Genomic DNA, 141,484 nt, shown 5'->3' with positions numbered 1-141,484 from the left:
ATAGGACTTAGTCGTGGCTTATCTAAACACCATGGGTGGTACTGGGACTCTGACTACCTGGAGTGGACTGTGCCTGGTAACTTTTGAAAGGAATCCCCCTTTCTCCCTATTCTCTTGCTTACACTTCCACGTATGTTGCCTTCTCTAAGTTGTTGAAAGATCTACACCATTTCCCTGCTATAATCCCTTAACTTCTCAGATGGCTTCTCTGTCTGCTTCATGGGACAATGAAGCAGAACATCTGAACATTAAATGGAACCATTTCCTACCTGCCATGCCGATAGGAGCGCTCAAATAGCACGAACATAAAACCAACCAATGGAGAGCAGTGCTTGCACTTCTCATGGATCCAGTGTCCGGTAAGAAGTGGGCAACGGAATGGTGATGGTACAAAGCTGTTCATTAGTGTCTCTATGGTAACCCTGCAGAATGTGAGGAAGGGGCTAGGAGAATATTTGAATCAGAAACAGATGATGTCATCATGGAAGGTGGAAGAGCAGCCCAGAGGTGAGAAAAGGGTGATCCGTTCACACTACCTTGTTGACAATTCACAGGCTCCCTTCAAATTTTTTAACATGGCCATCTAAATTTTCCTTGGGGGTGGTATTTTTGAATGGAAGACCAATGTATTCTTTTTTTTCCTTATTAAATGCTAGCTCCACATCCTGTTAAGGTCAACGCACCTGCAGCTGTGTCCCATCATGTTAAGTATAATGGTTTAATGGAGATTGAAATGGAAAATGCTTGTATATATGTTGCCAAAGGTTTACGGTAACTGGGAAATTCCATTGGGCTATATGGAAGCTAAGAAGAGCTATCTGAGCACTGAGATGGGTTGATAATTAACTGTTGATGTTCTCTGCTAGCTCTCAAATGGTGAGAGAGGGATTCAATTGCAAGTGCAGGGATCTCAACTCAAGCATCCATGACAGATGGACATCCAACCTCTGCTTCAAAACCTCCAAGGAAGGAGAGTCCACCACCTTCTGAGATAGTTTGCTTCACTGTCAAACAGCTCTTATCATCAGAAAGTTCTTCCTGAAGTTTAGTCGGAATCTGCTTTCCTGTAACTTGAAGTCATTGGTTTGGGTTCTAGCCTCCAGAGCAGGAGAAAACAAGCTTCGTCTTCCACGTGGCAGCCTTTTAGATTATTTGAAGATGGCTAGCATATCTCCTCTCAGTCTGCTTTTTTCCAGGCTAAACATACACAATTCCCTCAACCGTTCCTCATAAGTTTGGGCAAGGAACAAGGTGACTAGAACGAGATGTGAGACCGATTGTAATGTCAGTGGAAAATATTAATGTTCACCCCAAGGTGAAAGACAGAAACCTGTAATTCACAGGACATTTTGATGGACAAGTGACATGACGGGCACTACAATTTATCTTCAACGCCTCCTCTTCCTGTGACATGCCATGACAGGTTATTGTTGTCACTCTTTTTCATGGGGTGGGATTGCTGTAACAGTTTTGCAAAAACAATCCCATTATGCTCTTTATTTGGGGCTGCTTCTTCCTCTAGCCTTTGGGAGTGAAAACCTTGTTGCAACAAAATAATAGTCGCTTTGCTTCTTGCCTGGCTGGTTGCAACTTCTGATTATTTTCTCTGACTGACAAGAAGGACTTGTGGGATCATGGTGAGTCCCTTGAGCCCTAGGGGTGGGCAGTACAGAGTGACCCCCTATTTCTTAAAACACAGGTTATATTGAAAGCCCCCCTAAACCTTAAAAGCCCCCTGAACCCTGGAACAGACCCCACACCTCTCGAAATCAGGACAATCAAAATTCCTCTTCCTAATTCAGCTTTCCCTATCAGCACTTGCCACCGTGGTCAGCATACCAGTGTACTGGAAGAAGCAAAGATCACCAGTGTTGAAGCAATGCTTCTTCAACATCAACTTCGTTGGACTGGTCATGTTGTGCGGATGCCTGATGATCGTCTTCCAAACCAATATTCCGAACTTAAAAATGGAAAGCGTAATGCTGGTGGTCAACAAAGGAGGTTTAAAGACTCTCTCAAGGCAAATCTTAAAAAAATGTAGTATAAACACCAACAATTGGGAAACACTTGCCTGCAAGCGCTCCAGTTGGAGAACAGCCTTTACCAAAGGTGTCATGGGCTTGGAAGACGCTCGAACTCAGGACACAAAGGAGAAATGTCCTAAGAGGAAGGCACACTTGGCAAATCCACACCGTGATCAACTCCCGCCCGAAAACCAATGTCCCCACTGTGGAAGGACGCGTGGATCCAGAATTGGCCTCCACAGTCACTTATGGACTCATTATTAGAACCATGTTTATGGAAGACAATCTTACTTGGCTATGAGTGATCGCCGAAGAAGAAGAAGAAGAAGAAGAAGAAGAAGAAGAAGAAGAAGGCAGGGGCTGAGGGGAGTTGCAGTTCAGAGCCCGCAGGGGCCACCAGGTTGAGGGGAGCTGCACCAATTCATTATCAATGCATTTATCCTCGCCCTCCCTTCCCCACACTGAAAGCTGATGAAGACTGCAATTTGAAGAGGACAGCTCGCTACATTGCCCTCATATTAAGGTTCCTCTTTCTTTTGTATTTGCATTTCCCTGTTGTTGTTTTTTAATTTCATAAAAGTTATATACCAGAGATCAGTGGCATACTGTGGAGGGGCCAGGGCGGCCATGGCCCCAGATGCAAAATTCTGAGGGGGCAATGATTTACAGATGGTATTTAACTCTGAGTAGGCTTGCTAAGATGTATAAGACTGAATCAGATAAGTCCTGGGGATGCAAAGAGGTGGAGGAAACGTTCTTCCATATATGGTGGATTTATAAAAGGGTAAAAGAGTATTGGGAAATGATCCATAATGAACTGAAAAAGATGTTTAAAAGTACTTCCCCCCCCAAAACCAGAGTCCTTTCTGTCAGGGATAATTCAGACTGAAATTCCCAGGTGTCAAAAAAGGTTATTTATGAATGCCACTACTGCGGCCTGAGTTTTGTTAGCCCTGAAATGGAAAACGGGTGAGGTCCCAACCAAAGAAGAATGGCCACTTAAGTTGACAGAATATGCGCAGCTTGCAGACTTAACATATAGAATAAGGGAACAAGAAGAACATATGTTTAGAGAAGATGGGGAAATGTTTATTCAATATATGGAAAATGACTGTATACAGCTGAAAACGTTGGCAGCATTCAGATAAATTCAACAGTGTAAATAGGTTTTGATGGATGTAATAATGGAATAATGAATGGTATAGTTTCTGTAAAATATGCAAGGATTTGTGTATTGTAAAATGAATCATGGAAAGAGAAGAAGGGAAGTCAATGGTATCTTAAGGATATAAAAAATGAGTACTTTTGTAAATTGTAAAACAGAAATATATATATATATATATATATATGTATGTATATACACACACACACACACACCGTATATATATAAACAAAATTATGAGAGAGCACAACCAGGCACTCACAGGCAGCCACCAATTTCTGCTGGGACCCCTGCCATAGTGATACGTGTTCTGGTGTGCCCCATCCCTGGCTCCCCATCCTTCCCTTCCTGCCTGTCGCCTGGGGTCTCTCTGCCTGGCCTCACTGCTGCATCCCTGGCAGAGCCTGGCAACTGTGGAGGCTCTGCACAGGCCAGGCAGAGGACTCTATCCACCTTTCTCACGCTCCCGAGTTTTTTAGCTATTCAGCTATGTCAAATGTCCCGACAGACTGTAAACTCCCAGCGCTTGGTGAGCAGGATGAGCATGAACAGGCCTGCAGATCACCATAGGCAATATCCCACAGCCTTTGCTCTAGTGATCTGAAGGCTATGTTGAAGCCCAAGTGTTCAAGAAGAGATGGGGACAGCCCAGTTGAGTAGGTTTTTGGGTGTTGTGCTTGGACCATCAACTTTTAAAATCTAACAAGATTCTTCCGAACCTTTGGACTCCTCTCCTCTCCTCTGTGGGTCCTTCATATATCTACGTCAACTGCATATTATAATTCATCCGCATTACAGTGGTACCTCAGGTTACAGACGCTTCAGGTTACAGACGCTTCAGGTTACAGACTCCACTAACCCAGAAATAGTACCTCGGGTTAAGAACTTTGTTTCAGGATGAGAACAGAAATCGTGCGGCAGCGGGAGGCCCCATTAGCTGAAGTGGTACCTCAGGTTAAGAACATTTTCACGTTAAGAACGGACCTCCAGAACGAACTAAGTTCTTTTTAAAAAATTTTTTTATTGGAATTATATTTACAACATAACATAAAGCCCTCACTCCCCCAATACACAAATCCACCCTCATTAAATATGAACATAACATACAATGAGGGACGCGGGTGGCGCAGTGGGTTAAACCACTGAGCCTAGGGCTTGCCGATCAGAAGGTCGGCAGTTCAAATCCCCGCGATGGGGTGAGCTCCCGTTGCTCGGTCCCTGCTCCTGCCAACCTAGCAGTTCGAAAGCATGTCAAAGTGCAAGTAGATAAATAGGTACCTCTCTGGCGGGAAGGTAAACGGCGTTTCCGTGCGCTGCTCTGGTTCGCCAGAAGCGGCTTAGTCATGCTGGCCACATGACCCGGAAGCTGTACGCCGGCTCCCTCGGCCAATAAAGCGAGATGAGCACCACAACCCCAGGGTCTGTCACGACTGGACCTAATGGTCAGGGGTCCCTTTACCTTTACCTTTTAACATACAATGAGCATAACATAAAACAATACAAACAGCCAAATAAAAGACTTCCTTTATCCTGTATCTGGCCTCCTTATTTACTTCTTATAAACTGTTTCCATTACGAATAATTAAGATTTTTCCAATTGTAACTTAAATATCCACAAAGTCTCCTGCAGACATTAATTGAAACAAGTCCAGGTATGTCAGAACGAATTAAGTTCTTAACCCGAGGTACCACTGTATAGTCCTCCAAAGTAACCAAAGTCTTTGTAACATTGCAAGAGTTATTGAATACCTGCCAAAGAGCTCAAGTGAGTACTAGTGGCCAAGCTGCATGCTCCAGCCCTGGGGGCAGAGAGCAGGCTGGGGCATGGCTGGTGCGCGTCCTGGGGGGCGTGGAGCCCGGCGCGGTGGGGGGTGCGGCACGTGTCCAGGGGGGGCAGCCGCGATGGTTCCCCCCCTCCCTGATGGTGCCGGGGGCAGTGTGCTCTCCCCCGCCCCCATTCTTCCACCAGTGATCTTTTAAGTACAATCTGTATTTATCCCATTCCCTATTGAAGTTTTGATCCTCATGATTTCTCATCTTCCCTGTCAGCCTCGCCATCTCTGCATACTCTAGTAGTTTCATCTGCCAGTCGGCTTTTGTTGGCGTCTTCTTCGCTTTCCATCGCTGGGCAAGGAGCATCCTTGCAGCTGTTGTCGCGTACATGAATAGTCTTCTCAAATCCTTCGGTATGTCTGCACCTAAAATTCCTAACGAAAAGGCTTCTGGTCTTTTAACAAACATTATTTTAAACATTTTTTTTAGTTCATTGTATATCATGGCTGGCACGCGTCCCGGGGGTGTGGAGCCCGGCGCGGTGGGTGGGTGTGTTAGCGGCACGTGTCCAGGGGGGGCAGCAGCGATGGTATCATTTCCCATAATTCTTTATTTACAATTCCACCCCATATGATAAAAAGTGTCCTCTTTTCCCTTACATTTCCAGCATACATTTGAGTTAGTTCTATACATTTTTGCTAACTTACTGCGTGTTAAATACCAACGGTACATCATCTTCATATAATTTTCTTTCAGCATGTAACACGCTGTAAATTTTAAGTCTTCTTTCCATAATTTTCCCCATGCTGTCAACTGTTTACAGTATTATATGCAAAATCTCTTGCCCATTGAATCATTACAAATTTGACTTCTTCATCTTTAACAAACCACACCAACAACAATTTATATATTTTCGATAGAAGTTTCACCTTTTTTTGTAACAATTCCCTCTCAAAACTCGATAATTCAGTAGTGAAACCCTTTCTTTTATCCATTTTAAAAACATTGTTCAGCTGGTGATATTGTAACCAATCTGTTAATAGGTCTCTTGTATGTCATCATATATTTTTTTCAATTTTAGCTGATTTTTCTCCTCTCTAAGCAATTCTTTATATGTTGCCCAGTCTTTTTTCATATTCAATTTTTTCATGGTAATTGCTTCTAGTGACGATAACCACCATGGCGTTTTTTGTTCTAACAGATTTTTATATTTATCCCATACCACATATAGGGACTTCCTTATTACATGGTTCAGGATTCTTGTGTACCTTAACTTTTTCATACCGTAAATACGCATTGGGCAGCTGTTTTGGCACCAAATGCTTTGATGGCAGGTGGAATATATTGACCTCCTTTAGTAAAGAAGTAGCACAGTAGCTGACTGACAACCTGTGCTTTCTGGAGGACTGCAGTTCTATGGGTGGGTCCATGTCATTGCGTGATGGAATGTCAGCCCCAGGTATTGGAAGCTTCTAATCTAACTGAGGGCATGCCCATCTTGTGACTATTTGCACTGCAGAAATGTCTTCTTAAAAACCAAGATTTTAGATACCCCAAAGTTAATTTTTAGATCATTCTGTACGCCATAAGACATGAACCTCCTCAAATTGGTAATATAGACCTGGTCTAGAACATGAGAGAATAGCTGTGTCGTTAGCATACAATGGAGTCCTCCTGACCCCAAGTCTGGGCAGGTGGCCAAGTGGGTTCATTAGGGCACCATCAAGGTCCTTTAAAAATATGCTAAAGAAGGAGGGTGCAGGGATACAGCCCTGTCTGACTCCTCAAGACGTTGATATTTCACTCAAAAGCTGTCCCTGGGCACCGCATCTGACTAACAAGGGCCTTGATGAGGCAGAAAAGTATTTTGACAACCAGAACCTGGTCCAACTTTCCCTGTAACTTGGCTCTGGAGATGAAATCAAAGACTGATTTTAGTTCCATAAAAGCTACATTTAGTTTGCCTTGTAGAGGTTTTGAATATATCTTGGCAAGGTGGAATAGAACTAAACAGTGGTCAGAAGTTGAGTAGTTCTCTCTAAATGCAGCTCGTGCCTCAGTAAGGATGCTATTCACATTTAGAAAGGCAGTCAGTGTATTGCAGAGGCAGTGGGCATACTTTTCTCCCACTATTGGTAACAAGCTAATGGGTCTATAGCAGCAGCCTCTCCCATTATTGGTAACAAGCTAATGGGTCTATAGCAGCAGCCTTGCCTGGGCTGGTTCACTCCCACGGAGATTGCTCTGGGGCTCTCTGCACAGACGCAGTTTCCAGTGCCACAGAAGCAAGTCCCCGCTCCATGCTGTGCCGGTTTAGCGCAGCGCGCGGGGACTCGCCGAGCGGGCAGCTCAGTTTGGGGGCAGCTTGTGGGCCATTTAAACGACCCCCGTGGGCCGCTTATGACCCGTGGGCCACAGGTTGCCAACCCCTGGTCTACAGTTCTCAGGGTCACTGGGTTGGCATTTCTTGGAGTTTGGGACCATTTGTGTGGGATGGAAAGGTGAACTCAAGGAAGAGGATCCTTAGTCACATGATGAGTTTATTGGGGTAACAATAGGGTTGGAGATGGGATGAGAGTTCTTTCTTTGCAGGACATGGAGGAAGTGGATCGGATCAGCCATGTCTGGCACCCTCGAAGAAGGAAGAAACTGAGTGGGGTGATTAAGGCCAAAATGTCTTTAAACAGCAAGTTGAAGCTATACTGGTGACTGGGAGCACGGCTGTCAACTTTTCCCTTGTGAGGAATCCTATTCGGAATAAGGGAATTTCCCTTAAAAAAAGGGAAACGTTGACAGCTATGACTGAGAGTGGCTGCTGGGACCATATAACACTGGTCCTAAAGGATCTTCACTGGCTCCCAGTATGCTTCCGAGCACAATTCAAAGTGTTGGTGCTGACCTTCAAAGCCCTAAATGGCCTTGGCCCAGTGTACCTGAAGGAGTGTCTCTACCCTCATTGTTCTGCCCGGACACTGAAGTCCAGCTCTGAGGGCCTTCCGGCGGTTCAGTATGATGTTTCAATATGATTTTATGCTGTAAGCCACCCAGAGTGGCTGGGGAAACCCCACCAGATGGGCAGGAAATTACTACTACTACTACTACTACTACTACTACTACTAAATATAAGAATGTAAGCTTTACCACCCAACCCCTCCCCCCTCTTTTTCTTCCCAATCCTATGCAGCATATAACACTAATATCTTACATCAAATGTAATTGATCTGTAGAAATCACAACCTGAAAAAAGAAACAATGCACATACTTTTTAAACTAAGAAAATCTTTAATAAACACAAACTGTTCAACTATAAAACTGTTAAAAGGCTATGAGACTATTAAAAGATAATAAAGATAATAAAACAATAAAAGCAAGACTTGCAAGCAGCGTTACAACAACCTCGGCTATAAAATTGGAGGCTTCAACAAAGCTACTGCTGCCAACACCATTTTCAACTCCTCGCTTGGCATGCTATGTGACCCGGACAGCAGGAGCAGCAGCCCATGCCAATAGTGAGCGGGCAAGGACTCCCCAGTAGTCCTTGCCCTAGACCCCTCAGTAACCCATAGCAAGTTGAAATGTTCATTTCCTTCTCACGCTCCACAAAATATTTCACCTACGGAAGTCCAGTGTGATGCCTCCTCCCTCTCTCTCTGAGCTTTCCTTCTCATTGCCTCTCGGATGGGCTGTTGTTCTTCAGTTATTGGCAAGGATTCCTCGAGGTCGTCTGGAAGTGTCCTCCAGGGAATATAAGTATCCCCTCTCCATGGTGGAGAGGTTGGTGGTTGTACTTGCAAGGGCTGAGCTCTAGTTGCAGATGATTGGATGTTGCTTAGGAACCTGGAGCTTTGACGTGGCACAGCTGGCCAGTGAGGTCTGTTGGGCACTGTCCTAATAATGGTGTCCAGTGGTCTCCAACGTCTGGTGAGGAAAGCTGAGAGCTGGATGGCTATCCTTCATGTAGATGTGAGCCTGATGGCTTTGGCAATGATTTTGGCAATGGGTGTTCCACATGGGTTGGCAGTCTTTGGGAAGAAGAAGATTGTTTCCTAGGCAGCAAGAGAGGTGTCAGCCTTTGCACAAAGTGGGGTGCTGGCCTCAGCAAGGAGGGGCGATCAGAAGGGGGGTCTTCATTAATTCCTCGGACTCTGGAACACCTCAGTTTCTTCTCCATTTCCCTTCCCATTTGCTTTGGGTGAAGTCTGGAACAAAAAGAAGAAGGAGGTGCAATCATTATTTTAGATGCAGCTAGTTTGTCCATAATGGAAAGTCTTAATTTATTCCATTGTATTATAACCATATTTCTACCTCCAGGTTAAACAAGCATTTTGTTCAGAATATAGGGATCATTTGTTCTTGCAACCACCTGAAGGTAGGCTGTATGAATTGTGTATTGCTTTGTAATGATTTGTTGGGTCTCTGGACCGTAATAAAGATTGATGATGATGATATTTCTACCTTTCCATGCTGACTATAATTAAACTGACCCAACTTGTTCAAATTTTGGGTAGTTTGTACCCCCAGATATCTAAAACTTTTCCTAGCTTTTGGAATCTTAAACATTGCTGTAAAAGTCTGCTATATATGTGGTGATGTATGAAAAAATGTTACCTCTGCTTTCTTAAAAGTAACTTGTAATCCTGAGACCCTGGAGGAACTGTTCCAGTTCTGTGCATAATATTTTGCCTGCTCTGATAGGGTCAGAGGTGCATAAAATTATACCATCTGCAAAGAGGTCTGATTTTTGTTCATTTCTGTTTATAACCACTCCTGTACCTTGGGGGGGGGGGTTATTTCAACTATAATTGGTAGAGTGGAGGGAGAAAAATGTTTATGTATGCTACCATTGCTGCTTAAATGATTTATGCCCAAAGATGGAAGAAGGAAACAGTTCTGAAAGAAGAAGATTGGCAATGTGGAATATGTAGAAACAGCAAAACTAACCAGAGAAATAAGAAATCAAGAAGAGAGACTTTTTAAAACAGAATGGGGAAAATTTATTGACTATTTGAAGATACATTGTAAACAAATCAAAACATTACTGGGACCGATATAAACACATGCAGTAAGAGACAATAAAAGGGGAAATAGGAGGAAAATAAGGGGGAAATAGTGAATATATTTGAATTGGACATGCAGTAATAAAAAAATATAAAATAAGTAACTGACAAAGGAAGGGAGGGAAGTTGAGCGGAAGGTACATGAGATCTGTAAAGATTTTCGGTTTTTTGTTAACATATTTATAAAACGTGGAAATGGAAAATAAATATTTATAAAACAAAAATGTTTGTAACCATTCCTGGACAAGAGAGGGCACTGCATACTTTGATAGCAAATGGTTCTAAAATTAATACAACCAACAGGAGTGACAGAGAACATCCTTCCTTCTGAACTAAAAGGCCCCAAGCTGTCCACATAAGGGAGTTACTCCAACCCCTGGATAATTTTAATTGCTTATGATCCCATTGGGGAGGAATCTTTTCCCCATCCTATCTCCCTCCCTCTTTCTTCCATGGAGAAATAGCGCCACCCTGCTGATGTTCCCATAACACATTCTGTCTTTCATGATGCTTTGCTATGTCCCCCCCGTCCCCCCCGGGTAAACATGAGGGTGAATTTTTCCCCAGTGTTCCTCAAATTCACCCATGCTCAGTGCCAATTCTAGTCAGCATCCCTTAGGGCGAACCCATGGAAGTGGGATCATATGAACCTGTTTACTGCTGTCACCACAGTAACCAGGGAGATTCTAACTGGCCAGAGAATGTTATGATGCAAAAGGCAGAGCAGAGTCATGGGCAGTTGGCCTGAACTGAAGGTGCCAGGAAAACAAAGATGTCTGTTAGCGGAACTGAAGAGTAAATGAAGTTATGGCCAATTTGAGTCATAAGAAGCCCAATTACACTCTCCTCCCATTGTAGGCATCCCCGCAGTGTGACCGGGTTAATCTGGATACCTAGTGAAGTGACGGGCACCAGCTAAATCTTACACCTTTTAAAGTCACCTGTTTATATAATTTGGTGAGATAGGGGTTACAAGAGCAACAAAGCACATCATTCATCTAAGGACACCACTACTCTCAAAGAACAATTGCTGTTTCCGGTTCTCAGATGAGAGCAGAATCAAACCAACTTGCTTTCGGCTCTGGATCAATGTGGATAATTTATGGATATGTACTTATTGATCTACTGCTTTTCCTCCCAAAGTGAATGTTTTGTGTTGTTGCTCCCTGGAAACTCTTGGCTAGTAAGTTGCTTTGGACAAAGTGCAATGTACCTTATTCTACAAAGTGCAATGTAGATTGACCGTGGTACTGAAACAATTCTGTGATGTTGAAGGCGCCTCAGACTTGATCGGCACATCTTATGAAAGTTATATTCAAGACTAAGTCCCACTGAAGAACACTGAATAGGACTTAATCATTGCTTATCTAAACCCCATGTGTGGTGCTGGGACTCTGACTACCTGGAGTGGACTGTGGCTGGCAACTTTTGAAAGGAATCCCCCTTTCTCCCTATTCTCTTGCTTCCATGTATGTTGCCTTCTCTAAGTTGTTGAAAGATCTGTACCATTCCCCTGCTATAATCCCTTAACTCAGGGGTCTGCAACCCGCGGCTCCAGAGCCGCATGTGGCTCTTTTACACCTTTGCCGCGGCTCCGGGGCGGATACTAGCGAGGGGAGGAGGCGCATTGTGCGCCCCGACACTCCCCACTGTGGCGGGCGCTGTACTGGCTGTGACGTCGCATGGGGGCGGTGCGTGTGTTAGTCACGCACCGTCCCGACGTCACCTTCCCACCCGCCTGCTACATTGTAAGGGGCATGTACGCTGGTCACTGCATTGAAAGGGGGCATGTACGCTGGTCACTGTTTTGAAGGGGAGTGAAGAACACACACACACAAAAAGGTAACTTGTTAATTTAACGTTTATTTCTATGAGGAGGAGTAATTCTGAGGGGTCAAACAAAGAAATAATAAAAAAGTGACAAAAAAGTTATTTTTATAATGACGAGTTTTGCGGCTCCCAGTTTTTTTTTCTTCGGAAACGCGTCCAAGTGGCTCTTTTTGTCTTAAAGGTTGCAGACCCCTGCCTTAACTTCTCAGATGGCTTCTCTGTCTGCTTCATGGGACAATAAAGCAGAGCGTCTGAACATTTAGATGGCACCATTTCCTACCTGCCATGCCGATAGGAGCGCTGAAATAGCACGAACATAAAACCAACCAATGGAGAGCAGTGCTTGCACTTCTCATGGATCCAGCGTCCGGTAAGAAGTGGGCAACGGAATGGCGATGGCATAAAATTGTTTATTGCTGTCTCTGTTGAAGCTGACCAGATTGGTCCTGGGGATTGGCTTCAAAGGACGTTCTTCCAGTTTGATCTTTTTCCATACTTCATGTCGATGTGAGCCTGATGGCTTTGGCAATGGATGTCCCACATGGGCTGGAAGTCTCTGAGACAAAGAAGAAGATGGTTGCTTAGGCAGCGAGAGAGGTGCCAGCCTTTGCACAAAATGGGGTCCTGGCCTCAGCAGGGAGGAGGGATCAGAAGGGGGCACCAACTTAGGTAGTGTCGGAGAGGACCTGGGATAGGCTTCAGAGGCCATTCTTCAAATTTGTTCTTGTTCCCTCTAGTACCTCGTATTCTCTCTTTGCTTTCAGCTCCATTTGCTTTTTCACCACACCTTACTGCTGTCACCACAGTAACCACCAAGATTCTAACTGACCAGAGAATGTTATGATGCAAAAGGCAGTGTGGAGTCATGGGCAGTTGGCCTGAATTAAAGGTGCCAGGAAAACAAAGATGTCTGTTAGGGGAACTGAAGAGTAACTGAAGTTTTGGCAAGTTCATTGAACAATTCCCAACCTGCCATGCCGATAGGAGCGCTGAAATAGCATGAACATAAAACCAACCAATGGAGAGCAGTGCTTGCACTTCTCATGGATCCAGCGTCCGGTAAGAAGTGGATGACGGAATGGCGATGGTACAAATTGTTCATTGCTGCCTCTACGGTAACCCTGCAGAATGTGAGGAAGGGGCTGGAGAATATTTGAATCAGAAACAGATGATGTCATCATGGAAGGTGGAAGAGCAGCCCAGGGGTGAGAAAAGGGCCATCAGTTCACCATACCTGGTTGACAATTCATCTTCACAGGCTCCTGTAATAGGAATTTTATGGTCTAAGATATATGGTAATGTTCATAAGTGTACCAACCAAGGACATACATAGATCAGCACAGGAAGGCCAACCTGGAACCATTTTGATTCCTAAACTAAGCAAATGTTTTCTCTGCAAGGTCAAACTGGAAAAGCCTCCCCATTATCTTTTCCTTCACAAATCCAGTCTTAAGGACACATTTAAGATATGAATAGGGTGTGAGCCTGTGACCTGTCCCAGGAACTAAGTATTTATCATTACAAAAGACTGGCCAGGCTACCCAGGAAATCCAATCAAGTAACCTGCCAGACAGGAGATAAACAAGGGCAAGAGAAAAACAACATTTAAATTTCTGTGATGTAGGTATGATGTATCTAAGGGGTGGTCTTAGGTTACACCCCTTCTGTGATGTATGCATGATGTTTTTGGGGGTGGTCTTGATCTACAGGTGGCAATTTCAAAAGTCTTTATAAGGCCTTGCACACTATTTTTCTGGGTCCTCCTCCTTTCCTGCGTGTGAGGGGAGCACCCTGTTGCAACAGATCAATAAAGATCAAGCTTACTAGCTGCTTTGCTTCTCAATATTCTCTGGTTGGCCTCTGTTATTTTCTCCTACCAATAGGGAACCTATGTAAGGACTCTATATGGGCTCTTGGATACCCCATAAGGGAAAAGGGCAATTTTTGTTTACAACACTCCTCACCATTTTTTAAACATGGTCATCTGAATTTTCCTTTGGGGGTTTGTTTGAATGGAAGACCAATGTATTATTATTATTTCCTTATTAAGTGCTTGCTCCACATCCTGTTAGGATCAAGGCACTTGTAGCTGGGTCCCATCATGTTAAGTATTTGTCCCTTCCAATCCACTCTTGTACACAGGTGTACTTGCATCCACAAAGATCTCATACATTAACTCAGTTGACACTCTGTTTGTTGTTAAGGCGGTCTAAGAAAGTAAATTGAGGGAGTCTGAGTCAAACAGTCTGAGAAGAACAGGAGGAAGAGGAAGAGGAGCCTCTCTCCTCATTTCCTGTATTGTTTCGTTTTTTGCTTTCTTGATTCCTGCTTCCTGCTTCCACCAGGGTAATACCACCTGTCAAACACTGTAGGAATTTCAGCCTTTTAGCTCTTGTGATTCTGGAGGTACTGTATTAAGATGCAGCACTGCTCTTTTTGTAACCTGGGAAATAAGATACTGCAAGGAAGAGGCACATATGAGCTCCTAAGAATCAATGAAACGGCTAGAGGCATGGAACACAACAATTTGTTGTTGCTGCTGCTGCTTTTTTATAGAGTACACCACTGGTCCACACTCTCTTCGTATTGTTAGTCTCCAGCGTGACCAATGGTCACAGATGATGGGAGCTTGTAGCACAATTACATCTGGGTGGCACCATGTTGACATCCCCCGCTCTACCTTCTGCGCTGTCTTCAAAACATCGAATGGTAAAGTGAAGCAAGCTGGTTGTCAATTCTTCCAGCAGCAACTGATCGCTAAATTCTGCTGGTATTCTGGGGCCGCAACTAGTAGCAACTCCAGCTTCTAATAGTAAAGCGGTGGTAAAATCACCAGGGCAAATCCCCTCTCTCTTCCCACCCCCCCAGCCTCCGAGTCCATTTTAAACAACTTCTTTGACATTTAGTTTTTCCTTGTAGAGTTGGAAGAGGGAGCTTCATTGTCCAAACGTGAATGCCTGGTAGGAAGAGGTCATATCCAGCAATGTTAAGGAAGAATCACTCTATTGTACCCTTTTCCCATTCCCTATCCAGAGGTCACTTAAGGGATTTAAGAGCCCATTGTCACTTGGGAAATAGACAATCTGAGTTAATCATCAATGCTTAGAACTCCAAGGAGGCCATTTCCTATATTTGGTTTTAGATTTAAATATCAGAAGGAGTGATAAATCACTAATCTTGGGGTTCCTGGAGAGATTTTATCTCTCATTCCTTGCTGGACAGCTTTTGTAAGGGAGGCATGATAGTTTATTGATAGAAGATGTTGTTTCTATTCCAGATGATTCCAATTGTGGGGGGACGATGACGGGATGCTTCAGGGAATGGCAGAGGGAGCTATCAAAATTCATTTGGAAAGGGGGGAAAAACCAGGATTAAACATAAATTACTAATTGATATTAAGAATAGAGGGGTTTTTGCATTACAAGATCTGAAGCTTTACTATGAAGCGTCCTGTCTTTGCTGGAACAAAAGAGTGGATGATCTTGCAGAATACTGACTTATTGGATTTGGAGGGATGGGACAATAGATTTGGGTGGCACGCCTATTTAGGCTATGAAAAAGTAAAAGCACACAGGGGTTTTCTAAATCATATAATACAGAAATCACTTTACATGGTGTGGGACAGGTACAAAAATCTATTGGAACCAAAAACACCCTGGTGGTTATCTCCTCTAGAGGCCATCTCAGTAAAGAGGAAAAACCTGGGGGGGGGGGGGGATTGGGCAACCTATAAAGAAATTATAGAGGAGGAACAAAACCAACTCAAATTGAGAAAATTTGAAGAAATCAGACATCACCTCACAGATTGGTTGCAGTACCATCAACTAATTGATATTTTCAAATTTGATCGAAAAAATGGGTTTGCAACAGAGGTATTGAAAAAGATATATTACAGAATAAAAAGAAAATACTACCTAAAATGTACAGACTGCTGCTAGATTGGGAAGAAAAAAGAAGAAAAAAAAAGTGAAGGATGTGATGATTAAATGGTCAGTATACTTTGGTTACTCCATTCAGGTGGCTGCTTGGGAAAAATTATGGAATAAAGATCTAACGTTTACTGCTTGTTATACACTAAAGGAAAACGTTATGGAAATGTTTTATAGATGGTACATGACCCCAAGCAAATTGGCCAAAATGTACAAAACAAATTCAAACATATACTGGAGGTGCAAGAAAATGGATACCATACGTATTGGGGCTGTGAAAAAAATTAAGAACTTTTGGGATATTGTCTATGAGGAACCAAAAAAATGTTTAAACAAACATTTATGAAAAAACTGGAAGCCTTCCTTCTGGGCATTCTGACAGATGATATTCCGAATGACAAGAGGAGGGTTTTCCTGAACGCAACAACAGCAGCAAGAAAGTTGATTGCCAAAAACTGGAAGGGAGAGAAAATTCCAAGGAAGGAAGAATGGCAAATTAAATTATGTGAATACTTAGAACTAGCAAAGATGACAGAGGCAATCAGAAACAAAACAAAACAAAACAAAAATTTAAAACTGAGTGGGAGTGTTACAGAGTACAGTGGTACCTCTGGTTAAGTACTTAATTTGTTCCGGAGGTTCGTTCTTAACCTGAAACTGTTCTTAACCTGAAGCACCACTTTAGCTAATGGGGCCTCCCGCTGCACCGCCGGAGCACTATTTCTATTCTCATCCTGATCCAAAGTTCTTAACCCAAGGTACTATTTCTGGGTTAGTGGAGTCTGTAACCTGAAGCGTATGTAACCTGAAGCTTATGTAACCTGAGGTACCACTGTATTTTTAAAAAAACATTGTTCCAAAACAAAATCTCTAATATGATTTGATTAATTTTTGCAAATTACTTAACAGACAGATAATGTACGCCACATGAGATCAATGAATTAAAAGGTGAAATAGGGCACAGTTAAAAAGAAAAAGAAGAAGTAAGGACCCGCAATGAGGTGGAGGGAAGTCATTTTCAAAGACGTTGAATTATTCTGGTTTTTCTTTATGTATCTTATTATGTTTTGAAGAATGAAATGAATAACTGTATTATTAAACAAACTCAATAAAAAATATGGGGGGGAGAGAGATATGGATAGAAAATGAGACACAAATTTTTGAAGCCTGGTTTTTACTCCATCTCGAATCAGCATGTACAGGTCACAGTCAAAATAATACGAGGTTCAGATTTCATGGGAAATATATTAGGCTATTCCATAACTTATACTCCAGGAATGGGGAACTTGTGACCCTACAAATAATACTGGACTCCACCTCCTGTTGGTGCAGAAAAAAGAAAAAATAGAAAAGAGAATTCCTGGATGCCAAGATCCAAGTTTGGGGCAAGTAATCTTTGGTGAAAGACCCCCAGCAGAGATTAAAAGTTACAAAATATGCAGCAAAGTAAAGCATGAAGCTCTAAACCTATAAAACATGCCCTTCCTCTTCCTCCAGCATAGGAAAAGACCACATATTTGGCAAGCTAAAAATTGGTGTATTTATAAACTCTTCAAAGGTCTGCTTCATGTCATTTTCCATATATCAGTCAGAAAAGTTGCACAAGCAGTGAAACGTAGCTTAGTTACAAGGCGGTGAAAGTTTCTAAATAATTGGTATAGGAACTCAAGAGAGGCTGGTGAGAGCCATGCGGCTTTGCTGGAGCAACCCACTCATACCTCTTCACACACTGAGCTTAGGTAGTTCAACCCTGGGTGTTGAACAAAGGCTTGATTACCTATTTCTTCCCAAAGTAAGAGGAAGTGACATAACTATGCCTGGCAAGACAGCTTACTCTATGGTTTTAACCCCTACCTGCATTAATTAGACTTAATAATGTTGGTTATGTGAGGTTGGTTATCTCACAGTTCTCATCAGCCAATAGTAGGGGATAGTGGGAGCTGTAGGCTGCAGGCACACTATAGCTTTAAAGCATATTCATAGCACATGTCCCAACCTCAAATGATTCTGGGCATTGTTGTTTACCCCTCACAGAGTTACAATTCCCTCTCACTTTCCCAGGTACTGGCAGCAACCTCAGTACAATGGTACCTCTGGATGCGAACGGGATTCGTTCCAGAGCCCCATTCGCATCCTGAAGTGAACATAAGATGCGTCTGCGCGTGCGCGGGTTGTGTTTCGCCGCTTCAGCGCATGCACGTTACATCATTTTGAGCGTCTGCACATGCACGAGCGGCGAAACCTGGAAGTAACATGCTCCGTTACTTCTGGGTTGCTGCGGAGCGCAACCTGAAAATATTTAAGCTGAAGCGTATTCATCCTAAGGTATGACTGTATTGAGAAGCCAGGTAAGCAACAGCGTCCCACCCCACTCTATCTGGCTGGCTGCTACCGTCTAAATAACCTCCAAGTTCACTTCCAATTCTAAATTCTATGACCCTATTGTGCCAGGCTATACTTTGGATCCTACCCAAACTGCTGGGCTTCTTCTATTGCTCACCCCCGACGCAAAATACAGTGCTTCTCTCAGAAACCATCCCAAAGAGAGTGCCCATACTTCAAATTATGGGATTCCTCCCTGGGGCCATCTGAAATGGCTGGGCCCAACCTTCAGTTATGGGCCCACCCAGGACAAAACAATAGGCTCCAACTATATATTCATGACCGTGGCCTCCTGTGAGCTCTGTTTCCCTATCAAGGAGCTCTGTAGGCAGGCCCTGCCCAAAGACATGATTTATTTCCTCCCAAAATGCATTCTTTGTCAAACATTTTATGTCTTACAACATGTATTGGAACATATCCAGAAAACCACTGTTACCAGAATTTTTATAAAGGCTGGGGGGTTGCTTCCAGTTAAATGGGACGCTGCACCCCCAGACCATCCCCCAAACCAACACCATTAAATTTTGTAAATATCCCCATAAACCCACCACAGTTTTGCTACATTGTATCTTGTTCAAGGTTACATAGTATTCACCTTTCCTTTTGCATCAAAACCTTCAAATATTCATATACAATCAGGCCTATTTCAGATCGAGCCATTCCAAATTCATTTTACTCAGAGAAAAGGGGGGACTTGGGAAACTGGTAAAGAAAGCCATAATCTTTGAAACCTGGGATCACATACACAGCAGCCTCTTGCACAAGAGATAATCACTGGCATCCTGGCAAATGGGTGCCAGACAGGTAGTCATCCCATGGACAATAGCAGACCATCCAGGAATGGATTGTGCTCTAGTTCAGGACAAAGAAGTGTGATTATCTGACTGGAAAACCAGGAACTTGTAAATATTTCCATTGTATCACTTGATGGGTGTGCCGTAGGGGGCAAACTTGATAAACCAGTTTCTGCCACAAACCCCTCCCTGTTTGTGACATGTATGGTGTATTTATGATGTATGCATGATGCTTCACAAAAGTTACAGATAGGTAGCCGTGTTGGTCTGCCATAGTCAAAATAAAAAAATCCTTCCAGTAGCACCTTTAAGACCAACTAAGTTAGTTCTTGGTATGAGCTTTCGTGTGCAAGCACACTTCTTCAGATACCTGCATCTGAAGAAGTGTGCTTGCACACAAAAGCTCATACCAAGAACTAACTTAGTTGGTCTTAAAGGTGCTACTGGAAGGATTTTTTTATTTTAGCTTCACAAAAGGTGTTTGTGGGTAAAAGGGAAAACTAATTTTTTTTTTAAAGGGAGCCATCCTTTGTTCTAGGTTTTTTCCTGTTTCTTGCATGTGGTGGGTGGAAGTCCTGTTGCAATCCAAGCGAGCCCAAGGGTTTTCCTATAACCTACTGTATTATGAGGAGTTAGGGGTGATGCCCTGCCAGCTGAGCAAAAGCACGCAAGATGCAAAGCAGGGCCAGTGCAGGGTGTGACCTGGGGAATGTTTCAACATCAGGCAGAGAGGGGCTGATAGGCCATGTTCATCTAACATTCCTGTCCTAAACTGTCTTAGGAACTATGGTTCTCAGGTGCCTGAAACTGCCTGGTTGAAGACACAAGATCTCCCACAACTTTTTTTTTTAAATATAAATTTTTATTATTTTCTCCTTAAACAATATTTCCAACCATACAATAAAATACATAAATCCTTCCGCTCTGCCGAGCCTGTGGCTTCCCTCCCTCCCTTCAGTAGGTTTTCTGCTTTCAAGTCTTTGTCTCACACTTTGACTCCCACAATTTTTTTAGATCCCGCTCTAAAGTATATAATCAAATTACATCAAATGTGGCAAAATTTATTTCCAGTCCTGCCAAACTGCATGAAATTCAGAAGATCCTTTTTCATATCAGAGGGAGCCTCTTCTGGTTCACTGATCATCAGCAGTATCATGTCCACACACTGATTAATAACATGAGTTGCCCCCTGAGTTTTACCCCTTTGTCTCTTCGATTTGCTCACACAGTTGAGGCCAGCATTCTTACCACCACCACTGATTCTGAATTTTTCTGTTTTGCTAAGTTAAAAAGACTCTCCAACATCCAGCATCTAAAGAACAAGCTCATAAAGGGCCATTCTATGCTATCAAATACCTTAATATGGTGACTGGATGCTTGCAAAGCAAGCAAACATTCCAGACCCTGATGATGGACTCTGCCAGCTGATGTCTCGGGATAAAGCCTGTTTTGGTTCTCTCTCTGACCACCTGTAGATCTCAGGTAGCCACTTTGGTTCTGGTTGCTGCTTAGAGGCCCAGTTCTATAGTCATATTTGTTGCTTTAGCCATTTCCCCTTCTTTGTACAATACAGTGGTACCTTGGGTTACATATGCTTCAGGTTACATACGCTTCAGGTTACAGACTCCGCTAACCCAGAAATATTACCTCAGGTTAAGAACTTTGCTTCAGGTTGAGAACAGAAATTGTGCTCTGGCGGCATGGCGGCAGCTGGAGGCCCCATTAGCTAAAGTGGTGCTTCAGGTTAAGAACAGTTTCAGGTTAAGAACAGACTTCCAGAACGAATTAAGTTCTTATCCAGAGGTACCACTGTACTCAGTTTGGCTTCTAATGGGGACAGCCCATTTATAAGCACTGTCTTCAGTCCCTACTTCAGTCAATTCAAATCAGACACATTTGATTTAAAGGAGGTAGGTAGTCAGTTTCCAAACTTTCAGTACATCTGCACACACACCTTTCAGCACAACAGCTTCTTCATCCTCATTCAACTGCTCCGAGTGGCCAAACTATTTTTTTGTCATTAAGCTTAATTTTGGGGAAATCGCTCTCAACCTACCTCCTGTATCACCTCTTTGGTGTTTTATGAAGAATCAATTTAAGTGCCCATGTAAAAGCTATCAATGCTATTTATTACTCATAAAGAGGGGAGCTCTTGAATTACATGTTTGTCCGACTGCTGGCAAGCCACATACACCTCCCAAGACCCCAGGGTTTTAAAATTTTCCAATACAGTTTGATGACCCTACTTATCGGTCAGAATTAAGTATCCAGCCATGCTGTCTGCTAACATCAGCTATCAGCTCCCGTGTATGTGTCAGGCAGGAGCGGAGGTAGATATCTATCAGCAAGCCTAACCAGCTATATAGTTTAGTTACCTAGTTTTATTTTAAAAGTTTTAGTGATTTTACATATACCTGTTTTTAATAGTTTTTGTGGATTTCTGATAGGATTTATCTACAATTTTATTATATACACGGCTCTGAGAGCTCTTTGATTAAGTTCTTTATAAATCATATACCCACTGTTTCTCGATACCTACTGATGATTTAAACTTTTGCTATGGAGTCGCATGCCACAAAAAAGCTAACTTTTAATGTTCTTTGTTTTAGACTTATGAGAGGATATTTGCCAATAGATGCTATACTTAACTTACTGGGGAACCATCAGACTCTAACCATCAGACTTGGTCCCCTGCAGATTTGCTACAACATACACACGTCTCATCACGGGATGCTGGAGCCAAAACAAAATCTCTATTAATTAACCCTTATGGAATTGCTCACTAATAAAACTAATTTTCTTCCAGATTCCCCTAAGGAGACACCCTCTGCTGTCAGCCAATTATGACAAGTAAACAAATGAAAAAGCTAATGAGCAAACTTTTTAAAAGTAAGATTACAATTGTTCTGCAGTGAACTTAAGTAGCCTTAGGGGAGGCAGGCCCTAAGTGGGTAATGAGAGCAACTGGGATATACAGTTACTTTATAGCAAAGGAAGTTTAATATGAGTTGCCAGAAAAAAGAAAATCTCTTAAACTAAATGACAAATTTCGAAAAGAAGACCTTGGGCCACTTTTATATATTCAGTGGAGAAGAGCGTGGGAGCTGCATCAACAAGTTGAAATCTCACACTGTGGAAGAGTAAAGTGAATGATGTGACCAGAATCAGTACTTGCTGAAAGAAAGGATACTAGCTGGGCAGGAAACTAATATTACTTTACCTCTAATCATACATTCACTTTTTTATTGTTTTCATGAAAGACCCTTATCAAACACAACACATGGTCCAGTCTAAAGTCCAGTGAGTGTGGGAAGTGGAATTCCATCAAGGCCACTCCATTTTGCTAACATGTCTCAAACTGGTGTGATGTACTCTGTAAAATGGGGGAAATAGGGAGAGGGTGGCGCTGTGGTCCAAACCACTGAGCCTCTTGGGCTTGCCAATTGGAAGGTTGGCGGTTCGAATCCCAGTGACGGAGTGAGCTCCCGTTGCTCTGTCCCAGTTCCTGCCAACCTAGCAGTTCAAAAGCACACTAGTGCAAGTAGATAAATAGGTACCACTGCAGCTGGAGGATAAACACCATTTCCATGTGCTCTGACACACATCCCGCTGTCCCATTGCGCCAGAAACAGTTTAGTAAAGCTGGCCACATGACCCAGAAAGTTGTCTGTGGACAAACACTGGCTCCCTCAGCCTGAAAACAAGATGAGTGCCACAACCCCATAGTTGCCTTTGACTGGACTTAACTGTCCTGGGATCCTTTACCTTTTACCTTACTCTGTAAAAAAAAGGGGGGGGGGAAGCAACAAACTGTTGTGTTCCATGCCTCTAGCTGCTCCATTGATTCTTAAGAGCTCATATTTGCTTCTTTATCCCAACCAGTATGTAAGTGTTGGTGCTGACCTTTAAAGCCCTAAACTGCCTCGGTCCTGTATACCTGAAGGAGTGCCTCCACCCCCATCGTTCTGCCCGGACATTGAGGTCCAGAGCCGAGGGCCTTCTGGCGGTTCCCTCATTGCGAGAAGCCAAGTTACAGGGAACCAGGCAGAGGGCCTTCTCGGTAATGGTGCCCGCCCTATGGAACACCATCCCACCGGATGTTAAAGAGAAAAACAACTACCAGACTTTTAGAAGACATCTGAAGGCAGCCCTGTTTAGGGAAGCTTTTAATGTTTAACAGACTACTGTATTTCAATACTTAGTTGGAAACCGCCCAGAGTGGCTGGGGAAACCCAGCCAGATGGGTGGGGTATAAACAATAAATTCTCTTCTATTCTATTCTAACCAGGGACTTCTCTGCAATTTGTTGTAGAGGCAACGACCAATTTATACGCGTCCAATTGACATGCAACCCAGAAGTGGCCAGAAAGGGGTGTGGGGCCTAACGGGGTGGGCCAGTTGATGCACACTCCACCATCAGGCGCAATGACCTAGAACTCAACCCCTGCACAAATTGATGTCTGTACATGTCGTCGCTTTCCCCACTGCCACTCAACGAAGTTTCTCCTTGTGATCTTTGTGAAATGACAGAATTATCTTGAGCACAAGGTGTAGTGAATTGAGAGAGCTTGGTTCTTGCATCATCCCAGAAGCCACAGGGGTGGAAAAGAAACACGCTCCAGGAAAGACCTCATTCTCGAGACAGTATTGTAAAGTGAAATCGTGTTTATTAGCTGCAGGATTCTGGTCTATTTGGGGCTTACTGGGATAATGATGGGTTGCAGTTGTTTCAGAATGAGCCACTAGAGAGAGATGTTGCACTTCTGGTGTCCCAAATACCTGCTGGAGATGTGGAAAACCAGGTGGTACCATGTATCAAATGTGGTGGGTGTGTAAAAAGATCAAAGTCTTTTGGAATTATATTTATTTAGAACTTTAAAAAATATTAAAAGCACCTCTTCTTAAAAAACCGGAATCATTCTTACTTGGTATTACGGGCCCTGATATTCCCCGGAATGTAAGAAGGATCTTTCTATATGCCACAGTAGTTGCGAGGGTACTCATTGCTACATATTGGAAAAGTGATAAAATCCCCTCTAGATCACAGTGGCTAATGAAGCTCGTAGAATACACCGAACTAGACAATCTTTCAGAAAAGATCAAAAACAAGCCTAAGCAAGAGTTTATTTCAAATTGGAAAATTTTCAAGAATTACCTCAAGAACATTTGGTATAGCTTAAATTCGGCAGCAGCCTTTGAACAACCTCTGTAAATAATTCATGTAAAAGGAAAATGACATAGATATCTTTCCTTTATTACCAAACAAGTAGATATGTTTATGCAACAGATTTAAAATGTATGAAATATGGAAAGGACGGGAGGTCAGACACTTTGGAAGAAAATTTATTGTTAAAATGTCTGGTATTTTATTTTATGAGTTTTTTGATGATTTAGTCTATCGACAACAATGAATTGAAGTCTATGATGTACAGATGTAAATAAATATAATAAAGCATAATTGGGAGTGGGGAGAGAGATGTTGCACTTCTGACTGAGGCAGACAGAGGAGTTGAGATTCCTGGCAATAAAAGCTTCACCTTTGGTCCATAAGCAGACCATGCAGGTGCTAAAAGCCCCATGGAACCAGAGAGAGAGAGAGAGAGAGAGAGAGAGAGAGAGAGAGAGGGAAAGAGAGAGAAAGAGAAAGATAGGATGCAAATGCTTCTTGCGTTGCAACTCTGCCTAAGAGAGTTCATGATACGTTTTTCAGAGAAGAGCTGGTTTGGGGCATTTTGGAGCCTTAGGCAAAATGTTAAAATGTGTGATTCGTCTTTCCCTCACCCACTTCTTTCCGCTTTAAAGCTGTGGGGCCTATGAGCTCTTCCTGCCCCTCTAGTCCTTTGACTCTGTAGCCCTTGCCAGGGGCTTCTTCAGACATACATGCCATTCTCACAACTATGCTATGGAGATATTCTGAGACTTGGTAAAGGTAAAGGTACCCCTGACCGTTAGGTCCAGTCGCGGACAACTCTGGGGTTGCGCGCTCATCTCGCTCTATAGGTGGAGGGAGCCGGCATTTGTCCATAGACAGCTTCCAGGTCATGTGGCCAGCATGACTAAGCCGCTTCTGGCGAACCAGAGCAGCGCATGGAAATGTCGTTTACCTTCCTGCCGGAGGCGTACCTATTTATCTACTTGCACTTTTTGGCGTGCTTTCAAACTGCTAGGTGGGCAGGAGCTGGGACCAAGCAACGGGAACTCACCCCGTCGTGGGGATTCGAACCACTGACCTTCTGATCGGCAAGCCCTAGGCTCTGTGGTTTAGACCACAGCGCCACCCGCGTCCCCCATTACCACCCGCGTCCCTCTGAGACTTGGTGTCTCATACAAAAACAGCCATCCATCTGCCCTGGTCTTTCTTTCACAACTACCATGAAGTTCAGGGGAATCATGTTCAGTGCAGTTTCTAGAGGGGTAGGCAAAAAGTACAAAGAGTCTGGAAGCACCTTCAAGACCAACACGGAGTATGATTTTGTGTTTAGCCAGTTACTTGCATGCACATCAGTACTGGGAACTGGGAACAGTAAAGTCAGAAGAACGTGTAATACAGAAAAGTAGGATCAGGGTGGGGCAACTGCAAGCATTCTTGGAGAACATGGATTGTTTGGAGCCATTCCCATCTGGGTTCAGGCCTGGCCATGGAACTGGGTCATCCTTGGTTGCCCTGATGGATGACTTTTGCAAAGAGCAGGACAGGGAGCGTGTGACTTTGCTCCTGCTTCTTCATCTCTTGTCGGCATTTGATATCATTGACCATAGAATCCTCCAAGACCAGCTCCAAGGAAAGGGAATCGGGAGAACTGCGTTACAGTGGTTCCAATCCTACCTTCAGGACTGAGTCCAGAGAGTAGCATTGGGAGAGTACCCTTTGAACCCTTGGTGGCTCCATTATCTCAAGTACTAATTAATATCTACACGAAAGTGGCCATTAGGAGTTTCAGGGCAAGGTGCCATCAGTATACTCAGTCCTATTGCTCCATAACATCTGAACTGGGAGAGGCCGTGCAGTCCATTGCCTGAGCACAGTGGTGAAATAGATGAGGAAAAACAAGCTGAGCTTGAATTCTGGCAAGATGGAGGCACTGTGGGTGAGTAGTTCCTGTGTCCAAGAAATTGGTCAGTTGCCTACCCTAGATGGGGTTGGCCTCCCCCTGATGGAGCAGGTTCACGGTCTGGGACTGCTTCTGTATCCAGCTCTGTCCCTGGAGACTCAAGCAGTCTCATGGATTAGAAGTGCCTTTTGCCAACTGCGACTGGTTTGACAGCTACAGCCATTCCTGGACCTGGAAAACCTTGCCACAGTAGTTCAGGTGTTGGTTACTTCAAGACTGGACTACTGCAATGTGCTCTATGTGGGGCTTCCCTCACGCTTGATCTGGAAACTGCAGTTGGTGCAGAATGCTGCAGAGTAATTGCTGAGAGGAGTGAGGCCTTGTCAGCATATAACACCTGCGCTCAGAGATCTGCACTGACTGCCAATTTGGGACAAGTTCTACTACTGTTACTATTGGCATATAAAGCCCTTAAGAACTTGGGGCCAGTTTATTTATGAGATCACCTTAGACTACATGTGCCCACTCGACTGCTGCTATTGGCAGAATTGGCAAGACTACAGGTGCCACATAATATCTGTGCTGCTTTAGGAAGAACTCAACCATTTAAGGTGGCAAGGTTTACACTTTCAAATTCCCTGCTTATTGAGATTAAGCCGGTGCCTTCACTTCGCACCTACTAAAAATATTCCTCTTCAGACAAGCCTACCCAATTGCTTAGAAAGTTGTAATTTTAATCTCTTTTAGTGTTATCACTTTTAGGGAAGCACAATCTTCCACATACTGTCCGAGCTGATGAAGACCAAGGTGTCCAATGAGAGGGGGGAGTTTTGACCACAGCATAAGTGTAGCACTTTGCTTTTCTCTGTATGACAGACCCTCCAAGTGTCTTTATTTTCCAGGGACGTCCCTGATTTAGAGAAGCCGTCCCGGTTTCTGATCTGATCCTTTCCCCACTTTTCCTTAGGATGCCCCTATTTTCACTGGAGAAATGTTGGAGGGTATGGAGTTATCTGACCCCTGAGCCATCTAAAGGCAATCCTGTATAGGAACAGGTTTTTAAAAAATATTTAATGTTTGATTATGTTTTTATATATCTTGGAATCTGCCCAGAGTGGCTGGGGCAACTCAGAAAGATGTGTTGGGTATAAATAGTAAAATTATCCTTATGGAATGGGACGTCTCTATTTTCATAGGAGAAATGTTGGAGGGCATGGGGTGAGTGAATTACAACCAATCACTCAACAGAGGAGAAAGGAAGATAAATATTCCCCTTGCCTGTGGTGACCCTAGACTGCCCCATCAAACTGTCCTGAATTGAAACTCTATGGACCCTCTAAGGGTATTAACAGCGTGGTGTGAATGAGCTGTGGGTTCTGATCTCTGGTTCTGTGTTGCAAAGAGTTGCTGATAGCCTCCTTCCCTGGTCCAATGGGCTCCTTGCCCTCCTCCCTCTCCCCATTCCCACTGCCGCTGAAATCATCTGCCTCCTTCTAACATCAGGCTCTCTCTCCCTCAGCTACTCCTGAGAGGTGGGAATCCCATGCATCAAGATGGAACCAGGGAGAGAAACCTCACAAAGAGAAAATATCCAAAGATGATGGTCCAGTGGCTATGGACAGCCAAGGAACCAGGCATCAAATTGCAGTTCAACAATAGACTCATTTGAGTGGCCTTAGAGCTCAGTTCACCTTCTCCAAAAGAGAATAAGTGTGAGCTACCCCAAGGACGTGGGTGGCGCTGTGGGTTAAACCACAGAGCCTAGGACTTGCCAATCAGAAGGTCGGTGGTTCGAATCCCCGCGACGGGGTGAGCGCCCGTTGCTCGGTCCCTGCTCCTGCCAACATAGCAGTTCAAAAGCACATCAAAGTGCAAGTAGATAAATAGGTACCGCTCTGGCGGGAAGGTAAACGGCTTTTCCGTGCACCACTCTGATTCGCCAGAAGCGGCTTAGTCATGCTGGCCACCCTTGGCCAATAAAGCGAGATGAGCGCCGCAGCCCAGAGTCGGTCACGACTGGACCTAATAGAGCGGTGACCCGGGGGAGCTCCTAGTTGACGTGCCTCAGCAGGAGACTCCCCCTCTATGGTGTTAACCCTTCCCGTGTCTCCAGCAAATGGGCTGGAGCCGGATAGTCGATAGGACCAATGCCTAAGCCAATGCCTCTCATTCCTGAATTCAATAAAGTTGTGGCCTAATTCGCCCATGTAACCTTAAATTATGGTGTCTCGTGTCTTTATTTATCCTGGTGGGGGGCGGGAACTCGCCACGCAACTCCCATCAGGCCTAGGAGGCACAGTGAATGGCCATGGATGATGGGAATTGTAGTCCAGAAGCATCTGAAGGGCCAGAGGCTCCAACCTCTCCCCCACAACCACACCATAGGGTTATTGTAAAGGGAAACATGAAAATGAGTATATAGCATTTTACAAACTTAGGAAAATGACAGAGAGTCCTGCAGGATTTTAAGACGGTGTTTCTCCACTATTTTGAACATACATGGTCCAATCTGAAGTCCAAATAAGTGCAGAACTTGGGGAGTGGGATTCCACTGAGGCCACCCTATTCTGCTAACAAGTCCCTAGCTGATGTGATGCACCCTGTTAAAAACAACAACACAAAAACAAAACCCTGTTGTGCTGTCCATGCCACTAGCTGCTGCATTGACTATTAACAGCTCATATACCCCTCCTTATTCCAATTACAGTATTCTCTGCTGAGGATGCATCATGCCCTATGACTGAGTCAGAAGGCTGAGTCTCCACTACAGTATCTGCTCTCCCAGTTACAGACAGAGAAGCAGTGCTGCAACCACCACCTTCTTAATACCATCAGGATCCCAAGGGCTAAACAGCTGAAACTCCTACAGTATTTGACAGGTGGAAGCAGGTACGGGAGGGGGGGTAGCCATAGGAAATAAGGAGGGAGGCTGGATTAGGACTCTTCCTTCTGTCTTTCTCAAACTCCCCATCCTATTTACTTTCTTAAAGGTAAAAGGGCCCCTGACCATTAGGTCCAGTCGCGGCCAACTCTGGGGTTGTGGCGCTCATATCGTTTTATTGGCCGAGGGAGTCAGCTTACAGCTTCCGGGTCATGTGGCCAGCATGACTAAGCCGCTTCTGGCGAACCAGAGCAGTGCACGGAAACGCCATTTACCTTCCCGCCAGAGCGGTTTCTATTTATCTACTTGCACTTTGACGTGCTTTCGAACTGCTAGGTTGGCAGGAGCAGGGACCGAGAAACGGGCGCTCACCCTGTCATGGGGATTCGAACCGCCGACCTTCTGATCGGCAAGTCCTAGGCTCTGTGGTTTAACCCACAGCGCCACCCGCGTCCCTCTATTTACTTTCTTAGCTCCCTTAAAAAATTGGGTGAACGTATGAGACCTTTGTGGGTACATGTACAGTTGTGTACAAGAAGAGATTGTCATGAATGGCTATTCAGGTCTTCTTTCCCAAGACTCAGAGCTCATCCACACTTTCTTTTTGCCCCATGCTTTCTAGACTATGCCGGTCTATGTCCAAGCACTTTTCCCCCTTTCCCTGAGAAATCCTGATCTTTACAGCTGAATCAGAACAAATGGCAATTGGGGTTTTCTGTGGATTGCTCTTTGATCCGATTCAGCAGTAAAGAGCAGGTTTTCACAAGGAAAGTTCCGGGCCAAAAAGAAAGTGTTCAGACATGGATCTGGAAAGCCCAGACCTGTGCCTAGCAATGCGGGGCAGTTTAGATGAGCCCTTATATACTGCCTCTCAGTAAAAAGCTCCAAAGGCAAGGTACAATAAAATCAACATAAAAACCATAAAGTCACATGCAGGCTCATCAAAACAATAGCAGCAAAAAGCCTGCAAGCTGAAGCGACATCAACATGTGAAGTTCAGCCCCAACCCAACCAAACTGCCTCTGGGCTGCTTTAGTCTTCTTGTTGCCTTTTTTCATCAGCTCCTCAATTCCCTTAAACCCTGCTTGCCCCTAGACGTCAGTTTCCTTCCTATTCAGTTAGGTCCATACTTCTCAGTCCACTTCCTGTTCTGCACCTCCCCCCTCAAGCACCCTAATCTGTATCCTCATCTCACTCCCTTTTCCTCAATCCTCATCCTGCCACACACAGAGTTTCCTATCACTGAACTCTGTACTAGGTTTTCAGCCCAGCCCAGTGTGTAGGTTTGTTTCCATCTGCCACAGAAGCTAAGAAGGTGCACATTCTGTTATGCTCCCTCTCTGCGCATTCAGAGGGTTCATGAACACTTTGTGATGTGACAGTTCAGGCAATCAGTGTTAGAGGTCTTACTGCCATGTGCAAGAATACAATGCATGTTATTTTAAAATAATAATAATACAGTGGTACCTCGGGTTAAAGGTAAAGGGACCCCTGACCATTAGGTCCAGTCGTGGCCGACTCTGGGGTTGCGGCGCTCATCTCGCTTTATTGGCCGAGGGAGCCGGCATACAGCTTCCGGGTCATGTGGCCAGCATGACTAAGCTGCTTCTGGCAAACCAGAGCAGTGCACGGAAACGCCTTTTACCTTCCCGCCGGAGCGGTACCTATTTTTCTACTTGCACTTCGTGCTTTCGAACTGCTAGGTTGGCAGGAGCAGGGACCGAGCAATGGGAGCTCACCCCGTCGCGGGGATTCGAACCGCCGACCTTCTGATCGGCAAGTCCTTGACTCTGTGGTTTAACCCACAAACCTATCCATTCTGAAGGAAATCAGCCCTCAGTGCTCACTGGAAGGACAGATCCCGAAGCTGAGGCTCCAATACTTTGGCCACCTCATGAGAAGAGAAGACTCCCTGGAAAAGACCCTGATGTTGGGAAAGATGGAGGGCACAAGGAGAAGGGGACGACAGAGGACGAGATGGTTGGACAGTGTTCTCAAAGCTACCAGCATGAGTTTGACCAAACTGTGGGAGGCAGTGGAAGACAGGAGTGCCTGGCGTGCTCTGGTCCATGGGGTCACAAAGAGTCGGACAGGACTAAACAACAGCAACAACACCACCTCGGGTTAAGAACTTAATTTGTTCCGGAGGTCTGTTCTTAACCTGAAACTGTTTTTAACCTGACTTTAGCTAATGGGGCCTCCTGCTGCCGCTGCGCCGACGCTGCATGATTTCTGTTCTCATCCTGAAGCAAAGTTCTTAACCCGAGGTAATATTTCTGGGTTAGCAGAGTCTGTAACCTGAAGCGTATGTAACCTGAAGCATATGTAACCCAAGGTACCACTGTAATAATCCAGTAATGAACCACAGCACCCAATCTCCAAATTCAAACCAAGCCTCAGGGTTACAGCTGTGGGTGACTGACGGATGATGGGTTGTGAATTGGGCAGGAAGCCTCACTGCAGACATTCGGTTCTAGCCAATGTTTTTCCTACTTAAAGCAGACGAATTGAAATTACCGTAATGAACATAGATTCATTTGCGAATCGTGTCAGAAGGTTTACTCTTCGTAAATCTTGGTTGTAAAACGCTGTTGTAAAGCTGAGCAACACACCATCCTAAGCATAAGGATGGCAAAGGGTGGGAGCAGGTGGAACAGTGCAGCTACTAATCATACAATTGTAGAGTTGGAAAGAACCATGAATGTCATTGAATCCAATCCCCAGGAAGCTTTTGTTCCATGTGGGGCTCGAACCCACAACTCTGAAATCAATAGTCTCACACTCCACTGCTTGCACTATCCCAGTGCTGTGGGGACATGTGCTAAATGTGTAACCCTGAGTCCCCCTTCAAACCCGCTACACTTGAGTAATGCGTGAAGTAGGTTTAGGTGACTTGCATGTGAAAGTGAAGTGGCTCCATTAGGAAAACATTGAGCTTCAGGTGGCACAGACCAGCCCTTCAGAGAGAATACTTCTCACCTGGGCCATTCCACGCTCCCTTGGCATTCTATCACCATAGACAGGTGGGAGAAAAGAACTGGAGTCAACCTCTGTCAGGTCACCCTTTATACCACGGTGGCCAATGTGATATTCTCCAGATGTTGTGGGACTACGGCAACTCCCCTGAGGCTGATGGGAGCTGGTTTCCAGCAACATCTGAAAGGCACCACATTGCCTACCCTGTTTTTTTTATTTATTTATTTTCTCATTACTAAATTGTACACACATAAATAATAAAACATGACATGGGTCACAGGGGTAAAATATTAAACATATTTTACAGTACACAATCATTAGGTGATTACAGTAAACCAGTAAAATTAATTCTTCTTGGAAAACACAGAGTAATAGGAGTGAGCTAATAATCTACACCACACTGCTTTTTTTTAAATTAAAGATTTTGTTGATTTACAAAAGTGTGTGCAATGTCTCTCTCTCTCTCTCTCTCGCATTTTTCCCCATGGAACATTTTTACAAATCAGTTTCATTTGTTGAGATATTAGGAAGAAAAGGGGGAAAGAGGTGGAGGGGGGGAAAGATGGGTGGGAGTGGGGTTGGGTGGCAATGTTTCTATTTTACTTAATATATGTGGGGTTTTGTGTCAGTGTTGCTTGTGCAGGTTCTCTGCTGTTCACTTGTGTTCCTTTGGTGGTGAGAGAGGTTGGGGTTGGCCTAGAGTGTGGTTATTCATTTGTGGCTGGCTGTGGTGGTCTTTGTTTTCATGTGTGAGTGGGGTGGGTGGGTGTTTTGGCTCAGGTTAGCCATATTGATTTGCATGCTGTTGGTAGATTTTTGTTGTTGTCTTGTTGGGCTGTGTCTATACCACATTGCAATACAGTGGTACCTCGGGTTACTTAATTAGTTCCGGAGCTCCGTTCTTAACCTGAAACTGCTCTTAACCTGAAGCACCACTTTAGCTAATGGGGCCTCCTGCTGCTGCCGCGCCGCCGGAGCACAATTTCTGTTCTCATCCTGAAGCAAAGTTCTTAACCTGAAGCAATATTTCTGGGTTAGTGGAGTCTGTAACTTGAAGCGTATGTAACCTGAAGCGTATGTAACCTGAGGTACCACTGTAAATGTTGTAGGTATTTCTCATCCATGTTCTGTTTTGTATATTTAATAAAATCACCCTATACAGTGTATGGTGATGGGACGTGGGTGGCGCTGTGGGTTAAACCACAGAGCCTAGGACTTGCTGATCAGAAGGTCAGCGGTTCGAATCCCCGTGATGGGGTGAGCTCCCGCTGCTCGGTCCCTGCTTCTGCCAACCTAGCAGTTTGAAAGCATGTCAAAGTGCAAGTAGATAAATAGGTACTGCTCCGACGGGAAGGTAAACGGCGTTTCCGTGCGCTGCTCTGGTTGGTTGGCCAGAAGCGGCTTAGTCATGCTGGCCACATGACCTGGAAGCTGTCCGCTGGCTCCCTCAGCCAGTAAAGCGAGATGAGCGCTGCAACCCCAGAGTCGGTAACGTCTGGACCTAATGGTCAGGGGTCCCTTTATGTTTACCTTTTATACAGTGTAAAAAATCATCTTGTTTTTTCCTTTCCCCTTGCCACCTTCAGTTTTTGCAAACATTCCCATCTCATATGTTTGTATGTGCCTACTATTTGGCATCCTCTCCAACATAATAGAGAGCTATTGTGCTTTATGTAGGCACCTCAGTGTTAAATAACATCCGTGCACAGTTTTTAGTGAATGTGCCTAGGGTGTTGCTGACAGAGATTTATATGGTGCTTTTATCCATAAATTGTTCCGTTTATCCTCTTCAATGTTTATATCCCATTTTAATTCCCACCAGCTTTTTAGACCTTCTCCCAGATAAGTGTATAACAAATCAGCTGATGCAGAGAAGGTATTTTGGGCAAACCTTCATGGGCCAAATTTAGCCTGCAAGCCAGAGGTTCCCCACTCCTGATATAACAATTGAAAATGGGGTCTGTGGTGCAGACTGGTCTTGAAGGTCTGAAAAGATCGAAGATGACTAGCCTAGCCTGTCCGACAGTGCCTCTCCAGGGAATGGGGCAGTTCTGCCATCTAAAATTCTTTAACTAAAGGAGATGCCAGAGGTAAACTTGGGGACAGCTGTCAGGCCATGTGCTTGGGTGGGAATCAGCGTGGATTACATGATAGTGGCTGGATGGACTGAAGTGAGCTACAGAGTTACCTATCTTTGCACCCCTCCCAGCTTTCAGCTTATTTTTCTGTGGTTCTCTCTCCCCAGCTCAAACCCATGGAAAGTGAGAACCACACCAGCCAGCCTGATTTTATCCTGCTGGGTTTGTCCAGTGGGCAAGAGCAGGACCGCCTTCTCTTGGCTCTCTTCCTCACCCTGTACCTGCTGAACTTGCTGGGGAACCTGCTGATTATCCTCCTGATCCGCTCCGATGCCCAGCTCCTCCATGCCCCCATGTACTTCTTCCTCAGTCACCTCTCCTTGGTGGATGTTTGCTTCACCTCCACCACCATTCCCAAGATGTTGCGCAACCTTCACACAGGCCACAAGAACATTGCCTATGCTGGCTGCCTGGCCCAGATGTACTTCTTTGTGGCCTTCGCCATCACTGAGAACTTCCTCCTGGGCTCCATGGCCTTTGACCGCTTTGTGGCCATCTGCCAGCCCTTGCACTATTCCTTGGTGATGAGCCCAATGCGGTGTCATGTGATGGTGTTCATCGCCTGGCTGCTGGCCCACCTCCACTCCTTGCTCCACACCGTGCTGATGTCCAGGCTCTCTTTCTGTTCCCCTCGCCACATCCACCATTTCTTCTGTGACTCCCAGCCTTTGCTGGTGATGGCTTGCTCTGAGAAGAACCTCAATGAGATACTGAATTTCTACGAAGGTGGCAGCATTATAATAGGGAACTTCATCCTCATCCTCATCTCTTATGCGTTTATCTTCCGAGCTGTGCTCCGGGTGTCTTCTTCCCAAGGCCGGAGCAAGGCCTTCCAAACCTGCGCATCTCACCTGACTGTGGTCACCCTCTTCTACGGCTCGGCGATCGGAGTCTACTTCCGACCCCTCTCCAGCTACTCTGGGGACAAGGACAAGATTGCCACCGTCATGTACACCGTGGTGACCCCTATGCTCAACCCTTTCATTTACACCCTGAGGAATGCAGACATGAAAGCTGCCCTTCACAGAGCATTGGAGAAAGTAAGACATGCTTTGGGGAAGCCACACAATGTCAAGCCGTGATGGGAAGGAGGGGAACCTGTGATGATCAGTTGTGAGAGATGCATCGTGAGAGACGTGGGAGATCAGGCGTGAGTCGGAGGAGCATGGATCTTTAAAGGACACCATTGGTTGGTAGACAGTCATCAAGGCTGTCTTATAAGGTGAGCTGGAAGGGCCTGACCTTACCCATCTTTCCCACCCGGATATTCTGTGCAGAACCAGTCAACGTCAGAGGGACGGGAAGGAACTTCCATAGAAATTCCATTGTTTTCCACAGGAGGGAAGTCTGTCTGGGAGCTGGATGCGAGGGTTTTTACTTGGTGCTGGCTAGCAGAGGCAGAACAGGAATCTTGCTGGTTTATTGATCATTCAGGTGCCAAACAACCTCCCTGACAAAGCTGGCAGTGGCACTCTCTAGTATAGTGCTGAAGAACTTCACTATCAGTGTCAAATCTGCCTTGCCTAGGCTAGCTCATGACCTCATGGGTGCCATGATAACCACAGGGCTGTCTCAGTATGTCATGCACATGGCAGGTCATTCCCTAAATCTGGTTTCATGAATGCCCTTCCTGGCAAAGTACACCTGTCTCCTTCATTATTGAAATTTATAAGAAATTTTAAAACATTCCTGTTCACCTAGGCATTTGATGGCTCAAATATACTGGCCATGACAGCCGTAAAATTAATAACTGTGAGGGTCTGTGGTTCCTTTTTTTAAAAAAATTAGATATTCTAAACATTTTTAGATTGTTTGTAATTGTTTTAAATGTGTTTTTTATTGTACTGATTTAATCTTTTAATGTTTGGTATCCTGGGAGGAAGGACAGGATATAATAATAATAATAATAATAATAATAATAATAATAATATATTTCAGATCACCTGAGATTATTGTTTTCCTGTCCAGAAGCAAAAATACCTTTAACTTTAAAAATGAATTACTTGACCTGCATTGATAACACATTGCTATAGCTATTATGAATGCATTTTAAAAGAAACAACAGAGGTACACATTCAGATATTATTCAGATACACCTCAGGTGCAACCAAAGAGCTTCTCTCTCTCTCTCTCTCTCTCTCTCTCTCTCTCTCTCTCTCTCTCTCCCCCCCCCCCCTTATAAACTTTATTTGGTTTTACAAATTCATTCACATTCATATTCATCCATAATAATTTTTTTTACACAAGATTCTTCCAAATCTCAAGACTTCCCTCCTCCCCTCTGTGGATTCTTTGCGCAACTTTTTAACTGCATATTGTAAGTCCATCCAGTTTACAGACCTCCATTGTGTCCAAAATCTATGTGTCATTGCAAGAGTTATTAAAAACCTGCTAAAGAGTTCGAGTGTTTACAATGGTCTTTCAGGCCGAAATATTGGGAAATTCTGGAACAAGAGGGAGATAGATTGAAACTGCAGAGTTTTGAGAAACTAAAAAACAAAGTGCGAGATTGGCTTCATTATTATCAGATAATGGAGGCATATAATTTGGACAAGAAAATTGGCTTCCAGGTGGAAAAATCAAAATTAGAAACAGAACTGTTAGAACCCAAAACTAAGATTTTGTCAAAGATGTATAACTTGCTGTTGAAATGGAATACTCAGGATGAAATGGTGAAATCTGCTATGATTAAATGGGCACAAGATGTTGGACATAACATTATGATGGCTGACTGGGAACAGTTATGGACCACAGGTATGAAGTTTACGGCATGTAATGCCTTAAGAGAGAATATTATGAAAATGATTTACAGGTGGTACATGACACCAGTCAAGCTTGCAAAAATCTATCATTTGCCCGATAATAAATGTTGGAAATGTAGAGAAACTGAAGGTACATTCTATCACCTTTGGTGGACGTGCCCAAGGATTAAGGCTTTCTGGGAGATGATTTATAATGAAATGAAAAAGGTATTTAAATATACCTTCTTGAAGAAACCAGAGGCCTTCCTCCTGGGCATAGTCGGCCAATTGGTGCCAAAGAAGGACAGAACTTTTTTTATGTATGCCACAACAGCAGCAAGAATACTTATTGCAAAATATTGGAAGACACAAGATTTACCCACCCTGGAAGAATGGCAGGTGAAGGTGATGGACTATATGGAATTGGTGGAAATGACTGGCAGAATCCGAGACCAGGGAGAAGAGTCGGTGGAAGAAGATTGGAAGAAATTTAAAGACTATTTACAGAAATACTGCAAAATTAATGAATGTTAGAATGATGTCAGAATGAAGTTAAGTGGTTTTAGCAGCAATGTTATAAAGGTGTATGTAAAAATGGATTGTTAATAGGTGAGAATCCAAAGCTATAATATATTAAGTTAAAGGATTAAGACAAAAACAAAGAGGGAAAGGAATTGCTGAATTAACCAATTGAACTGGAATACAAAAAAGGGAGGTGAGAGGAGGTCAGGGAAGCAAGGAAATGAAATGTAAGGTACGGAAAGATTGATTTGTTTTTAAGTGTTTTTTATTCCCCCCCCCCCTGTATTTTGCATTTTTTTTCTTTTTTTTCCTCTTGTTTCTTTTCTTTTTATCTATGTAATCTTTTTGTTTCTGAAACTTTAATAAATATCATTTAAAAAAAAATACAATGGTCTTTCAAATATAATATAAATTTGTCCCATTCTTTGTTGAAGTTTTGATCCTCCTGGTTTCTGATTTTCCCAGTTAGTCTTGCCATCTCTGTGTAGTCCATTAGTTTCATCTGCCAATCCACCCTGGTAGGCATCTTGTTCTCTTTCATCACCCAAATCACCGCTCCACGGTCAGCCTCAGTCAGGAGTGCAACATCTCTCTCTAGTGGCTCATTCTGAACCTGCAACTCATGATAAGCCCAGTAAGCTTCAAACAAGGAGTTATGCTAATACCAGACCATGTTATTACCAAGGAGGCAGGTTTAGTCATCGGAGCACTATCCCTGCCTCCGGAAGGATACTGGAATCAACAAAGGAGACCCAAGTGGCCTTAAGGTGCTGCTGTGCAATGCCAGGTCAATGATTCATAAGACCGTTGTCATCCACGACTTGATCCTGGATGGAGGACTTAACCTGGCATGCGTAACAGAGACTTGGTTGGATGAAGCAGATGGACCTGTTCTTGCTGCTGCTTGTCCACCAGGTTTCTCTTACGCACAGCAGCCCAGGTCATACGGGTGGTGGTGGGGTTGCAGTGATTTTTAGGAATTCATTAGCTTGCACCAGGCATCCTATCGGAAAGACCTAGTTTTTTAGTGCTTCTTCTAGAAGTTGGACAAAAGGGGCATTATAGGATTCCTTTTGGTGTACTGACCTCCCCGCTGCACCAAGGATTCCCTGCCCGAGCTGCTTCAGGTCGTGGCGGATGTTCTCCTGGAGACACCTAGTTTGGTTGTCCTAGGGGATTTTAACATACATGCCGACATGACCTTACAAGGGGCCGCTCGGGACTTCGTGGAAAGCATGGCCTCCATGGGGCTGTCCCTGAATAAGTTTGGCCCAACTCATAGTCGTGGACATGCCTTAGACCTGGTGTTTACCTCTATGGATGTGGGTGATCTGACACTAAGTAAAAGTGAAACAAAAGAAGTGCCATGGTCGGATCACTTCCTGGTGCAACTGGACTTCTCCATGACCCTTTCCCTCTGCAAGGAGGTGGGACCAATTTGGATGGTCTGCTCCCACCACTTAATGGATCCAAATGGATTCCAGAGAGTGGTAGGGGATGTTTCATCCCACAATGATGGCCATCCAGCTGATTCCCTGGTAGCCCTGGTGGCCCACTGGAATGCAGAGTTAACCAGGGCTATTGACTGTCTGGCTCCACCCCCATCATTCAGCCCGGACACTGAAGTCCAGCACCGAGGGCCTTCTGGTGGTTCCCTCACTGTGATAAGTGAGGTTACAGGGAACCAGACAGAGGGCCTTCTCAGTAGTGGCACCCACCCTGTGGAACGCCCTCCCATGAGATGTCAAGGGAATAAACAACTATCTGACTTTTAGAAGACATCTGAAGGCAGCCCTGTTTAGGGAAGTTTTTAATGTTTGAAGCTTTATTCTGTTTTTAATGTTCTGTTGAAAGCCACCCAGAGTGGCTGGGGAAACCCAGCCAGATGGGCGGGGTAGGAATGATAAATTGTTGTTGTTGTTGTTGTTGTATCCTGACCTGCAGCTAATAAACTCAATTTCATTTTTTCACAATTTTAAAGAAATTAGGTCTTTCCTGAAATACATTTCCCCATCACCACCTTCCTGGACAGAAAATCTGCTTTTGGAGCACATGGGGATATCTGGAAGAAACCAGATATCTTGGGTCACTGCTCCTTGATCTCATGAGAATTTTATCTCCTCAGAAAGATGACAGGGAGGAACTTTGAAAAGTGGTAGTGAGGAAGCTGACAACATGTAGAGGAATGGGATTTCACCACAGGGTCAAGAGATGACAGAGGCAGGTCAATAACTCCTCCACAGACAGTGGTGGGCAAGAACATGTTTGTTTGTTTGTTTGTTTGTTTGTTTGTTTGTTTGTTGTGTTTCTGTATCACCTTTTTTCTCCAAGGAGCTCAAGGTGGCATACATGGTTCTCTCCCTCTTCTTTTAATCCCCACAACAATTCTGTGGAGTAGTTTAGGCTGAGAGGCAGTGACTGGCCCAACATAAGTCAGTGAGCTTCATGGCCAAGCAGGGACTTGAACTCAGATCTGACTTCGCTGTACTACACTGGCTGCTCCTTAACTGGCAGGGAGTTAAGGATAGCTGGATGGAAAAACTGAGCAAGTACCCCAGAGGTGTCTGATTCATGCAGGAAAGCCACTCCCCCACCACACAACCTCACCTTCCAACCCCGCAAGGCCCCAAACTGAGGGTCAGAATTTGAACTCTGGAAGCTGCCTTAGCAGAACACTAGCAAAGCTAGCTCAGTATTGCTAACAGCAGCTCTCCAGGGTTTCAGAGCGGCACCATACATTTAAAGCACATGACTTCCCCCTCCCCAAAGAATCTTAGGAACTGTAATTTGCCACTCACAAAACTACAATTCCCAGTACCCTTAATAAACCACAGCATCCAGAGTCTTCGGGACAAGGCATGTTCTCTGACTGCATAGTACAGATGTTTCTCCAAGCCCTACCTAGAGATGGTGGGGATTGAACCTGGGACCTTGCGCATGCAAAGCAAGTGCTTTACCACTGAGCTACAGTGGCCTGTATAAATTAAGGGACCTATATGGAAGTTGAGTGTGCATGGAAACAATGGAATCCCAAGACTGAGGTCTGAGTTTATCTCTGAGTTCAGGGTGAACCAAAGTGGAAGTTGACTGGACAGCATGAGCATTGTCAAGGTCCAGAGATCCAGAGATGATCCCTGCTGCTGTTTCCTTATCAGGAGCTCTCTTCAGAGTTTTGGTCCTGTTAATGTCTACAGCCCTTAGAAGTACAGTGGCACCTTGGTTTGCATACGTTTTGGATTACAAACACGTCAAACCCGGAAGTGCATGTCCCAGTTTGCAACATTTTTTTGGATTACAACCCATTTTGGGGGGGATTAGGTAAAGGTAAAGGTACCCCTGCCCGTTCGGGCCAGTCTTGCCAGACTCTAGGGTTGTGCGCTCATCTCACTCTATAGGCCGGGAGCCAGCGCTGTCCGCAGACACTTCCAGGTCATGTGGCCAGCGTGACAAGCTGCATCTGGCGAGCCAGCGCAGCACACGGAACACCGTTTACCTTCCCGCTGGTAAGCGGTCCCTATTTATCTACTTGCACCCGGGGGTGCTTTCGAACTGCTAGGTTGGCAGGTGCTGGGACCGAACGACGGGAGCACACCCCGCCGCGGGGATTCGAACCGCCGACCTGACGATTGGCAAGTCCTAGGCGCTGAGGTTTTACCCACAGCGCCACCCGCATCCCTAATCTGTTCGTAATCCCCTGGGGGGGGGATTACGAACAAAAAACTTTGGAGGCCCCATTGGTGAAAGCGTGCTTTTGGTTACAACCTTCTTTGGTTTACAAATGGACCTCCGGAACAGATTATGGTTGTAAACCAAGGTACCACTGTACTAATACGGTGGACGCTCGGGTTGCGAACATGATCCGTGTGGGATGCATGTTTGCAACCTGCAGAGTCTGCGCACATCCAGGTTGTGATTCGGTGCTTCTGCGCATGCGCAAAGAGCAATTTAGCGCTTCTGTGCATGCGTGGCCACTGAAAACTGGAAGTAACCCATTCTGGTACTTCCGGGTTTCGGCGGTCCGTAACCCAAAAAAACGCAACCTGAAGCAGCTATAATCCGAGGTATGACTGTACTAGTATTCAACAATGACACAAAGTAGAATTAACAATGCAAACCATTGCCTTTGTGAACACGCAGTTAGCGTTCAAGATACAAGATATCCATGATCCCAGTTTGCAATCTTAGAATACTGCCATTATACATGACTCTCGTGTGGTCCTATATAAATTTTTTTTCATTCCACCACCTAAAGAAATCCAATTTCCCGCCACAAATGATTGTATTGCATTCTCCCCTCTGCTGTGGAATTTGCTCTGGTGGACCACACAACACTGCAGAGCTTTCCGGAAACATCTGAAGACTTTATCTCTCTGCCCCCTGCAGGGGTTTCTCCCCCCCCCACCCCCGTTGAAGGAGGTCTTAATTGGTGGGTTTGTTTTCTATTGCAGGGTTTGGCTCTGCAATCTTTGCAATCTTTGCCTGGCAGCTTGTCTTTGCAGTTGTAGGTTTTTACTATAGATTTTGTACTGATTTTCTGTGTTTTATTGGAAAGTTTAAATCCTTACTGTCAAAGGTTAACTTTATATTATTGTTCACTTCCTTGTGAGAAATTTTATAAAAGGTGGTGTAGAAATTTATTTTAAAAATGAATAAATAATTACATTTCCAAGGCACCTACACAAAATTACTGTTGCCTTATTTGTAAGTATAATGTTCCTAGTTTTCTGGTGCCATTCCCTCAGAAGCTAAACTTTTGTAGAGAAATCCAACTCTGTCTGGTAGATAATAATATATCACTTACTGTGTCAGAAGATTCCAGTATCAGTTAAAAAGGCTAATTGGAATTCTATTTTCCACCATGAACCAAGATTATCCCCAAAGTTGTTGGTCTAAGTTCATCACTGAAATTGGCCTTTTTCAATGTTATCAGACGTTTCATATGACTGTAACAGCCTCTAAACAATTTGGAACAAGACTTTAGATCATATCTGTGAATCTGGAGTTAATCAACAAAGGATAAGGAAGTGTTGAAAAGGATTCAGATTTGGTCTGTTTTTTTAAAAAAACACCAATATATTTGATCGAATTGTTAAGTGCTCAAAAAAGTTTCATTTCAGGTTAAGGTTGAGAAGCATAAGCAACTATGTTGAGCCATCAGGTAGGTTAAAAAAAAAACAACTTTAATGGGGCCAATAGAATTGTGCAAGCTTTCAAGATCAGCAGAACTATGAATCCAGACTCAGAATCTAGTCTTTAAAAGAAGCATAGGGAATTGAAAAGCTTACACATTAGTTTGTGATAGATCTATTTTGTTGGTCTTAATAAATGTATTGCTGTGCCAAAACAACAGCAAAACTTGGGGTCTCTTGAAGGAGCCCAACTAACACCCCAGAGGACAGGATCACACTTCAAAATGACCTTGACAGATTAGAGAACTGGGCAAAAACAAACAAGATGAATTTTAACAGGGAGAAATGTAAAGTATTGCACTTGGGCAAAAAAAATGAGAGGCACAAATACAAGATGGGTGACACCTGGCTTGAGAGCAGTACATGTGAAAAGGATCTAGGAGTCTTGGTTGACCACAAACTTGACATGAGCCAACAGTGTGACGCGGCAGCTAAAAAAGCCAATGCAATTCTGGGCTGCATCAATAGGAGTATAGCATCTAGATCAAGGGAAGTAATAGTGCCACTGTATTCTGCTCTGGTCAGACCTCACCTGGAGTACTGTGTCCAGTTCTGGGCACCACAGTTCAAGAAGGACACTGACAAACTGGAACATGTCCAGAGGAGGGCAACCAAAATGGTCAAAGGCCTGGAAACGATGCCTTATGAGGAACGGCTAAGGGAGCTGGGCATGTTTAGCCTGGAGAAGAGGAGGTTAAGGGGTGATATGATAGCCATGTTCAAATATATAAAAGAATGTCACATAGAGGAGGGAGAAAGGTTGTTTTCTGCTGCTCCAGAGAAGCGGACACGGAGCAATGGATCCAAACTACAAGAAAGAAGATTCCACCTAAACATTAGGAAGAACTTCCTGACAGTAAGAGCTGTTCAACAGTGGAATTTGCTGCCAAGGAGTGTGGTGGAGTCTCCTTCTTTGGAGGTCTTTAAGCAGAGGCTTGACAACCATATGTCAGGAGTGCTCTGATGGTGTTTCCTGCTTGGCAGGGGGTTGGACTCGATGGCCCTTGTGGTCTCTTCCAACTCTATGATTCTATGATTCTATTATTTGAAGACTAATGCAATCTTATACATATCTATTCAGAAGTGAGCCCCATTGAGTTCAATGGGTTTGCTCCCAGGAAGATGTGTGCACATACCTATTTACCTGTGAGTAAGCCTCAGTGAACTTAGTGGAACTTCCTTTTAAGTAAGCAAAAATAGGCATAATTGCTCTGTAATAGGTCTATTGTGCCCTAACCTTTCCTGAACTAGAACTTAATTTTCAGACCCCAGAAGACAATATGACTCAGTATGGATGTGGTGGTCCTGCCTTCAGGCTTGTACATCTTGGAATCTGATTTTTAATGACCTACAAAAGGTTATAAAGCAGCCTATGGAAAGAACCCCATAACTGGCATTGCTGAAATTTTCCTTAAACCAAAATAAAGACGTACATAAGACTTGCTGGAATGCCTCTTAATCACAACGTTCCTGACTGAAGCCAAACACTGGAAAGACATGGAAGGTACAACGTGGATATATTAGTAAAATACATGGCATATATGGAAAAACAGAGACACAAACTCAAAGTTACGCATGTTCTTTCAAAACAGGATAAAACGAAGTTTGATTTTATCATGCAAGTCTAAAATCTAGGTCCACCACCACAATAAGCCACAATAGGGAATGCACAGTGACCCTACCTCTTCTTTGACATTTTCATGCCTTATTTTGATACTTTTTCTGATACCTCTCCACGTTCTCAGTATTTGTTTCTTTGAATCCTGCTTACAGTCTGGATTATAGGTATTTTCAGGGGGGACCATTATCTGGATGTTTTTATTGATTGCATGTTTAAAATGATGTCACTTCCTTTATAATTAAAACAATAAAGATTTTTTTAAAAAAATAATAGTAAGGAACCTATGCTTATGAGCCCTTTTGTGTTTCCACAAGACTTATTTGATATGGTGCTGCCACCCAGCTACCCTTCTGAGCTTCCTCAAGGTTAGCGTCTCAGGAGTAAGGCTCGATTTTTAAAAAGCTCCATTGAATTCAGCGTCGGAGCCACACATGTCTGGGTTGAAGCGGAGATGGCAGGATGGAAGGCAAGGTATGGTTGGAATCTTGCTCTTCTTGCATCCTCTTTTCTCCTCCCCCCCCCCCATCAAAACTAATTGGCTCTTCTGATCTAATCTAGTCTGAATGTTAATGAGAAGCAAGCAGGGCTCACAGTTCCCCCTTCCTTGCACAATGGTCCATCTCCTTCCCCTCCCATCGCCCTTTGATATTCATGGCTGTAGGAGCCCAACTCCCGCTGTGGGGTGAGACAATGAAGGCTTGATTTGCCCGGGGCCCCTCCAAGAAGACTTTCACAACCTCCATCCATCCATCGAACCAGAAATGGAACCGACTTCAACAACACGAGCTATCTCAAATAAGCAGTCCTTCTTAGATGTTGTGGGATGGGTCCTCCCTTGGGTGGCATAGAGTTCCTAGGGTTGGTATTTGACATGTTTTTACATAGTTCTAGAGAGAGGACCTTGAAGGGACTGTAGCTTTCCCCCCTCCCCAGTCAAGGATCCCGTTGAGCTGAATGTCTCCTTGGAAGACGATCCTCATTGGTTCAAATTTAGAAGGATAAATAACTATGAACCCCCAAATTTCGTGGTTAATGGGGCCAAATTAAGAGTCTTGTGACAGCCTAGAGACTGAACAGATCTATGATGGCATCCGGGATTTATGGAGTAATAACAGTCCACTTTCTCAGGTGTATTAGGATGTACAGTTGGTAGATAGATAGCGCGCGCACACACACACACACACACAGAGAGAGAGATGCAGAGAGGGGAAACAGTAAACATGATGTTCAAGAACAGCAGCCTGTGACAATTATAAATAAAACCTACATTTATATAAGGAAAGCGCATTGACCAGTCACACTGTGAGTTTATCTTGTGTATGGACTGAAACATTACTTGAAAACTACTTTTTGCATGATGTGGACATTTGACTCAATATATTTCCATCTGTGGAACACTTTGGGACTTCATCCATATTTGAATTCTCCCAGTACGTGAGATGTAACAGGGAGTGGGGCTGTAAGTTCCCATTGAATTTTGACCAAGGGATCAACATATTTGACTGAACTCTCATTATACTTCCAGGATTGCAGTCACCCAAAATATGGCAATGAATAGCTCAATCTTCTTTACTTACAGTATTTCCACACTCTGATCTTCCTCTAAAACAGGGATGGGTGACCTATGGTCTTCCAGATCATGTTAGACTCCAACCCCCATCAGCCCCTGCCAGCATGGCCAAAGATGAGGGAGATGGAACCCAATAACATCTCAAGGACCCCTCCTGCTCTAAATGCCACCTGCCAAAAAGCAAACATAAGTGCCAGACCTGCTTCGCTTCAATAACTGAACTGACTTGTGTGCCTTTGGTCCAGTCTTATCCTGTTAATGCAAGGCACAGTCCAATGTCCACATTTCTTCTAAGGTACTGAGGGTAGCATACTCAAGAGTTTCCCCACTTATTCCATCACAACAACCCTGCCAGGTAGGTTAGGCTGAAAGATAGTGATTGGCTCTGGTACACCTGGCCTAAGCAGGAATCTGAACCCATCTCTTACAGGTGGTAAGGTGCATCGTATTGACTCTCCGTATTTGATGTGTCTCACTGTTCATCTGAACATGTGGAGTCAGTTTCCATGGACAGGGGGCAGGAGTTCTCAAGTAAGTCCACATCCCCAGGTGTGTTGCTCCACACCTTCAGTCACTGGCCTTCCCTGCACTGAGCAGGGCAAGCTTATAGGTGGTTTCTACTCATGTTCCCTGGGCAGGGCTGGTTGCCACTGTCAGTGCCAAAGTGCTTGGCTGTGTGATTCCCTGGGCTGATTTGCGATCATTGTAATATCCGATCAGAGGGAACCAAGTGTGGTGCAGTGTTAGGAATGTTAGACTCGGGTTCAAATCCAACATAGCCATGGAGCTATGAATCAGCTGACCTTGGGCCACTCAGCCTCCTTCACAGGGTTCTTGTGAGGATAAAGCGGGAATATGGAGAACTGTGTATGCCACCTTGAGCTTCCAGGAGGAAAGAAGGGATCTAAATGTAATTTAATAAATTTGTGAAAAGTAAACTGGAGGACTGGCAAGAAGACATATTATCTTTGAGGGAGAGCACAAAGAGCTCAAAAAGCAGGGGAGAAGGTGTCCCTCAGCACAAATAGCATATCACAGCCCAAAAGAGCTTGTAGAATTTATTCATTTATTCCATTTCTATCTCTCCTGCATACAGGGTTCCCCCTCTCCTCACTTTATCCTCACAACAGCCCTGTGAGGTAGGATGAACTGAGAGACAGTGTCAGAACTGCATGCAGGAATATACAGGGCTGTGGTTTCTTCCTAGGTTCTTAATTCAGGAATGCAGTGTAGGCGTGCAAAGGTGTGACATAAATGTTTAAACAAACCCACACATGTATCACTATCATTTCCCTCTGGGAAATATCCGAGGTTATGCATCTAGTGAGTTTGTGGCTGAAGAATGATTCGATCCCGGGGAATTTCCATACCCACCACGCAAGCTAACATGCTTAAAAGGGTAAAGGGATCCCTGAACGTTAAGTCCAGTCACAGATGACTCTTGGGTTGCAGTGCTCATCTCGCTTTACTGGCCGAGGGAGCCGGCATTTGTCCGCAGACAGCTTCCGGGTCATGTGACCAGCATGATTAAGCCGCTTCTGGTGAAACCACAGCAGTGCACAGAAACACCATTTACCTTCCCCCTGGAGTGGTACCTATTTATCTACTTGCACTTTGACGTGCTTTCACCTGCTTTCAACTGCTAGGTTGGCAGGAGCTGGGACTAAGCAACGGGAGCTCACCCCGTCGCTGGGATTTGAACCGCTGACCTTCTGATCGGCAAGCCCTAGGCTCTGTGGTTTAGACCACAGCACCACCTGTGTCCCTAGCTAACATGCTTAGCTACTGCCTAAAACCAGCTCCATTGCCACCAAAAGTGTCTGGATCCCCCAGAACTGAGTAATGGCTCTGCATCCAAGGTCGGGAGCTAAAGAACAGAAGAAGAGCCAAATGAATCAGGTCAATGGCCCATCTAGTCTAGCATCCTGTTCTCACAGGAGCTAACCAGATGCCTATTGGAAGCCTGCAAGCAAGACCTGAGTAAAACAGAACTCTCCCCATTTGACCCCATGTTCTATTTATGACAGAGAGAGAACTGCCTATCCAATTTCCCTGTGCTATGCATAATTTTTATGCACCTTTATCATGTCCATTCTTACCTAAATTAAAAGGCACAAAATGTTGTAACTTTCCCCATAATTCATTGGGTGAAGTCCTGTGCTTCAAATGTATGGTTTGTACCCAGAGATGCCTGCTCTGAATCCCTAAATCCCTACTGAAACTTCTGGAGAAATGTGGTTAAGAGAGGACTGTGGACAAAGAAGGCAAATGGCCATATTTATTCAAGGACATCTATTTGAATTAATGTCTACTCATGCTAACTTGCTCTCAGTAACCTTGCCATAACAAGCCAGCTCAGGATAAATGCCAGCTAGCAATACACTCGCCAAGTCCAGCGCTAGTCGCTCACTTGTTCCATGGCTTCAATAACCTCACACACACTTCCTCAAGCATTATCCTCAATGAACTCATTGGGGAGGACTTCCTTCAGAGTCAACCTCCAGAGACTCCAACTGTAAATCATTCCCTACCAAGTCTTTTGCTTGCAGCAAACCCAGAAGCCATTGCTATTGCTGTGACTTTGCTTTTCCTCACCGCACTCCCTTGGGGAAGTGTGGGCTTGTTGTTTTTTGCCCTCCTTCCAGAGAGAACTGGAATGGGCAGCCAGCAGCAGGTCTGGTGGGGAGGGCTCATCTTTGGGGTGCAGACAGTTCTGGATCCAAGCCCCCTTTATTGCTCCTTTCCCCCCCTCCAAAACTCAGTCCTTTGTCTCTGTTTGCTTCCCTTCATCCTGCCCTTCCTCAATTTGCAAATGAATTTCAGCCTTGAAGGCCACATTCCTGCATATCAGATTAAGGGATGTGAGAACGAAAATACCTCCTTGCATACAGGCAACACACACAAACACACACACACACTTGTCACTGGTTGCTGAAATCCCTCTCCCAAGAAGGAATAAGGATTGTTTTTTTGGACAGGCCCCAGCAATATCAATCTACACCAACCTGGGCCAACCTGGCTTCCTCCATCCATCTTTCAGGCTGGGGCTAATATGAGTGGCAGCCCAAAGCATCTGAGGGTGCCAGGCTGCTAAAGGCTGATCTATGCAACCTCAGTCCTCACATATTTGGGAGCGAGCCTCATGGATCACAGAGGGTCTTACTTTTGGGTCAGTGTGCCTGGAGTTAGAATGCACAATGTCTAAACTTCATTCTACGTGGGGCTACCTTTGAAGGTGACTCACAAACTGCAATTAATCCAGAATGCGGCACCTAGACTGGTGACTGGGAGTGGCCGCTGAGACATTATAACACCGGTCCTGAAAGATCTTCATTGGCTCCCAGTACGTTTCCAAGCACAATTCAAAGTCTTGGTGCTGACCTTTAAAGCCTTAAACGGCCTTGGTCCTGTATACCTGAAGGAGCGTCTCCACCCCCATCATCCAACCCGGACACTGAGGTCCAGCTCCGAGAACCTTCTGGCGGTTCCCTTGCTGCGAGAAGTGAGGTTACAGGGAACCAGGCAGAAGGCCTTCTCGGTAGTGGTGCCTGCCCTGTGGAACACCCTCCCATCAGATGTCAAGGCAATAAACAACTACAGTGGACGCTCGGATTGCGAACGTGATCCGTGCGGGATCACGCAACCCGCAGCTTTCGCAACCTGAAAAAACGCAACCTGAAGCGGCTGTAACCCGAGGTATGACTGCATTTTACTTTTAAAAGACAACTGAAGGCGGCCCTGTTTAGGGAAGTTTTTTTATGTCTGACGCTGTGTTGTTTTTAATATTCATCCCTCCAAGCAGTTCCAGGCAGCATACATAATTCCCCCCCCCAAAAAAATTTATTCTCACAGCAGCCCTATGAGGGAGACTAGGGTTAGAAACAATGACTGGCCCAAGGTCACCCAGTGAGCTTCATGGCTGAGTGGGGATTTGAACCCTGATCTCCCAAGTCCTAGTCTAAGATTCCATCTACTACACTACACTAGCTCTCAACAGGGAAAGGGCCATAGCTCAGTGGTAGGAGATCTGCCTTGCATGTAGAAGATCTCAGGTTCAACCCCCAGCATCTCCAGGTAGATATCAGGTTTGGCATTCAGGTCTCTCAAATCCAGACTCACAGTTCTCATTTCAGTAGCTTACATTTGCTCTCACCAACAACTGTAATTTGAAGAATTTTGGGTGCTGTCTTTCCAAGCGACTAATGTAACAACCATCCTCGTAAGAGTTAAAGGGGAGACCTAAGAACCTTTAAACTTCCCAGTATGGTATAAGAAACAGAGCATTTTTTTTACTATTGAGGACTGCATTCCCTTGGGGGTTATCTAGTGGGTTCAACTCCCCACTCAGCCATGAAGCTCAGTGGACCTTGGACCACAGGGACACATCCTTGCTGAGGATGGTCTTCATCTCCAATAAGCATCAGCAATGAGGCTCAATAATGAAAAACACACACATACCAAAAAATAAAAATAAAAATGCTTTCCCCAGCAAATATTGAAATGCTAGTTGGTTAGAAAACAAGACTGAATTTGGGGTCATGTGTTTCTTTTGGCGTTGGCTGAAGTCATTTCACATGCTGAGGAAGAAAACAAAGCCCAGAGATGATTGGATTTGGGCTGGGTGTGAGTCATCTTTGCCTAGATGGTGATAGCATTTACACAAAGGGTGAGTGATAAGGACTGAGTCACTCCATGGAGCATTTGAGGTGCCACCCTTGGCCAATAGCTTAAGTAATGATCTATCAACACAAAGCTCAGGAAATCCCCAGGGAATCTGCCCATCCCATCCAGGCTACCAAAATAATGGATCTCTGGAGTTTTGGAAAGAGGGGGTCTAGACGAGGATAACTGCATCTAAGCACTGTGAAAATAAATGGTGGTTTGAATATAATGTGGCTCAGTCAGTGCAAGGCCAATGTCTCTCAGCATCTTGGTAAGAATACCCACATACAACCCAATACATTTCCTGGCTATTGGAGACAGAGAAACCTATAAGAGACATTGGCGGGCCAGGCTTCTGACCCAAACTTTGTATCTTGCACTACAGAGGAACGGACAGGTGAATGGGGATCAGGGATCTGATCCTTTCCACGCCCCCGCCCCCCAACAGTTGGGACTACCAAGATGTATATGAAATTGAAATACGGTACTTTATTGTCAGTTGTACAACTTGTATACAGTGGGATTACACGCCCCCCCCCTCAGCTCTCTTAGTCTTAATTCCCCTCGTTTACTGAGGCACACCCACCAAACCCAAAAGTCAATTGCCCTGTTGTTATCTTTTCATTCAGCAGCCTAACAGCCCATGGATAGAAGCTGTTCTTTACCCTGTTGGGTAAAGAATCATGCTTCTATATCTTCTGCCTGAGGGCAGGAGATCAAGAAAGTGCCGGCCAGGGTGTGAATCATCCCTGAGGGTGTGAATCATCCCTGAGAATTTTCCTCACTCTCCTGAGGCACCGTTCTTCCCCTATTTCATCCAGCGGATTCATGGGACAGCCCATAATATTCTCGTGCTGTATTCTGTAGGCACTTCCTATCAGTTGATGTCAAACCAGCATACCACACTGTGATGCAGTATGAAAGGACACTTTCTATTGTGGACCGCTGGAAGGAGATCATCAAATGTTGATTAACATCGTTCTTTCGCAATACTCTGAGGAAATGGAGTCTCTGTTGGGCTTTCTTAACCACCTGGGTTGTATTGATTTTTCAAGTAAGGTCTTCACTGGGATAAACTCCTAAGATTTTAAAGGAAGAGACTCTCTCCACACAGCCCTCCCTGATGTACAGCGGGGCTAGTTCTCATCTCTTCCTCCGAAATTCCAACACTGTCTCTTTTGTCTTGCTGATATTAAGGTGCAAGTTGTTCCCTAGGCACCATGTAGATATTTTTGGGACCTCCCCTCTATAGGCTGATTCGTCTCCACCTGTTATTAAGCCCATTATGGTGGTGTCATCTGCAAACTTAATAATTGCAGTAGACGAGTCAGATGATACACAATCATATGTATACAATGAATACAGGTAGGGACTTAGCACACATCCCTGTGGTGTGCCAGTGCTGATTTTTAAGGAATTAGATCTTACATGTCCATTCCTCACTGTTTGTGTCCGATCTATCAGAAAGTCTTTAATCCAGTCACAGATGGTAGAAGAAAGCAAATGTGGAGCAAATGTGGTGGAAATAAATCCAGACACCATGGATTTTGCAGGATTGAGAGTTTTGGCAAGAACAGCATTTCTCAACATTAAAAAACTACCTGCTATTTGTTTCATGCCCATCTTCTGTGAGAAGCAATCTGCATGGAGCCCCCAAATGGTCTCCCTCTGAGTCCTGCCCAGGCCCAGACCTGCTTAGGACCTGCTTCCATGGAGGATAACACACTTTAGTAGTAGTAATGGCTATTTTGTCTTCTGCCTCCACTATCAGAAGCTACATAACTCAGTATGCAAGGATTCGCAGTCAGGAGACCACTGTTGCACCCATGTCCTACTTGCATGCTTCCAGTGGGAACTGGTTGGCCGCTGTGAGAACAGAATATTGGACAAGGTGGACCATTGGCCCAATCTAGAATGACTATTTTTTCTGTTTGTAAGTTCTTATATGCCTTTAGCCCATGCCTAGGCTGTACTCTCTAAATTCTACCTCCTGGGACAACATCATCACCCCATTCTTATGCCACATGAAGTTCGCCCAGACAACAATATGCATTCCGCTCCTGCAGGAGGAAAACAGTAGAGCTTGATGTTTTCCTGAGAGTTTTCAGCTGGTGTGGTATAGTATGTAAGAGCGTTAGGCTAGGATCTAGGAAACCTGGGTTCAAATCCCTGCTCAGGCATGGTTCTCACTGGGTGGCCTTGGCCCAGTCAATGTCTCTCAGCTAAACCTACCTCACCTTGAGCGGTTCGAATCCAAGTGATGGGGTGAGCTCCCATTGCTCTGTCCCAGCTCCTGCCAACCCAGCAGTTCAAAAGCCCGCCAGCGCAAGAAGATAAATAGGTACCGCTGTGGCGGGAAGGTAAACGGCATTTCTGTGTGCTCTGGTTTCCGTCACGGTGTTCTGTTACGCCACATTCTGGCCACATGACCCAGAAAGCTGTCTGCAGGCAAACACTGGCTCCCTCAGCCTGAAAGCAAGATGCACGCCACAACCCCATAGTCACCTTTGACTGGACTTTACCATCCAGGGGTCCTTTACCTTGGAGCAAATGTTGGGTGTAAATGAATGAATTAAATAAAATAGAGAAGACCATTTAGATGGCAGGGCACTTCACCTCCAACTGATACCTCAAAAAGCAAGTTGTGTTGCTCCAGCCTCCACTCCCACACATCTCAGGGGTCACCCAATACTTTCCAACCCCTAGAGAACCCTGTGTATAATTACATTCCCCACCCATCTTTCCTCCATGGAGCTCAAGGCAACACGTAAGATTCTCCCCACCCCATTATTAAACCTCACAACAACCCTGTGAAGTAGGTTAAGCTGAGGCATTGTCTTGCCCGAGGCCATCTAGTGAACCCAGGTTTCCTGAGTCCTTGTCTGACACTCTAATCAGAACACAACACTGGTTCTCTTGAAGCATATCTGACGAGACGAGCCAACGACCCCAGAAGGAATTGCTTCCATCTCAGTAATGGGCGACTTTAAGTCGGAATGGTACATTTTCATCCATCCAACTGAAATGGAGTGGATGGAGGGCTCATCTGGGAATCTCCAGTTTGAGGGCAGAATGAATTCAATTCACAAACCCAAGCACCGCACAGCAAACACTGGTGGCAACATGAAAAGGTCCCGCCACTGAACTTGTGTGTGGGATATGCTGGATCAGGCCAGTGGCCCATCTATTCCAGCATCCTGTTTCCACAGCAGCCAACCAGATCCCTTGGGAAACCCGCAAGCAGGACCTGAGTACAATAGCCCTATCTACTCCAGAGGTTTCCAACAATTGGTATTCCAAAGCATTGCTGTCTCTGACTGTGGAAGCAGAGTGTGGAATCATGTCTTGTAGCCATTGATAACCTTCTCCTCCATGAATTTGTCCAATTCTCTCTCTCTCTCTCTCTCTCTCTCTTTCTCTCTATTTGATTTTATTAATTTTCCAGAAAAGGGATATAAGAATGACATAACATTATCAAAATAATTGGTCCCCCCCACATCTCCCCTAGAAGGCTAATACAGCAAATTTCCCCATAAATATACAAACTATATTTGCAGTTGTTGGGTGCCACTCATTAAAAATTGTCAATAAACCTAGGCATGGATTGCATTGTACACCCCGATTCATAATTTTGCATATTTCTGTAAATACCCTTTTTAAAAATAGCTGTACCAATATCCAATACTCTCTTAAAGCCCTCTCTCTCTCTCTCTCTCTCTCTCTCTCTGTGTGTGTGTGTGTGTGTGATAGTTATGGAAGGCTTTGCAATTAAATATATGCTTTCCACTCCAGGGCCGGAAACACAGTGAAGCATTAAAAATACACTTTTGGTTTCAGCCACCCATGCAATCTCATGTTGTGTCCAAACTTTTTTCAAAGAGGGCAGATTTGATGAAGGGCTGTGAGGGCCAACCAAAGTTGTTAACCTTTTTTTTAGGATTGAAGTTGTTGAGCTTTTTTATGATTTTACCCCAAAGTTGTTGAGCTTCTTTTAGGATTGAAATTGCTGAGGTTTAGGATTTTACCCCAGGAAATAAACTGCCACAGGGGCCGATTAAACCGACCGGCGGCCCGGATTAGACCCCCGAAACGGACTTTGGACATGCCTGTCAGAGATCAACCATGGTTGCCCATGAAAACATGATGAGAACCATCTTGACAGTAGGCTTGGCAAAGCCTCAATTATCTGAGATTAACCTCCTGCCTGTATTGCAGGAGGTGAGCTTGAACGTGCTGAAACAGCTATTCTGGGGAATTAAAAATGATAGAATACACAGAGTTAGCACATTTAACTAGTAAAATAAGAGTATAAGAGGTTCAAGTATATAAAGAGGAATGGGAAAACTTTGTGGAGTATCTGGGAAATAACTGTAAACTATTCTGTAAACTATGCACCATGTTGAGGCAGAGAACTTGTGGCCCTTCAGATCTTTGGCTCCAATTCCCACCATGCATGGATGGCGATCAAGGATGATGGAAGCTGTAGTCCAACAAAAGCAGCAGGGCCACATGTTCCCCATCACAACACTATCTGGACTGTGTCTGCAATGGCACACTTACCAAGCTATAGACCAGGGATTGGGGAACCTGTGGCCCTCCAGGCCAGGTGTTGTTGGGCTTCAGCTCCCATCATCCCTGACCATTGGCCATTCTAGCTGGGGCTGATGGGAGTTGGAGTCCAGCAGTAGCCAGAAGAAGTCCATGGGTTCCCCATGTTGAAGGAAGACATAAGAAAAATAGAAACCTACAGTCTAGATGGAAAGACTCCAGGAAGCCACTAGGCATGATCTGGCGGATCACAAGTTTGGCCTAAGGAAGCTGGAAAGGAGGATTTTTGGCTTCTAGAGAAGGTAGTAACAGAAACTCTTGGAAAGGAGCAGACTTGGAGAACTTCTCTTTGGCCTTAGGTTCATTTCCCTATCAATTGAAAGTTGATTATGGAGTGTCTTTGCAAGTCAACCTTGGCTCCAGGCTTCTGAAACAGTTCCAGGAAGATGCTTATGATGGGTGGGGGATGTTGAGATAGTTGGTGGCAGGACACTTAATCTTCCCATCACAAAGCCTCTCTGTTTGAACTTTCATTCAAATGCAGAGCTATCCTCCCCCACCCCAACCCCCTATGGGCCAAAGATTTCCTGCCTGTGCCCTCCTCTCAAGACTCTTCCCAAAAACTATTGATATGCAGGAATCTTCAACTCCCCCCCCCCCAGCCCTTGCTGTAAGCCATCAGCAGCCAGTAGAATGGGAAGCTTGATTCTGGTGGCCAGGATTCCACCCCCATCCACCCCACCTTCTCTGTTAACCACTTCAGTTCTGGAGCAAGATTCCAGAAGACTAAACTAAACTAAAATAAAGTAACTCTTGTTTTCAGCCAGATTTGTCCCCAATTAGCACATCTTCTTTCATTGCTATGGATTTAATGGAAAGGGTGCATATATTTGTGTGTGTGTTTATGAAGGATGATTTTATAAAGAATTTATTATAAAAGTCCCATAGAGTTCAATCAACAGAGATTTCTATAGTAAATACTGTGGCCCAAAGTTATGCTTAAACACCATTAACTTAAAATGCATTATAAGATTACTCAAATTCCCCCCTCAATAAGTATTTCTTTTCCCTTTTCCCCATTTTGCTTTATTTCACGTGTCTGTATTGGTGTGTGAGAGAGGTTTGTTAGGCTCACCAATTTTGCTGTTTTCCCCAATTTGCTTAAGCAGTTTTATAGATTTCCATTTATATTTTGCAAATAAGAAACATAAGGAAAGAGCAAGAATAAATGGCCTATATAAGCCTGTATTTACTATAGAAACTTAATTTTTAAAAATGCATTTCTTACTACCTCTGCATTTGGACATCTGATCAATTCAATATTTTAGATGCCGCTGTGAAAAACACTCAACGTACATCAAAACACTTAGATGCCTTTGGGGGTGTTTTTTTAATATGTTGTGCGACACTCTGAATATTTATTTTTAACAATGGAAGCATAGGATATAAATCCTCTTAAATAAATAAGAAATACTTGCTCGCTCCCCCGCCCCGTCCCTTAGAATTAAAAGACATGCTGTTAATGTGTAAGGGAGTATGAAGAAGAGAATCTACCCAAATATTCCTGGTTTAGGGAATTAATTCTGAATCCTTGATCTTCCATTATCACTCTAATGCTGATTTCCAAAGGATATTCAGAGATTACTGGATTACTCAGAAGCAGCTAAATCTGCCAAAGCAATAAATAATAGTGGAGGGGTCAATAATTTCCAGGGATAATTACCAGCAGTAGACTAATACTGTATGGGTTTTCAATCTTTCTTCCTCTCTTTTCTTCTATTTTCTTTTTTTGCTGCAATCCTATACTCAGGTTCCTGGAAGCAAGTCTCATTTAACTCAATGTGACTTATTTCTGACAGAGTAGATATTTATACAAGATTGTGCCAATAGAAATTGACTAGGGACATCAACAATAATAAGACTGAGCATTTTAGACTGCTGGAAGTTATTCAGAATCATTGTATTGTGGCCCTTATACCCGTCAAATTAGGTCAGCATTAATTACCTGCATATTTTGGATTTTAAGCTGCTCTGTTTTCTTCTGAGGAAGTGCAAAATATACCTGTTTATGCTTTTATGGTGAACAACATTGCACCCTGTACACACACCTCGAAATCAACTGTTTAACTTACTTAAAACAGATTGGAATGGAAAGGGACGGAAATGCTTCACAAATATTTAGTATGCATGTGAAAATTCTCAGAATCTTACATTTCAAATTGTTATGCACAGTGCTTTTTTCAGGGGTATTTTTCAAGAGTATGCAGTCCCAGCACTTCTTTTTGTTGTTGTTGTTAAAAAGTGTGTCACAACTTCATGGTGAGTAGGTATGCTTGTATTTAAAAATACAAAACATTTTTTAAAATAAAATAATAATTGTGGGGTGGGGTGTAGCGGTGAGAATGGTAGATTAATACTGGGGAGAGTTGGGTTCAAATCCCCACTCTGACATGAAGTTACGAGGGTGACCTGGGGATACCCACTATCTCTCAGCCTAACCTACCTCACAGGGATGTTGTGAAAGTAAAATGGGGAGGGGGAAGTCATGGATGCTGCACTGAGCACATCTAGTCTTCCTGAGACAGCAGGGATAACAGTGGCCAGCTTCAGTGATGAATTGCTCTGGGGCTAGTTAATAATAATTCTGGGTTATTATTAAATTGCAATTTTGACTGTTCAGTGTGCTCACTACCTTAAGTCTTATTAACTGTAAGCAAGATCAATTTGATTGTCCTTGAAGAGAGGATGTGGGATTGAGGCTAAGAAATTGGGGGGGGGGGGCTGGGGCTGGCTAAGACCACCTGTTTTGTCCATGTCAGAGGGAAATTTTCAGCTGGAGATTTTGAGATTTCCTTGCTCAGATCATGCTGGCTTTTAGTGCTACTGCCAACATGTTGGGCTAGGACTAGGCTTAAATCCTGATGCTATACAGCTCCCAGGGTAACCTCATAAAATTGGCTGCTGTGCCAAACCCTAAATTGTTATACTCTGATATGTTACAAATTAAAACAAATCTGGCACCAGCTTTCATAGCTAAGGGCCTATATCATCAGTTGCATGAAGCATATAGAGATTGATGAAGCTATACATGCACAAATATTATATACTTTGCTAGTCATCATGTGAAGTCTATAGATGGTTGGCCTTATAAAACCATATGTACATATATATAACGCATATATACATTGTTATTTATCCTGCGAAATCTGTTGATCATGTGAAGCCTGCATATTATTTGGCTTTTAAAAACGGATTCCATTTTTGGTTTTACATGTTTGTTAACCAACCCTGAGAAGAAAAACGTGTGTGTGTAGAGTGGGACAAAAATCTCTTAACAAAATTAAATAAAGTGTGCACATAAGAGAGGAATCACATAAAGTCGGGAGGGAGGAAAATGGTTTTGGAAGGTTAAAATGGAAGGAATAAAATGGATGAGCCCTCCAGCGTGAATAGACCATACAAGCCTGTAGGTTTTCTTTCCAACGTCCTTCCTTCCTCCCAATACTTTGGCATTTTCAATTGATTCAAAATAATTGGCTTTAGCATGATGATCACCTCAACTTCTTTAAAACAAAGGGACTCTTCTCACTCCCCAGGGCTTAAGGAAAGGCTGGCCCATTGGAATGGGATGGGCGGGAATCTGCATGCCTGAGGCTCTCCTCTCTTACCCACCTTCCTGGGTGTGGGGGTGATGGCTTGGCCCATTGTCTCCAGCAAAGGCTTGCGCTATCTACCCTCCATCACCCGCTTGATTGTTTCACCTCTCTACCCCACCCATTCCTTGATCCATTCACCAGGCAAGGGCTTGGTCAGGGAAAGGTGGGAGGGGAAGGGGACCCCAGCTCTTGAACTTGATTGGAGGAAGATAGCCAATGGAGGGAAGTGGCGAGCCAATGGCACCCTCGAGGCTGCAGGCTTTATAAAGGGCGCCCCTCGAGTGGGACAGCACATCTCTGGACCCCAGGAGCAGAGACCATCACGGAAGATGGCACGGCTGGTGAGCATTGGAGGGAAAGGGCTCGGGGCGCTGGTGGGCTTGGGAAGACCTCTCCCAGACCATGCTTTGGATCTTGGGACGGCCAAGGGGAGATCTCTTGATCTGCCCGGGAGGTTTAAATTCTTGGGATTCTTTTGGCTCTGTTCGTGGAAATTTGAAGGACGGGCCGGACTTTTTTTTTTTGTGTTCCCCGAACGTGAAACCTTTCAGGTTGGTCTCTTTACCTTCAAAATTGTATTATTATTTTTTTGCGGCTTCCGGGAGGTGGGATGCAGAAATTTGTACCCTGTATATAGCTTGCAGACGTAGGAGCTGGGGGGCTTTAAACCGCTTAATGACACTTGGAGGGGAAATGGTCGTTTCTTAACTGGTTGTATTTTTAAGCATTACACAGCAAAAACCTCTCTACCCAACCCTCAATGTTTTTGTTTGGTAAATATGAGGGAGGGGATAACTGGGTGGGGGGTTTTCATATGGGGACTGGGGAGGCGTATTCATTTGGTTTGGGGAAGCTTTGCAAGAGTCTTGTCTTCCCAGAAGACTGGCAACTTAATACGTAATTTTCCACAATCGAGGCCACGTGTTTGAGATGGTCAAAAACTGGAAGTTTTGAGTTGTGGGGATCCACTAGACGGGAGGAGGAAGTTGGGTCTCCTTTTCTTTGGTGTTGGTTTGGCATCCTTTCTGCAGCTGGGGTGAAGGATCTCTTTGGCATTTCGCGGGGGTTTTTTTTGGGGGGGGGGTTGGGTCGGGACTGCATCCTGGAGCCACGAGGGTTGGATCCGAGCACGCTTTCTCCGCTGCCTAGACGCCGCCAATACGATAGCACTGCCTTGTGATTTTAAAACTGAGAAAGTGCTTCATTATATTGGCAACGTCTTGGTCAGGTTTTCGCTTAAAATTTCTTCACTTGGTCAAATGCCCAACCAGGTAACACTGCTCTGGCTGCCGTCCATTAAACTACCAGGGTGGTGGTTGAACTGTTGGTGCCTCTAGCGGTAGCAATCGGATTAGCCAGTTTCGCTCCGCTTTTGTCAACCTAGTGCAAATCTCTTGTTTATTTTTAATGCTTTTAGCATTTCTCGTGTTTTGAGCAGCTTGTGGTTATTCTTGTGTTCTTCATAGGTCAAGGTACCTTTTCCCGTGCTGTTCGGTATCCGCTGTGCAGAGTTTAAACCCGGATCAGCTGTTTGCGCATCCCATCGCGACCGCAAAGAGGAGATCCCGAGTTCATCCCGAGCATTTTTTATGAAGGGCTGCAAACTTTTCCCCATTCCCACAGATCTGGAAACTGAGGGCCTTCTGAACTCCACGCAGACAGTGGCACTTTCTTGTTTATATTCAGAGTCAATTAAGTGCTATATTGTTTGTGTGGAGTTCAGGCCTGACTGAGCTACAAACTACAAGCTACAGAAACTTTTAACAACGATTTCTTCTTGTTCTTTAACTTCTGTAACTTGAATCGATCTTTCCCTAATCTTAAATCTTGTGATTTTTAGGAGTCCCTTCCTGCCTTCCAGATCTTTAACACTTTTTCTTGCTATTTTACAGGGAATATAAGCAAAGCCTGCACTTCCTCATCACCTGGAACAAAGTCAAACCTTCTTTGACCAGACTAGGATTATTTATCTTCTATGTATCCTAGCAGGATGATCTTTGAGCCAACCCTTACTGAACCTTGCCCAGGCACTGGCACTTTCTGTTGCATTAGACCAGGAAAGTGCTTCATTGTTTGGGTGAGGTTCTGGCTCTAGTTCACTCTTCAGAGACCTTGTCCATTGGTATATTCAGCTTTTTGTGTCCTCTTTTTGCAAGTCTTCCCTGCCAAAGGTGTGACTCCTTTCTCCTCCATAGGCTACTTCACCTCTGAGCACTTCTGTAGCCTGTACTCATAAGTGCTCCTTGATGAAGTGGCTTCTAGGTGGTCCTGCACCAAAAAGGATTAATCTCTGACCAGATGCTGCTCAAACATTAGCACTCTACTGTTGTGGCAATATGGGGTAAGTGCTACATTGTTTGGGTAGTTTCCAGTCAGAATTTGCAACAAGTGTTTTCCATAGTGTTTTCCCTATTTTCCCTAACATAATGTCACAATGTATGGTTGCATAAATTTTGTTTAAACTAAAGCAAAAGGTCTGGAGAACCGTGAATTAAACAAAACTTGATACATTCCCTAGTCATCTTGCTTTTTTAAGCTTGCAAAAAAACCCCTAACCCTCCCCTGCAATCTTTCCCTTTAACTAACCGACTTTATAACATTGTTGCTGTACACCTGTATTGTAGCTACTGCATGAAACTACTAAAAGCTGTTTAAATTAATAAAAACTGTGCTCTAATGAATTGTAATGTGACTTTTGTGGTTTTGTCAAATAGTTTGCCATGCCTGGTGAATAGCTCAATAGACCCATTTCTTGGTCTCAACACTTGGGAGCCACATTAGGTCAAACCACATTAACTGTAAAACCTCAGTTGCATTTTGCACATAAACTAGATGTTTCCATCCTTTGGTTTAATTCTCTTTTCCACACTCCCATACTTTTTCCTCCCTTAGGTGTTCTATCTATACACACTCATGTTGCACCATAACTAATGCTAGCCTTTTAAAACACCCAAATATTGCATGCTACACTAGTACAATTAAATTATTCAGTACTAGTTGGCTGCAGTGTCTTGTAGCCATAAGTGGCAATAAGATTGTCTTCCATAAAAAGCCAATTCTGGATCCACACATCCTTCCACAGTGGGGACATTGGTTTCTGGGACATTGGTTTCTGGGTGAGAGTTGATCACTGGATTTGCCAAGCCTTATCACTTTCAAGGGATCTGCTGCCCCTTATATTTGGGAAAACACATGCAAGTATTGTGTAGTTCAAATTTCCATCCAACCATGAAATTAAATAGATGACTTTCATCCATTCACTCTTAACTTTCCCAGCTTATTACAAGATGTAAAGTAGCCCATGTTGGTCACTTTGAGGTCCTTTGAGGAAAAGTTGAGATACCTCAACCTGCAAATCCTGTTGTCCTTATATAGAATATAGATCTTTCCAATAACTTAACAACAACAAATGTACATGCATGAACCACCACCAGCCAGTGACCTATTTTCTCAATCTTGTAATGAAAAACAGTGAGGCTATATAAAGTCAAAATAAAAAAAATCCTTCCAGTAGCACCTTTAAGACCAACTAAGTTAGTTTTTTATTAACTAAGTTAGTTTTTTATTTTGACTATGGCAGACCAACACGGCTACCTATCTGTAGCTATATAAAGTGTTATTCACATTGGGGCACATTTTACATCTTCCAGGGCAAATATGGATTTTCACAATTTGCTTTTTGGGAATTTAATTATTGAGGCAATTGTGGGATTTAATACTGTATTTTATCTAATGATGGAGCCACAACGTGTGCACCCCTGCAGTGGCTCCTGAAAATGGGAAGTAATTGGTCAAGAAACAACATGCATATTGGGAGAGGTACATAGAGGTCAAAGACACCAAAATAAAGCTGGAGGGGTGTGGAATTAGCCATCATGGGCAATATTGTTTGTGCAATAGGCTCAGAACCTCAATCCTTATAAAAGGATTTATCTTCCAGCTTTATCTTCTGAGAAACTCTAGGTGCTGTACATGGTTCTCCCATTATTTCCTCAACAACCCTTTAAGGTAAGGAGATTGTTGCTGGCCCAAGTCAGTGCTTCCCCCCCAAGGGTATGCAGTCAGCTATTTTTCTGGAAGATAGTTGGGATTTGAACCCTGCGCTCCCAAAGGTTACATTATGTAAAGGTTTAGCTGCTAAAACTGGCCAAAGGCCCAGCAACCTGTTCTCAAGGTGGCCCCAGGAAACCCACAAGTAGAACATGAGCTCATGGCCAAGCAGCTGGTACCTTTCACAGCAAGGGGTTGGACTGGATGACTTACATCCTTTCCAACTCTGCTACTATCACATCACTTTGTTAAATGACTCCAGATTCTTATTTTCTCAACACAGTGTATGATGGTATATGCCTCTATAATGTTTTATTTGCCCCTTTTATTAATAAAAGGGGGGGGGGAACAACCCAAATTGTGGGAATTATCCAAACCCCCCCCCCATTAACAGTGGCCATATGCCTGTGAAACTGATGCATGCATCTTCCTCAGTGGTTCTCAGACTGCATTATGGAGAAGCCTGGGGCCTTGGAAGCTTATCAGGGATTCCTCAATGGGTTAAGTGGTTGTGTTTGACAGATGCTTCCCCAGGAACAACTGGCCACCACTTTTTGCAATGCAATGTGGTGTAGTGGGCAGAGTCTCAGTCAGGATTCAAATCCCCACTCAGACATGAAGCCCTTGTTCCAGCCACTATGGCAGCGTAAACACAAGAATTCTGGGAGCTGTAGTTAAGGGTTCTGAGAATTCTAGCTGTGTGAAAAGGAAATTACCGTTCCCATGATTATTTTTTTTGGTGTGAGGAGTGGAGGATGTGCTTAAAATGTATGGTGTGTACACAGCTCATCTCTTAGCAGACCATACCTCACAGGGTTGTTGCAAGGAAAAAGTGGAGAGGGAGAAGAACATGTATGTAATAATAAAAATAAATGTAAGAATAAACACAAATGTAAGTAAAATGTAAGAATTCTCCTATGTTCCTTGTTTAAACTGGGGGTATACTAGGGCCTTTTCTGCAGTGGCTCCCCATTTGTGGAATGCTCTCCCCAGGGAGGTTTGGTTGGCACCTTCATAAAACGTTTTTAGGCTTTCAAATGTTCTGTGGAAGGTGGCTTATTTGTTCCCGTTCTTATTATTGTATATTTTGTGTTTTTTATATTGTAAGTTTATGTTGAGAACCATCCTGAGTTCTATCGGTATAGAGTGGCATACAAATTTAATTAACAAAATAAACAACCAACTTGTCCTTGCAGGAATCTTGTTTGCCATTACTGACCTTTAAACTGAGGAAGCCCCGATAAGGTCCTGAGGGACCTCTTGGAATACAGTTTGAAAACGGAGGCATCATAGATCCCAACGCGTCCCCTCACATGAGCTGCAATACACGGTACCTCAAATCACAACGAGTCTGAAGAAATATTTTTATAGCACAAGATTTGGTTCTCATTGTCCAAGTTACAATCACTCTCCCCACTGCAGGGCCCAGCCGAGAGCTTTAAAAGAGTTTATTCATGCAGCACTATTTAGCTCCAGGAAGGCAGTAGTCCCAGGGCGCAAGCCACACATCCGGCGCCCAGCCCTTCCACAGCCGCCTTTCTGTCCTCCTTGTTATTCTCTCACAGAATGCATCCTTTCAACCAGGCAGACAAATCAAGGCCTTCGCAATTTTCCCTCCAACCCATCCTGAGTGAGAGAAAGAAAGGGAATCTCATTAAAGAGAAATTCACTGATAAACTCAATAAATATGGAATGTAAATTTACAGGATAGCTTCTGCTGTACAAGTCCCAAAGAAACAGACAGGAAGAGTATAACCTGTGCTTGGAAAAAACTCATTCAAATTAACTAATGCACTGAATAAATTCAAAAACCTCTGGATCACACTTGAGAGTAGGTCCTATAATTTCCAGGTGAGCTAAATGGTGGAAATGAGGACAATTTTTAATTCAATTCAATCTGTGTTTGATTGTGACCATTGCATTTACAATTTTAAGCTATCTGAAAAGTGATGCTGCTGCAGACCCTACAAGTGTCCCTATTTTCCAGGGACACCCCTGATTTAGAGAAGCTGTCCCAGTTTCTGATATGATCCTGAAATACCCTATTTTTCCTTAGGATGTCCCTATTTTCATTGGAGAAATGTTGGAGGGTATGGAGTTATCCAACCCCCAAGCCATCTAAATGTAATCCTGTATAGGGAAGGGTTTTTTTGGTTAATGTTTAATGTTCTCTTATGTTTTTATATATATTGGAATCTGTTCAGAGTGGCTGGGGCAACCCAAGTAAGATGTGTGGGGTATAAATAGTAAAATTATCCTTATGGAATGAGATGTCCCTATTTTCATCGGATAAATGTTGGAGGCTATGCTGCAGTTTAAGATTAAAGCTCATGATTGTTGCAAAGAAGAAATGAAACAAGTGTTCACATTATACTGGGGATGGTGGGGTTTTGAAAAAATGTTTCTTAGTCTTCTTAAGTGGGGCGCAGGTGGCGCTGTGGGTTAAACCACAGAGCCTAGGACTTGCCGATCAGAAGGTCGGTGGTTCGAATCCCTGTGACGGGGTGAGCCCCCGTTGCTTGGTCCCTGCTCCTGCCAACCTAGCAGTTCAAAAGCACGTCAAAGTGCAAGTAGATAAATAGGTACCGCTCCGGCGGGAAGGTAAACGGCGTTTCCGTGTGCTACTCTGGTTCGCCAGAAGCGGCTTAGTCATGCTGGCCACATGACCTGGAAGCTGTACACCAGCTCCCTCGGCCAGTAAAGGGAGATGAGCGCCGCAACCCCAGAGTCGGCCACGACTGGATCTAATGGTCAGGGGTCCCTTTACCTTTACCTAGTCTCCTTAAGCAGATTTTATACTTTAGCAATTTAAAATTCTGAAGACTAGGGGGAAATGCTAAGAACCACGAGAATGAATTGTGAACTGAGCTGTGAAGTGAACTGGAACAGAGTTAGTTGCTTTCTGGAGGGGTGAATTGGAACAAAGTCCTTTTTAAAATGAACTTTCCAAGCCCTGAGCATAACTCCGTCTTCACCAACCGGATGATTTGGACTACAACTGCCATCAGCCCCTGCGTCATATGCCTGTCCCAGATGGGGCTCATGGGAACTGTAATCCAATACATCTGGATGGCATCAGACTGGCAAGGGCCACCATAACCAGACAACTAGCTTCTGCACAGCTGCAGAGACATAATGGTCCACTGGAATCTGAATGGTCAAGGAATCTATAATGTCAGGCCTACAATATGATTCTTCTACAGGCCGTAGCTCCATGGTAGAGCATCTGGTTTGTTTTGCAGAAGGTCCTGAGTTCAGTCCCCAGGAGCATCTTCAGATAGGGCTGGGAGAGACCACCTGAAACCTTGGAGAGCCACTGCCAGTCAGTCTAGGCACAATTGAGAGGGACATGCCAATGATCTGACTCAGTATGGCAGCTTCTATCTTCTATGAGCCTGTGATAAACTCTTTAGGCTGGGGTAGTTGGCAGGGGTCTGATAGAGTTTGGAGTCCACCACCATGGGCAGCCAGTGTGGTGTAATAGTCAGGGTGCCTGACTAGGATGTGGGAGACCAGGGTCCAAATCTCTACTCAGCCATGAAATTCACTGGGTGATGAGCGTCAGCCCTACAACATCTGTAGGGCCACAGCTTCCTTACTCCTGAACTGTGGGGCTGTTATTGCATTTGTTCAATCAATGAACAAATCTGGTCTGCTGTAAAGGTAAAGGTAAAGGGACCCCTGACCATTAGGTCCAGTCGTGGCCGACTCTGGGGTTGTGGTGCTCATCTCGCTTTATTGGCCGAGGGAGCCGGCCTACAGCTTCCGGGTCATGTGGCCAGCATGACTAAGCCGCTTCTGGCGAACCAGAGAAGCGCACGGAAACGCCGTTTACCTTCCCGCTGGAGCGGTACCTATTTATCTTCTTGCACTTTGAGGTGCTTTTGAACTGCTAGGTTGGCAGGAGCAGGGACCGAGCAATGGGAGCTCACCCCGTCGCAGGGATTCAAACCGCCGACCTTCTGATCGGCAAGTCCTAGACTCTGTGGTTTAACCCACAGCGCCACCCGCATCCCAGTCTGCTGAGGTTACCCTAAATAGGATTTTGTAAAAACAGGCCCAAGATCTCAGCTAACACTGAGATCTGAATTTTTTGGACTTTGAAATCTCTCTGTTATTTAAAAGTGTATCAGACTTAATAAGGGATTTTTATTTGGGCATTTTGTGGCTTTGCAAGGCAATTGTTCATTATTACTTTTAAAATTATCCTGTGCATCAGATCCTTGTATGTGTTTGTGGTTTCTAAGTGCTATGTATTATATTTTAAAAAGATCGTTGCAATTCTGCACTATACAGTGGTACCTCGGGATGCGAACAGGATCCGTTCCGGAGCCCCGTTTGCATCCTGAATAGAACGTAAGACACGACGGCATGTCTGCGCGTGTGCGGGTCCTGTTTTGCCGCTTCCTCGCATACGCGTGACATCATTTTGAGCGTCTGTGCATGTGCGAGCGGCGAAACCTGGAAGTAATGTGCTCCGTTACTTCCGGGTTGCCACGGAGCGTAACCCGAAAGTGCTCAACCTGAAGCACATTCAACCCGAGGTATGACTGTAATTTAATAATAATTTCTGTTGCTTGATTTCTTTGGATTTTTTCAACATTGATTTACCATCCATGTTAAGAGACAAGATCCTTCTGATGGCTGGTTGTCCAGAGGATGGGGGCTAACAGTAAGGCTGGATATCACCACAGTGTCTTGCTAACAAATTCTCCTGTTTTGCTTAGCATGCAGCAGAAGCGCAGGACCTAGTGGTGGTCACCAGATTCTACCCCGCTACCCCCGAGAGCTCCCCTTACCATGCTCCTAGGCCTCTTGGTCCTTGTGCTATCCTCATGGCACAGACAATGTCATCCTTGATGTCACTGGTCAGCAGATCTGTGGGGACAGAGGAAAAGAAGGCATGAGGGGCTGAGGCAACACCCTCAACTCCTGCTTCTGCAGAGGTGACCTTCTGCAGAGAAGAAGCCTGCAGAGGTGACCCATGAGTTACAACATCCCTCCAGAGCCTCTCTCCAACCAGCTCCTTAGCCTGAGTCTTGTGCCTTCCTATTGGAAAGAGAATATCTCTGCAGACCAGCACATCCCCCTAGTACAGAAACCCCCAAAATGTCTGCCAGGGGACATAAACATGCCAGGAGATGGACAGCCCCCCATAATTTGCTGGGCTACAACTCCCAACAGCCCTGGCCATTGGTCAGGCTGGCTGGGGCGGATGGGAGCTGTACTCCAAAGGTCCATGGGTCCCTCATTCCTTCTATAAGAGGACGGCAGGGAATCAAATCTCCCACCTGTGTGGATGTTTGCCTGTTGCTTCTTTGTGTGATACCTGGGTCTGGCTTGGCCAGCTTCTGATGAAGAGGGATTGGGGCACAGGTAATTCTGCCTTGTTGCCACATTGTCTGGGCATGGATCTTTCAATTGCAGCACCTTGGAGGAGGAGGCCAGTGTCTCTCTCCCTAGGTCCCTGTGCTTGCCCTCTTCCAATCAGAAGGAGTGTGTCCAAGATCAGTGGCTCACGCAGGATGCAGGAAGCAGGCTCCACTGAGTGGACCTTACAAGCAAAGGCGGCAGCAGATGCTGCAGTCCCTGCAGGGAACTCTGCTGCAACCTGGTCCCATATGGCTGCTGAGCAGCGCCCTCTAATGCCAGGATGTAGAACTGAAGCCAACCCACTTCAGAGCTCACCGCTGCAATGCATTTTGCAGAAGTTCGGCTGGAAGTGTTTGTAATCTTCACACCAAAGGTGGCTGTTGATCTGGAAGATGCCATTGCTGGTGCTGCCGTCAGCTTCGTGGTCCACAATTGCCGTGTCAAAGTGGCTCTCATAGAAGGCCAAGCAGACCCCTATAAGGTGGAGAGGGAGAAGGATCCAGGAATTCTGCGCCAAGATTAACACAAATTCTGCTCCAGGAAATGCTGGGGTTTGGGCCACCTGTATAAATTATGCAAATTAAGCATTTTTACATATAGGTCCTTGTTTTGCATAATTTATTTGCTTCTGTCAGTCATGCGGGAGGGACAAGGAGCTAGGCAGGGCACACATGCTTCATAGTGATTCATGCAGCAAGGTGGCTCAGTTATTGCAATGCGTTCCATGCAAGGCTACGCTTGGGCCTGGCCTGCAGGCTGCCGCTGGTGCAAAAGGCTGCAGCTAGACTGTTGACGGGAACAGAGCAACACCAGCACATAACTTGAGTGCTTGAAAGCTTGCACTGGCTGCCCACACCTGGGCCAGGCTCAAGGTGTTTGTCTCAATTTACAACATGGGCCAGGATACCCCTTGAACCGCTTGAATCTTTATATCCTGCCCAATCCTTGAGGTTTCCAGGGGAGACACTGGTAGCAGTCTCCCCACCCCACCCCCCGGCTAAGATGCACACCTTAAATTTCCAAGGCAGAGTCCGTTCAGCATTTTGGACCCAATTTTATGGAACCGCTTTCCAGATGAGGTCCCTCCCTTTTGAACTTCCAGAGCCTGTTGAAAATTGCTATGCCAGCAGTCATTTTAACTGAATTCTGATTTTATAATTTGAACCAATGTTCATTTTCAGTGTCTTCAGTTTCCCATACACCGCTTAGGGACGGATGACTGCAATTAAGCAGTAGATAAATTGTCATAAAATATAAATAATAAATAACTAAACGTACATTTCCAAGTCTTTCTCTTCACAGTCATGAGAGCTAGAAGTATGCCTTTTTCTTTTGGGGATTAAAGCTCACACATTCTCACCACTAAATTTCATGTGACACTTTTTTTTACTGCCCTTGCACATGCTTGTAGAACAGAGCTTTCCAAACTGTGCGTTGTGACACATTAGTGTGTCATCTGCAGTGTGTAGGTCTGTTACATGAATGCTCCCTGTGCTCCTCGTGGGACTGGAAAGGGGTTAGTTTAACTTCTGGTTTGCTAGTAAAACTCAATTACTGTGTCGCAAAATGATGCATGTCTAAAAAGTGTGCCATCAACAGGAAAAGTTTGGAAAGCTCTGCTGTAGAATATGCAGCCCTGATTATTGCAACCACCCCACCCCAATACCCAGGTCCTGAACAGGAGGGCCAGGAGATCCTGATCCCCATACATGAGGGCTGACCTCAGTTCAGGTGAGAGGGACAGAGGGAAGAGATGGAGAGAAGCACTCACAGTCAGCTAGACTGTATCCACGGTAACCTTCCAAGCCAGACACCTTCAATAAGTGGGCCAGCTCACAGCGTCCGAAGATCTTTCCCCCTACTCTGGATGTAAAGCACATGAGGAGAGGCAGCAGCAAAAGAAGCTTCTTCCCTAAAAAAAGTGTTGGGAAGGACATGATCCCCGAGGAACGACAGGTGGGGCATGGGACTCCAAGGCAGCCTATGGAGAAAGAGAAAACCACCATGAGGCCCCTTGTGGTGAAAGGGTTCAGTTAGCAAGCGACTAGGCCACTGTGATTTGTCCTTACATTTGAGGAATGGGGAGAAAGCTCACCACTTATTCCTGGTGTGTGAACACTTCCATGCACATCACCTGACCTCATTCAGACCGTGCAATACTTGAGCCCTCAGACAAAACAATTCATCAGCTCACACTTCTGGAAATGAATATTTAAAGCTTTTTGGATGTTGAAGACTACATGTATGATTATGTTTATATCTGATACTTCCTCTTTACATGGGGAACTGTGGTCCTCCAGATACAACTGGACTCCAACTCCCATCAGCTCCAGCCAGCATCGAGAACAATGGGAGCTGGAGTCCAGCATCACTGTAGGATCATCCCAGAAGAGTGAGCTTGTAGGCTTTGTCTTAGCCACACTCCCTGTCTTGGCCGTAGTGTTGACTAACTTTGTGAAAGGCAACAAAATGTTGGTCCCAGGGTATGTGGTCTTAACGCACACAATAAGACTTGGCACCTGGCTAAGCTAAGTAGGTCTGTGTTTGGTCACTGTCTGGATGGGGAACCATCGGGGAATCTTGGGTTCCATGTTGAAAGAAAAGCTGGATACAAATGTAAGATCAATGAAGAAAACTCTCTGGCACAGCAGTCCAAAATTCTCCAGTCCTTCGACTATGCCCTGATGGCTATCTTTCAAGAGTATTCCTAAAGTGAAGATTGTCTGCTCCCCCTCTACACACAGTAAGTGTGCCTCAGCTGACTAAGATAAGGTTACCAGATTTTTTTCAATGAATCTGGGGACACATTTCAACTTCAATGGATTTTGTATGGGGACTGATCTGTAAATCTGGGGACTGTCCCCAGGAAACGGGGATGTCTGGTAACCTTAGACTAAGAGTTTGTAGCAGAATCAACTTTCCTTGTAGGATTTGAAAGAGAAGCCCTCCACAAATACACATTCCACCCCATCAGAGACATGCAAATGAAAACACGAGTCCCCACTTCCCTTGTAGACCAGCTAGAACTCAAGAATCGAGCCTCATGCACCTGTTCCACTCTGTTTATCCCATGAGAACACATGTCCATCTCAAAGCTGTGGCTGAGGTCTACACATCATGACTCCACACCCAGCCTGGCTCTTCTCCCACCCTTCCAGAAAGCCACTTACTGAACAAGCCCTGTGTAAGTGAGAGAATCACTTGGGTCCCTCTGCAATTGGAGGCAGACTTCCCAAGGGGCAGGAGCTTCTGGAATCTGATGGGTTTCCTGTGACGTCACAGCAACTGGGCTTCTAGAACATGACCTGCTTCTGCTTCCCACTGCCAGCAGAGCTACGCTGCTGAGAAATGGGTGCACCGATCCCCACCATTCTTCAATATTGCACCCGTTGTGAGCGGTGGGAGTAGGAGTCATGGGATCTTCTGGGTGATTGTCCAATAGGCTCCACAGCTGAGTCAGGATAAGCTAAGCTATATGTAGATAAGAGAGTCCATTCTGTACATCAGCTCTGAAGGGTTTTCTTTCTTGGCTTGGGTTTTGTGTGAAGGACTGACAAAGAACCCACCATTTTCCTTTATTTGGTTGATCTCTTGCATCTATTTGATGGATTAAAGAGTCCCTCTCCCCTCCTCCCTTTGGCAAATCCTTAAATACAGAGCTGATCTTATCACAACCCAAAAAAGGGGAGTTTATCGTAATCCAAAAAAAGGTGAGTCCAAGAACTACATTCACCTATAGCTGCAACTTAGCCCCATTAGCTACTGAGGGCTGCATGTGCACAGGTCTCAGAGACATTTTTTGGCACAGGATGGAGCCTCTGGATTGGTCAGACTTGGTCTATAAATAGACCAGGGTCTTCTTTCCCTTGCCTGTTCAAAAGAACAGCTCCTTTGGTCTGCTGTATTTCAGCAGGACCCTTGGGTCCAGCTCCCTGCTTTGGTTAGGAATGTGAGAAGAGCGCAGCTGGATCAAACAAAAGGTCTCTCTCGGGGTTGGGGAATCTTTTTCAGTCCAAGGGCCATGTTTCATTTATGGGCTACATGCCAATGGTGGGTGGAGCCAGAGGCAGAAGTAGATGGAACAACAAATGTACATTTTGCTTTTGTGCAATACAGTGGTACCTCGGGTTACATACGCTTCAGGTTACAGACTCTGCTAACCCAGAAATAGTGCTTCAGGTTAAGAACTTTGCTTCAGGATGAGAACAGAAATTGTGCTCCGGCGGCGCGGCAGCAGCAGGAGGCCCCATTAGCTAAAGTGGTGCTTCAGGTTAAGAACAGTTTCAGGTTAAGAACGGACCTCCGGAACGAATTAAGTACTTAACCTGAGGTACCACTGTACGCTGTTTCTACCTGTGCTCCACACCCCATTTCCAGCTTCCATCCAGACAAGCAAAAGGCATCGTCAGAGTGCCAGGGCATATTCCAACCAGGCAGATAAACTCAAGGAGGGTGTGAAGCAGGGCTGGTGAGAGGGGGGCCATGAGAGAAGAGGTGTGTGGCTTGGGGGAGAATCCTGGGGGCTAGGTAGAGAAACTTGGAGGGCTGAATTTCCCCACCCTTGGCCTCTCTTGCCTACCATCTTGCTTCCCTGCAGTGGCCAACCAAATACCCGTGCAAACTCCCTAAGAGAATAGGATCACAACAACATTCTCCTGCTGCTGATTGTACAGCGAAACAGTCCCAGCACCATTGTGGGAGGTGGGGGGCAATCCACCAGCAGTTAGGATTTGGATACAGTCAACCTTGTCTCATGGAAAGAAAAAACATAATGCGTCCAAGGCACTTGCTATTTTGCCACTCTGATGCTTGCCTTGATTGCTTTAAAGTCCATAAGTCAGGCAACACGACAATTTTAAGCTTCTTTCACGGTGCTTTTTAGCAGCACAGTGTCGCTATTTCCATTTAGTAGTACACATGCAAGGAATGAGATCTGCTCACACAATGGGTCTTTCCTCTTACAGCGCACCCTCTAAACCTGTTCTTGTCAGGATGCTGTCAGCAGCTCCCAGCTGGTTGCCCAGGAAAGTATAAAGACAAGGGAAAGTTCCTTACCGTCCTTTTTTATTTCAGTCTTTACAGAGAGAGGCTACAGAACCCAGTCTATTGGATAATGGCGTTGTCCCGAGTGAATCTCCACCCCCATCTCTCCCACTTCCTCATTCATCATTCTCATTGTCTCCTCTGCGGGTGCTGCTACGTGCCCTCTGTCTTTGATCTCTTTGCTCTCCTACTTTTAAGGCTCGCCGGGTTCTGGGAGATGGAGGGTCTGGAATTCTTTTTAATGACAATGTGTCAGCTGGGTGTTGCTCCGACTCTCCCATGATTTCCCAGGTTCCCACCTCATCTGCCTCTGAGCTGCGACCTCCCTCAAACCCCTGTTGTAATTTATTATTAATGTTGCAACACATATATGAAATCTTTACATAATGATACATATATATAATATTCGTAAATTCACATTTTCACATTTCATTATTTGCCAACATTTCTCCATTTCTTATTTCTTGCCCTGTGTCTTCACTCCACCCGTGCGTGACTTCCTTGTTATTATCTTGTAACTTTATTATTGAGATTGTATTTTTGTATCTATACTGTCTTCCTTTTCCTTCTCCTGGGGAGGCAGTCTCCACCATTCCTCCTCTGCTCAGTCCCTCACAGTTCTAGGAGTTTCCCATACCCTCTAGATTTAGGGAGGTGCAAGAAGGGGAGAGCGTGGAGGGAAGTCCCGTTGTGCGAGTGGGCCTCATTCTGCACACACAACAACTTAGCTGAATCCCACCCAGTGTCTCGACCGTAATGGCATGAAATGTGCAGATCAACAAAGCCAAATACACAGAAAAGAAGATGAACTTGAAACAAATCTGAACAAAGCAGTCAAGGCACACATCATGAAAACAGTGTTGTTGATACTTCTAAAACAGAGGTGGAGTACCTGTCTCAGACAACCGTCTAGGGGTCACCTTCCAGTATTGAGCGTGACCAGAGTGAAAGTCAGTGGAGCAACGGGTCTGACCTTTCCACATTAGGCTCCATCCCAGCCAGGCAAACTCCAGCAGTTTGCACACATCCATCTCCATGCCCCATCCAAGCAAACAAGAAGCATTATGCAAGGCATGTTCCTGCCAGGAAAAAGCAAACAAGAAGCATTATGCAAGACATGTTCCTGCCAGGAAAAAGCAGCAAAGAAGGGTGCTGAGCAGGCCAGGGAGGGGTATGGCCTGGGAAAGTCCTAGGGGCCAGTTAGAGTGGCCTGGAGGGCCGCATTTGGTCCCAAGGTCTCAGGTTCCTCACTCTCCATTCTAAAAGAATCTGCCATAAAAGTGTCCTTGTGATGTTGTCATGTCAATTTTCTGGGATGAATGTTGCCTTTTTCATGTGAAAAGAACTGTTACTGGTTCAGTCTGGGAACAAAGTATATTTACCAGGCATGACTGCTCTCAGACTGGTCATGCTGGCTGCTGAATAACCCTATAGGCCCCTCCAGACATCCTATTTATTGCACATGGATGAACATTTGTGCTTGGAGTTGCCAGGTCAGGGGCACCCCAGACCCTGAGATTCCAGTGCCCCAACCTGCGAGCTAAGGGCAGGCCCTGCTGATGTCATGGGACAGGCCCCAGCGATGTCACTAAGCAAGACACAATAAGCATTAAACACAATTGCTGAGAGCACATTGTTCAGATAAAAAAATGCAGAGTCTAACAAATGAGCAAATAAGTCACTGGTTGGAAATTCAGATAGAAACTGGAGCTAAAGGATGCTTTTGTAGCTCCAGAGGAAGCCAGAGGGGTCCATTTCTTCTCACAGACAGAGGGAGCCTGGATAGGGAGCATTTAATCTAGCTTCCTTGTTTCTGGCCAGAAGGGTTCAAGTGCCCTCAAGCACTTAAATCACTTGACTCACCCAGTGGAGAAATATCCTTGGCACATGTCAGGTGTGTGTGCAGGAGCCAGGCGCTGTGACCAATAGGACTTTGCAGGACTGGGGCCTTCCTAAGTTTGTTCTGAAGAGGCAAGCCGTGGCCTCACAGGTGAGGCCAATTGGTAACTCACTGCACCTGGTGGCAAGAGCTGGGAAGGGATATAAGGTCAGCATTTCCCTTCAGCTCTTTGCCACAGCAACACGCTTCCTGCCTTGCTGCGTTTGGCTTCTTGCTTTCTGATCCTTGAAGCTCGGCTTCTTGACACCTTGCTTCTTGATCCTCAGACTCCTGACTTCTTGATCCTTGGAACCCTGACTTTGTGACTCCTTGCTTCCTGACCCTCGGACCCTTGGCTTCTTGACTCCTGGCTTCTTGATCCTTGGACCCCTGACTTCTTGATCCTCAGATCCCCGACTTTGTGACTCCTTGCTTCCAGACCCTCGGACCCTTGGCTTCTTGACTCCCAGCTCTCTGACCCTCAGACTCTTGGCTTCCTGACTCCTGGCTTCTGGACCCCCGTTCCTACTCCCACGCAACCATCTTGCCCCCGGTCCTGACGTCCCCTGCCGGGACTTTGATTGCCCGTGAACTGGACCATGACAGCACAAGAGGATAAAGAGGATAGCTGTTCATCCCCTAAGCAACGGGTCCCTTCGGAGGAACTGCTTCCCTCTTCCTCAGAGTGGTACTCTCCTTCCCTAAGACCTTCATTCTCCCTAACAGCAGCGGAGCTACGATTCTGGGAGTGGGACACAGCTATAACATCCCTGAAAGCCTCATCCATCAACTGCTCTGCCTCTCTTCGCTTTTCCAAATCTGCCACCTTGGCCTCAAGAGAAAAGATTTGTCCCTAGAGACCCAGGAGCTCATTGCACCTCAGACACTCCCAAGACTCCTGTCCAACAGAGATAGGTATACTTGTGATGGACAGTTCAAAACACTGGAAAGCCCAAACTCCCCTTCTGGCTTTCTTCCCACATACTTGTTTTTGTGCTTCACGTTACTTTATTGAAAGCTTGGGTCAAGGAAAGGAGAAGCAGGGCGGGTTGTCCTGACCTCCTGGCCCTGCTGCCAAACTCCCACATCTGCTCAACTCACCTGGATGCTTTGTCAGCCAGGGCTCCCTTTACCTCATGGGCTGGGAACCCTTAGCAGGGTTGTGCCACAAAATATTGGGCCACCAAGACCTGTTTTGAAGAACTAATATGCAAGAATACACAGACATGAAAATACTCGGCACCCTTCCCAGCGGTGAAGGAACAGGCTGTGCCAGTTGACTGCCTTTGCAAATAACTAGGTGCCAGTTTTTCCACTGGACAAAAACAATAAGCACGGAACAAATCAGAGGGCATCACTCCCACTGTTTGTTCTGGGTTCAGGAGGTGGTAAGATAAGATAAGGTGGTGAAAGTCAAGCGACAGCCATAGGAAAGTCCTTTTGACTAGACCATGGAAATTGCCAAGAGCAGAGGCAAAGCCAATTGCTATAGTGAAAGAAGGCGTCATGTGGTTGAAGGGGTGCCCCATCATCATCATCATCATTTTATTTGTATGCCACCTTTCCACAGTTAGGGGACGCGGGTGGTGCTGTGGGTTAAACCACAGAGCCTAGGGCTTGCCGATCAGAAGGTCAGCAGTTCGAATCCCCACGATGGGGTGAGCTCCCGTTGCTTGGTCCCTGCTCCTGCCAACCTAGCAGTTCGAAAGCACGTCAAAGTGCAAGCAGAGAAATAGGTACCTTTCTGGTGGGAAGGTAAACGGCGTTTCCGTGCACTGCTCTGGTTCGCCAGAAGCGGCTTAGTCATGCTGGCCACATGACCCGGAAGCTGTACGCCGGCTCCCTCAGCCAATAAAGCGAGATGAGCGCCGCAACCCCAGAGTCGGCCATGACTGGACCTAATGGTCAGGGGTCCCTTTACCTTTTTTCCACAGTTAATACTCAAGGCAGCTTACGATATGGAAAGATTTACGTAATTACAAACATAGCAAAGTAGTCATAAAAATAAACAAAACACATCAAAAACTACATAACCAAACTGAACAATTTCCACATAAAAATAAAGATACAAAAAATTAATATCAATAACAACAAAAACTCCAAACAAAATTATCCCCCAAATACCCCAGTCCTTGCTGGGTGGCAGCAGCAGCAGCAGTTCTTACAAAGCCCATCAGGCCCCGCCCTGAGCCAGGTGGAGAGAGGCAGGAATGGGGCCCTCAGGCTCCCAGCAGGTCAGACTTCCCCACCCACTTGCCTTTTCCTTGCGAGGCTGATCCTGATCAGGCTCCGGCCCATGGAGCCAAAAAGTTTCTACACTTCTGCACTAGTGCAAAAAATTCCTTGAATATGGCCCATTAGGTCTATTAATTTCAGCCGGTCTACGCTGAGTAAAACTTAGCTGAATACCAACCATAGAAAATTCTCATAAATTACCCTATTTGTACATTAAAGTAAAAATTCTAATACAGGAATTAAATTGATTAGATTGTGAATTTATCAAATATAGTATGGCAATCCTTTTTTTTTTAATGAATTGATTAAAATCTAGTAATACAACTTGGATCCTGGAGCTACAGCTCTCAGCCCTCCGCCACAGGGAGTGGGACCCAAAGAGTCATGTCCCCTTCTTCTTGTTGACACACACATGCAGATTAGCTAAGCAAGGTCAGGGTGAACGTCCTCAAGGGTCTGGCAACATCATGCAGACCTTGGCTTCTTTCCAGAGGACTGCCCAAGAGCCCTTATAAAAGCAGGCGTGACACCCTCACCATCTACCTTGACCTCCTGCACTACAACGATGAAGGCTCTTTGGCTGCTACCCTTCCTTGCTGGTCTCCTCACCACAGGAGAAGGCATGATCTATGGCCGCTGTGAGCTGGCTCAGAGGCTCCAGCAGTTGGGCTTAGATGGTTATGCTGGCTATAGCCTGGCCAACTGTAAGTCCATTGGGGGACATCTGGGTATTGGCTAGGCAGGCATTATGAAAAGACAGAATTTATCTGAGTGGGGGGCAGCAGGAGGCAGTGGCGGCAGGTGGCTGTGCACTACATCTGGGGAGAGTGCTTAATCTTCTGGGTCTGACTGACTAGGTGTGTAGCTGTAATTATGAGAGGAAGGTGGCCTCCCTCCACATTTCTATAGCTAATTTGGAACATGCCATGCTGCATCCTGCTATAGGGCTGCTATAGGACTTAGGTGGCTCTGTGGGCTTGCCAATCGGAAGGTTGGGGGTTCAAATCGCCACGATGGGGTGAGCTCCTGTTGCTCTGTCCCAGCTTCTGCCAATCTAGCAGTTCGAAAGCACACCAGTGCAAGTAGATAAATAGGTACTGCTCCAGCGGGAAGGTAAATGTTGTTTCCGTGCGCTCTGGTTTCTGTCATGGTGTCCCATTGGGCAGAAGCGGTTTAGTCATCCTGGCCACATGACCCAGGAAGCTGTCTAAAGACAGACGCCGGCTCCCTCAGCCTGAAAGCAAGATGAGTGCCACACCCTATAGTCACCTTTGACTGGGGTCTTTTACCTTTTTACCTTATAGGGCTGCAGGAATAGGGTGTACATGATGTGTGTAAATGAATGAATCAGGGTGAAGAATGTGGTTTGTGCATCCACATACAGAGAAGTGGAAGGGTGCAGCGCAGAGGTGGATGTGATGAAGCCAGGAACTCACTGGACAGCTGGATTTTTTATTTTTATTTTTGAATTTGCATTTTATTTATTTGTTAACATTCTTATATTACATCGGTAAATGTTGTCATATTACATTACAGGACATACTATAATATAATTGCCAACATGTATACAAAAATTATATAAAAATTTTATATACCTAGAAAGAAAATGAAACAAAAAAAGAAAGAAAGAACAAAGAGGGAGGGGGGAAACATTTCCCCCCCCAAAATCATATACATACCAACACACTAGACTTCCTGTCTTTCCTGTTGTATATTCCTTTTTTACAAATGAATGTACTCTTATTATTGTATGTTTCTTTACATATTATCTAATACATTCCTATATCAATATGTGCTCTCAATGTATTTCTCAACTCAATCTCACTCCAATGTCAATCAAATGCTAGCATAGATAGCGAACCTTTACTGTATTTTTGAACATGTTTTATATCTATACCACTTTTCCGTAAATTTTTGTTTTGAATTGCCTCTCAGGGTATTTGTTAACTGCGCCATTTCAGCAAATTCTTGTAGCTTATAATGCCAGTCTGTTATTGTCGGGGGTTCTTGTTCCTTCCACCCCTTTGCCACCAAAGTCCGCAGCTCGGACTCACTGGACAGTTGGATAAGGCAGGATTTCAAAACACGTGTGGGTGTGAAGAATGGGGCATCCTCCTCAGAATCTGCGCACTTAGTTCTGACCGTATCATGCCTTCTGTCTCAGGGGTCTGCACAGCATGTCATGAGAGCAGCTACAATACCCAGGCAATACACTACGACTCCGACGGCAGTGCTGACTATGGCATCTTCCAGATCAACAGCCGTTACTGGTGCCAGAGTCCCAGCGAGCCAAGTTCCAACATATGCGGAATTCAATGCTCTGGTGAGAATCGGCTTCTCCTGGAGGGAGATTTGCCTCTTTCAGAGATCGAGAACCTTTGGCCCACCAGATGTTGATAGTCTACAATTTCCACCATCCCAGACCATTGGTCTTGCTGGCCGGGGCTGATGGAAGTTAGAACCAAATGACATCTGGAGGGCCACAGGTTCCCCACCCCAATCTAAATTGTGATGCACAGCACATCAATTGCTTCTGGGAGACAGAAAGGATCAGTTGTCCTTCCTCACCCTGGAGCATTCTGCTTCAGCTCTTTGCTGGTGTGGCATTTGCACTCCCAAAGAGAAAAAGTCAGATAGCTGTGGTTCAGCGGTCTAGGTTGAGCAGCTTATTCATATGTTGATGTATCTGCTGGCTGGGAAAGCCCTAGCTTCCTACCTGAAATGCAGCCCTCCTAGCCAGGAGATTTCAAGTTCCACATGTAGTCTGTTTGGACATTAAATTGTGTAGTCAGGTCATAGAAGGTACATTTATTTGACTTGGAATTAGTAAGTGTATAGGGACTGTTCCCCATTTTTTACCCTCTGGATACAAAAGGTTATTTCAAGCTGCATGCTTGTGATGGCCTGGGAATCCGATTCAGAGGCTGAACCGGAGGAATCCCAGCCTGCACAGCAGTCCCCGCCTCCAGGGCCGGCTGAACTGGGGCAGGGCCTTGATTCTGAAGTGCCTGCACCTGTGCCGGATCCTCAGGAGCAGGCACCAGGTGAATCCACTCTGGCTCCGGAGGTGGTTGAGGACTCAGTGCCTACAGGTGAGTCTCCCCCTGGGTCCAGTAACCCTTCAGCCTCTCCTGAACTGCAGAGGCTCAGGGCAGAGAGGCGAAGGGAACTGGTTTCTCCCAGGAGGAGTGCTCGCCTTAAGGCCAGGAGAGGCGGGTCTCCTGGGGGCTGGGACCGCCCCTGGCCTCCGAGAAGATAAAGGCCAGTCAGCCTGGTCCCAGGTTGCGGGAGCAACGTCGTTGATGAGCTGTTTCGGCCAGCATCCAGTCCTGTTCCCCCAGAGTTCCTGTCCTTGCCCGGCTTCTCGCTGAGGACCCTGCTTTGCCCGAGGAGGACTGTCTGGCGACCCTCAACTCAGGTCCTGGACCTCGCCCCACGGTAACCTCCCCCCGGACCAGCACAATGCTAATGGACAGAGGGTCAGTCTAGGACAACTAGTTGTTGTTTTTCCCAGGCAGCTCCTGTTTCTTTAGCATTTGCAAAATAGACAGAAATTCCACATAGAGCAGCCATGGCCAAACTTGGCCCTCCAGATGTTTTGGGACTACAACTCCCATCATCCCTAGCTAATAGGACCAGTGGTCAGGGATGGTGGGAACTGTAGTCCCAAAACATCTGGAGGGCCAAGTTTGGCCATGCCTGACGTAGAGCTTCATCCCACCATCACAGCTTTCCCATCCTGGAGGAAGCTACACCTGTTGTATTTCTGACCGCCTCATAAGAGCCATGCCAGGTTGGAGGGGAGAAAAGGTTGCAACTATGGGAGAGTCAGGTGATATTGTCCGGCCCTTTTTACATCTCTTTTGTCCCTTCAAAACTGCACCAGGCCTATAACATCCCAACAGGGCCCCTTCATGCCAGCGGTGGAGCTGGCTGCTCGGGCGCCTGGAATGGTGCACATGTCGTGCACCCGGGGGCAGAGCGATCCGCCAAGGGGGTGGGGCAATCGCACAGTCCGCCCAGGGGGGATTTTGTCACCCCCACTCTGGGATGACATCTGGGGTAGGCTGCCCCCCCTACACCCCTGCTTCATGCTCCTATTGCATCTGCTTTCCTTGCAGAACTGCTGACGGACAACATCGCCGTAGACGTGGCTTGTGCTAAGGTTGTCGTTGACAATTCACCCAATGGACTGGGTGCCTGGTAAGAAGCCCGTGAACTGTTGGGAGAAGGGTCTTCCCTTGTGAGAGGTGGAGGGACACCCTAAACGCCACAATCACTGCAGAAGCACCAGTTCCCTCTGAGCTGGGGAATATGAGGGTGCCACAATTATGTTAGAAATGCTCCTGTTTGATTTGAAAATGGAAGCGACGGTTGAGTTGAGGTGTGTCCACTTGAGACAGTCATTGCAAATGTGCAGATGAACAGAATAGAAGTTGAACAGAAGTCTGGGGGGGGGGGTTGAATGTACAGGGAAACAAATCAGGTAACAAGCCTTGGATGAAGACATCCCCAACCTGCCCCACCCCCACCCCCAGGTCTGTACAGCAATGTAAAAATGTGAGTTGGGAGACAGCAGGGGAACGACATCACTCTGTTTCAAGCCACTAATGTGCACACAGTCTAAGTTGCCATGCCTATGAAATGTGCTGCATTTCAGTTTTTCAAGGGGGGCCCATGGCAATCTGTTAGATCAGGGGTAGTCAACCTTTTTATACCTACTACCCACTAATGCATCTTTCTTGATGGTAAAATTTCCTTACCACCCACCAGTGCTCGATGGAAGGAGGATTCAGCTTGTGCCGTAGAACCCCCTACCGCCCACCTAGAATCCTGAAAAGCCCACTAGTGGGCAGTAGGGACCAGGTTGACAACCCCTGTGTTAGATGATATCAATTAATATATGTTCTTTAACACATCTATTTTAGTTAAGAAAGTTTTGCATAGGGAAACAAGTCAAGTGATAAAACAAAAGCATTGTGCACACTCATGTTTTCTCTGTATCCAGAGTATTCCCACCACTGGTTTGTGAAACAGTGTGCACACAACTGTAGCCACAAACTATGTCGATCCAGTTGTGATATAACTGTGTTTTGATGCATTTTCCCCTCACCCCCAGCCAGCTTCAATCCAAATGGAGAAAAAAGACAACCTAGCTGTGTTTGAAGCTGATAAAATGCACGCACAGTTCATTTTTCATATCTGTTCATTTCCCCCTCCAGGGTGGCATGGAGATTACATTGCCAAGGTCAGGACCTGTCTCAATATGTTGCAGGGTGCGACTTGTAGAAAAAACACAATATCCTGGTGTCGGCAGGGATGCTAGAAAACTGACTCCAGCCTCAGTTATGTCTCAGCCTGTCAAGAAATTGTTCTAACTCAGTCGCAGAAATAAATGCATTAAAAAACACTGGAGACCTGTTTTATAATGTCAGTTCAGCACCTATCCTTACATTGTAGGTGGGAGAACCTTGGGAGGAGTCACTACAAGGATGCCCTAGGCAGGTGAAGTCCTGGGTTATTCAGGCATGTCGCAGAAAGATTGTAGGAACTACCTGGAAGATGACTTGTTTATTGAGCGGTTATTACTGTTGCTGTTATTGTTTGCATTTATTGCCTGCCTTCGACCAGCAGGTCCCATGGCAGGTTACAACAACTTAAAAATCAGAATTAAAAGCACACACACATTACAGTCACAGGAATAGGGTGGGCCAAATGCCAGGATAAAGAAGTTTGTGTCTTCAGCCCTTGCTCAAACCTATAATGCCACAACTTAGGAGCTGCCACAGAGAAGGCCTTCCTTCCTCAAGGCCAACAGCTGAGTTTGGGAACAATCTCAAGAGGCCAAATCTATGCCAAAACATGGGTGAAGTCATGCCACACTGATGTTTCAGTCCTCCATCTTGATTCAAAACAGTGCCCAGAATCCAAACAGTGACAGAGTCCACTGCCCTGACCTTGGTAAGCCTCATGTTGAGTTTTGCAATGATATATTTAGTGGTAGCTAAACCTATGCAAAAAAAAGGGCTAAGTCATGCCAAAATCGTATTTCAGTCTACCATCTTGAATCACAATGGTGCCCAGCATCCAAATATCGACAAAGACCATTGCCCCTGTGGTGGGAACGTCATGCCAAGTTTGTCGACAATATCTCAAGAGGATGCCAAACCTATGCCCAAAAGTTACCCTCAGGGTAACTTCCAACTCTATAATTCTATGATTCTATGGATGCAGTAATACAAAAGTCACATTTTGGTCCACCATCCAGATTCAAAATTGCACCCACACATTGATGTAGACCCTGACCTCAGGAACCTTCATGGCAAGGATATCTCAAGAGGTGGGCTAACCTGTGTAAAAAGGGGGGGGCAAAGTTACAACCAAAGTGATGTTTTGGCCTGCCATATTGATTCGGAATGGCACCTGGCATTGAAATGGCAATGCAGTCTGCTACCCCCACCTCAGGAACCCAGTGTGGCAGTGATATATCAAGAGGTGACAGAGCCTATGCCAAAAATTGGACAAAGTCATGTCAAAGTGACTTTTTCGTCAACCATCTTGATTCAAAATGGTGGCTAGCATCCAAACATTGACAAAGATTGCTGCCCCTATCTCAAGAGCCCTCCTGCCAAGTTGGGTGGCAAGATCTTAAGCAACAACCAAACCTATAGAACCACCCTAAGAGACAAGAAGATACTCTTCTTGGTATGTTGCTCACTTTCCTTTGTAAGGACATAAGAAGAGATCGGCTGGATCAGGCTAAAGATCCATCTAGTTCAGCATCCTGTTTTCATAGTGACCCACCAGGTGCCCCATTTCAATTCAGTTGGGTCTCAGAATTAACCCTTGAATGAGTCAAGGCTGAAGTGAGTTCAGAAGCTAATAGCCCATCACAACAAGAAAATAGATGGAGTGTAGCTCCACATGAACAGGGGGTATCATACTGAAGGATGTGTCATACAACTAATTTTGGGTAGCTGTTGTCAAAAAGGCTACACCAGCTGCACAGGAAAATATAAGAGGTGAAACCAACAGGTACAGCAAGGGCTCATCCACACTTTGTCTTGACCCATATTTTGCTCATATTACAGGCTTCCTCAACCTCGGCCCTCCATATGTTTTGAGACTACAATTCCCAGCATCCCGGACCACTGGTCCTGCTAGCTAGGGATGATGGGAGTTGTAGTCCCAAAACATCTGGAGGTCCAAGTTTGGGGATGTCTGTTCTATACTGTCCTTCATCCGAGGATCACAGGATGGTTTACCACATAAGAACACAAGAAGTGGCTGACTTTCTTGGTCATGCTACATTCGCTTATGTTTCCCTCAGCTTGGCTGCGGAAACAAGTAGGCATATGAGTGAGCGTCAGTAAACAGAACTTGCTCTTTTGGAAATTCAAGGTAGTTTACAGAATGCTAACATGGACACCCTTGGGTGGGCCAAGGAGGCTGTGCCAGAATCTTGTTTATCTCCACTCTCCACTGGTTGAGGGAAATTGTGCTTCAGGGAAGTGATGGCCCCCCTGACTAGTGAACCATGATGCCTTCAGTTGACATTTAAATTTTAAGGTGAGACAGTCCACTTGTTGTGGGGGAATAATATGACTAATATGTGAACTTTTGTTTTTATTGCTTTGAAAAGCTTTGTTAACAACTGGAGTAATTTATCTTTTCTCTGCCAGCTCTGCCATATCCTCCTCCTCCTCCTCCTCCTCCTCCTCCTCCTCCTCCTCTCTGTTGACCAGTCAGTACCTCCATTATGATACCTGTCCTGTTTTGTCACTGCTTAGCAAGAAGATGCCTTTACGGCTGTACTGTTCCCTTGTTTAACATCTGAGTGATCCTGAAGGGAACAAATGGTACACATAGTTCCATTGCTTCCTACAAGACTAGCAGATGAGGAGCAAGATGGGACTTCTTCTCTAAGTTCACCCAGATAGACTTAGAGCTGTAACTGAAAAATGTCCTAGTCTACTGAAGTGCGAGAGAAGGAAATATAGGCCCTATTGGCATTATACATTTAAAGCAGTACCATGGCACTTTAAACAGTCATGGCTTCCGTTGAAGAGTCCACGGAACTGTGGTTTGTTAAAGGTGCCAAGAATTGTTAGGAGACTCTTTCTCCCTCACAGAGCTACAGTTCCCAGACGTCCTTGGGAAGAGGGATTCAGAGTTAAACTACTCTGCAGGGAGCCTTTGGTCCTCCAGTTGATGTTGAACTATGAGCCTCATCAGCCCCAACAAGCATGGCCAATGGCCAGGATTGACACGAGCTGCAGGTCAGCTACACCTGGAGGGCCACATCTGAATTAAAGATACAGAAGGGAGTTGTTACATGCAACCCTAACCTAAGGTTACCAGATTTTTTCAATGACTTCAGGACGCTTTAAATAAATAAATACATACATACATACTACACGTTCGGGACGTTGATGCTGCAGCAATGGTGGTGGCAGAAGGGCGGCTGCCACCTTGACCTCAGCCGCCATGTTTCCCCTTCCTCTGACACTTCTATCTCTTTTCTCCATGAGCCCGGGCAGCCCGAGTTGTTGGTTCTTTGGTGGTGGTGGGGAAGCAGTGCACTGTGGATCAGGCATGGAAGGCGGAGAAGGAAGGGCGAGAGCATCGGCAGCGAGGTTCGGGCAGTGCGATACCTCCCTTCCCATCAGAGCAACCCCAATCCCATTCCTACTTGTGTGCAAGCAGGAGGGGGCAGGGATCCCTCAGCTGGGAAGGGAGGCTTCCCGTTGCCTAACTGAGAGATCCCAGCCCCCTCCTGCTTGCACACAAGCTCTGATAGGAAGCGTGAAGCCTCCCTTCACAGCTGAGAGATCCCCGCTCCGCTCCTACTTGCACGCAATAGGAGTTAGGAGGCTGCTCTGATAGGCAGTACAAAGCCTCCCTTCACAGCTTAGTTGCTGGGGTCAGGGAAGGGGAGACAGCCCGGAAGCAGCATCTGAGAGGCCCTGCACCACCATCAGATGGGGACTTCCGAGCAACTCCTGTAGCCAGCCAGAGCCAACTGCTCCAGGCTGCTGAGACTGCCGCTGCTGCATTTCCCAGGGACATTAGATGAAATCCAGGGACGTTCCAGGGATGGAATTTGTCTGGGGTCTTATTCACAAATCCGGGGACTGTCCCCAGGAAACAGGGACGCCTGGTAACCCTACCCTAACCGAGAAACCAGCTTCATCAGCTCTACTGGAATAAAGACCATTCGTACTGGGTGAAGATCGCCCACCATCATGTTTAAGGATCAGAAACCATGTATTTAGGTCCTTTGGTAGCTGCACTCCGCTGTTCCCGGAAGACAGAGACATGGTCACAAGTGGTTTGCGGTTAGGTATTTTTAAGCCCTTTAACAAAACAAGTTAAGATAAACAGTGGACCAGGTGCGTAAGAATCAGCCACCCCAGCCTATAATTAGCTCAGATGTGTTCCAGACTAATCTCGATTCATTTGGTTAGAGGAACCGAAAAGCAGCTGAGGTTCCAAAAGAAGGCCTCTTGTCCATCTGTTTGGCCGCTCGGGTTGTCTGTAGCCTCACCACTTGGGGGGTTTCAAGACAGAAGGCGACGTGTCAATTGATACTTAGGTCTTCAGAGGCCCCACCTCAGCTCCATTTTGCTATGAGCTCAACAAGGTCCTCATTTTCAGGAAACATCGCTCAATCTTCAAGCCATCGTCACCAGACTTGGGGTTGGCTCACCTATCTAGTTAATTGGGTAAAGCCCTGAGCCTGATATCTCAAGTGGTCACTTGACTTGTCTGCCCCTAAATCCTGATTTACACAGAAACTTCAGATAATGAACTTGGTTACTTCGTTCAGAGGCTTTTCCTCAAAGAAGTGATGACAACAACAACCAGCCATTTCTTACTGAGATATAAGGTCCCATGATATAGCAAAATCACATCTTTCAGGTTACATATTAAAATTACCAAAGTGAGCCTGCAGCAAACAATTGACTCAAGAGAGCAGTGATTAGTGGAGAGTCTTGAGCAATAAATGTAGACACCAAGCAACCTTTGACCAATCTGTGTTGACTCAGTACATTAGAACAGAAGCTGAGAAGCATTATTCCTAGCAGTCTGAATTAATCCTGTCAGGAGCAGCTTTGAAACTCCTTAGTTTCCAAGAAACAACCAATGCTATCAACACCTCTCAGCAGGACAACAGTGTTCCTGGAAGCCTTTAACCTGAGACCTTCGGGTATAGGGTAGTATAGAAATGAAATGAAATATAAATAAATCATGTCTCCAACTTAAAGCAAACTTGGATTATAACAAATAATGGACTTCACATGCTCAACAGAAACTCTCAGCATCCTGGATGCCTTCCAATAAGCAAGACTTGAAAAGGCTGGCATAGGGCATCGTACTGAAGACACACAGGCCTTTCTTTTCTTTTTCTTAAAAATATTTTTTATCGGAATTTTATTTACAACATAACATAAACCCCCCACCCCCCAATACACAATCCACCCTCATTAAATGTGAACATAACATACAGTGAGCATAACATACAACAATACAAACAACAAAATAAAAGACTTCCTTTATCCTGTATCTGGCATCCTTATTTACTTCTTATAAACTGTTTCCTTTGTGAAGAATTATTAAGATTTTTCTAATTATAATTTAAATATCCACAAAGTCTCCTGCAGACATTGATCGAAACAAGTCCAGGTATGTAATTTCAGGGCACTTTTGTGAAGTATTCTCTGCATTTTCCCCATGCTTTTTGAAACTCTTGTCTAGTGTGATCTCTAACTGCCTTTGTTAATCTAGCCAGCTCAATATACGCTAACAGTTTGTCTTGCCATTCCATTTTTGTTGGCACAGTTTCATTTTTTCCAGTTTTTAGCAATTAGGATCCTTGCCGCTCCTGTGGCATAAAGGAATATTTTCTGATCTCTTGCTATAGCTGTGTCCATTATCCCTAGTAGAAAAGCTTCTGTATTTTTCATAAAGTTATACAGTGGTGCCTCGCAAGACGAAATTAATTCGTTCCGCGAGTTTTGTCGTCTTGCGATTTTTTTCGTCTTGCGAAGCACGGTGTCGGGAAAGTTTTGGAAAAGCTTCAAAAATCACCAAAGTCTTTAAAAACCTCAAAAAAGGCTACCACACCACGTTCTATGAGTTGCTCCTCGAAGTCAAGTCGCAACGGTATTAACGGTGTTAAGAAAAAGGAAACAAACTTGCAAGACGTTTCCGTCTTGCAAAGCAAGCCCATAGGGAAAATCATCTTGCGAAGCAGCTCAAAAAACAAAAAACCCTTTCGCCTAGCGAGTTTTTTGTCTTGCGAGGCATTCGTCTTGTGAGGTACCACTGTACTTAAACATTTTTTTAAGCTCGTCATATACTGTGTTCCAGAAGCTTTTGATTTTTTCACAGGTCCACCAAACCTTTCAATAAGAAATGTAATATGGCTAAATGGGAAATGGATATGAATTGAAATCTACAGTCCACATACAGAACAGTCTGAGCAAGAGGACACTGGGAGGCCAGTGTAGCACATTCCTTGAGAATGGGGATGTGACAGAAAAAGTGGAGGGGAAGCTTTCTCTGTCTCTTCTGTGTTTCCAACAGCCTGGTTCACATATAACGCTAAGCCATGGCTTGTTTAACAAACTGCGAGTTAAGGCAGCAACAAAGCATTGCTTCAAATCATGGTTTGTTGGCGGTAAAAACAACAGCAGTTAAGCTACTGGGCAGGGTTCATACACGACACTAAGTCATGATACATCATTATGTGTGAAGCAGGCCATTGTTGTTGCCTCTATAAAATCTGCATTAATCCCTTGAATATGCATGTATGTTTTGGTTTATTCTTTTAATTGTAAATTTCTAAATGAGCTTGAAAACTATTGTTGCAGGATGGGATGTGAAATTATTGTGTATCCTAATTCCCATTCCATTCTCTGAGTGCCGTAGCCTAGATATCCAAAACAGCCACACACTAGAAGGGAGTATTGGCAAACTTGTTTGTAAAACCAAAACTTTATTATTATTATTGTCGTTGTTGCTTAAAAAAAAACAAAAACTAAAGAAAGGGAGGGGATCTGCCCAAAAGTCCATTAAGGACTCGTGGAATGTGGACTGATAGTTGAGAGGAAAAACTGTAATACACTTGCTCTGTGAGATGTGACTTTATTTTGCCATGATTCTACTTCTACTGTGTACTTCGTTGTTCTTATTTATTGTTTGACTGGATTTGTTTATGTTGTATTTTTCTAAATGCTCGATAAAATATATAATTAAACCAGAGAGAGAGAAAAGCAGAAGGGGTTACAGAAATCCAAGTTGGAGGGGAAATGGAATAAAGTGACTGCGAAATGACTATCGAGAAGGAGACACACACCCATTCTCTTCTCTCTTTTGCCAGCCACTGCCCAGACCCCATCCTGCCTGTTCACTTGCTCTCTTACCAGATGGCAGCTGCCTATCATTTATTCTACTAGTACGACTCATGCAACACGTTGGCGACTAATATACACACAATAACTACCAAAGTAAAAAAAATCCTTCCTGTAGCACCTTAAAGACCAACTAAGTTAGTTCTTGGTATAAGCTTTCGTGTGCATGCACACTTCTTCAGATACACTGAAACAGAAGTTACCAGATCCTTCTATATATTGAGAAGGTGGGGAGGGGTATTACTTAGAAGGGTGGTGGGAATCGGAGATTGGCTGTTTTACTACAAAGGAATTTCAGAAATAGACTGGAAAGAGAAGCTGCTGAATTACAACTCATTACCAAACTTAAAACAATGGAGAAACCTGGTCTGAACAGAGACATCGGATTCTTATCTCATTATACATGACTAAGCCATTTCTCACCTTCTCACCCCTTGCCTTTTCCTGTAAGACCTATTACAGTCGTTAAGAGTCGTCAACAGGCTCATCTCAGCTATCTGCCAATCTCCGATTCCCACCACCCTTCTAAGTAATACCCCTCCCCACCTTCTCAATATATAGAAGGATCTGGTAACTTCTGTTTCAGTGTATCTGAAGAAGTGTGCATGCACACGAAAGCTTATACCAAGAACTAACTTAGTTGGTCTTTAAGGTGCTACAGGAAGGAATTTTTTTACTTCGACTATGGCAGACCAACACGGCTACCCATCTGTAACTGGAACCATGGAAATAACTACCAAAATAATTATACATTCTTTATCAATCTTCTGAGAGAAATATACAAAACCTTGTGCAAAGCCACAAAGACTTACGAACTACCCAACCTAAGATGAACTTACAATATCTGGTTTCAATGGATTTTTCAAATGCTTAACTCAGTCTTTTGTTTTCTTTATCTTTTTAATTAAGTTCATGAAGAGACCAACAAAGGGTACGGTAAGTTCGGTGTTGTTCACAATACTGAGAGAGGCTACTGAAGTTGTTGATGGATGTTAATGAAGCTGTAGACAGGGTGCCGGCATTTTGCACCTGTTTCACCCTGGCAGGCCAAGTAAGGCCGCTGTTTGCCCCTGATAGGGCCCTTCTATGGGGCTTGCTGGTAGCACACTCCCAAGGTAGTTTTCCGGACTTCTTCAGTGGTCTAATCTCAAAGCCTTGATATGTATATTGATATTCAATTCATAAAGAATACTATTTCTTGGCTTAAGTTTAAGAGACTGATTTGCTCGTTTATTCTAGGCTGCCACATGACTGAAAAAGGAGGTATCTGAAGGCTGTCTGTGGCCACACACCATTTTGTTGCAGGGCTCCAGTCTGATCAGAAGTCCAAATGGCACAACACATATACACAAAGAGGGAGGTAGCAGCAGATTTGGGGGGCCCAAAACCAAAGATTGATGTAAGTTTCTAAAAGGTGAAACAGCCTGTGGAGGAAATGGGAAACCCTCAAAAACCATCCAATAAGGGCTGAGGATAGTAACCATAGGATGCTGCCTGACTGATGAGAAAAACTGGGTCATATCTACAACTTAATTTTAAAGTACTTTTATACCATGTTAAAAAGCACGGCTTCCACCAAAGAACCCTGGGGAAGTGTTGTTTGTTAAGGGTGCTGAGCATTGTAAACAGACCCCCTATTCCCCTCATAAGCGAATGGTAGCTTTTGGAGGGGAGTAAGGGATCGCAACACAAACTGGAGTTTCTATAATTCTTAGGGGGAATACATGACCATTTAAAGCACCTTTAAATGTACCGTGCAGATGGCATGTAAGTTTTGTTGCAGGTTTCACTTGTACAACTCTGTTAATCAGCTAGCCTTGCTAGTTAGCTCAGTTGGTTTTAATTCCTAGAGAATGCATGCAATAGTGCACATGCTACAGAGAAACAACATATTCTCCACTGCTTTAGATGTTTTCCCCTTTCTCATTTATGCTAGACCTGAAGAATTCCAATGATAAAAAAAAAACCCACTTCAAATTTACAAGTGAATATAACAGCCACATTTTCCAATCACAGAGTCTAGCTCTGCTTGTGAAGGAACAGAAAACAGGCACAAATTCGCAATGAAACACTGGGTTGAAATCCACAGCTCGTTTCTGTGTGGCCACCACCAGACCCCTCAACGCAATAGTATGAATTTGCCAGACTCTTTCCGATGTCTGCCTCCAGCCAATGACAGAGCTGTATTGCGCGAACCTCAGGGAAACAAGCAGCCTCTAGGCAAATGCTTGCAAATGAGCATGGTCGCCATAAAGCAATGTGCATGGTGCATATGCACTAGAAAGACAAGCAGTTTCGTCATCAAACCACCTCCAAGCGGAGAAGGATGGGCTCTCATATCCTGCTGTGTCTCTCTTTGGTTCTCTCCATCCACGGTGAGTACACGCATAGCTGGTTGCCAAGCTAGAGAGGCCAAGAACTTGCAATAGGCCAGTGGGAATGACGGGGAAATGAGGAATTTGGGCCTTGTGGTAGAATAGAGAGAATGAGCATGATGGGCTAGAGAAATCTGCACACCTCTTGTGTCTTTCAGTGGAGGTCAGTCAAAGGCCACGGCTATGGTCTAGGAATGGCAGGTAGATGTAAAGGACTCAAAGGTTGGTGTACGCCTAGAAGGCTGGAGGAGAAAACCCAGACCCACTCATTCAATCATCCCTCCATCTACCCGCTAGGTACTTACGAATAGCGATGGTGGGAAAATTCGACTCAGTTCAGATTGAAAGGCAATCCTATCTAGTCCCCGCTTTCTAAACAATACACATGCTGAAGTATAGCCACCCATCAGAATGCACACTTCTCCGATTCTCGCAGTGTAGTTGTGCAGCCAAGTGAAGTGTATAGAAATGAACACTCTAGGACAGAGTGTGCATAAGAAATGCATATATCAGTGACAATAACATGCACAAATATATTATATTCTATAATGTATAGGAATTTGCTCTGCAAAATGTGTGCGTTGGCAAAACTTGTATAAAAATATGTGTATACTAGGAGAAATTCACAATAAAATGCAGATGAGGTTTTTTTTAAAAAAAATCACAAAATGATGTGGAAATGTGGAAAACTGAACTTAAGACTAGAAAAGTTAAAAACTCAGCAGAACTGAAATGGACAAACTGGCCCACCGCTACTGAGCAGACTGAAATCATTTTTTAAATGCTGGCTCCGTAAGCAACATACACTAAATACAAGGGGGTGCAGACTTTCAAGCTGTATAAAATTCACAGTTGACTCCCATTATCAGGCTGAAATTTTAGCTTCACAACAGCCACCTACTTCCCTCCCCGCAGGTGGAGCGCTGCAGCCTCTGCCCGCCCAGCCACCACAGGCCTCCTTTGCAGAGGGGACCACTGCTATCCTGCCGTGCCCTCTGGAGAGGGGCAATATCCAGGAGTACCATGCCTTCTGGTTCCTGCAAAAGCCAGGAAAAGGCCCGGTCTTTATACTGAAGCATCACATTGATGGAAAGGTAGAGCGTGCTCCTGCATTTGATGAACGTTTTGTGGCCATCCGGGATGCCAATACCTACACGTTGCAGATTCGGAAGGCGCGCACGGAGGACAGCGCCATCTATTACTGCCTGGCAGAGGCAAATTATTTCAACACCGCTGTCTCAGGGAGTGGAACACAGCTCAGTGTCACAGGAGGTGAGTGAGAATACCATGGCTTACGAGTGGAGCACTTGGGCACAGGGAGCCCAATGTACTACGGGAAGCATGCAGGGGGGCTTGTGTAGCATAGAAGTTATGAAGTGTGCCCTAGGAAATTCCCAGCTCAGGTCTCGCTTTGGGCATGAATTCACAAAGTAGCCTTAGCCAAGCTGCTACGCCTCAGATTCATGCTTGCAGTGTAGGAATAATAGCACTAGCAACCTTATAGGGTTATTGTAAGGTGAACTGCTTAATATGAACACTCAGAAAAGTGATATCAGAAAAGTGGGATCCAACATGCATTCCAATATTGCAAGGATTTCCACTTGTGCAGCAGAACTTCCCCCCCTGCCTCTTCTCGCCCGCCTGCGCTCCCTGAATCTGCTCTGGAGAGTTATGGGGGAACCCAGAGCAGATTTAAGCAGGGGTATGAGGGGGAGTCCTGTTGCACAAGCTGAAATCTTTGCGTCAACAGGAAACTTACTTAGCACTTTGCTGCATATAGGCAGACTCCAACTCCCATCATCCCTGGTCAGTGGTTACACTGGCTGGGATAACAGGAGAAAGCGAGTCCAACAACATTTGGAGCGCTGCAAGTTCCCCAACTCTGCCCGATTCTTTTTGTCCTCTAATGCCCTTTCTCTACAGCAGCAGACTCCATGTACACAACAGTCTGCAACGATGCCTTGCTTGTTCACCTGAAAAACAGATTTGGGGTGCTGGGTGGGGGGAAGGTGTCAGAAAATAGAATGAGGGCTTAGGCAAATTTACCTTTTGTCCCACTCTTTCTAAGCACAGGTCTGTGCTTTAAAGCTCTACATCTGAGCATTTGTTTGTTTGGCTTTTTTTTTTTAATAATATATTTATTAAGATTTTTTTAAAATATTACAATAAAAATGAAAAAAAAAATGACAAAAATACAGAATAAAAATAGTTAAAAACACACAGATTTTCCATTACTTATTTTCCTTTGACTTATTTCCCGGACCTCCTCATACCTCCCTTTTTTGTATTCCACTTCAATATGTTGGTTCAGCAAATCCTTTAAAAGTAATAATATTAAATTTTTACCTATTTATAACCCTTTTTTCATATTCCCTTAAAGCATTACAGCTGGAAACCACTTAATTACTATCCAACATCATTCTAACATTCATTAATTTTACAATATTTCTGTAGATAATCTTTGAATTTCTTCCAATCTTCTTCCACCGACTCTTCTCCCTGGTCTCGGATTCTGCCAGTCATTTCTGCCAGTTCCATATAGTCCATCACCTTCATCTGCCATTCTTCCAGAGTGGGTAGATCTTGTGTCTTCCAATACTTTGCAATGAGTATTCTTGCTGCTGTTGTGGCATACATAAAAAAAGTTCTGTCCTTCTTTGGCACCAATTGGCCGACTATGCCTAGGAGAAAGGCCTCTGGTATGTTTAAATACCTTTTTCAGTTCATTATATATCATTTCCCAGAAGGCCTTAATCCTTGGGCACGTCCACCAAAGGTGAAAGAATGTACCTTCAGTTTCTTTACATTTCCAGCATTTATTGTCGGGCAAATGATAGATTTTTGCAAGCTTGACGGGGGTCATGTACCACCTGTATATCATTTTCATAATATTCTCTCTTAGGACATTACATGCCGTAAACTTCATACCTGTGGTCCATAACTGTTCCCAGTCAGCAAACATAATATTATGTCCAAGATCTTGTGCCCATTTAATCATAGCAGATTTCACCGTTTCATCCTGAGTATTCCATTTCAACAGCAAGTTATACATTCTTGACAAATTCTTAGTTTTGGGTTCTAACAGTTCTGTTTCTAATTTTGATTTTTCCACCTGGAAGCCAATTTTCTTGTCCAAATTATATGCCTCCATTATCTGATAATAATGAAGCCAGTCTCGCACTTTATTTTTTAGTTTCTCAAAACCCTGCAGTTTTAGTCTATCTCCATCTTGTTCCAAAATTTCCCAATATTTCGGCCAATTGGCCTCCATATTGAGCCTTTTCAGAGCTTTCGCTTCCATCGGTGACAGCCACCTTGGGGTTTTGTTTTCCAACAAATCCTTGTATCTTATCCAAACATTAAACAGTGCTTTCCTGACAATATGGTTTTTAAATGCTTTATGCGCTTTAACCTTGTCATACCACAGATATGCATGCCATCCAAATACATTGTTAAAACCTTCTAAGTCCAAAATGTCTGTGTTTTCAAGAAGTAGCCATTCTTTCAACCAGCAAAAAGCTGCTGATTCATAGTAAAGTTTAAAGTCTGGTAGGGCAAATCCACCCCTTTCCTTTGCATCAGTTAATATCTTAAATTTTATTCTGGGCTTCTTGCCCTGCCAGACAAATCTAGAAATATCTCTCTGCCACTTCTTGAAACAGTCCATCTTGTCCACAATTTGCAATGTTTGAAACAAAAACAGCATTCTAGGCAATACATTCATTTTTATCACAGCAATACGACCCAACAGTGAAAGCTTCAAATTTGACCAGATTTCTAAATCTTTTTTCACTTCCGTCCAACATTTTTCATAATTATCTTTAAATAAGTTCCCGTTTTTGGCTGTCATGTTAATCCCCAGGTATTTCACTTTCTTAACCACAGTCAGGCCTGTCTCATTCTGAAACCTCTCTCTTTCAATCAGTGTTAAATTTTTCTCTAAAACCTTAGTTTTTAACTTGTTCAGTTTAAATCCTGCCAGTTGACCAAATTCTTGAATTAGTTCTAAAACCCTTTTAGTACTAGATTCTGGCTCCTGTAACGTCAATACTAAGTCATCTGCAAATGCTCTCAGTTTGTACTGTTTGTTTGGCTTTTTTTTTTATGCCCTGGAGCATTCCCCATGAAAACCTGCTCTTTAAAGCTGAAGCACAGCCAACGGCAATTGCCATTTGCTCCAATTCTGCTTTAAAGAGCGGGTTTTGGTGTGGAAAACTCCAGACCAAAAAAAAAAGTGCTGGGAAATACCTGAAAAGTATGGAAAGGCAAGTATGGATAAGCCCTCAGAGTGGGAGAGGAGCTCAACAACAGAAATGCTTGCCAGATCTCCACAAGAAAATCATCAACTCCAACCCATGCCTCTGGGGCCCAAATGACGCATTAAGTTATCCAGGGTGGCATTTTTGTGTGTGGGCTCTGTTAAGTACTGCTGGGGATTCTCAGTTAACTTTGCTTGGAAACCCCCATTCAGCAGCACCACCCAAAAATAATCAGGTCACCTGGATTCTGTGGCCCACTCATGGTGTCTCTTTCCCAGGCAAATCAGCAAAGGAGCCGGCTTCAGTCACCCTCCTGTCTGATGCTTACCAGACAGCGGACTCGCCCACCATCCACGCCTTGTGCATCGCCGAGAAATTCTACCCAGGGTTCCTAGAGATCAAGTGGAGTGAGGCTGGAGTCAACATATCAGAGGGGGTGACTGCTGGGCCGGTGGTCTTGAATGAGGATGGCTCCTACAGCACCAGCAGCATCCTGAGCATCCCTCGCAGCCGCCTGACCTCTGACATCTCCGTCAAGTGCTCCACGTACCACATTGCCTCCGGAACCAGAGCAGAGCGGAGCCTGGAGCAGTGCCAGGGAAAGTAAAGGCCTGCTGAGATCAGCAGCACCCCTGCCATCTCCTCCTTCATCCCTCACAGCCAGAGGGGCAGCTCCGCTCCTCCTTTTGTGGTTCCCAATAAAGTCACCTTCACATTCCTACTGTGTATATCTAACCTCCATTATTGGTTGAACCTTGAATGGGCACAATCCACCCACTCACACAATCATTTCAGAGGCCAGTTCCCAGGTGGGACAATGCTGGGGCTTTGGCCTGCCTGGAAATCATGTTGTCTCGAGCCTGGAAGCTGGGCTGGTTGTGCTCACGCAGAGGTGAGGAAGAGGCTTTCAGCACGCGCTCAGAGGCACTCTCCTTTATTATTATTCCACAGGTTCCAGAGCTGGACCCAACATACCAAAATGGTTCTCAAACCAAGACATGACTCAAGTCAATATCTGAAGCTTCTTCGGTGAGAAATGTCCAGTCGATTGGGCACATTTTTTACCGTGTAGAGGCAACTATTTGGCTGTTGTTTAAAGACTAGCTGAAAGCCTGTCCTGTGGGACAAGCGGAGGCCGAGGGATGTGTGGGAAACCCCATCCTTTATCCACACTGCCCAACAGCTGCAAGGCTGGTGCTGTCATTAGGCCAGGTAGGCAGCTTGCCTAGGGCGCAAGCCTCAGAGGGGCACAGTTTATACAGATTCATTTTTGTTATCACTTATAAATTTCTAATAATATTTTACTTTTATTTTATATTTTGAAGAATCTTATCATTTTAAAGTAATTCATACATTATTAGAACTGTTAGCAACTGGGGGAGTGCCTTGCCTGGGGCACAAAATAGTCTGGAACAGGCACACACAAACCTTGCTTCCCAAATTTTGCTCTCAACCCATGATTATCACAGCTTCTTCCCTATTCCACCCTGGCATTGACAGCCCCAGCAGCAAACTAGGAAAAATTTCCTCTTCTCCTTCCTCCAAGCTGTATCCAGAGGGAATATTTATTGGTTGCACATCACTTCACACGGCACTGCTTGTCTCTCACCCAAAGCATTATGACAGCGGCTTTTGCATACGTTGATGTCGTGTGTTGCAGTCTTAGACCACTTTAACAGTCATGGCTTCCCCACAAAGAATCCTGGGAACTGTAGTTTGTTAAGGGTGCTGACTGCACCAAGCTACAGTTCCCAGCACCCACAACAAACTATAGTTCCAAGGGTTTTCCACGACTGTCAAAAGGGTGCAATAGTGCTTTAAATGTATGGTGTGGAATATATGACCAAAATGTTGGAATAGATGAAAAGGTGTGACACTGTTTCCTGGACCTGCCTCTGTTGGGATAAGAGTTTGCAGACTTTGAAGCGAAGCTGTGCTCTCCCCTAACTAGTGGCACAGGGGAAAAGAAGCGAAATTTGGCTTAGAAGTGAAATGTGGGTTAGACAATGCAGCAGGTTGAGAGTGGAAAGTGGAAAGAAAGTGTAGAGTGGAAAGAAATACCGCACACATTCAAAACTCAGGAACATTTCATAATTCAGAATTTGGACTCAAGAAATAGTCTGAGGGCACAGGATGCTGTTGGATTAACAGGGACAGCCCAACATTAGGCAAAGGGAGGGTGTCTCAGGCAAGAAATGCTATTGGAGCAGGAGAGGAGTGGCAAGGATTACATGAAGTGGGGCTTTGGATTCCAACCTTACCTATGCCACAAACTCCACCCCTGCCTATATTATATTCATCAGTCTCCTGTAGTGTTTCCAGATGGATATGGCCCTGCAAGGACAAGGTTACTGGTACCAGTTACTCACAAGGAAGAAGAAAAAAGGAAGCATATGGGAAGCACTGGAATTTGCTTTTGAAGTGTCCCCTGAAGATGCGGCAGAACGATAGCATTTACCTCCATGTGGTAAAAATCTCCATCTCGTAATTCATGCATATAAACCATCTGGGGCCGGCTCTACCACTAGGCAGAGTGAGGCGGCTGCCTCGGGTGGCAGATACTGAGGAGAAAAGAGTAGTGGCAGGGTGACAAAGCACAGAGAGTTGTGTGTGTTGTGCACAAACTGGGGAATGCTTGTCCCTTCATCAGGGTTGGAACAAGATTTAACTGCCAGTCAGGTGAAATTGCTTGAGAGAGAGACAGAGAGAGAGAGAGTCAGTCTGCATGTGCCATCGTGCCCACCTGAGGGAGAAAAATACCTTGGGTCAAATCTGCAGGGAACTGTTTCGAGAACATGTGTAAGCCAAGCTGCCTTGAGGGCTACCCTCACCACCTCCACCTTCAGTTGGCAACACTAGGAAGAATCCTGCACCCATATGTCTCCTGTTTGTGTATAGTTTGTGCCTCCCCTATTATTAAAGGTAAAGGGACCCCTGACCATTAGGTCCAGTCGTGGCCAACTGGGGTTGCGGCGCTCATCTCACTTTACTGGCCGAGGGAGCCGGCATACAGCTTCCAGGTCATGTGGCCAGCATGACTAAGCCGCTTCTGGCCAACCAGAGCAGTGCACGGAAACACCGTTTACCTTCCCGCCGGAGCGGTACCTATTTATCTACTTGCACTTTGACGTGCTTTCGAACTGCTAGGTGGGCAGGAGCTGGGACAGAGCAAGGGGAGCTCACCCTGTCGCGGGGATTCAAACTGCCGATCTTCTGACTGGCAAGTCCTAGGCTCTGTGGTTTAACCCACAGCACCACCCGCGTCCCTCCCCTATTATTAATATTAGTATATTACCCTATACTCACAGGTCTCAGGGCAGCTCACAACAAAAAACCACAATATAAAAACACAAAATACGTAATACAAATAAAAACAAGAACAGCTCAATAATCCCCACCCTCCCCAACACATTTTAAAAGGGCATAAATGCCAATCAGCTGAAGGCCTGGTTAAAGAGGAACTTTTTTTGCCTGGCGCCTAAAGGTGTATAATGAAGGTGACAGCCAAACCTTCCTGGGGAGAGCATTCCACAAATGGGGAGATTCCAATTGTCCTAATCTGCATCAGAGATGGGTAGGGGACCAGTGTAGATGCCATGGATGCAAAGTAATTGAAGATGTGTGTATTTCATACATTTAAGGCACATAACTTCCCACCAAGAATCCTGGGAACTGTGGTTTAATCCTCTGAGAGCTATGACTCCCAGCTCCTTTAATTGCAGTTCCTAGGATTGGAGGGGGGTGTCTGTGAGTGTATGGTGTGTACACAGCATAAATTGCTTCTTCGTTTCATATTTGGATTTTTTTTTTTACCATCCAGGGAAATAACAGGTATAAGAAGCATTTTACAAGAAGAAAAAACCCAAACAGCTCTGTATTGATGACATGAGAGATGGCAAACAGAAGGTAGACAGGTTTTCAGGGCTTACACCCCTTCACCCACTCACGCAGGTCTTGCTTTTCACAGTGCTTTTTCCACTCCTTCCTGCAGAAGGCAAATTGGAGAAAGAGGAAGTCTGTTACCACAATGGCTATTCCTAAGGACAATTTTTCATGCATAGGGATCATAGCATTTTCTCAAACTACAATGCAGTTGCAGACCAAAAGGATTAAACCATAATCCATCCTAGCATGATTCAAGCCACTAAATTCAAGAGAATTCTAGATGCAATTCCAGCAAAGCACACTTACTAAGGGGTAAGTAGTGTTGGACTGACTGGGTAAACATTACTTTCTGAGTAAACATTCATAGGAACTGGTGGCAGGTGTGCACGCGCACGCACACACCCACCCACCCACCCCAGCAAGGCTGTTTGGTGATTTTTATAATGGATCTTGGACTGCACCATTAATTCATAATGTGCCGTTTACACTGAAGGCTCCTGGCTTCCACCTACTGCTCAGTGCACAAGGGGTGTTCCCAGGATACACTGGAATTATCAGGTGAAAATTAGAGGAAGAGTCCTGGGCATTTAACAGTTATGAACAGGTGATAACTTTGGCAAGTGAAGCTTCTTTTGTCACTGCATAACAATACCTGCCGAATTTCACCTACACAGCTATTCAGAAATTGTCTGTGGTTTGCCCTGTTCTCCTTAACATCCAAGTGAGAAGGCTTCCCCCATTAAGTTGGGTTTGTGCTAACATGACATCCTCACACCAGTGGCATTTTAGCTTGTAATTCCTCAGGACAGTGATCTGCGCTATTTATCTTACGTTTTGTTCTCTATGTGTTGAAAATATTGCACAAATAAATGCAACCAAACCACTCAAGTACACAAGAATTCCTGCATGTGTTAAGGAGTCCCATCTTTGGTTAACCATCTGCACTTCTATGACACAGTTACCAACTTTTTTCTGCCAGGAACCCTGTGCCTTTAGCTTCTGCGTAGTAAGTTAGAAATCAGCAGCTGTGGGTTTTTCTGGAACGGCAATTCAGTGATAGAGAAAGCTTCAGCTATGGATTCCTGCCTGTTTCCAGGTTGTGAAAGGCACTCACGGGGGTGATAAGACTTGGCTACTCTACTAACTGGTTTCCTTGGATGCCTCTGACTTAGGCAGCAATATCCGCCCTCCCTTCCCCACAGGTGGGTGGGGTTTGCGGCACCAAGCGGGGCTCACCTGGGCGGGTGCCACCCACCTGCTTGAGCTGGCCTTTGACCCGCCCTCGGCCAGGGAGGACAATGGATGGCCGGCCGAGGGTGGGCCTAAGGCCAAAAGAAAAGAGGCTGACTCCTTGGCTCAAGCCTCTTTTGCTGTTCTTCCTTCCAGGATCACCCACCCACCCTCCCTCAAATTAATAATTTCTTGCTTATTAATTCCAGCCTAGGTCAGTGATCTTCAATTTAATTATTCTTTCTTTACAGGCTAATATTTTGCATTCCAGGTCAGCGGGCACTGCTGCGGTCGTAAGATGGTTGCTGTATTCAGAACCGGGAAGGAATTTCCCCTGCATTGGCAGGTTTCGCCTTCCCCGTAGCAATTTCGTCACAACTTTGGTGGTTTTTAAGCCTTGGCAAGGTAGCCTTTAGTCTAACATCAAGTTGGGGGGGATGCATTCATGGTCCCTCCCCATGCAGCGGCGCTTGCAGGGCCCGTTAAAGGGCAAAACCGGGAGTCCCTGGCCCTAGAGCAGCGGCATGTAGGTCAAACTCCCGGGACGAGGTCGGTGGAAGGGCATGCTGTGTAAGTTTGCGCTTTGCAGTCCCCTCTCACTGGGCCTCAACTGCCTGCATATCCTCAGCCAGGCGGGCTGAGAGGGTTACCTGCCAAGGCGTGTGCCAAGTTTCCCACTTCTGAAGTTCAATAAAGTTGTGGCCAATTTGAACCCATACTCTGGTCTCTTGTCTCATCATTTGAGATAATGGGGTAGGCACCACAGACAGGGTTTAGCGCGTGTGCCCACAAGCAGGAAAACAGAAAATGAGCGTCTCTCCTCCATTAGAGATCCAGCTTGTTTGAAGCCAAATGATTGATCCAGCACTGAAATATGACAATTTATTAGATCAAGCAGGGGAACCAATGCTGTTGGACTCTGGATCCCATCAACCCCAGCCATAAAGACCAAGGGTCAGGATTATGGGAGTTAGTGTCCCAGCAGCTTCTAGAGGCACACAGGACCCCCATGTCTGACTTGGATTTTTTAGTGATAAATAAATCAAAGCAGGCCTGGCTCCTGTGCCTTTAACAGCATCCTGGCACATATAAATTAAGGCCAGGGAGAAGATGTTCCTGTCATAAACTGATAGGAGAAATGCCACCTGCCTGAGACCAGCATGTAAGGCTGTTATAAAAAGCAGTGGGGGGTGTCTGTCAAGACTATTTCAGCAGGAAAGAGAAATACAGCTACAGAGAGAGCAGATCGGTTTTGGTAACGCTGGAACAACCAGGTGAGGGAGGTGTTTGCAGAGTTAGCCCCTAGATGGGGGAAAACAGAAGATGCTCTCATACCAGGTACCCATGCCTTGGGGATCTTTCACAATCCTCTTGACACATAAGATATCATCGTGAATATCCGTATTCAATAAATCTAGAAAAGAGAATGAAAATGTCTGAATGGAAGGGGAAGTGGGCGATTATTATCACAGGGTTAGAATAAACTAAAAGACAAGCTTAAGGCTAATTGCAGAATCAAATCTCCCTAGGATTGCCGCCTCTGACGACATCCTTTAGCAACGCCCATGTAGCAGGAATGGAAGCAGCCCACTTACTCCCTCCCCATTCCTCTCATCAACAAGGGTGGGGGTCAGGGGTGCCAACTTGAATAAAATATTGGGGGGACCTGGTAAACTCCGCCCTGCGTAACCGATCACATGATGCGACACATGCACACCTTTTGAATGGCAATACCCATCAACTTTTTGGGGGAGGGACGGGCCCCTCAAATATTTTATTGGGGGGCCGAAGACCCCTTTGGTCCCTCAGAGTTGGCTCTTACGGGTGGGGTGGCCCATGCCATGAAGCAGGGTAAACTGGGCTGCTTTAGGTAGTGCCCAGGAATTGAAATAAATGGAGGTCGGAAATGGTGTCTGAAATGCAAGATTTTTGAAGTGTTAGTTATCTGACAGTGAGGGAGCAGAGGCAGTTTTAGGGTAGTGCAACTGGCTCCGCCACTCTGGGTGCTGGTGTTGCAGGGGGTGCCGCAACAATGATGTAGAACAGAACGCGAGAGGTGGGCGTGCTGGATTTTAGAGTTGCACAGTTTGCCACTGAAATATGAGAGCCCAAAGCCCACAACTGAGCCCGGCCTTGGCTGGGGAGGGCGGGGAATAAATAAAAATTATTATTATTATTATTATTATTAACTTGGGGGGGGGACCTTTGGAATCATTTGGACTCCTTTTCAGGTGGCAAAGTGTCTTGGGCTACCACAGTTCTTCCTCGTCTGATGTGTAGCACACCTGGAGATATGCTTGTTGCTGCAGGAGGGGCAAGTAAATAAAGCAAACAGATGAAGAGGAGCCTTGTTTGCCTTCTCTCCAGCATAGATTTTTTTATTTTAATATATATATATATACATTGCTTTGGTTTCTACTATTAAACTGGCATTTGTCACTGGCCACAACTTTTAATGAATGAATGGAAGAGCTGTTCCGCCTGGCCTTTGGTTTGGATTCAGTCTGCCCCTTACGTTTCACTCCTCTTATGGTTTTGATCTATGGGCTACTTTTAAAATGAGGCTGCATTTTAAATTGCATTTTAACCTGTATTTTAATTTGGTCCCCCCCACACTATGTTTTTACTATAATTTTACTGGTGTTAGCTGCCCTTAGCCCGGCTCTGGCCGGGGAGGGCGGGGTATAAATAAAATTTGTTGCTGTTGTTGTTGTTGTTGTTATTCTACCCCTGTGTCTCTAGGGTGAAAGGCAGGGTGGCCCCTTACGTGCTGCCAATACAACAAAGGAAATGCATCACCAGCAAAGAGACTCTGATGCTCATAACATTTGTATACGCTAATGTGCATATATAGATGCACATTTAGAAACAATTACGACAATTTAAATAGAAATACATCTCTCCATGGTATAGTGGGGAAGACTGTTGATCAGGCAGTGCCTGGTCAACCTGCTACTAAGTTGCTACTGGCTGGTGGGCATCTTCAGAAACCAGAGTGCACAGAAATGCCATTTACCTTCCCGCTGCAGTGGTACCTATTTATCTACTTGCACTGGTGCGCACGGCAACAACACCTCCTCTGGATCCATCGGTTATGCTAGAGGCAAGGGATTTTCACGGGCTTGGGTGAACCCTTTCCAGCTTCACCCAGGCCCAGGAAGTGGATCGCAGCTGGCCAGCATATTTGGCCAATGGCAAGTAGACTGCGTCCCTTCACTTAAAGAAGGTCAATCTCTAGGGGAGTGCTGAGTATTTTATTTTTTTTTCTGAAAAGGGCCAAATAAGTTTTGACGTGGGTGGTGCTGTGGTCTAAACCACTGAGCCTAGGGCTTGCCGATCAGAAGGTCAGCAGTTCGAATCCCCGTGATGGGGTGAGCTCTCGTTGCTCGGTCCCTGCTCCTGCCAACCTAGCAGTTCGAAAGCATGCCAGTGCAAGGAGATAAATAGGTACCACTCCAGCGGGAAGGTAAACGGTGTTTCCATGTGCTGCTTTGGTTCACCAGAAGCGGCTTAGTCATGCTGGCCGCATAACCGAGAAAAACTGTCTGCAGACAAACGCTGGCTCCCTCGGCCAGTAAAGCGAGATGAGCGCTGCAACCCCAGAGTCGTCCATGACTGGACTTAACAGTCAGGGGTCCCTTTACCTTTACCTTTACTCTATCTGAATGGGGGAGCTGCTTTTAGATCAAATTGCTGAAACAGCAAAGCTGACTGTGTGGATGTAAAAATCAGTTCACACTTTGCCCAGTTCCATCACGATGGCTAAAATGCTTTGTTACTAAAGATGGACAAATCTGTCAGTTTTCCAAGTGTCTCATTTTTCCAAGCTTAAATTCAGTTCTCCACATTTCCACAACATTATGCAATCACCACCACCATCATCCTTGTGAAAATCTGCCAGCATTTTAGTACTTTAAGGATTGTTGTTAGGTATTGCAATTAGATTATGAATCACTTGTAATGAGCGCTTGAAAGCACATTACAAAATATTAGGCACTTGATCAGCTGCTAAGGTATTAGCAGCCAGCAGGTGGTGCTGTTGTAACATACCTTCGTTACCTGAACAAGAAAATCGTTGATGGACGTAATTGCTGAAATGGCAAACCTTACAGTCTGCATGTAAAAATTAGGGACAGGACAGTTTGACTAGTTCCAATGTAAAAACACTTGAATACAAACCAAATAGTCGGGGTTTTTGGAGGTGGAATAGGAAAAGCTCAGCATTTACTCCTGCATTATCCTTGAACCAGCTGCCAGTCTTTTGCAGCCTATGAACTCTTATGAAACAGCTTACTGGCATTCTGAACAAGAGTAAGTTATCCTTAAAAAAAAAAAAGATCATCTTCTGCCTACATTTATGAGCTGGAAGATTATGTTTGGATGTGTTAGCAATTTTAATATAACAATATTAATTTATATTTTTGAGCTGCATTGTTGTGTTTGGAGGGATCAATATTTTAACATAAAAATGTGAATTCAGCAATGTGTTATTACTGACAAGACTAAAAATGTGCTTACTAACCTAAGAGGTATAATGCTATTAAATCAAGCTCTGTTTTAATATGAAAATATAAAACAAAAATGTCAGGAAAGGCCAGTAGTATGTATCCCAAGGACTGGGAGGCTGTGACCCTCCAAGTTTTTGCTTCAATCAACCCCCACCGTTGGCCATGTTGGGTTGGGGCTGGTGATAGCTTGAATAACATCTGGACAGCACCAGGTTCCACACCTCTAACATAGCATTTAGCAAGCTGTTCCATTTTCGGCAGCACCCCATCATTTTGCCTGTCCCCTCTGGCACAGTGCCACCGTGGCGGAGGGAGGCAGGAAGGAACTCACCTGTGCAAGACATGGAGCAAAGGTTCTCTGAAAGGGTACCTTCATCTTTACACCACCAGCCATTGTTGATATGGAAGATGCCATAGTCTTTAGTGCCATCCTTGCGCCTGTCAACAGCCTCTGTGTCGAAGCCAGTCTCAAAAAATGACATGCAGATCCCTTCAGGGAGAAGAATGGAAGTTATACTCTGTAATAGCGGCCAATTTATTGTTCCAAAAAGGCTGGGGATGGGAGCAGTTGGAAAAGGAGGAGCTGCAATCCAGGGGCAAAGCTGCTGCAGATTACTAAAATATAAATCACGTTTCAAAAGACCACCAAATCGCCACAAACTTTAAATGGATTTTCATTGGATTGGATTAAATTTGGAGAGAGTTTTTTGGGGAAAGTGGTGAGGCAAAGCAAAACAGCCTAGAACACATGAGACAAGCGGAAAACCGCCCAAAGAAGTGTGCACAAGCCCTCAGCCAAAGTCTGCCCTTTCAGCTCAAAAACCGTGATGCACATCTTCGAGGATGTGCTGCCGGGTGAATCAATTGACGTGTGCTGTAATCTCACCCCCCAAAAACACTTTTTTTAGGGTGCAAGAGCGCAGCTCCCAAAATGGCCGCCATGATTGCGTGTGAAAAAACAGGATGTCCCATTTTTTTCTGAGGCACTTGGTGGGTATGAAGTCTTCGTTCCTCAAATACATGTAGGGACGGAGACATTTGCTATTTTTTCTTTCACTACAGCACATTTTACAAATCATACAAGAATCCTCCAAATCTGGGGTAAGAAAAAGGCTTTACCAAGCCTCCAGGTTTCCTTCATGATGGTTGTCCTGTCAGGTCAGGGTCCAGTGGGAGTTTTCCCCATCCTCAGGTGAAAAGCAGGTCAGCTGTGGCTAGGAGAGCTGGGGGTGTGTGGTGTGTGTGTGTGTGTGTGTGTGTGTGTGTGAAGACCCTACTGACTGGCATGTCCCAAGATAAATTTGGTGACTGAGGCAGCAAGTAACGAGGCACCATCTGCCAGGAATTTTCCCTGCAAGAGGCCCTGTAACGTACAGGTGGAAAACTTGCAATCCCCCAGACATTGTTGCACATCAGCTGCTATCATCCCTGCTCATTGGTCTTTGGCTGGCTGAAGCTGTGAGGAGTCGGGAGTGCAACATCATCTTGGGGCAACAGGTTCTCCAGCCCTGCTGTAATGTAATTGGGCTATGACCTGTAGCTCAAACCTCAGGAGCATGTTTTATTCCTGGAAAAAGCAGGGAGAGACACAGAGGAAGACTGAGAGTATAACTGTGGGAACTGGTGAAGCACCGATTACAACTTAAGAGGTGAAGAAGGTTCCATCTAGAAATTTGGAAACAAAGGTAGCTCTCAGATTGCTTTTATACAGTGCTTTTCTTTAAAGAAGAAAAAGTTGCAGGTGATGCAGACCTTTGAGTAACCCCAGAAAAAAGCACTGTTTTTATGTACTGTCAGGTGACTCTATGGAAAAAATCCAGTCTAACATAGGATGAAGCTGTGCAGGTCTACAACAGAACTGATAGACTCAGAATCTGCAGAAAACCCAAATTGCTATATGTTCGAATTCAGTGTTAAATAGACAATTTTCCTGGGTTATCATCATCATTATTTTATTTATACCTCACCCATCTGGCTGGGTTTCCCCAGCTACACTGGGAGGCTTCCAACAGAACACTAAAAACAGAATAAAACTTCAAACATTAAAACTCCCTAAATAGGGCTGCCTTCAGATGTCTTCTAAAAGTCAGATAGTTGTTTTTTTCCTTGTCATCTGATGGGATGGCGTTCCACAGGGTGGGCACCACCACCGAGAAGGCTCTCCACCTGGTTCTCGCAGGGAGGAAATTGCCAGAAGGCCCTTGGCGCTGGACCTCAGTGTCTGGGCTGAACAATGGGGATGGAGACACACCTTCAAGGATAGTGGGCCAAGGCCATTTAGGGATTTAAAGCTCAGCACCAACACTTTGAATGTGGCAATGCAAAGAAAAAAGAAAAAAGTGTTCAGACACAGTCTGGGAAAGCTTGGAACTGTGCCTAGATAGAGCAGGGAAAAGGCGAGTGTGGATGAGCCCTGTGTCAGATCCGTGTACCTTCCATTTGTGTAATAGAAATCTGCTTCCAGAGAGGATCATCTCATGTTGCCTTATGGCAATGCTGGCTCAGAGCAAGAATGGGGAGTAGAGAAGCATTCATTCAGAGAGGCATTCATTCATTCATTCATTAGGTCTTCAGATAATGGAGTGCTTTGCGGAAGCATTCATAAGAAGGAAGCTGGGACAGGTTTTAGGCCAAAGCAAATAAATTGCCACCCTCTCATGGACGTAGAGACAAGGAAATGGTGTCTGGAAAGACCATGGTTGTTATCTCACTCCTTCCTCCCCACAACATTTGAAATATGCTCTGCGTTGAGAAGCTACACTCACAGTTGGCCAGGCTGTACCCCTCATATCCATCCAGTCCGCTAACTTTCAGCACGTGGTACAACTCGCAGCGACCAAAGATCTTGGCTTGCACAGTGACGGCAAAGCATGTGAGGAGGAGGGTCTGTAATAAGTGGATCATCGTCTTAGCTGCTTAAATGTGATGGGAGGGAGTTGACAAAACCTCTGAAGTTAACTCCTTTAGGGAGAAGCAGAAAAACAGGAAGGTTGGCTCAAACAGGGGACAAGAGACATAATGCTTTAAGAGTGACAGAGGTTGGAAACGCCCCTGCCCTCTCAAAATAATACATTTTTTCTGTCCTGGGCAATCTCTGGGTAGGTTTTTCAGCATTGTTCAGTTTGTACCAGGAAAATGCCAGCTGGAATGAACACTTTTTGGCTAGTACCAATCACCCCCCAACCAATTCCTTGGGATATTTATGAGGGATGAACTTATATACTGTATGTATAAATGCCCATTTGAAGCTCTAAATCAACAGGGATGGGGAAAGTGTTCTTGGACTCCAACTCCAATAATCCCTTAGCATTGGTCATGCTGGCTGAGGCTGATGGGAGCTGGAGTCCAACAACATCTGCAATAATAATAATAATAATAATAATAATAATAATAATAATAATATATAACAACAACAACAACAACAACAACAACAACAGCAGCGGCGGCAGCAGCAGCAGCAGCAACTTATTATTTGTACCCCACCCATCTGGCTGGGCCTCCCCAGCCACTCTGGGGAGTGTTGGCTTCCAACAAAGATTAAAAACACAAGGGCACACATTCCCCATCTCTAATTAAACAAAAGCAGATGATTGGGCTGAAGTACAAGGCTTTTCATCTATCTTTCCCTGACCCTTCAAATGAATCTAGCTCTCAGTCTCTTCCTTTGAGGTAGTAGGGAGAGAGCTACATGTTATGTCAAAGGTAAGCTAAGGCAAGGGACGCGGGTGGCCTAGGACTTGCCGATCAGAAGGTTGGCGGTTTGAATCCCTGTGACGGGGTGAGCTCCCGTTGCTCGGTCCCTGCTCCTGCCAACCTAGCAGTTCGAAAGCACGTCAAAGTGCAAGTAGATAAATAGGTACCGCTCCAGCAGGAAGGTAAACGGTGTTTCCGTGCGCTGCTCTGGTTCGCCAGAAGTGGCTTAGTCATGCTGGCCACATGACCCAGAAGCTGTACGCCGGCTCCCTTGGCCAGTAAAGCGAGATGAGCGCCGCAACCCCAGAGTCGGCCACGACTGGACCTAACAGTCAGGGGTCCCTTTACCTTTACGTTTACCCCGCCCATCTGGCTGGGCCTCCCCAGCCACTCTGGGCGGCTTCCAAGAAAGATTAAAAATACAAGGGCACACATTCCCCATCCCTACTTTAAACAAAAGCAGATGGTTGGGCTGAAGTACAAGGCTTTTCATCTATCTTTCCCTGACCCTTCAAATGAATCTGGCTCTCAGTCTCTTCCTTGGAGGTAGAAGGGAGAGAGTTGCATGTTATGTCAAAGGTAAGCTAAGGCAAGGCGCAGAGAAGCTGTCAGCTTTACTGGGTGTGAAATGTGCTTAGCCACCTTGTGATTCTGAGTTGGAAATACATCAGTATATAACTGTCCAACTTCCACTCATCCACATTATTTGAACACAAACAATGCCCTCCGTTGAGGAGCTGCATTCACAAATGGCCTGGCTATGATCTTAGGAACACAGACTCCCAATCTCATGTTACTTGTATAGTATGAATGTGGAGATGAGGTTGCTTTTTGCAGAGGAAAAGCATCAGGTGGGAGGAGGCCTGATTCACCCTTCCCCTAGGCACTACTTTACTCCTACTCCTTACTCCTACTCCTTTCTTTTCCCAGCTTCATCAAAGGCCAGAAAAAAAGCACAGCTGGAAGAAAAGTCTGAGGGAGAAAGTGGTAGGTAGGATTAGATATCACCCCTCCCACCTACTGCTTCTCCCCTTTCAGATGCTTCCTCCGTAGGATAGAGCCCGGCTTTGCTAATATAATATGTATTTCTAGAATGAGATAATGTGGTTCTTGGTGATAGTGGGATGGCTTCAGAAACCAGGCAGCAGTGAAAGTCAACAGTGAGGAGTCATCTGACAATAAGGCAAGATCTGAGACTAGGCTGAACCACAGGAGGAGAACTGGCTGTGACAACTGTCTTCAAGGCACCCATTACTGTCTCAAACACCAATAGTTCATGTGACACTATGAAAAAGGCAGGGGACCAGGTCTAAGATCACAGCCTTTCTAGCGAGCAGCTGCTAGGAGTCAATACAAAGCTGCCAAAAACTAAAAGATAAGCAGTGTAATATGTATATTTGGCCTAGGAGCCCAAATGGTGCCAGATCAGTGGACGTAGCAGGTGGAAAGGAGGATGCTGAACCTTCTGCCCCTACTTTTCCCTTGCAACCCTCCCTGTGCCATGAAACAAATACACCTTTGGAATCCCGCCCAGGGTAAAAGCATCTGGTGGAGTAAGTAACCAGGGGAAATCAGAGGGTAGGGGCAGGGTTAGGCAGCACTTGCCCACCATATTTGTGAGGTGAGTCACAACCTCCCTTGCTGCTTTTCAGCTTGTAGACGACAAGCCGGGTTCCCACACCCAGCCCTACTGCCAGCCACATGTTGCAAGGCCCGGATTAATCAGGCAGAATACTACCTGAACTTTTCTTCCTTAGATCTTCCACGGGGAAAAGAAGCTAACAAAATGGCTAAGCCTAGCAGGTAACTCTATTGATCTCTGTTTTTTTTATTTTCGGTTTGAACATTTATTTTATGGAAGAAGACGGGGGATACTTTAAATAGCTACATACATAATAAATGAAAACATATACAAACTCTGGGATGGAATGCCCAAAAGGTCTGTGATTCTGAACCAGTCTGGAATCCTTATGCCCCATCCTGTTCCCAGTTTCTGTGTCCAGACCTTGCTCAAGTGACTGCTTTGTATTCCACCAGAGGACAGACATGGCTAGCTCCAGAGGGTAGCAGGGGTGGGCATCTGCTGGGAACCCAAGACCAGCAAGGGGCCCATTTACATTATGAGCACCCAAAATATTGGTGGTAAAGGTAAAGGTAAAGGGACCCCTGACCGTTAGGTCCAGTCATGACCGACTCTGGGGTTGTGGCGCTCATCTCGCTTTATTGGCCAAGGGAGCCGGCGTACAGCTTCCAGGTCATGTGGCCAGCATGACTAAGCCACTTCTGGTGAAACCAGAGCAGCACACGGAAACGCCGTTTACCTTCCCGCTGGAGCGGTACCTATTTATCTACTTGCATTTTGATGTGCTTTTGAACTGCTAGGTTGGCAGGAAATACTGGTGGTAAAAAAGGTAAAGGTACCCCTGCCCGTACGGGCCAATCGTGTCCGACTCTAGGGTTGTGCGCCCATCTCACTTAAGAGGCCGGGAGCTGGCGCTGTCCGGAGACACTTCCGGGTCACGTGGCCAGCGTGACGAAGCTGCTCTGGCGAGCCAGCACCAACGCAGCACACGGAAAAGCCGTTTACCTTCCCGCTATAAAGCGGTACCTATTTATCTACTTGTACTTAAGTGTGCTTTCGAACTGCTAGGTGGGCAGGAGCTGGGACCGAAAGACGGGAGCTCACCTCGCCGCGGGGATTCGAACCGCCGACCATACGATCGGCAAGTCCTAGGCACTGAGGTTTTACCCACATCGCCACCCGCGTCAATACTGGTGGTAGTGTGTGGGAATTCCTGTTCTGTGCAGCTTAAGGGGGTCCATTGAAGGTACCTTTCTGGAAGACACACACCCCTTAAATCCTGGGAGAGGATAAGTGGCAGCAATATTCCCAACAAGATTTAAAATAATAATAATTATTATTATTTATACCCTGCCCTCCCCAGCCAAGACCGGGCTCAGGCGGCTAACACCAAATATAAAAACAATTGATTAGAATACAATGAATTTTAAGAGCGTTTGTTGGAATTGCTCTCTTTTCTTATGCATTGTAAAATGAAGACAAATATCAGAGATGTGGTTGCCCTCTCTTAATGACATGCTTCCCCTCAAACTTCCCAGCAGATGGAGCTGCAGGGCAGCTTCCAGAAAGCAAAAACTACCGGTAGTTACTGTTCCCAAGTCCCACCTAGGTATCCCCATCACCCTGTTCAGCTCACGGTTTGCAAGAAGAGGATGAGAAGGTTTGCAAGAAGCTGGCCAGGGAAGCAAGGATGTCCTTCTTCACAAGGGGAAAAGCAGAGTGGGAGAGGCCAGGGAAGCCACCGTGGCTTTTGCATGGAAGCTGCTGCCATCAGGTTCTGACCCCTCTTCCTCTTCCATTTAGAACTTTTGAGGAATTCCAGAACTCCCTGAAAACTGACTATGAGATCATTTCATCTGAGGACACAAGAGGCCAACCCAAAGGCACTGTTTACCACAAACAGCACCTTCAGGTGCAAACAGCAGGCAGGGCAGGAGTGGCGGGGGATGGGGGTGCTCCACAGGAAAATATTGTGGGCCCCAATCCAGATCTAGCTGCTTTGTCTTTAAAATTAAGCATGCTGCTAAAAAGAGTCTGAAGGTGTTTTGGCTATTAGATCGCAAAGCTAGCTGCCAGTCATATATGTTAATAATAGTAATAATGATAATAATTTTTATTTATACCCCACTCTCCTCAGCCAGAGCCAGGCTCAGGGCGGCTAACACCAGTAAAATTACAATAAAAGCATAATAGGGGAAAAAACAAACCAATTTAAAATACAGGTTAAAATGCAATTTAAAATGCAGCCTCATTTTATAAGTAGCCCATAAATCAAAACCGTAAGGGGAAGGAAACAGAAGGGTCAGACTGAGTCCAAACCAAAGGCCAGGTGGAACAGCTCTGTCTTACAGGCCCTGTGGAAAGATGTCAAGTCCCGCAGGGCCCTAGTCTCTTGTGACAGAGCATTCCACCAAGTCGGGGCCAGTACTGAAAAGGCCCTGGCCCTAGTTGAGACCAATCTAACCACCTTGCGACTTGGGACCTCCAAAGTGTTGTCATTTGTGGACCTTAAGGTCCTCTGCGGGGCAACAAGGCACAAAAAAACCCCTCAAGAAATGTTTGCACATGTAGCTGAACAAGCGTGACACATCACACTCCAGAGCTCACCATATGCAGCCAGCTCTGGTTCGTTCTTTCTGGACAAGCAGCTCCTCTTGCCGTTCTCCCCACAATCCTGCCCTGCCATATTGCCCACCCCCAGTATCCACACCGGGGACATGACAAAGTACATGGCAAGGCCTTGTCTGGGAATGGAGTTTATTTATCAAAATAGTGTTATGGCTTCAATCAGATTACATTATGGAATTACATCTGAAGACAAAACGTAAGTAGGCACGGTGACTTGCAGGACATTCCAGGATGGCGCTCTTAATTCACAGATTGCAGGCAGCGACCCAGTAACTCAGATCTCTGCCGCGGCAATGATCTCTCCAACCATACCTAAGGAGAAAGGGGGAGCAGGGAGAGAAAGAAATGCAGACAGCATGCGAAGCCAGTCATGAGTCAGATGGATGCATGGCCTTACTCTGTATATGGCAGCTTCTTATGTACCGTATTTTTTGCTCTATAAGACTCACTTTTTCCCTCCTAAAAAGTAAGGGGAAATGTGTGTGCGCCTTATGGAGTGAATGCAGGCAGCGCACCTATCCCAGAAGCCAGAACAGCAAGAGGGATTGCTGCTTTCACTGCGCAGCAATCCCTCTTGCTGTTCTGGCTTCTGAGATTCATAATATTTTTTTTCTTGTTTTCCTCCTCCAAAAACTAGGTGCGTCTTGTGGTCTGGTGCGTCTTATAGAGCGAAAAATATGGGTACTTCCATTGTAATGAAATGCAAAAGTGTGACATGATAGTATCAGGCTGTGCATTTCTCCACATCTGCCTCGTGTTGCTGGAGGACTGTGGGGAATTTGAATAGTGGCTCACAGAACCAGCCATCTGGTATGGGGGCCCAGGGTAGCTGTCAGTCTCCGTGGTCCCTGCTAGGATGGGGACGTTGGTGGAAACCAAATGCTGGACCCAGCAGGGTTCTTCTTCTTAACTGCGGGGCCAGCAAAGTTTGGAGGTCCTAGTTGTACAACGGTGTGTCCTGAATGTATGCCCTTGTTGAGAACAGCAATCTGGACAGGGTTGGGGAACCTGTGGCCCTCCAGATGTTGCCACACCACAACTCCAATCATCCCACCCCACTGGCCATTATGGTTGAGGCTAATGCAAGTTGGGAGTCCAACAATGTCCTGGGCAGGGGAGCACAGGTTTCCCACAACTGACACAGACAAAGGACGCGGAGAATGCTTATTTATAGTATCTCCCTGAAATTGCTGAGAGGAGAAATCAGATTCTGTGTTCTTGACAGGGTGGTTATTCTTCTCGTGTGTCTATTACTCACTTGCCTATGTGATTATCTGGACATCTCCACTACTTTTGGGGTCTCTCTTTGGCCCACTTGTCTTTGGGGTCTGAAACTTGGAACTGGGTCATACCAATTTAGATTGCCAATGGGGAGTCACAGGATTGCATGCTCCTTCATACAAAAACATCTCTGAACATAACAAAACTCAATGTCAGATAGCATGTCTATGTAGGGTGTTTGTGTTGTGTTGTGTTGTGTTGTGTTGTGTTGTGTTGTGTTGTGTTGTGTTGTGTTGTTGTGTTGTGTTGTGTTGTGTTTCATTTCGTATGAAGAAGCATCCAAGTCTTTGAGTGCAATCTGAGTGATGCAGCACAGACTCAGGTTTACAACCTCAGAAAGAACTAGGCCTTAATCTGCACTTAAATTATCTTTTTGGGGTATCCTTGCCTTGTCTCGTGTGCCTAAAAAATCTGAATCTCTTTGCTCTGTAGATAATTTACTGCAGTGCCCTCTCTTTGTGGGTCAGTCTGGTCCAGAATGCAGAGCTGATCTGTGCTGGAGTGATAGTCCTCCTGGCTTTGGGCAAAGGGAGTGCAAGGAATGGACCATAACTCGCCAGCATCTTCAGTTTAAAAAGATCAGGGGGCAGGTGATGGGAAAGACTCATTTCTGCCTGAGAACCTGGAGAACTTATGCCAAACAGATTAGACAGTACTAGATGCTATTGACTTGTAATAAGTTAGTTTCATATGTCTAGAATGACTTTCTACGTGTTCATGAGTACCCAAACCTGAGGTTTAGCCCCAATGCCAGATTTCAGGACCCAGGCTATTGGGGAATACAACTGTGTGTGTGACTACATCTGCAATTCTGTTATTTGAAATATTTCTCCCACTCAAACACTGATCAGGATGGCAAAAAATTATTATTATTTATTACTACTATTAAGCCAAGGCTTCAAACCATAGATCTCTAGCAACCATTCCTTCCTTGCCCACCCTCCAAAAAGAACTGGCAAATGGAATTAGCACAGATGCTTGCTGCCAATGGGATTTTAAGGCTAGATGGACAGCTACCAGAAAGAGGAGATAATACAGAATGGAAATATGGGTGGAGCAGATAGACAAGGCTACTGAAAGACAAACTCATCCCCTTACCAGTCTGCCAAGCCTTCTGGTTCAGCTGTAGCTCGCTTGAGACAGATTATGTCATCAATAATTTCTTCAGTAAGTAGATCTAGAGTGTGAGGAGGAAATGGCAATATTATGTACTGTACAATAATATACTGTTGGCATCTGTCTGTCTTGAGAGACAATGGAGTGTGCCTCTGGGGGTGAAGTCAAATTGCTATGTTAGCAGTACCAAAGTGACCCCCCTGGGGTGCAAGACAGGCACCATGTCTGGAGGTCCTGAGCTGCCCAGATGACAAGGCCTTACTGGTGTGGTCCAAAGGAAAGCAGAACAATATGTTTGGCACCAGCTTGGCTACAGGAGTTGCCAGAAGGAGGTGCACAAGGCGTTATCCAGCTGCCTTAGGGGCTCCACTCTGGATTCATGTATGGTTTACTTCCTTGCCTATTCCTCTCCTGAAGGTATCCCACAAGGCAGCAGAGATTTAGGATCAGAGTTTTCCGTCTCCTAGATGAGCTACCTTTCCAGGTTGACAAGCCTCATCTACCCCTCAATTCCCTCTACAACACATACAGAAACTTCCTTCTTGACCGTTGGACCCTCTAATGGTCTCATTAATACATACTGAGATAAATATTGTTAAATAATTATTTATACTGAGCTATCTGTGTGCAGCAGTTTCATCAGAGTGCAAAAGGCCAGATTGAAACAGATTGTTTGCAGGTTGGTCCTATCGTTAGGCAGAGTAATGCAGTTGCTTCAAGAGGCAAATGCCCAGCAAGGGAGGGACAACGTGGTGGCATTTTGCCTTCTTTTTGAGAAGATTGAGATCTTCTCAAAGGAAGATTGAGGAGTGTTTAGGGCTTGTGGGGGTGTACTTTGATGCCGGTGACAATTTCTTTTGATTTCCAAACATGCCCCTGTGTCCCCAAAGGTCGGTGACCCTGGCCTAGTGAAAGGGCAAGCGGAGAAAGGGAAATGAGTGGTTGGTGGTTGGGTGGCTAAAACAAGAGAGTTGGAACAGCCTGTGGTTCAGAGGAAGTGATGGCCAGGGGAAGGAGTCTCAGGGAGGAAGGCAAACGGAGAAAGCAAAGAGTTGCAGGGGAAGAGTTGTTAAAGAGAGGAGGAAGGGGGAAGTTCTCATATGGATCTGAAAGCAAAGCCCAGCTCTCTAGTTACAGGCCCCTATTAATAATATAACAGCGTTTCTGTGGCAGGTTTCCAAAGCGTACAAAGCACTTTAAATACATTAGCTCAGTAATCATTACAACAATTATTTAAAACAGATTTCATTTACTCAGTTAAACATAGGTGCCCTTATACATGGGACTCGGCTACACTCATCAATTATATTGTTATAACTGCTTTATAAACATGTGACACCCGAGGGTGCTGTAGATTCATCGCCAAAGGGATTTTCCATTAAGAGTGTTTATAACACGTTTTTTCTGCACTGGTTTTTTTTTAATGTGTATAGATCCAGCCTGGGTCAGACTTATTTTTTTTATTTATTTTATTTTATTTTATTTTATTTTATTTTATTTTATTTTATTTTATTTTATTTTATTATTTTATTTTATTTTATTTTATTTTATTTTATTTTATTTTATTTTATTTTATGACAAGTGCAATATTATCTACTCTGATTGGCAGAGGTTTCCCAGGGACTTTGACAGAGACTCTTTCCCATCACAGAAGCATGAGAAGGGCATTGCTGGATCAGGCCAGAGGCCCATCTTGTCCAGCATCCTGTTCTTACAGTGGCCAACCACATGCGTTTGGGAAGCCTCCAAGCTGGATTTGACCGCAACAGCATTCTCCCCACTTGTGGTTATCACCAACTGGTGTTTAGAAACATACTGTCTACAACAATGGATGTAGAACGTGGTCATCACGGCTAGTAATCTTTGACAGCCTTACACTCCATGCATTGTTCAACAGTGGAACAGATTCTCACAAGAGCTGGTGGACTCTCCTTCCTTGGAGGTTTTTAAGCAGAGGTTGGAGGGCCATCTGTCATGTATGATCTAGCTTAGATTCCTGCATTGCAGGGGGTTGGACTAAATGACCTTTGGAGGTACCTTCCAACTCCGCGAGGGACAGGGATCTGTCCTACATCTTCTGCTGTGAAGACAGATGCAAAGAATACATTCTGCTTCCCTGAAATCTCTTTATCCTCCCTTAGCTCACCTCTGATTTCCTTGTTGTCCAAAAGTTCAACTGCTTCCTTAGGTTTTTGTTTCTAGCAATTCTGTTTGGGTATCCCTTGGTATCTGCTTACACTTATCTTGCCAAGGTTTGTACTCCTTTTGTTCTTTTCAACTGGACAATGCTTCCCTTTTCTTCCTTCTTGACTCTAATACCCTCCTTGACTCTGCTCCTTAACCACATTGCATCTCCTTGGGCCTAGTGATCTGCAATATCTTTACACAGGCCCTTCAACATGTAATGTCTATATCTCTCCAGCACTGGACTATGACCCCACCCTAAAAATCCATGCAGTCTCTTAATTGAGCGACAGCCACTACACCACCCTGATTTTCAATGGCTGCTGCTGCAGCTGTGACTATGTGGATTCTAGTAACTTCTAGTAACATCTGCTGGGGATTGGAAGACTACAGCAGAGCTAGTTAGGAACGTTCTCTGCAAAGGCATCCCTGAGCAGGATCACTGGTTTTAAATAATTTGGAGGTTTCATTTACAATTAAGAGGCATACAAATTCTGTTAAATAAATTTGCCAGGCCAGACTATGGGCTTGCTGTGCCCAGCATGGAGGTTGCACCATAACCCAGGCACTCACCCCTGCCTTCTTGCAATGACACTCACCAAAGCAAGATAAACTGCACAGGTTCTTTGATAGAGTGTGTCGGTCAGCACACCAGGAGCGACTGTTGATCTGGAAGATGCCGTATTCGGAGCTGCCATCTGAGTTATGCATCACAGTTTCCGTGTTGAAGCCACTTGCAAAGTACGCCAAACAGATCCCTAAGATGGACAGGTGGACAGGTTAACCACTTTTCCCCCCAGAAAGAAGTTGTTAGGAAAGCAGATTTTATCAGAGATGAAATTTGTCTCAAGGAAAATGTGAGGGGGCTTTCCCTCACTGGAACTCAGTTCTGGCTCCTCTCAGGTGGGAGCCATTGTCATTATAAGTGAACGAGGGACCTCTTTTTCTAGGAAAATAGCACTGGATATAATTATATGACAATTATCCTTCAAAAGTCACACCACAAAATTTTGAGATGCAGTTTACCAACCAACCAGTCTTAAAAAATGCATATATTAAGGGAAAGGGTATATAAAAATGTATACATTGGTGAAAATGATATATAAAATGCATTATGTTGAGGAGAATTGCTTTTAAAATGTGCCTATTAGTCAAAGCTGCATACAAAAATGTGTATATTAGGAGAAATTCAAGCTAAAATAGGGATGAATCTTTATGAAGATTTTGGTGCAGAAATGTGGAAAGCTGAATTTAGGAGTGGAAAGCTAAGTGAAACTGACATTGACAGAATCACTCATCCCTTACTGTTCTGCACGCAAACATGCTAGCAGAAGAGATGCGTTTTGAATAGGATCTTGGGATTAGTGGGATGCGTTCTGCACACTCACAGTGTCAACATGCAAGCCTGGAATCTCACTCATGGCAAAGGATTTGACATTCTTTGATACTCATCTTCAATCTGATACTAGGCTTCCAGCCCTCATGAGCGCAGAGAAAAATATAATCAATAATAAAAAAATTGTTACCGTATTTTTCGCCCCATAGGGCACACCGGCCCATAGGACGCACCTAGTTTTTTTTTGGGGGGGGGGAATAAAGAGAAAAAAAATTATTTCCCCCCCAGGTGCGGGGCTGGGGTGGGGGAAGCCCGAGCTTCCCCCGACCGCAGCCCCCAGAACAGGCTGCTATCCGCTAGCCGTGGGAGAGCTGCGCAAAGTCGCATTCGGACTTCGGGGTGCAGGAACCTCTCCCCAAGCCGTGGGAGAGCCGCGCGACTTTGCGCAGCCCTCCCACGGCTTGCAGATAGCTTCCTGAAGTCTGGAGAGCGAGAGGGGTCGGTGCGCACCGACCCCCTCGCTCTCCAGGCTTCAGCGAAAGCCTGCATTCGCCCCATAGGACGCACACACATTTTCCCTTCATTTTTGGAGGGGAAAAAGTGTGTCCTATAGGGCGAAAAATACGGTATCTCCCAATTTCTTTGATAGTTAGTACAGTGGTGCCCCGCAAGACGAATGCCTCGCAAGACGAAAAACTCGCTAGACGAAAGAGTTTTCCGTTTTTTGAGTCGTTCCGCAAGACGAATTTCCCTATGGGCTTGTTTCGCAAGACGAAACGTCTTGCGAGTTCTTGTGAGTTTGTTTCCTTTTTCTTAAAGCCACTAAGCCGCTAAGCCGTTAACAGCCGCTAATAGCCGCTAAGCCACTAATAGCCGTGCTTCGCAAGACGAAAAAACCGCAAGACGAAGAGACTCGCGGAACGGATTAATTTCGTCTTGCGAGGCACCACTGTACATATATTTGCGGCCTAGGACCCTCATACCTACGGGACCGACTCTCCTGGTATGCCCCGTGAAGGACCTTAAGGTCCATAAATAGCAACACTAGAGGTCCCGGGCCCTAAAGAAGTCAGATTAGCCTCAACCAGAGCCAGAGCCTTTTCAACACTGGCTCCAGCCTGGTGGAACGCTCTGTCTCATGAGACCAGGGCCCTGCGGGATCTGATTTCTTTCCGCAGCGCCTGTAAGACAGAGTTGTTCTGCCTGTCCTTTGGCTTGGAATCAGCCTGATCCCCTCCCCCTCTTTCCTTTTCCTTCTGTGATGGAACCCCTATTTGGGGACTTTTTTCTGGCCCACATAGGACCAGTCTGGATAGTTGGCCTTGGTGAAGATTTGACGTTTTCTCCCCCCAAACAGTTTTTGATCTGGGCTTCCACTGAAATGAGGCTGCATTTTAAGTTGTACTTTAATCCTGTTTTTAAGTTGTACTTTAATCAATTGTTTTTATACCTGATGTTAGCCGCCCTGAGCCCGGTCTTGGCCGGGGAGGGCGGGGTATAAATAATTATTATTAGTAGCAGTAGTAGTAGTACTGTAGTAGTAGTCAGTGGCGTAGCGTGGGGGGTGCAGGGGGGGCCGGACGCACCGGGCGCAACATCGGGGGGGGGCGCTCGCACTCGCAGCTCTAAAATCCACAGGTTAGGGGGCGCAAATTACTTGCCTTGCCCCGGGTGCTGACAACCCACGCTACGCCACTGGTAGTAGTAGTAGTAGTACGGTTAAGTGGATGGATAGAAAATAGTAGCCTTTACTATAGAGACAGGAAACAAGAAAGGGCATTAGATTCCTACCCTGTACCCAACAAAAGCTCTTCCTAGCTCCCCATTGCCTTCTAGGCGTTACCAGAACATGCAAGGCATTTTGAATTTCTGCTACCCATCACCCACCCCACAACCTGTAACCAAATTCTGCAGTGTGTGCTACCAGAGTGCACTGGTATTCTCACAGCTTAAAGTAAACTTCGTTCTGCATTTTGCAGTAGCTTAGTACATTTCACTGTAGTGAAACATCTAATGGGGCAAAGAACTGGCATGGGAGACACTGAAGGAATCCCTTCTAATTTGAATCATTTCTTCAATGGACAATAATAACATAGCATCATTATACTACTAGCAACTGTATGGTAGGGCAACAAAAATAATCATCGCTATTTATGTAATGCTGTGAAATCCCTAAAGCTGTGCCCATTACTTGTGGCATAGCCTTTTAGTTGGACTATTACCAGCACCAGTAACTTACTGCATACTCTGTAAAAGTGCCCAGGAGACAGAAAATTATGTTGGGGAAGAGAGAAGGAAATTCCCCTTGCTCCTCGGGTGGAGTGGGGTGGGGGAGATGCAAGGAGGTGTTAAAGAAAATTAGAAAGGGAGAGAAAAGGTTAATATTTATTATTTTGTTAACATATAAATAAACTGGGACTAGAAAGGAAGGAGGACGCTGTTAGAGGAGGAGGAAGTGAATGTAAAAAGAGGAGAGGAGGGATGAAAGGTGTGAGAGAAAAGGTACAAGTTGGATGTGAAAGGAGAAAGGGAGAAGAAATTACAGGAGATGGATAAAAATACAATCTGAGGCATGGGGGGGGGGGAAGGGCTCCTCTACAGAAGCCATGAAATCAGCAAATTCTGCAGAAAATGAGGAGGCTGGTTCATAAGATACACAGAACAAATGTCTGTCTTCAGGTTAGCAAAAACAACACAGCTGTGGAACTTCTTGCCACAATAAAAATTCTGTGGCAAGGAATTCAGCAATTTCCAAAGATAGAATATTCTATTGCCAGTTGATTATGCAAACTCTGCCTCCATCTTCTACCATTTTGTGTCTGGCTCTGCCCCAGTGCCACCATTTTGTGACTGGTGGGCCTCAGTAATTTTCAATCATTTCAAGTGGACCCTTAGGGTAGAAAGTCTAAGAACCTTTCCAAAGCATAATGTCCATTGTTGTTTTCTTCAAAGTGGATTTGTTGTACTAGAGCAACAGAGTGCTTTAATCCAATTTTAATGCAGAAACCTGTAATTCCAGCATGCACTTGAAACCCGGCTGCAAAATATTGAGACTGGAGGCTACAGCTGCCATACTTCAAAAAGTAAAAACCAGGAAACCACCAAAATTGTTGAGCTTTTTAAAGGGAAACCCTAAAATTCACCCCGGACGTCAATTCCACCTTTGAAATCCCAGTACAGTGGTACCTCAGGTTAAGTACTTAATTCGTTCCAGAGGTCCGTTCTTAACCTGAAACTGTTCTTAACCTGAAGCACCACTTTAGCTAATGGGGCCTCCTGCTGCCGCCGCACCACCGGAGCACAATTTCTGTTCTCATCCTGAAGCAAAGTTCTTAACCCGAGGTAATATTTCTGGGTTAGTGGAGTCTGTAACCTTAAGCGTATGTAACCCGAGGTACCACTGTATTGTCCAGGAAAATCTGAGCATATGGCAGCCAGAGCAAGTTGGGAAACTGGTTTCTTGGGGCCACTTTAATTTCTGCCCACACACTCAATGGCTTTCTGCAAACTTCTCCTTGCCCACATACAAGCTGATCCTGCCAGTTTTGGTGATGCACCATGTCTTCACACCCTCCCACAAAACACAGTAAGCAAACTGACAACCGCTCATTGGCTACTCACAGTTAGCTAAGCTGTAGCCCTCATGCCCATCCATTCCCCAGCGTTTCAGTGTCTGTGCCAGCTCACAGCGACTGTAGATCTTGCTACGGACTTTCACCGCAAGGCAGGCCATAAGGGGCAGCAGCAAAAGAGCCTTCATCTCTTCCCAGCGGCCTGGTCCTGCTCTCCCTGTTGCTAAGCAGGAGGAAGAGGAGACTTTTTCAGGCTGACCAGATCTACAAAAATGAAGTGTAGGGAAGAGAGAGTGACTTGGAGATCATCCAGGAAGAAGAAGGATACATTACTATTGTGGAGAGTTATCATGATGTAGCAAGGAGACAAGATGTGCTGTGTGGGCATCTCTACCAGGAGTAGCTGGAACTGATGTGCAGCTGCCCCATGGGAGCCACTGAATTGCAGGTGGCCAGACTTCTCAGTGAAGAACCTTCTAAAACTAGAGTGACCTCACCAACCCATTGGATCTTTCTGGATAGGAAGGAATATAGAGGAGTTCCTGTCCCAGCTGAGCCTTGCGTCATGGTTCATGACCTAGGGCCTGGTCTCCTCTTAGGAGAAGAGACCATGGATATATGGGAGCATAATGGACTGGGAGGTAATTTTGCCCTTGGAACTTGCCTCCAGTGTTCCCACCTGCTTAGAAATTCCAGCACCAGGCACCTGAAAAAGCTACATTACCGTCCAAGGACTCGAGCATAGAGGCTGATGTGCGGAACTTGGAAACCTGTGGACTCCAATTTCCATCAGTTTCAGCCAGTGTGGCTAATGGTTAGGGATGATGGAAGTTATATTCCATCAGCATCTGCAGCACCCCTGTTTTCCCAGCCCTACCATAGTGGGACCCAGCCACCCTTGTGCTACTAGAGTTAGGAGCTTATAAAGCAAGACGGGCCCCTTTTAAGAGTAGAAGTGCCACTCATGAGGACTGAGGCTGTTTAGCAGAACCTGTAGCCCCACTTAAGGCTCCGTTTGGGCTTGCCGGCTGTTGCAGCAACACCAAAGTCTGTGTCCTCTGGCTTCTAGCCTAGTTTCCAACTGGAGCTGTCCAGGGTGCTACCTACCTTGGCCTCTACTTTGCCTAATTTCACTTATCTGGACCCATCCTCTGCTCTGCTTACTTCTGCCCTACTGGTGCTTGACCTGTGCATGAGCTGAATCTGCTTACTGGATCCTGAGCTTGGACTTTGCAACCTTGAGTCCCTTGAATCTGTGCTTAGTACATGCCCCTATTTCCCCCTGGTTGGGACCACTAGCTGGGATCGGACATCTTGCTTGAGCATCAAGGGATTCCTGAGCTCTGGTGTGTTCCTGCATCTGTGGTTAGTCTTTCCTCCTGACTTGCAGATTTCTCCTTGACTCTATTGCCCCTTTTCTCCTCAGTGCTTGTCCCATGACCCAGCACTGGCAGTCACTGGAGGCTGTTGCTTGGCAAAAGTAAATGCATGGGAAAGGTTGGGATGGCTCAGTGCAGGCACCACAATACAGCAATTTGAAAATGACCAGATACAAATAAATAAAGTACCACGATCTTGATTTATTTGCATGTACATCTTGGGTATAAACACATGTACCACCTGTACACATGCACTACCTGTACATGTGCACAGATTGCATCCCTATGCACACAACATAACACCTGGTTGACTGTTTTATTACCCACAGGGCTTCATGGAGGCAGAAGCCCTGCCTCTCAAATTAAGAGCATTGCTCTGTATTGATGCCTCACACTGTGTTTCGGCTACTACATTGCCTCAGAGCACAGCCCCTGCTTTTCCCCTGGGGATCCTTTAGAGAACAAACTGCCTTGGGGGACTGGTTGCTATAATTTCAATTCAAAAAGATATGAGCGGTCTCTTCTGGTTCTGAGAGGCTGGTGATTCACTCTTATCGTTGGGGAGCTCCATTCAGAATCCAGCCTTGGTTGATTTAAGTGCCTTGAGACCTCCTGGCAAATGGTCCAGGCTCTTGGTAAAGGGCGTGGCTAACAGAGGAATTAAAAGCTTTCCTCTTGGCAACATCCTCACCTAACTTATTATCCTCATGCCAATTATTCTCCCAGGGGAAGGAAAGCAGGAAACATACATAACAGTGTGAACTGTGCAGCATATCCTCTTGAATATTGCCTTAGAGCAGTGTCTGCCTAACCCAGTGTCCCCCATATTTCTGACACCTGAGGCACACAATTTTTCCAAATGCAAACTGGAAGCATGTGTTCCTCTCAAACCCAAAAGGACCAGAAGGAGATGGGCAGGTTGGATGTCTTGTGATTCTGGCACTTAATGGTCTCTACTTCAGGTATATTTGGATCACTCCATTGCTCCAGATGTAGAGTGTGTGTGTGTGTGTGTGTGTGTGTGTGTAGCATTTATTGCCATCTCAAAGGATGGTGAGTTGAATGAGACTTCCTGGGAAACTATAATTATTTTAACAGCATATTATTCATGACAAATTGTGTATCACAACACATAGATACACATGGTGTATCTCAACACAGAGATTGGGAGTGACTGACCCTACTAACCTAGCATGGTTTGCCCGATGAGGGTGGAGCTCAAATCCATTTCAAATTAGCGTAGTGGGGCTTCTAACGTAGGCAAGAATTAGGCCTCAGTTTTTCGTCTTCAAGATGCCGAGTCTATAGCTCCAGAAGCCATACAGTGCTAACTAGCAGAATGAGGAGCCTACCTTTGCCCAAATGCCTGCCTGAACCTCTCCAGGGCCACCACAAAGTTCTTAAACAGCCCAGCAAGTTACAGCAGGCAATGCACCCCACCCAGTGTTGGCAGTTCATCTGGCTTCTAGAACCTCAGGTCTGAGGTCGCCCTGTGATGTCACAGCCTGTTACCACACCCCTTGAAGAGTCAGGCCCAGTCTCTCAATTCTGGCCTAAGATGGTTTTTGCTGCCTAAAGCAGAGCACCAAATGATGCCTCCACCCCACCCTGGGATCTTGCTGCATCATTCAGAGACTATTTTCTGCTTTCATCTGCATTCTTCTAAATGTCACCATCTGCTTCACCTTGTTGCATGATAGGACTGGTGCTGCAGTCTGTAGGTCCTGAAGTACAATTACCTGCCAGCACCAGAAAACATGGCCAATGGCCAGTGATGATGGGAGTTGTAGTTCAGCAATTTCTGGAAGGCTAAAGGTGGAAACCTGATGTAGAGCAAAAGCATGGAGGGGAATTGTGACCCACTAGCTCTGCCCATAACCTCTGTGCATCTGCTGGCCTCACTCCCAACCTCCAAACGTGCAGTAGAAGTGGGGAATGGGCTGTATGCATGGGCAGTTGTACACATGTAGAGCCCGTTCTCATCTTCTGGTGAATGTACTAAGTCAGGCCAGTGGAAGTGCAGAGGTCAAGAACGCAGCCACAAGGCACAATCCTAATCACCTTTCATGTTTCCAGTCGGCATGTAAATCTAAGGGGGAGAATACACACTTTCTGCACTCCCAACCACACAATTCAAAAGTCACTTTGAAGTAGCAGGGGCTGCTGGCTTGCTAAGTCCTTTCTGGACCATCAAACACTTCAAGGCACACACAGCATGAATGGAATCCCATCCCTGTGGTAGAACTATAAATGAGATAAAATTCCTAAGGAGATAATAGCAACAATAAAAAGTTTGGTTAGGAAAAGGCATCAAACTGGGTCAAGAATGCAGCGTTCTGGCTGCCACCGCCGCCTCCTCCTGCCACCCCCAGCCATGGCCGACGTGGAGAACGGGGACGAGCTGGGTGTCTCCGCTCCTCATGCGGGTTTCTCGGGCTCGAAGTCGGGTGTCGTTGACAAGATGTTCTCGCTGAAGAAGTGGAACGATGTGGCCATGTGGAGCTGGGATGTCGAGTACGACACCTGCGCCATCTGCCGGGTGCAGGTCATGGATGCCTGCCTTAGATGTCAAGCTGAAAACAAACAAGAAGATTGTGTTGTGGTCTGGGGAGAGTGTAATCATTCCTTCCACAACTGCCGCATGTCACTGTGGGTGAAACAGAACAACCGCTGCCCCCTCTGCCAACAGGACTGGGTGGTTCAGAGTATAGGCAAATAAATCACTGGCAGTTCTTCAGACTTCTTTGGAATGATGTGCAACCAAAGGCATATTCCCCCATGAACAAGGGGAGCATTCACAAGATGGGAGGTCTAGGTTAACACAGGTTTTATGGAGCTGGATTTGAAATATTTGTGTTGGTCTGTGGGATCAGCGTGGTTTCATCAAAAACGTTAGGAACACAGCGTTGAAGAATGTATCTAAATATTTAGTGTGAACTCTGTACATTTGTTTAGGAAATCTTTGGAACTTATGAGGCCCACAGTTACCTATGTTCAAAGCAGTTCCAGCTAGAAATCCCGCTTATTTTTGTCTGAACTGAGGAATTCAACTGAAATAAATAGTTGTTGGCAATGCAAAAAAAAAAAAGAATGCAGCGTTCTGCATTCTTGACCCATTTTTTGCATGCTCAAAGGAAGCATGTGGAGAGAATAGCAATTTGATGCTTTCCTACCTTACAGAGGGCAGCAAACATGGACATTTTAGGAAGCTACAAGGAAGACCTCTGTGTGAGTGTTCCTTAGGAACACCTACATTTCTAGCCAACTCACTAGTTCTTCATGCTGAGTTCATGATAGCTAGGTTCTGTCTTTGCTGTTGAAGGCAGAACCACTAGTGGAGACATTACCGTTGCGTTCAGTTCCTGCTTGCAGGCTTCCCAGATGCATCTGGTTGGCCACTGCTGAGAACAGGATGCTGGACTACATGGTCCCTTGGTCTGATCTAGCAGGGTTCTTCTTATGTGCAAGGCCAGCCTACCACTAGGCAGCAAGGAATTGAGTGGTGGAGAGCTGCTGCAGCCCCTGTGCTGGTTTGCGGCCGTCTGATGTGGTGGAGGATGTTGTTACATCACTAATGTTGGCTTGAAGTCAGATTCACACACCAGAGATAACCATCTTCTCCTTTGCCTCACCTTGTGTGTGAACATATCCCAGAGTGGGAGTTTAGGATTTCCATTTTGGGAATCCTCCCACCACAATGTACACGTAGCCATATTTAGGGAACAGTGAACACACTTGAGGATGGGGCTAAATTGTCTTCATCCCTGTGCAGGTTCCCTGGAGGCATTCCCTTGAACATGCACCCTTCTGGGGCAGAAACTGCCACCACAATGCTACTGCAGCTTCTGCCGTACCTCTAGTTCATTGTACCTCTAATGAATGCCTCTGTAGGACTACCCAGACTAAAATCTCCCCCTACTGAAAACTGAAATGTCACCCCAGCTGCACCCTTACTAGTTTGACTAGTGAAGGAGAAGAAAGTGTGCAATCAGTACTCCTCCTAGCTGCAAAAGTGGGCTGGAGCCCATCAATTAGACTCATTCATTGGATTCAAAGAATCAACACTGTGGTCAAGACTTAACTATGATTTGTAAAAGCTTATTGACATATAGCGCTATGGGAGGGCTAGAGATTATTATTTCCTGCCATCTGCCACCCCCATACCTTGTGCCATGTCCTGAGGGCACAGCCTCTCCTCTCCACATACGATTGCCAATTAGTAATAATGAGGAAGGCTGCCCACTGGGACCCAGAGGAAGGCTTAGCAATCACAAGGGCCTAATCACATTAAACCGCAATCGAAGGGCAATCAGCACAACAGCAGCAGTCGATGCACAATTTCAGGGCTCATCCTTCTACTAACTTCCCAGAAGCTTTGGGGGCTTGAGGGGAGCCACACAGGTGGTATAAAGAAACAATACACAAGAGCACAAAACATCGTATTGCTGGATGAGACCATCTTCTAGCCCACCATCACATTTCCAAAAAGGCCACCCAGATGTTTCTGGGGTTGGACTAGATGACCCTCAGGGTCCCTTTCAGCTCTAATTCTATTTTTCTAAGGCACATGTGCAATGGCCACACCTGCTGTTACTCCCCTGTTCTCAGCGGTAGGGCTTCCGAACGTGGAAAGATTCTGTTCTGTCATATCTAATGATCAGTCTATCCTCTGTACATGTTATCTATTCTAGCCCTTAAGTGAACTGCACATTGTGTGGAGGTTTATTTCATTATTCTCAGTCTTGAAGAACCTCTCAGCCATCAGTTTCATTGGGCGCTTCCCAGAGAAAAGCAGCAAAATGTCCCTCTCTTCCTTTGCAATAGCAACCAAGCAGGTGCAGGATTCTTGGATCCCTGCAGGATTCCTAGGTTAGAGACGGTGGAGGTTAGAACTCTTTGATGACCTGCTGGACTTCCTGTCCAGCCACCACCCACACTTAATGGCAGGCATGGCACTTGCGTGGCACAAAGCGGCCACTGGTGCCATTGCTGTTATCTTTCATTACATCGTGTCTGTTTTTAAAAGGGAGAGATTGGCTCCTCAGTGTTGGGGTGGGACATGGCCTCAAGCAGTGCCCAGCCACACTATTCACCACTTGGGTCCTTTACCACTACCCTGCAAGCAATGGTGAGCTGGAATGCTGGACTAGCTGCAGGTTCCCCTTACCTGCCAGACCAGTTGGTACCTTTGTCCCTCTGGAATTGCTTTTAAGCTCCACAATTGTGTCACAAAGACAAAAGCTTCAGCAAGGAAAACCCAAAATGATAAGAAGTGGCCTGATATGACCCCCACCTCACCCGTTAGGACAGCAAGGAGGACGGCGGTGGATCTGAGTGTGGAGATGCTTTTGGGGTGGCTGGAAGGGCTGCAGACGCTGCAAGTCAATTCCAAGGGGGATGTGGCAAGCAGAGAGCTTTTCAAGGGCCTCTCTGTGGACCGGCTGGCTCCTGCTGTTCCAAGGGATTTGCCTTGACAATAGAAAGTCATGATTGCTGGAACCTTATCCCAGGAGATGGGTTCAGGGTGGGCTACCACCCACAGAGGGCCTCCGGAGTGCTGTCAAGGAAGGCATCAATTCAACACACTCACAGAGCAATTGGCATACCTCGGGAAGTCAAGGTGTGCACGCCACTCCAAGAGAGCTACAAAACTCTCATAAACAAAAACGCACACATACTTACAAGTGCATCACAGGGAACTGTAACAAAGCAATGCAACAACTCTCCACATGCAGACATATGCATGCATTCAGCAGCATTTCCACAGAGAATCTAGGCACATCTATAACCTGCATAAATAACTTTTAAAGTAACTCCGCTGCACAAATTCACATTCCGGACTGCACATATACCCAGAGTTCCAGTATCCTTCCACTCCACATGCCTTGCCTGGCCCCGTTCCCTTGATGTGAACATCCCTTCCCTTCCCTACCCCACCCCACCCCCTCCTGCTCCTGGCCATCTCCATCCTGGGAGGGGGTGCTCCAGGCCAAGGGGTGGGAGGCGACATGGCAAAGCCGCACCCTCCACACGTAAGACAGACAACCAGGGAGGGGGTGACGTCAGAACTGGCTTAAAAGTTTGGTTGGGGGGGACACAGCAAGGATCAAAGGAGATGGAGGGTGGACGAACAGGGAAAAGGAAGAGCGAAGGGTTCCCTGACGTATACCCTGAGACTGTCAGCTCCACAGCTGGTGAGTTTGGGGAAGCTTTGGTCTACAGACATGAGGAGGGGCACAGGGAGGCCATCTAGACCAAAGAGGGTCCAGATGCTACTGAACATTTGGGCGGAGGAAAAGCTGCATGTGAGGGGTTGTGCAGAGGGGGACTTGGGAGCCAGTACATCAGTGATGTGCTTCCAGCTCTGAGCAGGACTTGAAAACTGTGTGGGAAGAAGTCTACAAAAGCCTTCAGGAAACATTTGCAAGGCTTCCTTTTTAGAGCTTTTTATTAGAACCAAAAACCAGGGTCAAGCAGGTCTGGGGTGATCTTTGTTTCTGTACGTTGTTTCTGTATTAAATGGGAAATGATATTTTTGTGGTATTTCTTCTTCTTACACCATTGTTGAGCTTTGGAGGAGAGACGGACAATGAGATGGGAATATTCCAGGGCGGTGTGTCTCTAGCTCTTCTCCTGATGACCGATTTATTGAGCATCTATCCTTATTTGCTAGCACAAAGCTTATGTGTTAGATTATATCCAGTCTCTATTGAGAATTCATTATTTGTAAGCAGGTTACACAGCAATGAGCATTCATCCTGATTTGCTTGCAAAGTTTTTATATATCTTCCCATTCATCATTTGTACATTCCACACTTATCAGTGCATCTCCCTGTCTCTTTCCTAATCACAGAAAGTCCATCTCTTTCTTTATTATATTTATATGCCCCCTATTCCTCCAAGGAGCTCAATGTGGTTTTCAGAGTTCTCCTACTCCCAGTTTTCTCCTTACAACAACCCTGCAAAGTAGGTTAGGCTGAGGGACAGTGACTGGCCTAAGATCAGCCAGTGAGCTTGTGACTGAGTAGGGATGTGAACCCTGGTATTCTGGGTCCTAGTCCAACAGGTACACTACACTGGCTTTATTAAAGTGGTTGTTGTGCTAGAATGGAGCACTTTAATCACTTTTAATTGTAAACCTAAATTTCCCAGTATACGCTTGAACCCCTTCCACAGAATACTGACAGTCTGGAGACACTTTGAGGTTGGGGTTTGGTAGGACAGAATATCAGGAGAGCATATTTGAATACTGTCTGTGGCTTTCAGAACCATCTTCTGTCCTCATCACAACACTAATCACAAACTTAATTCTGACCCGAGACCAAATTCCATGAAACCACCAGCAGATGGTGCCTCCTGGCCTTTTTGCAACCCCAAATCAATCCCAAATTTGTGATGGAAGCGGAAAGCAATGTAACTGTGGTTGCATGCACACTATACATTTCAAAGCACATGACTCCTTTAAAAGGAATCCTGGGAACTGTAGTTTGTTAAGGGTGCTGGGAATCATAGTTCGGTGAGAGGTAAGCTACAGTTCTCAAGATGTTTTGAGGAAAGTCATGTGCTTTAAATGTATGGTGCATGTGCAGTTTCCTGGAAGGGGCAACCCTTCCATGCATAGTCAAGGAACCATCTGTCCTAGTTCCAGATCTTGTTCAGTGTGATTTTAGCCAGGAGGTCTTTTAGGAGGGGAAGAGTTGCCATAGTCTCCACAAAAGCAGGAAACTTGTCCCAAGGAAAGAGCAAACTCATTTTCCACATGACAGCCTCTAAGGAGCTGGAGGAGATTGCTGAGTAGCAGGAGACTGAAATAGGCTGGAGGGGGGCTTGTAATCCCTTGGGGGCAGCCTCTCCCGAAAAACACTCGGATGCAAAGACATTAATGAGAAAGCTGTTTGGGCTCAGATCCCTGGGGGCTCAAGTTCCTCTATGCTGGGGTCCCAAATTAATTAGCTTTTCAGGTGAGCCTATTGTGCTCCCCTCACTCTCACGATCTCAGGTTCTCCCAGGGAGTGGGGGCTGGAGAATCATGTTCCCCCCAGTTAATCCTAGGGATTGCAGGAAGGAATTGGGGAAAGGGTGCGGGGAAATATTGTTACCGTTCCGGCACTTCATTATCAGTACAAGAGGTAAAGGTTCACAACACCTGATGCTGCCAGGTGCGGCTTCTGAAAAATTATTTGAAACGCTCACAGAACTTACAAAGCAGGAGACCCTTTATGAAGAAGAGACAGTTGCGACACAGCTTTTTGCAGCTAGCTGGAACAATATCCAAGTGATTCTAAGAAATATAAGGTCTGCTTGCTGGCACCCACCAGGATCACATACCAGGGTTGGCTCAAGCTACAGTATTCTGCTGTCCTGAGCCAAAAATAACAATTTAAAAAAATCATTCTTACAGGGTGGGAAGTGTGGGGAGCCCACACAATATGCAGGAGGAAGAGGGATCTCTTTCAAGGGTCGTTCCATTTCTAGCTCCTTTCATAGAATCATAGAATTGTAGAGTTGGAAGGGATCCTGAGGGTAATCTAGTCCAACGCCCTGCAATGCAGGAATATGCAGGTGGCCCGTATGGGGATTAAACCCGTGACCTTGATGTTATCAGCACCACACTCTAACCAGCTGGGCAGGAGTATGTAAGGTCCAAACTACACGGGGCTGGCAAACATGTATAAATGGAACTCCCAAGAGCCTTCCCCAAAGGCAAAGCAGCTTTGGGAGGGAATGATCTAGAGCAAAGAAGCAAGACCAAACAGACCCCACAGCAGCAGAGTTCTTGTTGTAGCAATGTCACATTAAGAGGAGTGCTTCGAGATGTAGGCAGAGGGGAAAGTGGAGGTGAGGGTGGGGTAAAGGAGTAGGAGTTCAAAAGTGCTCAGTCCTGAGGGGCACTGGCAAAGTTTTGGATAAAGGTGACTTGTAGGTCAAGACAGAGAAATGCCAGTGGATCCTCTTCTTGCCTTCCAGATGTGGAAGTTCCCCTCTGTAAGAAGTTCCCCCATGTACCAGAACCGGCTGGGGTCTCTCCGGCTGCACCTTCCTCCCTTCACACAGCTGCCGCCCCTATCAGGAGACGTCACCGGACTACCTTCAGCCAGGACCAGCTAGATCACCTGGAGGCAACATTTGCAAAAAACCATTACCCTGATATTTACTGCCGAGAGGAGCTGGCCAGGGCTATCAAACTCAATGAGGCTCGCATCCAGGTACCTGCTTAGTACTTAATGGCCCCAAGAACATATGGACACTGCCATATTGGACGTGTTAAAAGCAGCCTGCAAGGGGCCTTTTGGAAACTGGGTCTCCAAGGCACTTACGTGCTGTGCCTTTCTACAACCATGGGACAAAGAAAGTGTGCTTTTTAAAGTCACATTTAGAACTATTTTTCCCCTTTGGTGCTTTTCATTCTATGTTTTCCTAATAGCGAGGCAGTATTTTACTAACTGCATTAATGGGTGTATGGACTTGAAGCTCTCCGTTTATGTAAACTTAAACAGTTGTGTTACATGTATTTCTTTATAAAAATATTTATAGACCACTAATTCATATAAAAAAATCAGAGTGCTTCACGACAATTGTACATAAAAATACATACAACAAAACCCATAGAAAATAGTTAAAATCAGAAACCAAGTAACAATTGTGGAAAGGCGCATTCTTAATTGCCTGAAGGAATGGAAAAGTTTTCAGCAGGCGTTTAAAAGTTGAAACAGAAGGCGCAGGGCTAGACCAATGTTACTGGTTACATGTTGTTGTAACATAGATTCTATATGAGAAACTGAGGCATCCTCCTCCCAATACCTACTACAGTGGTAAGGTAAAGGGACCCCTGACCATTTGGTCCAGTTGTGACCGACTCTGGGGTTGCGGCGCTCATCTCGCTTTATTGGCCAAGGGAGCCAGCGTACAGCTTCCAAGTCATGTGGCCAGCATGACTAAGCGAACCAGAGCAGCGCACGGAAACGCTGTTTACCTTCCCGCCGGAGCGGTACCTATTTATCTACTTGCACTTTGACGTGCTTTTGAACTGCTAGGTTGGCAGGAGCAGGGACTGAGCAACGGGAGCTCACCCCGTCGCGGGGATTCGAACTGCCGACCTTCTGATTGGCAAGTCCTAGGCTCAGTGGTTTAACCCACGGATTAAGTACTTAATTTGTTCCGGAGGTCCGTTCTTAACCTGAAACTGTTCTTAACCTGAAGCACCACTTTAGCTAATGGGGCCTCCTGCTGCTGCCGCGCTGCCGGAGCACAATTTCTGTTCTCATCCTGAAGCAAAGTTCTTAACCAGAGGTACTATTTCTGGGTTAGCAGAGTCTGTAACCTGAAGTATATGTTACCTGAAATGTATGTAACCCGAGGTACCACTGTACTTTTTTATTTTAACAACAACAAAAAATGTTAACCAGAGAACCAGCTGAGTGTGCAAAGTCCAGAAAGCTGCTAAGAATCTCTGCTTGGGCCCACAATTCCAATCTGTCTACCTACACATACCTATGTATAAATGTGCATCATTCCCCTTCTGCCTATTGCTTTGTAAGTATAATTAGTCCATCCCAAACACACTGCACAAGCTTATCTCATAATTTCCTGCTTCTGGCAGATGTTTATCTTCTGCCGATGTCCCAGAACATTCTTGGTTTTCTTAAAAGCCTGGCGCTGACTAGTTATGGATTTTCAGGAATAATTCTATTCTAAACATCATTGCCAAGATGCCTTGCCCAGGGAATACAATTCATAATATGCATTTTCTCTCTCCTTGTGCTGACAGGTTTGGTTCCAGAACCGGCGAGCCAAGCAGCGAAAGCAGGAACGAGCGTTGCCCAAACCAGGCACCCCTGGTATCCTCTGTCCCCTGCCTACACCCCTACCTCGACAGTACCAATATCCCCCCACTCTTGGGTCACATCCTCACCTGCCTCGTTTTCCCTCCACCTACACTCTGCCACCCCCACCTCCCCCTGCTACTTCTGCCCAGTTTTCCTGTCCTGCCCCCCACCAACCTCAACCCTCCCATGCTCACGAAGACTGGTACAGCCCTCTGCGCTCCACAGCTGCTCCGCCACCTCCTGTGCTCTCTCTGAGTCTCGACCCTAGCACCCACTGGAACTAAGAGCTCTTTCTCTGCAGCAGATTGACAAGGTGCAGGAACACAGGGCAGGGGAAATTATCATAAAGATACCCAAAGATGTGCATCGTTGTCTTGTTTATTCTGCTGGTAGTGGCTTCCATTAAGCAATTGTGCTGCATGAGCTTGACTGTTCCAGTGATAAACAACAACACACACACACACACACTGCCAAACAGTGATATGCATGGTATCTGAAGAACAAGCTCAGTGTAACACCCTGTTTAAGCCACGTCAACGTATCTGCCGAAGAACCCCTGCCCCTTTGCTACAAAACCCCTGTGCTTCTCAAAGTCTTCTCGAATGGAGAGAGAGGACTTGGTCCATGTAAGGTGCTGCCCAGGCCAGTTGGGCCAAACCTTCACATGAACAACTTAGAGAGCACCCTAGAACCCCAAACTTCTCAGTATCTGCAATTTGAAAGTAGGGTGACCCGTTACGCATTGCCAAAAAAGAGGATTTGCAGCACCAAAAAAAGAGGGCACCAGTTTGCATAAAAGTTGCATATGGTAATTTATATGTATAGACACAAATCTAGAAATAATTACTATAATTTAAATAAAATTATAAAACAACTCACCATAGTGGAGAAGACGCCAGGCAGCAGGTGCTACTAAATGTTGATGGGCAGCTTCAAGGCCCTTTCAGCTCTCCTTGTGGCTCCTTATTTTTAAACTGGATTTGAATTGGACAACCCTCAAACAGCTTCAATTAAACGACTGTCCTTTTCAAAGGACATGTGGCTACCCTAACTGCAGGGGAAGATCAGTAATGGTGAGCAAACTACCTTTGAGAAAGCCCTGATAAACTGCTGAAGAACACTGGAGGTTTCCATTAGAGAGATGCATATTTTAATGTTCTATTTTAATTTGTTCTGAAATAAATGGATAGATATGAACTTGTATTAATATAGCACAAAGAACAAACAAAGAGCAGAACTATGAAGACAAATGTGAATACCTAAACAAATGTAACTGCAACAGATGAAGAGACAAACAAAAATTATTTGTACAAATCAATAATGAATGAGATCTTAAATAACAAAATGAATGACAATAGGAAATTGATGAGTGTTGGAGATTTTGCAAATCCCTGTTCCCAAAAATGCAGTCTGAAAACCATGGCTTTATGCTCTTGGAGGACAGATATGGTCCACTATATTCCTCACAAGTTCATCAAATATTTGCACCATTGTCTGTTTTTGTGTAATTTCAGGGATGCCATTCAAACCAGAAAAAAACACATTTTTAAAAGATACATAAAATTTTAACACACCACTGCCACAATAAATCCCATCTGAAAATTTCAGCTCACACATCAGAAGATCTTACACAGCAGCTACTGGATGAAGCTTGGATAGTCCCCCTCGGCTCTCACACAAAATGCCTATATATTTTCATATACCTGTTATGCCTTTTAAAACAGTTTAAGTTAATAGGCCTGCTATTTTTCCGCTTCAGCCTCTCTTTCATTACACCCAGGGTGAATAAAAAGCAATTATTATTTTTCAAAAAATTAAAAATCAGGTTTTTTTATTTAAATCAGATTTTTTAAATTTAAATCAGATTTTTAAAATAAAATGCTTTTGGAGGGAAAATCTTTCTAAAGATAGTTTTCTATTTAAGTTACATTATAGTCCAAAGACTTATTTCCATCAGGAAATAAGGATTTGTTTTCAGTTTTTCATGTGTGCTAAAACTCAGTCTAAGGTTTGTTTTTTTTAAAAAAAATCATTTAACCACATCAGTTAACAAACATGGATACATATGTGTCAGGGAACTGACATCGGAGCTAGAGGCGGAGGGAAGGCTCTCAAATGATGCTGGAGAAGGGCCCAGCAGGGAGAGAGGCAGCTCCGCAGATGGGGAAGCAAATCAGCGCTACACCAGGGATAAGGAGGGGCTGATGGGGGAATCGGCGAGAGGGCTCCAGGACTCTTCACCGGACACCAGCGGGGAGAGCACTGGTCCCCCGCTACCCACGCCCACCCTGCGCAGAAGACTTCCGCGCAGAGAGAGTAGGAGGAGACTGGGTGTCAAACAACTTTTATGTTGGAAAAGATTTAAGAAACGCCCACTGACGGATTCTGCTAGCGACTGAGGCAGCCACGAAGTGAAGGGCTGCCCAGACTGAAAGGTTTACCAAGCCAACAAAGCCTGGAGAGGCGGCAACTTACGCACGAGCAACCCATACTCATTATAATATGCTATAATATTGTTTTAGTTAAATAAATCATTTAAAGTGTTAAGGAAATGATCATTTTTCTCCATCCAATAAAGTACAGCAGAAAAGTTGTCCAAATATGAACAGTTAACTTATTAAGCCTCACAATAATTTCATAATTATCTGTCAATGTATTTCTAATAGTATAACCAAATCAGTAATTTTTGATATAACTGTAAAAACTACTCTGAAAATTTATTATTCCAAAAATGGAACCAGTTCATCTGGTTGTAAATATTAAGATTATACTAACAAAAATGAGTCTTTCTGTAAAAAAATGATTTAAATCAAGTCTTACTGACTCATGATTTAAATCGTGATTTAAATCAAATCTACCCAGATTACACCCTTGCAAAGTGTTTATGTACAGTGGTGCATACGCTTCAGGTTACAGACTCCACTAACCCAGAAATAATACCTCGGGGTAAGAACTTTGCTTCAGGATGAGAACAGAAATCGTGCTCCGGTGGCGCGGCGGCAGCAGGAGGCCCCATTAGCTAAAGTGGTGCTTCAGGTTAAGAACAGTTTCAGGTTAAGAACAGACCTCCGGAACGAATTAAGTACTTAACCCGAGGTACCACTGTATTTACATTTTAGACCTTGAGGGATCTGAGATGGATGGTGGTGAATGTATTTCAAGGTACCTTCACACCCTCCCACATTTCAGAGATGAAAATTGGGGTGCTCTTGTGTATGTGTGACGTGCCTCGAGTGGCACACCACAAATAATTGCCTCAGAATGATTTTGTCCCTCCTCCGCCACCACACATTATGTAATGCTGAAAGCTCTTTTTGGCCTACTGCTCCAGATTTCATTCATTTGCTCTGAAATAGCCTCTCTAGTCTAGCACTGGCTTCTAAAAGAGTGAAGCAGGATATATTAGTAAACTTAAGAGTGTTCAGTTGTTGTTTTTTTACAAAAGACTTTAATGTTTAATAAAATGCTAAATGCTAAAATGGATCTGCTGGTTTTTGTTGCAGAACAGTTGCAACTCAAACAGAAAAAAAAATTTCACAGTGACATCTATATTATCAGCATTGTTTGGGGAGGGAAAAGATGGAAGGAAAGTGGCACCAAGGGATTTTATGTCTGTATAATTTGCATGCCTGTGCCTTAAATAGATGCATGTCCAGATGCATCTACCCACCTATTGGGAGCTTTAATTAATCTAGAGGAGCTGAACCGTGAAGAATTCTAGTGCATGTGTGTGCAAATTAATACAATCTTGCAAAGGCATTCCCCAAAGACATAACAAGGATGGTATCTTTCAAGAGAATGATACAAGAACAATAAGGACTACCAGTAACTTTTACAAAGTGACTGCTGGAATGTGCTCACCTGGTCTCAAATGCATATGCATGTAAACAACTGCACATGGAACACATGAAGAAATTATTATTATTATTATTATTATTATTATTTTGACTTATTAGTCACTTGTTATCTAAGAAGGCCTCCAAGAGACTTATATTTAAAAACATAAACAAGAGCACATTATTCCATAAAAGATGAAGTCGTTTTATTATTATTTTTATTATTATAAAACTTTTATGTTTTTTACAGTAATTCGAAACAATCCTTCCCAGCTGCAACAGAAAACTTTTGCATCACAATAATAATAAAACATAACACAGACCATCAAAAGTCGGGGGGGGGGGAGGTACATTTTTACCTGGTGCTGAAAATATGTCAGTGAGTGCCAGGCAGACCTCTGGAGAAAGCATTCCACTGTTGGGAAGCCAAAGCTGAAAAGGCCCTCTCTTTTGTCATCACCCTTCAAGTTTCCCTCAGAGGAGACCAGAAGATGGGCCTCAAGTGAAGATATAACAGTCTAGGTTTATATTGTGAGAGGCATAAAAAGCCGTAAAGAGATTTAAAAGTAAAAAACAGCACTTTGCATTGGGCTTGCAAGCAAATATATATGCAGCCAGTGTAATAGGAACAGTAGTGGCTTTCTTCAAACCTATGAGAAGTTAGGCAGCCGTGTTCTGCACTAATTGAAGCTTCTGCACTATATTCAAAGGCATCCTCACATAAAGCTCAATATAATAATCCAATCTTAAGGTTACCATGTTGTTGGTATTTGTCTCTCAAGAGACAATGGAGTGTGCCTGTGGGGGTGAAGTCAAACTGCTGCATTTGCAGCACCAAAGTGACCTCCCCAGGGCACAAGCCTGGGCAGTGTTCATGGAGGTCCTGGGCTGCCCAGACGACAGGACCCCTCCCTCAACCTCGCTGATGTGGTCCAGAAGAAAGCAGAGCAATATGTCTGGCACCAGCTTGGCTGCAGGAGTTGCAGGAAAGAGGCATACAAGACGCCATCCAACCACCTTAGGGACTCCACTCCGGATTTGTGTAGGGTTTACTCTTTAGCCTTCTTTTCCTGAAGATAGCCTGCAAGGCAGTGGAGGGTTAGAATCAGTGTTTTCTTTCCCCCCTGAAGAACTACCATTCCAAGTTGATGAGCCCCATCAGCCCCTCACTTCTCTCTACAGCATGTGCAGAAACTGCCTTCTTCACCATCAGATTCACTATTGGTCTCGTTCGTAGTGTTGTAAAAATCCTGCCAATTGCCCAGACCATCTCTGTATTCCACAGCTTTATTAGGACTTCAAAATATGAGCCAGCCACACCAACTAGAAAACTCCCCAGAGCTCTCTGGAAACCAAGTGGATCCATGAGTGTACAAACTGCCACTTCATATACATTAGTTGATTGAGATTTATTTTCCACTGTTGATAATCAGATGCTATAATAAGGCAACTGTGTTTTTTCTAAAAGGGAAACGTTTTCCAAATTGATGCAAGAAAGGCTAGGTAAAGGGACCCCTGACCATTAGGTCCAGTCGTGACCGACTCGGGGTTGCGGCGCTCATCTCGCTTTATTGGCCGAGGGAGCCAGCGTACAGCTTCCGGGTCATGTGGCCAGCATAACTAAGCCGCTTCTGGTGAACCAGAGCAGCGCACAGAAACGCTGTTTACCTTCCCGCCGGAGCGGTACCTATTTATCTACTTGCACTATGACGTGCTTTCGAACTGCTAGGTTGGCAAGAAAGGCTAGTAAGGTAAAGGTAAAGGTACCCCTGCCCGTACGGGCCAGTCTTCCCAGACTCTAGGGTTGTGCGCTCATCTCACTCTATAGGCCGGGAGCCAGCGCTGTCTGCAGACACTTCCGGGTCATGTGGCCAGCATGACGAAGCAGCACCAGAGCAGCACACGGAAACGCCGTTTACCTTCCCGCTAGTAAGCGGTCCCTATTATCTACTTGCACCCGGGGGTGCTTTCAAACTACTAGGTTGGCAGGCGCTGGGACCGAACGACGGGAGCGCACCCCGCCGCGGGGATTCGAACCGCCGACCTGAGGATCGGCAAGTCCTAGGCGCTGAGGTTTTACCCACAGCGCCACCCGCGTTCCTACAAGAAAGGCTACTGCCACATAAATACAACATGCTACAGCTTGAGAAGACCCTCTAGTAATGTGTAACAATGTGGGCCAAGATGCTCAAGCAGAATACATTTACAGCACACAAAAGCATCCTTATTGTCATTTTGTGACATGTTGCAGGGCAGTTATTTTATTACAAATTCCAGAAAGCTAGCAGTGC

The 141,484-nt window shown here is 45.1% G+C and overlaps 8 protein-coding genes, 1 long non-coding RNA gene and 1 pseudogene across 17 annotated transcripts in view; 6 read left to right on the top strand and 4 right to left on the bottom strand.

Moving 5' to 3' along the window:
* The window catches only part of LOC308466865 (uncharacterized protein), an 8,867-nt gene extending 8,524 nt beyond the window's left edge, over positions 1–343 (bottom strand). The window contains exon 1 of one of the 2 annotated variants that reach the window (XM_080988086.1): positions 270–343. In XM_080988086.1, the coding sequence (XP_080844212.1) occupies positions 270–276 (7 nt within the window). In that variant the 5' untranslated portion in view covers positions 277–343. The remainder of the gene's footprint in view (positions 1–269) is intronic. The other variant, XM_080988084.1, reaches the window with a different exon arrangement.
* Positions 301–13,689, top strand: LOC308467033. 2 transcript variants are annotated; one of them, XR_013981106.1, is made up of 2 exons: positions 301–359; positions 12,611–13,689. It is a non-coding gene; the product is annotated as an uncharacterized lncRNA (long non-coding RNA). The 2 variants fall into 2 exon arrangements; XR_013981107.1 differs by lacking the exon at positions 301–359 and adding an exon at positions 9,278–11,199.
* Positions 13,690–28,447: 14,758 nt separating this feature from the next.
* On the top strand, positions 28,448–35,720 carry LOC308466942 (olfactory receptor 1L4-like). The gene is made up of 2 exons (XM_080988304.1): positions 28,448–28,892; positions 34,106–35,720. Exon 2 carries the CDS (start codon positions 34,115–34,117, stop codon positions 35,078–35,080), a length of 966 nt encoding a protein of 321 aa, XP_080844430.1. The 5' UTR covers positions 28,448–28,892; positions 34,106–34,114; the 3' UTR covers positions 35,081–35,720.
* A 28,187-nt stretch (positions 35,721–63,907) lies between these two features.
* Positions 63,908–71,216, bottom strand: LOC308466983 (sperm acrosome membrane-associated protein 3-like). Of its 2 annotated transcripts, none has more exons than XM_080988385.1 (5): positions 71,101–71,216; positions 69,702–69,911; positions 68,246–68,404; positions 67,357–67,435; positions 63,908–64,183 (listed from the first exon to the last, which is right to left on the bottom strand). In XM_080988385.1, exons 2-5 carry the CDS (start codon positions 69,865–69,867, stop codon positions 64,117–64,119), a joined length of 471 nt encoding a protein of 156 aa, XP_080844511.1. In that variant the 5' UTR covers positions 69,868–69,911; positions 71,101–71,216; the 3' UTR covers positions 63,908–64,116. The 2 variants fall into 2 exon arrangements, with proteins under 2 accessions (XP_080844511.1, XP_080844512.1); XM_080988386.1 differs by having other exon boundaries at positions 70,980–71,113.
* Positions 71,217–77,621: 6,405 nt separating this feature from the next.
* LOC308466987 (lysozyme C, milk isozyme-like) lies at positions 77,622–82,497 on the top strand. Its single transcript, XM_080988392.1, has 4 exons — positions 77,622–77,791; positions 79,252–79,410; positions 81,209–81,290; positions 82,310–82,497. The coding sequence occupies exons 1-4, from the start codon at positions 77,653–77,655 to the stop codon at positions 82,374–82,376; spliced, it is 447 nt and encodes a 148-aa protein (XP_080844518.1). The 5' UTR covers positions 77,622–77,652; the 3' UTR covers positions 82,377–82,497.
* Positions 82,498–90,400: 7,903 nt separating this feature from the next.
* LOC308466841 (immunoglobulin gamma-1 heavy chain-like) lies at positions 90,401–96,855 on the top strand. 2 transcript variants are annotated; one of them, XM_080988004.1, is made up of 3 exons: positions 90,401–90,434; positions 92,794–93,150; positions 96,416–96,855. In XM_080988004.1, the coding sequence occupies exons 1-3, from the start codon at positions 90,416–90,418 to the stop codon at positions 96,742–96,744; spliced, it is 705 nt and encodes a 234-aa protein (XP_080844130.1). In that variant the 5' UTR covers positions 90,401–90,415; the 3' UTR covers positions 96,745–96,855. The 2 variants fall into 2 exon arrangements, with proteins under 2 accessions (XP_080844130.1, XP_080844129.1); XM_080988003.1 differs by lacking the exon at positions 90,401–90,434 and adding an exon at positions 91,045–91,878.
* A 3,125-nt stretch (positions 96,856–99,980) lies between these two features.
* LOC308466988 (lysozyme C, milk isozyme-like) lies at positions 99,981–112,837 on the bottom strand. Of its 2 annotated transcripts, none has more exons than XM_080988394.1 (5): positions 112,641–112,837; positions 108,526–108,721; positions 106,092–106,250; positions 102,588–102,666; positions 99,981–100,122 (listed from the first exon to the last, which is right to left on the bottom strand). In XM_080988394.1, the coding sequence occupies exons 2-5, from the start codon at positions 108,662–108,664 to the stop codon at positions 100,056–100,058; spliced, it is 444 nt and encodes a 147-aa protein (XP_080844520.1). In that variant the 5' UTR covers positions 108,665–108,721; positions 112,641–112,837; the 3' UTR covers positions 99,981–100,055. The 2 variants fall into 2 exon arrangements, with proteins under 2 accessions (XP_080844520.1, XP_080844519.1); XM_080988393.1 differs by having other exon boundaries at positions 112,672–112,836.
* A 938-nt stretch (positions 112,838–113,775) lies between these two features.
* LOC308466989 (sperm acrosome membrane-associated protein 3-like) lies at positions 113,776–130,590 on the bottom strand. 3 transcript variants are annotated; one of them, XM_080988397.1, is made up of 5 exons: positions 130,384–130,590; positions 123,202–123,416; positions 118,844–119,002; positions 116,043–116,121; positions 113,776–113,975 (listed from the first exon to the last, which is right to left on the bottom strand). In XM_080988397.1, exons 1-5 carry the CDS (start codon positions 130,539–130,541, stop codon positions 113,909–113,911), a joined length of 678 nt encoding a protein of 225 aa, XP_080844523.1. In that variant the 5' UTR covers positions 130,542–130,590; the 3' UTR covers positions 113,776–113,908. The 3 variants fall into 3 exon arrangements, with proteins under 3 accessions (XP_080844523.1, XP_080844521.1, XP_080844522.1); XM_080988395.1 differs by lacking the exon at positions 130,384–130,590 and adding an exon at positions 125,720–126,692; XM_080988396.1 differs by lacking the exon at positions 130,384–130,590 and adding an exon at positions 125,884–126,691.
* Positions 126,870–127,616, top strand: LOC308466997 (RING-box protein 2 pseudogene; annotated as a pseudogene). The gene has a single exon. The product of its transcript is annotated as an RING-box protein 2 pseudogene (transcript).
* Positions 130,591–130,646: 56 nt separating the features above from the next.
* Positions 130,647–141,030, top strand: PROP1 (PROP paired-like homeobox 1; the record flags this gene model as incomplete). The annotated part of the gene is made up of 4 exons (XM_080988410.1): positions 130,647–130,725; positions 133,499–133,737; positions 135,300–136,091; positions 140,945–141,030. The coding sequence occupies 3 exons, from the start codon at positions 130,647–130,649 to the stop codon at positions 135,639–135,641; spliced, it is 660 nt and encodes a 219-aa protein (XP_080844536.1). The 3' UTR covers positions 135,642–136,091; positions 140,945–141,030.
* Between the last annotated feature and the right edge of the window lie 454 nt (positions 141,031–141,484).

This window comes from Podarcis pityusensis (assembly GCF_964106645.2).
Source record: "Podarcis pityusensis genome assembly, chromosome: 17".
NCBI classification, from domain to species: domain Eukaryota; kingdom Metazoa; phylum Chordata; class Lepidosauria; order Squamata; family Lacertidae; genus Podarcis; species Podarcis pityusensis.
Note: the sequence above shows the minus strand (reverse complement) of the source record. Positions and strands in the feature narration are given on the sequence as shown.

Excerpts from the sequence above, each read along its gene's own strand:
- LOC308466942 (XM_080988304.1), top strand. The coding sequence starts at position 34,115 with ATGGAAAGTGAGAACCACACCAGCCAGCCTGATTTTATCCTGCTGGGT.
- LOC308466983 (XM_080988385.1), bottom strand. The coding sequence starts at position 69,867 with ATGTCCTTCCCAACACTTTTTTTAGGGAAGAAGCTTCTTTTGCTGCTG. Across the intron at positions 68,405-69,701 it reads TGGATACAGTCTAGCTGACT|GGGTCTGCTTGGCCTTCTAT; the intron begins GTGAGTGCTTCT and ends TCCACCTTATAG. Across the intron at positions 67,436-68,245 it reads CTGCAAAATGCATTGCAGCG|ATCTGCTGACCAGTGACATC; the intron begins GTGAGCTCTGAA and ends CTGTCCCCACAG.
- LOC308466987 (XM_080988392.1), top strand. The coding sequence starts at position 77,653 with ATGAAGGCTCTTTGGCTGCTACCCTTCCTTGCTGGTCTCCTCACCACA. Across the intron at positions 77,792-79,251 it reads TGGCTATAGCCTGGCCAACT|GGGTCTGCACAGCATGTCAT; the intron begins GTAAGTCCATTG and ends CTTCTGTCTCAG. Across the intron at positions 81,291-82,309 it reads CCCAATGGACTGGGTGCCTG|GGTGGCATGGAGATTACATT; the intron begins GTAAGAAGCCCG and ends TTCCCCCTCCAG.
- LOC308466841 (XM_080988003.1), top strand. The coding sequence starts at position 91,830 with ATGGGCTCTCATATCCTGCTGTGTCTCTCTTTGGTTCTCTCCATCCAC. Across the intron at positions 91,879-92,793 it reads TTTGGTTCTCTCCATCCACG|GTGGAGCGCTGCAGCCTCTG; the intron begins GTGAGTACACGC and ends CCCTCCCCGCAG. Across the intron at positions 93,151-96,415 it reads ACAGCTCAGTGTCACAGGAG|GCAAATCAGCAAAGGAGCCG; the intron begins GTGAGTGAGAAT and ends TCTCTTTCCCAG.
- LOC308466988 (XM_080988394.1), bottom strand. The coding sequence starts at position 108,664 with ATGATCCACTTATTACAGACCCTCCTCCTCACATGCTTTGCCGTCACT. Across the intron at positions 106,251-108,525 it reads GGGGTACAGCCTGGCCAACT|GGATCTGCATGTCATTTTTT; the intron begins GTGAGTGTAGCT and ends TTCTCCCTGAAG. Across the intron at positions 100,123-102,587 it reads CCCCAAGGCATGGGTACCTG|GAAGGAGTGGAAAAAGCACT; the intron begins GTATGAGAGCAT and ends TGCCTTCTGCAG.
- LOC308466989 (XM_080988397.1), bottom strand. The coding sequence starts at position 130,541 with ATGTCGCCTCCCACCCCTTGGCCTGGAGCACCCCCTCCCAGGATGGAG. Across the intron at positions 116,122-118,843 it reads GTGCAGTTTATCTTGCTTTG|ATCTACTTACTGAAGAAATT; the intron begins GTGAGTGTCATT and ends CTCACACTCTAG. Across the intron at positions 113,976-116,042 it reads CCAGAAGGCTTGGCAGACTG|GTATGGTTGGAGAGATCATT; the intron begins GTAAGGGGATGA and ends CTTTCTCCTTAG.